This window comes from Lacerta agilis, chromosome 5 (assembly GCF_009819535.1).
Source record: "Lacerta agilis isolate rLacAgi1 chromosome 5, rLacAgi1.pri, whole genome shotgun sequence".
NCBI lineage: Eukaryota > Metazoa > Chordata > Lepidosauria > Squamata > Lacertidae > Lacerta > Lacerta agilis.
The window spans coordinates 34,169,623-34,313,801 of NC_046316.1; the positions used below are offsets into that span (position 1 = coordinate 34,169,623).

A 144,179-nucleotide genomic window follows, 5' to 3' on the forward strand; every position below is an offset into this window, starting at 1 on the left:
TAGGAGTGAGTGCGCTGCAATAGGGAGCGCTAAGATTCGGGGAATGAAGGAAAAGCGAGAAGAATGAACTTTGTGTCTGAAAGCCCGAGTTAAGATCCTAGGCTTTTCTGGAGAAGGAGAGGAGAGCGAAAGAAAACTGGACCAGGAACATCTATAGATTATACCCTCTCCATGCTAGATTGAATGAAGGCAGTGCTGTATCATGGTAGGAGACATTCGCTCTTTCCCTGTCCTCCACACTCATGCCGGCAGGTTACTCAACGCGTGGTAGAAGAAGAACCCCTTCACACGATCCACACCCGCGTTTAGGACCACCGAATTCGGTGTGAACCGAAGCGGAGGGGTAGGTGTGAAACAGGTCTCCAAAACGAAATCCAACAGTCCTGGAGCTGCTTCTTTCCATTGTTTTTTTATCTTCTTTTTTTTTCTTTTAATCAAAACCATTTGATTAAAGGAGGCAAATCTCACCTGTAGCATTTGGAAGGGGGTCGTCTAGGGGAGCTGTGCTAATTAAAGTTAGTCATTGACATTTGGCTGTTGTTGTTTTTTTCTCAGTTTACCACAAAGATTCACCTTAAAAGGCAAGGTCAAGAGGGCAGAGGCTTCAGGTTCACTCGAGGGTCAGCCTGCCAACAGCACTTAACTCAGCATTAAGGGCAACCTTCGCGGGGGGGGGGGGGGGACGGTGGAAGAGAGAAAAAACAAAGGGGGAATTATTTTACACAGGAACCGCCCCCTGAGAGTTAATTCAGAAATCTTGCTTTCCAGTTGGTGCTTCTGTACCTCCAGGTAAGTGAGTCTACTGATGGTCTCTCTGACTTCTTATGGAGATCCAAAGGTGTCCTATAGCCACCCAATGCCAGTTATCTAACAACCCCACTGTTTTCAGACAAGAGTTTTTCACAAGAAAAGGAAGATGAAACAGAACAGAAATTTGTTTTTTAAGGGTTTTTTTTAGACAACTAAGCCCTTTCTTCCCCAAAGGAGATACTTGGAGGACAGGTAAATCACCTCTTTCTGAAAAATAGGAATTTCTGGTGGCAGCTAATAAGTCACATTAGAGTGAAAAGTCAATGGTGGATATTTTTATCCCCTCTTCTGATCCCAGTTTACGATGGAAGAATAGTAGGGCTGTAATGTTTACTTGAGTTATTGTTTATTCTAATTTATTTAATTAATAATTTTTTATACTGCTTGGTTGTAGGAAAAAGCAGTTTACAAGAAAGATAAAACCAAAAAATTATCACTAAAAATTTTGCAACCGTAATTTAAAACATACAGAAAGTTAAAACTGAATAGACTGAAACAAATTAAAACTCATACAAACTTTCTAAAGCTTCTCAACATCCTACATTTCAAATTTAGCTTAGTCTACTGAAAAGGTGACTGGTTACTCAGGCAGCAAATTTTTCAAAAAAAAATGTAAATATTTATTTGTTTGTTTATTTCATAAAATTTATATACTGCTTGATTTTAGGGCGGGACACCCTCAAATCGGTTAAATACAATTATATAAATAAAACCTACAGCTTGGAAGAACTATTCCCTGTTCTTTCTCATGTAGAAAGCAGCTCTTGTAAGGGGGTGCCTTGGTCACATGTTTGTTTGTTTGTTTGTTTGTTTGTTTGTTTGTTTTGGACTACCTAGCTGTAAGCAAACTTATAAAAATGCAGTTGATTGAACAATGACTTAATCAACTAGAACTCATAGAATTAATCAACTACAATGTTTTACTCCTGGGACAACCCCAATGAATACTAATAAAAAGTCACACTAAGAATGGCAGTATAAATTCCGCTGATAGCAGTGAGACTTGATTCCCAACAAATCTGTTTCAAGCCATGGTGTCAGGCACATGAAGACTCCCTTAATCAGACACTTTAACTAGATATGAATGAAGTTTATTTAGGCCAGGGTTAAAGTCCAGTGAACCCAACAGGCATCTTCCTTTCAGAATGTAAATGAAATCAGGGCTGGTATTTTGACTCCAGAGGCCCCTGATAGGAAGCAGGATTAACGACTGCAGGACTACCAAATATTCTGCAGATGTGGGTTTCAGAAACATTAAAGTTTATACAGGTAATGCTCCATCTGAATTTCTGTTCTGAGTGTCTTACAGTGTAAGTAAAAACAGCGGCAATCATAGCAGAAAGCAGAAGAAGATAGCCTCATGTAAGACATGATATTTTGAAGAAAAGTGTATGTTTAAATGCTTGTTTCATTTCATGATTGATTATCTGGTGATAAGAACAAAGCAGAGAATACTTTCGCCTCTGCTAACTCCATTTTAAGCCAGCCATTTACCTGCAATAACACTGGAATATTATGGTACAACTACACACTATCAATTCATCACAGGCAGTATCCAAGATAATATTTTAGGCAAATTTTACCTAGGACAGGGGTTGTAGCAATAGTGTTTCTGTTTAAACATAATAATAGTTAACAAGACCTCACCATAATGAGAACCGACTGTACTGGCAACCAATTAGTTTCCGGGTCCAATTCAAAATGCTGGTTTTGACCCATAAAGCCTTAAACTGCTCAGGACAGCAATACCGCAAGGACCGCCTCTTCCCATATGAACCTACCCAGTCCCTGAGACCATCTCCTGAGGCCCTCCTTCGTGTGCCTCCTCCTTGAGAGGTCCGGAGGGTGACAACATGAGAAGGGGCCTTCTCTGCAGTGGCTCCCCATCTGTGGAATGCTCTCCCCAGGGAAGTTTGCCTGGCACCTTCATTATACACCTTTAGGCGCCAGGCAAAAACATTCCTTTTTAACCAGGCCTTGGACCTTGGCTCTGGACAAAGGAAAGTGCCATGTCCACCTGATGACATGGTGAATTGAGGAGCGTTGGAAGCTGGGTAGGTAGCTATTTTTATAAATCTGCAGGGAGAAGGTAGGAATGAAGCTTTTTACAGACTCAAAGCTCAGCCTTTTTCAAAATTTAAGGTTTACTTTTTGGCTTTGACATTTGTCTTTGCTTATTAATTTTAAGGCAATACTTTCCAGTATCAATTTGCCAATTTTGTTTTTCTCCTTAACTCCTCCTCCTAAACCTAACAGTATTCACACCTGTCTCTGTGAGTGGATTCAAATGATCAGAAAACAAATTCCTAACATTTTGTAAAACACAACTGAGTTAGGACGATGTTTTCCCCAAATTTGTTTCAGCTGCAAGAGAGGGGAATATAACTAAAATCAGGAGTTAATTTAAGACATAGTGATCATCTCAAACATCCTTCCCCAGCCTGAGACTGGACTGGACTGGAGCTGATAGAAGTTGTAGTACAAAATATCTCAAGGGCACCAGGTTATGGAAAGATGGTCTTCAGTAAAAAAAAATGGCAGGAGTGGGAACGATGGGATGATTCATCCCTCCATCCACTGAAGCAAAGAGATGTAAAATTGATCACAAAGAAAGTTTGTTTTGACTCCTCTTGTTATTAATCTTAATGCTTAAAAAAAAACTCTCCTGCACAAACCACAGAGCAATTAGAAACAATCAACCAGTTATTATACAGTCACAGACCCCTTTAAAGTGATTAGAAATAACTGAACTCAAAGATGCATTCTGCTGTAGTTTGTTTTAAATGCCACCAGGTGGAGAAAATGGCTATATTTTAACTTTGACATCAGAGAGTGAATGTAGACAACTGCTTCTTACCTGGAAATAACTCTCTGTTGTGTGCATATAACTAGTAGGATGAACTAGTTACCAGTAATGTCTGTACTGTTTTGTTATATATGAGAAACTTGTGGTATACAGGTATAGTTGGCATTCGTCTGTCTCGAGAGAGAATGGAGCGCATGGATATGGAGCTTCTAGGCTGCCAAGATGACAGGACTCCCCTCTCAGCATCACTGATGTGGTCCAAAGGAAAGCAGAGCAATATGTTTGGCAGCATATTGGCTGCAGGAGTTGCCAGAAGGAGGCTTACAAGGTGCCGTCCAACCAAATAAAAATCTGGAACAGATGCTGTCATGCACAAAAGAACAAGAGCACCAGTAGCCATTACTTAAAACTGAAAAGACATTAAAAGGGGCATCCATACGTCCATTGGTGTCAAAGCTGTGCATTAAACAAAATTATACCCCAGTATCCTATGGCTTTTGCAGGGAGGACTGTAGCCTACTGTGCAAAGTTAAAGGTCATGTCTGCTGTTCTGTCTACTTTTGCCTCACCCAGCACTGGCATGTGGTCCCCAGAAGATTCCCCATGAAGGAATGTGGCCCTCAGGTTGGGAGATGCCCCACTCCTGGCTTATTTCCAAGTCCTACCGAGTTCAATGGGACTTATTCCCATGTAAGGGTGTCTAAGATTGCAACCTGGGGGCTTGTATCATAGGACACTAATAGGCATGCTGTTCTGTATTTTCAAGACAAAATAGAAAATTCTTTCCAGTAGCACCTTAGAGACCAACTGAGTTTGTTCTTGGTATGAGCTTTCGTGTGCATGCACACTTCTTCAGATACCCTTCAGAAGTGTGCATGCACACAAAAGCTCATACCAAGAACAAACTTAGTTGGTCTCTAAGGTGCTACTGGAAAGAATTTTCTATTTTGTTTCGACTATGGCAGACCAACACGGCTACCCACCTGTAACTGTATTTTCAAGGTTGTATTGCTGAGCTACCAGGATCTCTGATATATGCAGTAGATGGTGTCTTCATAAGGAGGAAAGCCTCCAGCTTAGTTTTGCAACTTTAACAGAGAAAGTGTAGGTGGATGGGCCAGGATGTTCAGGGGAAAAAAGTTCAATATTTTAAAAGCTGCATTTCCTCATATTTCACATAAGGGAGAATGTGCCCTTCTGCTGTTAACACAGACTGTCCTGTGAACACCTGAACTAATTTCAATAGTTGTCAGAATAATGTAAAATTTTGTTTTCTGTTGAGAATAAATCGCTCCAATGGTCTTTAGAAGACCAGCCTTTGTCATTGCTGCAATGATAGATGGGCTTTCTTGAGAATTAAGGCTGCTATCCAGCCCCAACTAACCTGTGCATAAGACCCATTTAATTCAATGGGACTTACTTCTGAGAACACATGGTTAGAATTGCAATGTGAATCAGCCAAACTTTCCTTCTCGTAGTACTTTTGACTCAAATTAAAATCCTCTTGCTTTGTCAGTATACAACAAGGACCATTTTTTTGTGAATGTCAGCCACTGTTAACAGAGATTATTTCTCAGGTCTTCCCTGAGAAGGGAATACATCTGGTTGACGACTCTGAGAACAGGAAGCTGGACCAGATGAGCCATTGGCCTGTTTCAGTGGGCTCTTCTTGTGTTCTTGTGTTTCCTAAGGCATGATTTTGGCAAGGTTAATGGCTGTTCTGGCTCAAAAACCAGATGAAGTTCTTATTGGAATGTTCCAAGGCAAGTCCAGCTCTCAACTACTCAGTGTGTTGTGACAAACATTTTTAATAAACAAAACTGGACAGGACATCTTTCTGACATGGTTCGTTCCGGAAAGATCTTGTCCCTGGTGAAAACTTGTACAGAATTTCACCTGGGGGCTTATGTTCTCTACAACAGAGTTACCTCAAATGTTTATTGCTAGTCTGCAGCAGCATGGTGGTCACCACAGTACAATGTTGAACATACAACACCACTATACAACATCTGATGCATCTAGGCTACTTGAGATGTATACATCCTAAGGGAAGACAGAATTACAAGAACACATTTGAAGTGCTGCTTATAAGGAAGGCCTTGTTCTCAAGGAGGTGGCAAACATGTGCCTGGACTGCACTACTTCGGACTGCTGGCAGGGGGAGCCCACATGATTAAAAGTTCCTCAATTCAAAAAAATGTCATGTGCATAGAAAATTGACATATCAAAAACAAGCGTTCTAGGCTAGCCTTCTATCAGACATGCCAGTTTTTTGCTTTGCTTTGTTTTTGTATGGAATAGCATTTAATCAAGTAACCCCCACCTGAAACGTGAAGTGTGTACAGGTGTACAGCAAGAACAAAGCCCCTAACAAGACAGTACCATATTTCTTGCTGTCTACAAGTACAGCAGTACCTTGGTTTAAGAACAGCCCTGTATATGAACGATTTGGTTTACAAATTCCACAAAACCGGAACTAGTGTCCCGGTTTGCTTACTTTACCTCGGTCTAAGACCGGAATCTGAACGGTGGAAGGGCACCGGAGGCAAGAGGCCTCATTGTGGAAAGCACACCTTGGTTTAAGAATGGTTTCAGTTTAACAATGGGCTTCTGGAACTGATTAAGTTCGTAAACTGAGGTACCACTGTAATAGGAATGCCCATTGCAGCCTTGCACATCGCAGATTCTTATCGCCTGCATGTTTCCTTAAAAAACAACAACAACAACAACACTTCCTTCTGAGTTTTTAATTCACGGCCAGCAGCCTGGTTTTCTTCTTCTCAAGTTATCCTAAATGCCACAATCCATGGGCCACTAGAGATGGCAATTCCTAGGAGTAGCTTTAAGCAGATATCCATTGGAAACGGAAGATGCTATTGCAATATTGTAAGCTACCAAGACATTTTGTCCAACCCATGTCACTAAAGCAGCAACCTACACACTTGGATATTTGCATGGGAGCTTGTCCGCAGGTTGAAATTTAGACAGATTAACCACATATACCTCTTCACTTCTACAATTCCACTATCCACTCCTCCTTGGTTCACACCAGCAACATAACCCACTCACATTTTTTCCCATTTCTATGAAGTGCTTTCATAATCAGCTAGAGGGGGGCACTAAAAGCACTCTTGAGCCAAAAGATTTCCAGAGGACTTCAGAGACACGACTCAGGAATAAGAGATTTTATACAATACACAGCATTGGCCTATAATGAACAGGGGTACAGAATTAAAGGTATGTACTCATAAGCCATGATCCACAAACCAGTTGGTTTGTGAGTTGGAACTAATTTAAACCCAACCACTGCTATTTCAACTGGGTTTTTTGGGGGGGATGACAGAGTGCCATCATCGTGGGAACTGTACCCTGTTGGCAGTTTGGTGTGAGCTTCTAGAGAGCATCTTGAGCAGACCAATGACCAAGTGAAGCTTGATTAAGTGCATGATCATTGTCTAATGACTTGAATTTGCCAAGGAGCCATCACAGGTCAGAAGGCCAGAAAACAGGATCTATATATCACCTCAATGTTTTCAATGGAGTTGGCTCATACATTCAGCGATGAAGTATGAAGAAATAAGAAATCGAATAACATGTATGCAAACCATACCTAAGAAATCCTCCCCATATTTCTCCTAATAGCCTAGCATCCTAAATCCATAACAAGTCTGCATTTCTAAATGATGTGAAATTAAGACCAGCCAATAGCAATGCAGTCCGGCAGATGAATCAGGCTGCAATCCCAGTAGACCTGTATATGTATCCACATACCATCTTCTCCTTCACCTGCCCTCTGATAGGCACTACCACCACCACTCATCTGACAGTTGCCATGCCTGCCTTGCGATATACTTACAGCATATCTATTTGTCAGGCAAGTGGTTGATTGACTTTCCTTCCCATCAGGAACAGACCTACCACTACATTGTGATAACAGAGGAGCGATCTTGTCCTAAGCTGCGAGCAGCTCTGAGGAATCATTTCCAGGAGCAGGTTAGGTCTACCACCAATGCAGAACACTCTCAGGTAACAAACCCTCTACTTGACCTACACAAGACCTACTTGACCTACACATCCTTTGCTTCTCCTAATAGACAACTGACAACAATGTTTCCTAGGATTCCTTCTGAGACATCTAACTTTGGACCGTGATTTCTCTAACCAGATCCCAAAGTGGCATCACACACACACACAAACAAACAAACAAAAAGTGCAACTAAGAAAGATGCATGTCTCTGAATGGATGCTAATAGGAAACTCGCAGCCCATTAAGGACCACAGGCAGGGACTTCATCCTTTCCCCTCCCACAACCAACATACAGGGAATGGGCTTGCACCAGCTGAAAAAAACCTACACTGGGAGAGGACGGATGTTTTGTCCTGGAAACATGTTCTGCCACGATCCTCAGCTGGAATGCGTGTGAAGTTTACGGTTCTCAAGTCTCTGTCTTGCTGGTTCCGCTGCTTTCTCTTCCCTGCTTCAGAGGATGGAAATAGAGCTGCAGGCCATCCACCGGGTGCACAATAGGCACGGTTTGCATCTTAGGGAAGTGTGCTGTGGCCAGCTCCCAGCGGGCTGTGCTGACCAGTTCAATAGCAAGCAACTTGAGGACCATCTGGGCCAGTTCTTTGCCTATGCAATTTCGGACTCCCCCACCAAAGGGGATATAGTGAAAGCGGGCGGGGCCAGCTCCTTTGTGGTCTTCCCGTTCCTCCTGTGGCACCCAAAACCGCTCCGGGTCAAACATGTCTGGTGGACTCTGATAGATGCTGGCGGTCTCGTGCGTGTCCCGAATACTGTACATCACGCTCCAGCCCTTGGGAATCTGGCAGCCCTGCAGGAGGGAAGACAACAAAATCAGCACCAGAGACAGCAATCTGCAGAGGGCAGCCTGCAAAGGGAAGGAGAAAGGAAGTGGCTTCTAGACTAGAGCATCCACAAGGACAGGCCCCCATCTTTGAGGAAGCCTCACAAATTCAACTCACCCGTACCATTACCCTTGAGCAGAAGCTCAAGCCTATTAAGATGTTAAGAGACCTATAATGGGCGGTGCACAAATACCATGGTTTCAGTGATGTGTGAATCACAACTGCAGGGAACGTACACTGAAGTATTCAAAATCCCGTTTAACAGTCGAATAGAAATGGGTATGCAACAAGTATTTGACAGAAAACCTGTTATTTCCCCCCCCCTCCAAATCACCTCTATCTTTGATGAAGGGTGTGGGTCTTGCAACACCTTGAGAGCATGCTAATCCGAACAGTGTAAGAGCCAGGCAAGAATGAATCTAGCTGACACAGCACCTAAGGACTGCTCTGCAGCAATGCTTACAATATTTGGCACATAATTTAATTCTTATGCAGTGTGACAGCTCCCATTATCGGTGAGGCATAACTAAAAAGTGATTTGAGGCAGCAGGGCTGGGGAAGACCTCTGCCTGAAGCCCAACTAGATAGGTCAACAGCCTATGTCAATATTCAAGGGGTGTACAACTCTCGGATGCACATTACCACACTTTCTCACCTACCTGCACATATGCAGGCAGCCAAAGGCAATTTAACAAGCATGTTGTGCTATTTGTTGCTTTGAGGTTTTGTGACAATCAAGTCGTATGTACATTTTGCTAAATAAATACATACTGGACAGCACCTTCTATTTGATGCTATAACAACATGATGAGGCTTGATCCAGAGCCCACACTTTTCTGGGAGTTTATTTAAATATATAAATGAGACTAGTACTCCATGTCCTGCACAAGAGGTCATTGATTTGGCATGAATGTTTTTGTTGTGTTTTTTTTTTTGTAAAGGGAGCAATTTCCTCTTTCATGCCTGCAATCAATTTTACTTTAAATGGTATTTGAGCTGATGAAAAGAGCAGTTTGGTAGTTCTGTGAGCCACAGCTTGAGGCAGAATCGCCTAGAAAATTATAACTATGAGGAGTTTGTTGCAGCCACGGAGAGTTAGGTCCCTGTTAACGCTGATGTTAAATCCAGTACTTTGTGGGAAACACAGTTGCAGCAATCTTTCATCTTATGAATTGTTAAACATTCTCCAAGCACAGCTTCCTTCGTCAACCACTCCTCTCCCCAATAGATACTCCAATTGCAATACTTGTAATGGCAGCAATCCTGCTCATTAGTCTAATGAACATCCAAGGTTGCCATATTCATTTTGGAGACCTGAACAATTGCACCCTACCAATCCCCAGCTGTCTATCTCTTAAAGCACTTGTCTCAGTAATCAGTTCTATGGTTTATCCACTGAAACTTGATGGGACCTTCTTCACAACTCCTTTCATTCTCAAAAGCCATCCCAGTTAGCTGGGGTCTCTTGTTCATTGTATCTTTCCCATGCTTCCCTGCTCCCCCCCCCTAATTCCAGTTTCTGCACTCTATCAAACATACTTTCTCACAACAAACCCCCGGGGCCATTAGGTTTCTAAATTGTGAACCCCAAGTGCCCCTGTTGTTTCTTGCAACATCTTCTGTCCCAAAGTAGGATAAACACATAACATCACTGGGAAAGGAGGGTGTTTCCCATGGCTCCCATGGTCCCTATAAAGGTGGCTGCCATGGCCCCTATGAAGTGGTCAGACTAACCGTGTGAAACCCAACTCAGCCCAGCCCAAATTCCATGCACATCCACAAAAGCAACCCACGCAGCAAGCCACACAACTCACATCCAGTTCAAAGGTTTGTAAGGCTGTCCTATAGCCTCCGGACACTGGGGGCAGCAAACGCAGCACTTCCTTGATGACGCAATCCAAGTACCGCAGGCAGCTCATCTTCTCCAGAGTCAAGTAAGACTGACAATAGTGCTCATGTCTTTCCAGCTCGCCGAGGACTTGGCTTGCTTCTTCTTGTTTCGGTGCTGAGCAAGGGCAGTTTGGAGGCCCATGGACAGTTCCTTGGGCTGCTCTAGCAATGGGACCCAACTTAGGGGCTCTGTCTTCCCTCTTGGTCTCTCTGTCTAGTTCTCCTTCCGGCCTGGGTCGAAGAGGCAGATTGGAATCCCCGTCTTTGTTCTCTTTTCCATGAATGACCAGAGTCTCTGGGCAAGACTGATGGTTTGTCAAAGAATCTCCTGCAGCGAGGCAATGGCACTGCCCGGTGAGATCATGGGACACCAGCTCCTGCTGGATCTTTTTTATGACCAAGGGGTGTTTCAGCAACAGGAGGATCATGGAAGTAGTAGCACTGGCGGTGGTGAAGAAAGCAGCAAAGATCAATTCAATTGCAGACTCCTGCAAGATAAGCCATTGGGAGAGAGATTAAATACTCCTTTTTTTGGCATGACACCCACAAGCCGTTTATGACAGAGTCTACTTGTGCATCCAAGCCAGGCAGGAACACACATTGTGATTAGAATTCAAATTCAAGTGTAACATTGATAGAGCTTTCAAGGTGGGGGAAACCAGAAAACTTGCATCATTTTTTTGATTCCAACCTGGCCTGGAAAACAGGAGCATCCGTAAGAAATTGTTGAGGTGACAGTTTTGGTGCTTTGGTGACAGGTGTTTTGAGACTACAATTCCCATCATCCCTGACCACTGGTCCTGCTAGCTAGGGATCATGGGTAGGCCAAAAACATCTGGAGGGCCGAGTTTGAGGGAGCCTGGTTTAAACAATGATATACCCAAGTAGCAACAAATGTTGAAAAGTTTTTCTTTATGCTGAAAAGAACATATGAAAATTATGTGTGCTCCAATCAATCTCTTTTTATATTCACAGGAGAAGTGGGGAACTTGTGGCTCTCCAGATGTTGCTGGGTGACACCTATCACATGCATCCCCAACCTTCAGCCCTCCAGATGTTTTGGACTACAATTCCCATCATCCCTGACCACTGGTCCTGTTAGCTAGGGATCATGGGAGTTGCAGGCCAAAACATCTGGAGTGCCGCAGGTTGGGGGTGCCTGTCCTATCATCTCTGACCTTTGGACACACTGGCTGGGGAAGATGGGAGTCCAACAACATCTGGAAGCTGCAGGTTCCCCATCTCTGGTTTACAGAATAGACCAATTCACACACAATCCTAGCAAAGCCAATTTGCCAAAATAGCCATGCAGATGGGTAATCGTTGACACCAGTGAAGTCACCACCTATTACAGCGGAGTCAGCATGGCATCGCACATACTTCATTGTCTGGAAAGAGGCCTTTCTAGTTTAGACAGCTGCTTATGTCATATGGAATCCCATCAACCAGCTCATGTGGTTCTGTTTATCGTTTGGATCCTGGAAACACTTACTCTGACCATTCCAATCGATTTCAATTGTCACAAGAATGACTTAAAATAAAAATAAAAACAGCACAATCCCCAACTGTATCCTGTGCTTTAAAGATTACTCCTATTGATGTGGTTCCTGATGGGTGATCAGAGGCAAGTGATCAGAGTCACAGAAAGAAGCCTCACTTCTTTGAAACTGATTTCTTACCTCTTCCCCTAAAGTGTGTTTGGGACTGTACTGAATCGGCCCTATTTTCAAACAAAAATAGCTTCTGCTCAAGGCTGCATATTATAATAATTCAATTCAATATGGATATGTGGAGAAAGAGATCTGGTGTAGAGCAATCAAATAAACTCCACTTCAAACCATTTGCTGCAAAAATCTGCACACCCAGTCTTGTAGGGCTGCCATGCCTCCTGATTTCCCAGGACATGTCCTGGATTTTGCCTCCGAAAATTGCATCCTGGATTATTTTTTGGAAATCGGTCAAATGTCCTGGAAAACTGGCAATGGGGGTTAAATTGTTCCAAAAAATGCCTTCAAAAAAGCTTAGGCTGTCCTGGTTTTTACTTTTTGAAATATGGTGACCCTAAGCCCTGGATTCTATTCAGGATAAGTGCAGGAGGCCGTATCAGATCTCCAGACACCAGATTCAGCACTCAAAATATTCCCTTCCTTAGCTGAAATTAGGAAAGTTCTCCTTCTGTCAGTCCCACCCAGTGAAACCCATCTGTCCCTGTGGCAAGTGGGAGAGGACTGCAGTCACCACAATGAGTTCTGGGTGCAGTATTGACATTCATCGGTTTGAGATAACAGGATGCTGTCACAGTGCTAGAGCTAAGCAACTCATTTCTCCCTCACAAAGCATCCTGGAGGATGTACCGGTAATTTGTCAAGGGTGCTAGGAATTGCAGTTTTGTGAAAGGTTAAAAACCACAGTTCCCAGGATTCTTTGTGTGTACTGCCAAGACACCACTTTGAATTTCCCAAAGGAAAAGCGTAATACAACCATAATAAACAAATGGGCATGATCCTGATCAATGCCTGGTTCAAAGTCAATGTGAGTTAACTGAACACCACAGAAAAGATGCAGAGCAAAGATCATGCCAGACAGAGTGGGAATAATTATTTCATTATATATGGTTATTATTTCCATAATATGGTTGGAACTCTAACTTGGAAAGAGAGTCTTATCAGCTGCTTGGAAGTCCTATGATAATGTCCTGCTTGTAGACTGTGTGGGGTGGACCTACAGAAATGACCTTTGCACACGATCAGAGGCACTTACACCTTTATTACTTCTTTACATGTCCCAGGTCATTTTGGAAAGGACCATGTTTGCTTGTATGAGCTAGGGGACAACTGTGGCCTCTCCAGGAGGCTTAAAGGGAGTTACCTTCAGCTCCTGCATGGTAAATTCTTTGCCATGCTCCTTGGCACTGTTGATAATGAAATCCAGAGCATCGCTGTGAGCCTCAGGATCCTTCTGCTTCAGTTTCTTGGAGATGGCTTTCTCCATGTACTCGTGTAGCAGATTCCTGGCCTTTATTCCCTGAAGGGTTCAGATAAAAAACAGCAATGGCTAAGGAGAAAGGCACAGATGCAGACACATACACACACAGGCCTAGCGCCTTTGGAGGCCGAAGAACTCAGAAGTGGCTTATTGCTTGGAACGTTCAGGCAATCTTTTACCGTACTTCTCCGGGTAGGAGCTCATTATAATTAGAAGCGGCGCTTAATATATCCTCTTCCTTCGCTGAAATGGGGAAAGTTCCTGTCAATCCCCGCCCAACGAAACCCATAATCAGTGCAGTGAGAAAGGAAATCCCGAGGATCGCAAAGCCTTCAGCCGCTGAGCTGCCAAATTTTGAAAAAGTGAACAATAAGAGGAAGCCGGGAACTCCAGCGGTGGGGGTGGAGGAATCCGAGATCCTGAAAGGCCATTGGTTGCTAAAGAAAAAGCCAAATAAATGGCACTACACCTGGCCCAAACTTGAGCTATCCTTGAGTGTGTTTATGTGAACAATCCCAAATTATACCAGGAAGGGAATCGTTTAAAGCCTTAAATTGTAAGGCGTTGCAGCCAGTGCAATGGGAGCACGGATGAGACAGTGTTTAAATGGATCGGGCGTGAACGACTTTCTGGAAACAAAAAAAAAGGAGAAAGGGGGAGATATTCGAGGAGATCTCAATGCCTTTTCCTCCGCCACCAAGGCAGCCACCGTGACCGTACAAAGGCACTCTGCATTGACGATGTCTTTACTCCGCAGGACGCAGCTTGTTCCTGCCTTTTGTGCAATGCGATCCTCTTAACTCCGAAGGAAAGAGTTCAAATGGGATTTACTTCCAACTCAAAGAATGCTGTTTTGGATTATTGCTTTACTTGTCGGGGGAACTCAATGGATTTCTACGAAACGCGCTGGTGGGTGTGTGGGTGTCTGATGAGAGAGCCTTAGGCTGCGATCCTGTGGACCTGGGAAATCAATAAATAAGGCCCAATGAGCAGTGAAACTTGGCGTAGGTCTACTCAGAAGTAAGTCCTGTTGAATTCAACGGGATCCTTAGTCTGCAGTCATAAATCTCTGTTTACCTGGGAGTAAGACCCAGTGAATTCAAAGAGACCAAGACGCATTGAATTCAAAGGGACCTAGTTTTAGAGGAGAGGTGGTCGGCACTGCGCGACCCGCGTCCAAGGGCACCGCCAAAATCCCTTCACAGCCAATAAAGGTCTTGAGCAGAAGTCACAGAAACTGCTCCGCTGCAAGGAACCGGGTGGCTTCGATCAGGCTTTGAATCTGGACCAGTAAAGAGCTCAGCCTGCCCAGTAGCCTGTCGCTCAGGTTAGAACTGGCACCTGTTCTTTATGGGCTCCGCTGGGTTCCGAATCGTTTGGGGGCTAAATGCAAGACACTGCTCAGGTCCAGGCAGCGCTCCCCCCTGACCTTTCCGATCTGGGGATGAGAACCAATTTGTGGTCCTGCCGCTTGTCAGGCAGAAAGAGCCTTTTTTGTGGTGGCCCCCTAAGCTGCGATCAGTGTTCCAGTACGATGCGACAGATGCCGGAGTTTGTTCCTTTTAAGATGGACATCCTGGGCAATTCAGACTTTTCAAACTGAATTTCGCACCGTTCATTCTATATTAGAGTCAATCTGCAGCTGAACATATCATGTTGCAACGCATGTGAATATTAAATCCATTTACAGTAAATGAAAACCTTCCTTTTCAAAGGCTTTAGAATAGGCAGGTAGTTATTGTTTTAATTGGGATTTTGTGCCTTTAGAGATTGATTGCTGTCTCATTTGTGCTATAAAACTTAATTGCGTCCTGCTTGGGGGGAAAGCGAGGGATTTAAAATAGCCTACACAAACAAAGGCGTTTCCCTGCGCTGCTCTCTGGCCACATGACCCGGAAGCTGTATGGTGGCTCCCTCGGCCAGTAACGCAAGATGAGCACCGCAACCCCAGAGTCGGACACGACTGGACCTAATGGTCAGGGGTCCCTTTACCTTTACACAAACAAATAAGCAAGAGGTGCAAGGTGCCTCTGAGCAGATGCAGAATACCTTTCCAGCAGAAAATTATTCCAGCTACTTGGTCTGAATCGAGGATGGGGCTCCCGAGAGCTCAAAGCCAGAGCCTCACCCCATCTCCGACCCCCCAAATAGGCCAGAAAGGGGTCTTTCACTCACTTTAATACTTGCTATTGAGGAAAGCCGCCTTGGGACACCCATAGTCTTGAAAGGCGGCCTACAAAGATGTGAAATACAGGTATAGTAATAAATAAGGTCTATCCTATGTAAAGGGTAGGGATACAGCCATAAACACACTTTAGACCAGGGGTTCTAGGATTCTGCGCTCATCAGTGGCATTAGCGGGACTTCAGAATGGATAGGAGATAAGTGATCATGGTCGGAGTTAGTCCTTTGGATGGCAATGATGAGGATGGGGACACACACACATGCACACGCAGCCCTACCTTCCGCAGCCCGCTGAAGGGGATGTTGAGCGGCAAGGAGAAGAGATTCTCCACCAGCTGCTCAAAGGCCCCAGCCAGCTCCTTGAACTGCTTCTCCTCCAGGCTTAGTCCCAGCAGGATCCGCGCGGCAATGCGGAAAGTCAAGGTCTTGGCGGAAGAATAGACGGCGACGGGACCCGGCTGCTGGCACCAGCCGCGCAACTCCCAGCGCACCACCTTCTGGATGCGGGGCAGGTAGCTCTCCAGGGCGGCGCGGCTGAAGACTCTGGCCAGGATCTGATGCAGCGAAAAGAGAAGGGAGAGAATCGCGTCGGGCGATTTAAGATTGGGGGGGGGGTCGCTACTAGGGGCATCGTGCCCCAAAGTCCCAGACCCATTTTTTCCCCTTCACCAGTTCCCCAGTTCTTTCCCCCATTCTGGTCTCTTGAATGGGCCAGTCGATACAAACACCAGAACCGCCGAGATTCTTCCCCGGACTATACCACTTTGCGCGTGTTTGAATGCTGAGCTATGGGGTGGGGAAACTTTCCTAAGCAGGGAGGCGTTGCCTGTGTTCAGTTATATGAGAAAGAGAGAGAAGGAATGCAACCCCAGCCACCAGCAGTGGACCTAAGTGGTATAGTCCTAGCAGCAACCAAGAGAATTGCGTAAGGCGCTGGTCCTAAACCTTTGCGTGGAGTGGCTACTGCAGTCTGCGACAGCCCCTAACACAAACTTTGACTGCCAGATTTTAGCTAAAGGGCTCCCCACCCTTAGATATTGTTGGATCGCATCTTTCATGGTTCCTCGTCATTGGCCATGCTGGTTGAAGCTGATGGCAGTGGGGGCCCAACAACACCTGTAAGGGGGAGATGAATGCTAGCGAGCTGCCTGCTCTTCCCCAGAGGGCGCCTATAGGTAGGACCCGCGCGGTTTCAGGCTCGGCGGCCAAGGTTTCCCTCCGCAGCGACGCGCGCCTCAGCCCCCTACCTTCCTGCGCTGGCGGTGCGCCTCGGCGCTGGCGTTGAGGAGGGTGTGCGAGCCCAGCAGGATCTGGGTGCTGAGCGGCCACTGGGCGCTCACCAGGCTGTGCTCTCCCAGCAGGATCTTGCGCACGTTGTCGGCGCCGCTCACGCGGATCACCGGCTTGCCCAGCAGGTGCGTCTTGAACACGGCACCGTATCTCTGTCGCCGGGAGCTGTGGAAGCTGGAACCCTGCACAGCCAGTCAGATAAAGAGAGGAATGCAGACCAAGGCCTGGACTCAAGCTTCGCAGACAGTTTGTCTCTAAGCATGTGAAGAGCGCTTTCCCCACTGGGCTGAGTCCTCGCAGCAGCTGCTTCTTTGTGTCAAACATATCCCGGTCCCAGAGAAAGAGCACCATCGGCCCGAGATCGCTTCCGAGTGGATTCAGAGCGCCTTTTCAAAGGGGGAATCGGTTTATTATGATTCCCAAACTTCAATCCTGGGACATGTGAAGAGTGTCTCTGAGCCTCACAAAAGTGCTTTCCTCTCTATATTGAGGAACACCTCTGGAAGTGATACAGCCTTAGGCGCAACTGCTTGAGAATAAATCCCACTGAACTGACAGCAGAGCAAACACGTCATAAAATCATACAATTGTAGAGTTGGAAGGGACCACAAAGGCCATGTAGTCAGATTCCCTGCAATGTAGGAACCCACGACCCTGAGATTATGAGTCTCATGCTTGCTCTGCCGACAGAGCTATCCCTGATTTGCCCAGTCCCCAGCCCCTCCAGCTCGAGGACTTTTGTTTTCCCATCCTGAAAAATGGGCGACTAGCGGTAGGACCTTCCTTTGAACGGGACACCCTCGCTAGAACTCTTTTTCAGCGCCCTGACCATGTGCAGAGTGCCTCTGGGCTGAGCCCCCGCCCTCGGCCCAGGCGGCTCGTCCTTCACCTCCACCTCCACCCTGCCCTGCCTGCCGTCGCCCCGATGCTCACCTGGACCAGCCAATGCAGCGTCTCGCCGAAGAAGGGCCAACCCATGGAGCCCTTGGGCAGTGGCAGGGTGCTGGCGCGGTCTCGGCTCAAGCTCCAGCGCAGCGCCCACAGGTGCCGCGCCAGCACCAGCAGGAAGGCCACCGCCAGGCAGGTGGCCAGCGCAGCCTCCAGCCAGGAGAGCGCATCCTCAGAGGTTGCAACCTGCGGCAGCATCTTCGCGCTCGGGCTGGGCAGCATCGCTCGGCGGAATTCACTGGCCGACTGTGGCTTCAGCTGGAGAGGGAGAGAGAAAGGGGATATTGGAAAGGGAAAATCGCAGTCAACTCTCTGCTAACAGATACCAGGGCATCCTACTCCGGATTAGGATTCCCATAGAGGTGGGCTCAATTCACCATACAGGAAGCAAAGAAGCCAACGCATCCCCAAAATGCCACTTTATATTCAAATATGTTTTTCCTCGCCTCCCGTCCATTAAAGTCCCTAAAGGAAGCGTGCGCAAAGCTTGCGACCCAAAGCGGGTGCGCCCGCGCGAAACCTGATATTCAAACCGGGAGGGAGGTGTCAAGGAGACCTCCAAGTAGCGCGGATCTCCTGGTGTGTGTGTATCCCCACCCCACCCCACAAAACATAAAAGGAAGCCCAACAGCGCAGCCACATTGCTCTCACCTCGGTGGGGGGTCTCTTCCCGTTTCCACTGCGCGTCTGAAAGAATCGCAACCTAATTTGAAAGGATCGGGGAAACTACAGCGCACCGTCGTTTCCTTTTGCGGTCAGGGAGCGAGAGGGGGCCATTCTGCTCAGAACCGGCGTGCCTGGGATCGGGATCCAAGCCCATCGGACCCAATTGCAAGTGCCACGAGCCCCATTCTCGACGGTCAGCCCCTCGGCATCCAAAGAGGATTTGACCGCCCAGGCTGTTCGCGCGTGGAGTAAGGACTCTGGAGAGGCTTCTTCTTCATCCCCCTCCGCGTTTCCCCTTCTCTGCCGAGCTGTCAAAAACCGCCTGCGCTCGGGCGCTCCTTCCCTCACCCTTTGGGAGCAACCTTTGCGCACACCCCTTTAAACTATTCTGTGCCTTGCACAGATTTATATAGATATTGGCCAGTCACCTTCGCTGGGGGGTGCGCCTGCTGACGTCTCCGTTGCATATTTAAAACGGGGGGCCGAAAGCGCTGCGATTGGCGCCTGAGAGGGTCCTCGATGAAAGGGGGGAGGAGGAAAGCGCTGATGGGACGGACCTCTCCTGTCTCGGGAGGGGGAGACTCGCCTCGCAGGTAACCCAACAGCAGCCCACCGGGAACCTCTCCGCCTCGCCTGGATTTGGAAAACCAGGCGTCTCATTGGAAGCAGAAGGCGCTGCTTGGACTGGCTCAGGGAGCGATGCAGGTCTTTATGGCAGGAGAGCTGAGACGTGGGAATAAGCCCCCCACCCCTACTGAGAACGGTTAAGGCAATCCTGGCCAGGTCTACTCATAAATGAGTCGGGGCCCCCGCCCTTGAATTCAGTGGGGCTTACTCCCAGGTAAGCGGGCTTAGGGTCGCCACACGTCAGCTCTGTAATACTGAAAACAAAATCGAAAATTCTTTCTAGTAGCACCTTAGAGACCAACTGAGTTTGTTCCTGGTATGAGCTTTCGTGTGCATGCATAATACTGATTGAGAGCAGGGGTGCGCAGAAAGCCCTGTGGGTAATAAGACTTCTTGGTAACAACAAAGCAGTTAATTCACCTCAGCCAGCCCTTTCTAAATCAGGGAATCTATCTTATACCAAACCAGACCACTGGTATATCTAGGTCATTATTGTCTACACTGACAGGCAGACGCTCTCCAGAATGCCAGGGAGGAGTCCCCTCCCAGGTCTACCCGGATTGAACCCGCTACCTGTAAAAGGATGCTCTATCACGAAGCTACAAAGGTTGTTACCTGGTGGGAGGAATTTATTTGCACTTTCAGAGGCAGTAGATCCCAAGGTGCTGTGGGGGGTTGCCTCTAGCTTCCTGGCTCCGGTTGGTGCATCTCCGGGTTTAAAAACCCTAAGCAGATCCCACCAGCCTGAAGTCTGTCAACATCTGGTTTACAGAAGATCAGGCAGGAACACTCAGCTCGACGCTCACTAGGTGGTCTTGGGCCAATCATTCTCTCCCTAAGCTACATTGCAGGGTTGTTCGGAGGATTAAATGAGAGGAGGTTGGGGGTGGGAGTGCCTCTATAGATCACCCTCAGCTACTTGGAGGACAAGGGCGATGTACATGGAATAAACCAGCTGGGTTTCTTCTGCCGCCCCAAAGAGGATGCTTAGGTGTTTTGTGGATTGGAAGCCGCAGGCGGCAAGCCACGCGTCTTTCCCCGTCCCTCCCTGAAATAACCCCTCTGGGCCTACTTTGGTGGGGTGTAAAAGTTCCCTCCGCGTGGGCAACGGCAAAGCAGGGCTACTTCAGTCCGACGGAGTTGGGTCCTGTCATTCCAGGAGAGGCGGGACTGCCATTTCAAGCAATATTAAAGAGAGAGGCGAAGACGGAGATGAAAGCCTTTGCTTGCTAACTCTCAAATATACCCCTCTCCACTCTCTCACTATATATAAGGGTCTGGTGACTTCTGTTTCAGTGTATCTGAAGAAGTGTGCATGCACACGAAAGCTCATACCAAGAACAAACTTAGTTGGTCTCTAAGGTGCTACTGGAAGAAAAAAAAAAAATTTTATTTTGTTTTGACTAACACGGCTACCTGTAACTATCCCAAATATCACCCACAGGTAGCAATGGGGCGAGGCGCCCATGAGCTGACCTTCAATCTGTGCTGCTTCTTTTCTCACTTCAGTATGCGGATTGTAGCCGGTCGATTCCAGCCCCATCTCCATTTACGCAGGCCGGACTTCCAGCTACCTTAGCTTGGAGGTAGTAAGTAGGGTTAGTCCCGGGGAAGGCTTAGTAACTACACAACCCGCCCCAATCCACACAGCTTTCGACCGGGGACGTTTCTTCTACCAACTCTGCACCGCTAATACAACGAATGCTAGTGACTCTTATTAGCAAATATTAGTAATATGCACCCATGAAATTCGCAAAGGTTCTCTAATCGCTGCGCGGAGAATGCCTGTGGTTTGCGCCGCATTTGCAGCCAAGTTCTGGGTGGGATGACGCCGAAGCGAGGCATCTCTTTTGGAGAGATTCGCTTCGAAGGCAGCAATTGCTCAGCAAATTTATCTCGGGTGCAGCCGGCAAAATTCCTTCAAGGAACCGGCAAAAGCAGGGGAACAGCTCTCCTGGAGAGATTAGCGAAGTAAATGCGGCCGCGTTCTGAAGTCACCTTCCAGCTAACTTGCGTCTGCTTTATTGAACATAAAATTAGGAAATAACACGACACACATGCTCTTGCGTGGGCGAAGGTCTTAGGTTGCATTTGTGGCAACAGTAGCGGTAAGGGAATTGAACGCTGATAAGCAGGCCCAAAGGGGTGGGGGGGGGGGTGGGCGGGGGTCATATGGGCCACTTGGCCCGGGCCTCCGATTCCAAAGGGGGCCTCGGTCAGCATATTCACCATCGCTCACCATTATTTAAATGTAAATACTTAAAATAATCATTTTCCCTATGTATTTTTAAAAAGCACTATTGTATATCTATATCTTCCATTTTGTCTTTATATGCAGATACGGTTCAAGCCTAGAAATAAAATTATTTGTCAGCATAACTTTTGTGAAAATTATTTATATACTTGCTTATTTATAAGACTTCGGAGATCCCCAGGTTAAAAAAGGGGGGGGGCACATTATCTACCTGGCCCGGACCTCTGCCTGGCTCTGCAAGGGCCTGCTGATAAGTTCAGTAAGCAAGCAGCTTGGTGACTCCCCCCCCCCCATTGTATCTCGCCTTTACTGCATATTGTAGAGGTTTATTGCACTTGCTTTTGTATTATTATTATTATTAGTCCTTCAACGAAAAAACCACAAAGACATGGCCTGCGGAAAGAAGACCCGAAGGCCACAAGCGACGAGCGAAAGGCCATCTTAGACGGTGACAAGAACCTCAGGCGGAAAGACCTGAACGACTAGTTTTGAACCCTAAGGCACGGTCAGTTTCTCTTTTCCTGTTCAGTCCAAGCGGGACCAGAAACATGCGGGTCCATTCCGCACACCCCATCCTCTCTCCCAATAGCCCAGTTCCGCACTCACTGAACTTGCTTAGTCCTGTCCTCTGCGTCCCCAGATTTTTGCACTTATTTATTTAGAATACTTATACCCCGGCTTTGTCCCGCTAAGGGGCTCTATCTCAAATCACCTTCCTAGCCCCAGTGGTGCCCTTTTGACTACATAAAAATGCCTAACGGGTGACATTAGCGGGAAAAGCTACAGGATTTTCTCAATACTAGTCCTTTAAAAAAAAAAAAAAGGCGTATTTTCTACTTCCCAGATAGGGCTGCCCCTTAGAGATCCAGATCACAGAAGCATCAGTCCTTTGTGCTGGAGCGTGGGGGGGGGGGGCTGAAGTGAAGTGAAGCTACACCACTTTCCCACCGAGACGCGTAAGTGCGTGGTGCCTCTTTCCCCGCTGCAGCGCCTGCCAGCCCCATGGATGCGTAAAGCCCGGGTCTCTGCCTTCATTCAAAGTTCTTGAAGGATGTCAAGATCATAAGACACCTTTCCCTGTTTCACTTAATGTCAAGGGGGACTCTCTGGCTCTCCATCCATCTATCCTACACCCCGCCCCGCCCTTCCAGGGCCAGTTTCCCTGCTGCATTTGTCAAGAACGGGGAAATGATTCCAGGTGCCCGGCTTGGCGCAAAGCAAGCGCGCGGGGCGCTCATCACGTCTCCCAAGACTGTGAAGGCCAAATACCCGTCGATTTGAGCTGCTCTATTGACTCGAGTCTTTGCAAAGCCAAGATTGTTACAGGCGCGTCCTTAGCATATAAGAGCAATTAGGGACCTGGTCGAAAGCCTGTTCTCACATTGGCCAACCAGATGCCTGTGGGAAATCAGTAAGCAGTATTCGAGCACAAGAACCCTCTCCCCTCCTAAGGTTTCCAGCAAATGGTATTCAGAAGCATTGCTGCCTCCAACTGTGGATGCAGAGCGCAGCCATCATGGCTTAGTAGCCACCGGCAACTTAGAATTTGTCTAGTCCTCTTTTAAAGCCATAGAGGTCACCGCTGCCTCCTGTGGAAGCGAGTTCCATAGCTCATCCTTGCGCAGCGTGAAGAGGCACTTTCTTTTATCTGCCCTGAATAGCTTCGTTGCCCATTTGACCCTCTCATTCCCAATTCCGCCCCCAAATTGCTGGAACTTCAGCAGCAAACTACTGGCCCACTTTTTCGCCAGATCTGCAGACCTCCCTCGCTAAGATGCAAAAGAACTTACCCGGCTGCCTCATGAGGAAAGGTGGGCTGCAGAGGCCTTGTCGCAGGGCAGATCAAACCCTCCGAGGATGAGGCCAGGCTGGCCCCGTCCATGCCCTTTGGGGGCCATCGGTCTTGGCCAGCAAACCCGAAGCGACAGCTCTCTGTCTTCGGCTCCGATTGATCCTCCCGGCAGCTGCCCCCATCCCTTCCTTAAAAAAAAAAAAGGCACAACCCAACACCCCCAGAGTTCCTCCCTAAACAATGCACGATTGAATGCAGCTTCAATCTTGTCTCCTCTAATGAGAAAAGAGTGGGAAGAAAAGAAAAGAGAGAGAGAAAATAAGCAAGATGCTCCGAGGTGCCCTGACTTTCCGGTCGCATCTCCAAGGCTGGTGGACTTGGCTGGGAGGGGAAAAAATCTTCCACGGTTGCACACTCCTTGAAATCGCGGCTGTTGCTCCCACAAACCGTAGAGGCCGCCTGGACAGGCAGGAAGATCCGAGGGCGCGGACGATCTCGACTGTGCCTGAGCCGAAGTCAGAAGGAGAGATTCGTTTGATCGAAACCCCGATGAGAGAAGGTCCAGCAGGCTGAGACGCAGCATTCCCCCATTAGAAAAAAAATGAAACAAGCCACACCAAAGGGAGGGTAAGGTTTATATTACTGTATTCGGGACTGTCCAAATAACTTAATACACGGAGCGCATGAAAAGAAGGAAAGAAAGATACATTCTTGATGCAAGTCCCTCGGTTCATTTGATTTTTTGGAATTTAGGATACATTCGCTTTGCGTTTCGAACGAGGCTGCTCCAGTGCAGAAGTTGAAAATTGAGGGGAACGGAGTGGGGTGGGGAATAGCTAGTCCTAGAAACACCCAGATGGACGACACAGAGAGAGAGAGACCTACCTACACAACTACACGCACAACATTGGCATCCCGCTGCCTTATCCCTTACACAGGCAGAGGAAACTGGGGGGGGGGGGGGTTTTAAGAATTCTATATAAAAGTCCCGTCGCTCAAATACCGGAGAAAAGTCCAGTTGTTCAAAGACCACCAAGGCCGGAGTTTTGATTCAGGTAGTTTGGAAAGTCTTCTACAAAAAAGAGAAAACCCTCTCCTTTTTTGCCCCCACTACAAAAAAGAAAAGAAAAGTAAAGAAGAAAATCTGGTATAGAAAACCTGTTGGGTCAATTAAGGCTAATAATTTACAAATAATACAGGAGAGAGTGTGTAAATATATATATATATATAATATTTATATTTATATTTAGAGAGACAGGCAATTATTGAAACAGAAAAAGTTCCTTGTTTTGGGAAACATGACCTCGGGGTTAGTGTAGGGAGCAGCAGTGGCGGATTGCGTGGCAATCTCACCCCCACCAAGTCATTTGGAAATGGGTAGGGGGGAATCTTGAGGCATTGCCCGCAGACCGCAAAGAAAGTTATTTACAATCCCACTGTTGCATGCACAATGTGGCATTTTGCCTTGGTAAATATACAGCCCCATTCCACCCCTACTAGTGTGTGTGTGTGTGTGTGTGTGTGTGTGTGTGTGTGGTTTTTTTCTTTCCTTTTACAAGTTGTTGTTGTTAAAATAGCATTAATTGACAGCAATGCAGACGCTCAGGTTCTCTCCGGCAGTTTCCATAGGCCGGTCCCTTTCACAGCATCTTTTCCAGTTGTCCATGGAGCAAGTACCCTAACCGGGGAGACGCAGGCTTAGTTTTTGGCCTGCGCCCGCCGGTCTCCTGAAACGCCCGGCGTTCAGGAGTGCTGGGACATCCCGTTCACCAAGCCTCGTAGCTGCCTCACCACCGTCTCGATGAGCTTCTGTTTGTCGCGGTCGTTCTTCCTGAACTGGGCGAAGATGTTGTTCTTCTTCACGTCTTTCATTCTGAAAGCAGAACGGGCGAAAAGGAAAGAAACAGAATTTAAGTCAGTTCGTTAGTTTTCAAAAGAAGCCCAAATTTCCTCCTCATTTCCGTTCGTTCCCAACGCAAAGGGTTTAATGCCCGCAGTCCCCCACCCAAATGCGCAAAAAACGGCGCTCTCGGAACGTTTGAGGTTCTCAAGCAGCCGAGTTTATGGCACCAGCTTAATCCGATTTTCTTCCAATCAGAATGGCGGAAAGAGCAGTCCAGGCAAAAACAACAGAGAGACCCATGAACTTCAAAAGCTAAAATATTTTAGGATGGCATAAACTTCCCGGGACCTGAGTTCATTTTCCAAATCTGAAAATTCTGAGCTGGGATAACAAAGCAGGATTTCCCAGTGCAAACAGGACTTTTTTTAATGGGGGGTGGAGGCTACCCCAAATATTATAGATGTGTGGAAGTATCCATGGAATCAAATGGGATTCTGTTACAATCAGTTGTTTTTTAAGTTACTTGCACAAGGAACAGGACGTAGTTCATTGTAATTCGTATACTGTATGGGCAACTTCTTGTAACCATTAAGACACTTTAGTTTGGCCTGAGTTGGGTTTTTTTTGTTTTGTTTTTTTGTTGTTGTTTTTTTAGTCAGCCTTCCTATTAATCTCTTCGAAGCGGAACCCTGGGTGGTTTAATACCAAAAGGAATAAATTCGGAGTGACAGTAGAAGTAAAACCAAAAAAGTACAAAAATACATACCCTCTGTGGACTCTGCAAAACGTTGGGGCGTTGCGAGGGGGGAAGAAAGAAAACGAATCAACAGTTAGAAAGGAAGGGGGTAGTTTAAGGCATAGCAGCTAAATATTTATAACGCCTTTACATTTCAGGGTTTAGCTGCAAGCGGTGTGCCTTGACTCCCAAACGCTCTTTGCTATTCCGCATTTGCGGCGAGGCTCAAGCTTCCAGAGAGCCTCGCTGCTTCAACCTAAAGAGGTTTGCTCAGACGTAAGTACCACTCAGCTCAGAGGGACGTACTTCCCCTCTCTCTTTCCCATTTTCAAGGCAGCTGCCGCGATCCTTGGAACAGCTAGACTGCGGAGGCATCCATCTTTCTCCCTCCTCTCTCCCTCGATCAAGGTTATGGTAGATCCTCAGCCAAGGCCTGCCTGCATTGGGGGGCACAGGGCCACTGGATCAAATGAATCAACTTTTTTGTAGCAACCTGATCTACTATCCGGTTAAGTCAAAGCACGTGGACTCCTTGAATGGGGGGTTGGTGATGGGAATTTTGCATAGCGCAATGCAAGTAAAGACCCCATACTGAAAATAATCATTTTTAATACTGCAGTTTAGTCACATTTGTGTTGGCGTTTTTGCTGCAAGTTTCTCTCTCTCTCTCTCTCTCTCTCTCTCTCTCAAAAAGAGTAATTACTTATTTTTGGAATAATTTTAAACCAAAAGGTCCTGAAAATTAGGACGTTTACGAATTGCTCCGAGATCCATCCCGCACGTTGCCATCTTGCGTGGGACCTGTCCGTTCAAGGAAATTTAGGATGGGCAAATTTCCTAAACGGGAAGATGCAGGTAGTGTCCAGTCCTAATCACGAGAGATCCGGATGGAGCTGTTAAAACTAAAAGAAGCATTTCCCCGTTTGCAAAGGGACAGGCGGCATCTAAGCGCACGCATTTGGGTTACAACCTAACCTGGGGGGGGGGGGGTGCCCTAGCATTCGCTCTCCTGCAAGGCATTGGTCTCCTGATAGCACCTGCAGAGATGGCTAGAGGAGGAGGAGGAGGGCTGTGTGTGACTCACTTCTCCAAGAGGGCCAAGGCGGTGGTTGGATTGACGCGCAGGTACTTGGAGCTGGGCTGCCCATAGTCGGCTAGGTAAGTCGACCAATCCCACACCATGAAGAGATCCAGAAGCTGAAGGGGGGGAGAAGAGGGACACACACAAAAATTGACGTTAAGGGCCTCTGAGGTGTGGAGTTTCCTCTCGCCCCCCATGGACGTAGCGATTTTGCCCCGTCTCCTTCGACCACCAACTTTCATCCCGCGTTAGGAAGAGCTCAAGATGCAACCCCCCCCCCCGGGGGGGCGGGGAGGAAGGAAACAAACGAAAAAATGGAAATACGCTTCTTTCGTCATTTTAAAGCAAACCATAAAAAAAATCCCCCGTTTGTTCAAGGCAGAGAGCCCCTCGCCTTCGGGGCCGCTTAAAGACGGACCAATTTTTAATGGCATGAGATTCATCAAATGTAACATCCGCTAATGCTAATGAGCTGGGCTTTGGCCCACAGGAGTTTATGCCACAAAATATATCGCATAACCCGCCCCCCTCCCTGGTGAAGGGCGGGAAATAAATAAGTAAATAGGCAAAATTGACCATAGAAGGAAGTCAATCACAGAAAACAGGCACGAAATATCGAAGCCGAGACCAAGAGGGAGCCGAGAGACTTCAGTACAGTGGTACCTCGGGTTACATACGCTTCAGGTTACAAACTCCGCTAACCCAGAAATAACGCTTCAGGTTAAGAACTTTGCTTCAGGATAAGAACAGAAATCATGCTTTGGCGGCGCAGCGGGAGGCCCCATTAGCTAAAGTGGTGCTTCAGGTTAAGAACAGTTTCAGGTTAAGAACGGACCTCCGGAACGAACTAAGTACTTAACCAGAGGTACCACTGTAATGCACTCAAGATTTTTTGATAAAATATGGAGACGTTATAACACATGTCTATACAAATAAAAACCCCACTGGCATTTTCCAGGGGGAGATGAGCTGCATTTCCAGCGAACCTTAGTTTGTAAAGCTCTGCCTCTATTTCTTCGTATTTTCCACAGCTATTCATGGAGGGCGGGAGGTTGGCTATGCTCTGTGTTATTAATGTGAACAACAATAAAATCATACCAAATAAAAAGAAATTGGTCCTTATTTTGTGGACCTCTAGCGGTTCTAAGTTTATATTCCGTTTTTCGAGTAGGATCGATTTCCACACCTTCGTGCGCCATTAGGAAATATCTTCATTTGTTGAGTATTTTTAAGCTTGCCACAAGACACTGTTGTTGTTGTTGTTGTTGTTGTTGTTTTGTTGCAACACAGAACACAGCTTAGTACCCCTTTTGGGGAAGGGTGCATTTCAGCGCTCCGCCTTCAAAAGCATGCGTTTACAAACGCTGTTCTTACACCTTAAAACGGTAAAAAGTGAACACTCAAGTTCCACAAATAATGCAACCGAAATACTCGTTAATCAGAAAAATTGTTGGGTACCTCTCCCTCGTTTTAACGGGGGTACGCTTTTCATATCAAAATTAAAACGCATATGAGTGAAATATGAAGGTTTGTTCCAGTTCCTCTGTAAGCCCTGCTGTTCCCACAACACGCTTCAAAAGTAGCCTTTATGAAAAGTACTGGAGGCGAGGAACAGAAGGAGCCGGGATAAAATAAAATAAAATAAAATCCCTCGGGAGGGACCTCCACCCCCGCTCCTTCCAGCTGCCTTTGCTCGGCTCATGATATCCAGCCGGAGCTGCTGTCAAATCTGCGCGTAATCTTTTAAAAGGCGGCATGACTCTCGCAGGAAAGCGCCGGGCCCCGCCGCCAATTTGAAGCCCTAATCCCCTCTAAGCCACTTAAACCCAACTTCCGATCCACGTTTCTCATTGTTTCAAAACTGCCAAGCCCTTCACTCGCTACTTGCGGCGCGGATCGTCTTCCTTCCAGCCCTGGCGGTTTCTGGAGAGCAGGTTGTTTTGGCGTCTTTGAAGGAGCCAAGGAAAAGGTGGGGTGGGGTGGCCAAGAGGAGTTTCTCGCACGTTTATTCATCTGCTCATTATCAGGGCTCCGTTTGCCATTTCCTTTTCGCCTTAACCTGAAGACCGTGGTGCAAAAGGAAGGCGCTCGTAGGAGAGGAACGGCGGGGTCCCCCCAGTCACCTACACTTGCGCTGCCTCATGGGTTTTTTGACACTCCCAGAGAGAGATTTGCAAGGCGCTCCGGTCTCCCGGCTTCCCAGCGTGGAGGGCCATCCGGGTTTTCCCACGGTGGCCCTCCCAAGTCGAGCGGAATCTTCTTCAGCCACCTAAACTCGAAACCAGTTCCCTCCAGAGGAGGAGGAGTGGGAAGGATGAGCGGCACTGGATGCCAAGCAGACAGCGGCTGGGGACGTGGGAAGGCTGACGATAGAACTGTCTCACTAAACCAGGGATGGGGTGCTCAAGTCCCATCAGCCCCAACCAGCGTGGTCCAATAGCTAAGGGTGATGGCAGGCTAGAAGTTACCCTATCCCGCTACACTTAGCGAAGGCTTTCCTCCATCAACACCTCCAGTCCCAAGGTTGGGACTTTCCTTCTTAACCTACATCTGGAGTTTCATGGCCAGGCAGGGATGAAGGAGGAGTGGGTCAAAGCGGTCCTTGGACCTGTTCAGGGTGCCATCTTCCCTTGCCACTGACTGCACAGCCTGAGTCCACTGCAGGTAAGCCCCGCCACGCATAACTGATCACATGATGCAGTGCACACATACCATTTGAATGGGAATGCCCATCAACTTTGTGGGGGCCCAGCCCCCTCAAATATTTTATTGTGGAGGCCAAAGCCCACAAGGCCCTTAGGAGTTGGCTCCTATAGTCTACCATAGATGGCAAGGATGAAGGACAAGAGGTTGCTTCCAGCTAGACTTGAGGCCCGGCTTCTCCTTTGCTTAGAAATTAAAGCACTGCCTATCCCTCATGAGGTCCAGAGTCAGGGGAGAGGAGATTTCACAAGCCTCCTCCAGCTCATCTTCCACTGGAGGCCAGCTATTTCCATGTTTTCCTAAAAACAGGCGTTTCCACAGATTATTGTAACAAATCACACTTCAGTCTGGCAGACACTACCTAAAAAGCCAGAGTCTCACATATCTCACTTGCTATTTGTGCCCTGTGCGGTAGGACAGATGCAGTAGACGAGGCACCCAATGGAACTTCAAGCCAGTGCAGTTTTTCCACATCTGCCCCAGAGACCAATTTATAAAAATAAGAGATGTCCCAAATTATGAGTGGGGTCAGGGGACAACATAGGAAAGCACCTCAGCTGGGCAGAGCAATCTGCAACCTTATTCGAGCCATTTGAATTCTCTTGGCCACAGTGGGCAACTCCTCATTCCTGATCGCCTCCCCCATCCTACCCTATAACCTCTTGGCTTCAGAAACCATAGGGAAAACGAGCCCTGCATTTCCATAGCATGCCAACCCTACCCTTTTCTGCAAGGTCTGAAGGGAAGACACGTATATGCAAACACGTTTTAACTACCGGTAGTATGAATGTGGGCACTTTGGAGGTGGTGGTGATAGAAGGAAGGGGAAGCCTATGCCTGAGCAGTAACACTGCAAGCTCTTAAATGTCATTCCACCACCTAAAATAAACCTTTAAGTCTGAGTGCTATGTACCTGGTCTAACTCACAGACCCTGGTTTCTTACCCATTACTACTACCACATTGCACCCCTATTCTACTCTTAGAAAACAGAAATAGGAGAGTGTAGTTAAAGTGTCGGAAGGGGTAACTAAATCATGTTTGTTGTCCTTGGATTTTGCTTTAAGAAGAGCAAAATCCAGGACTAATATGGATTCATCCATGACCCTACAGAACATCAATTTCATGTGTAGGACAATTCTTCTGCTGAGCAGCAAGACCCATCGCAGTAGGCATTTCATTCACCACATGCAAAACAGGTTTCTTGACACTATCCATCTTGGTCAGGCTACTCAGCCTATGATAGTAAGCACATTGACTTGGAAGTGAGCATTGGGATTAATGGGTCTTCACTTCCAAATAAGGTGCTTACGACTCAGGAGTTCGTTTTTGTTGGTATTGCATCTTCTTATTTAAAATTAAATAGAAACAGGCAAGGGGAAAAACACACAAAATGGCCTGAAGAAGCAAAGCGTGGTATGCTGATGAATCAAAAACCCTCAAGAAAACTGCTGGTATACATCAGTAAAAATAAAATAAAATCATATTCAGGATTTGGAAGACGAAAACAAGTTCAGAGGCATACATATTACTTAACACACACTTTTTCACCGAAGTTACCCAAAGGGGAATATTACTTAGTGATACTTGTCTGAATGAAAATGTCCAAGAATCAATTTATGATAACGTCTTCGTATCTATCACCAAAACCAATATTTTGCCCACAGAAGCTCCATAAGAAACTCTCAGCCATTAAACCCTTTTGAAATTTGCTGACACTCACTTTACTAGCATCACTTTCCAATTTTAAACTGATATAGGCTATCCTACATGAATGGTTCACATGCTGCTCATATACAATTGGCTCAGTTTACAGTACAAAGTTCAGGAATAACTTTCTGTGTAAGCTTACAGCAGGAGCATAAAGAACGAAATCGTATGGCCATCAATGTTTCTGTCTCACAAACCGTATTAAGAGTGTGCTGCATTGGAAATCAATATGACTTACTCCTAAGTAAACATTAATTCAACAGCAAACCTGAAAATCCCTGCTATGGAATCAAAATTTCTGTTTTTGCAATGCATCTCAGACTTCATAGTCTCTCCATTTAGCAATCCGGTCATGAGACTGCAAAATAAGATGTTTCCATTTTCTAATGCAGATTGATTAATGTTATTGGTTTCTGTATTTGTCATCATTCAGATAGATCAAATCAGTGCACTGGATAATGGAAAGCTTTGGCATGGCAAATGACTTCCCCCTCTTTTCAGTTCTTCCTTTGGCAATCTCTAAATTAAAACATTACTCATCTAGTCTCAGAGATGCACAATCTGGTAAGGAGCACAACAGGCCACCCATTCTTGCACCTCAACCAATTCCCCTACCCCACCCTTTAATGTGTTTCTTGGTGTGTTTTTATAGCAGACTAATTGGCGCAGTGACAGTTTTTTGTGGAGCACTTTCTGACAGTGCAGCTAGTTTAAAAGGTAAAGGTAAAGGACCCCTGACAGTTAAGTCCAGTTTCAAACGATTCTGGGGTTGCGGAACTCATCTCACTTTACTGGCCAAAAGAGCCAGCGTTTGTCCGCAGACAGTTTTTCCGGGTCATGTGGCCAGCATGACTAAGCCGCTTCTGGCAAAACCAGAGCAGCGCATGGAAACGCCGTTTACCTTCCCGCCACAGCGGTACCTATTTGTCTACTTGCAGTTTGACGTGCTTTCAAACTGCTAGGTTGGCAGGAGCAGGGACCGAGCAACAGGAGCTCACCCCGTCGCGGGGATTCAAACCGCCAACCTTCCAATCGGCAAGCCCTAGGCTCAGTGGTTTAGACCACAGTGCCACCTGCGTCCTGCTGCAGCTAGGTAGGCTCAACCAAACACCAGATTTATTTTGGTGAGGTATACTGAAGTGTCTGTGTTCTTTTCGTTTTCAAATGGAGAAAATTAATACAGAACCTGCCATTCAGGGCCATCCCTGCCACTAGACATAACTGAAATGAGGCAACTGGATCAGGTGGCAGATACTGGAAGCAATGGGGGTGCCTCTGCCCTGCACCCTCATAACTAGCCTGTTGCGCCCTCATGTTTGGTGAAGAGCACCATCTCATTGCCAGTATCAAAATAAAATTAAACTGCTAGTCCAGTTGGCTTCTGTAAGTGGGGAGGGGGGCATTTTGCCTTTTGCTTCAAGCAGCAACATGTCTTGGGGTAGCCCTGTCTGCCTAGTTATAGCCCCACCCATTCACAGTGTGTGACATTTCCTGGGATACTGATGCAGCATATTCCCATATACTTTATCATGCCTGTATGGCTGTGTTAGCTACTGCACCACCTCTCCAAGTATCCAAGCAGATATTGGTAAAATGTTTTGCAGAAGGCTGATTAATCAAATTTGGTGTGTTTGTGTGTGTGTGTCACACTTCAGACTATCCTGATGTATCATCCTTGGAAATTCTTGAAAGGAAACTACACATACCCATTCAGATATAATGCAGGCCGACTATGCAGGGTGGATATTTGAAGAGTAATGCGGGTACCACTCCTCAAATTTATCATGATCTATGCAAGAAACATTAAAGCTGCACTATTCAAAATACTTCAGATAGTTCCACTGTTTAAAATGACACTTATTTTCACATCCAGTTCAAAGACACAACTGAGAGTCCTATGCATGTTTACCCATAAGTCCCCTTCTGTTCCTTAGAGTTTATACTCTTAGGAATGTAGAATGTACAACACGTAAAAGCGGCATACAAAAACCAGCCTTTAAAAAAATCACACACATTCTGCATCAAGAGAAACAGAACACATTCTGTAAAATGGGCATATTTTTGCACAATTCTGTTTGCATCAGTAGGCCTAATGGGGGAGAGCAGGGAGCTAGGCAGGACGCTGAAGCTTTGCCCCCTGGACCACAGATAAGACCAATTGAATGGCATGCATGTGCCACTGTATTTTCTGCTTTTGGTACATATCCTATATGAACAGGAACAGCCTTCAACGCCATCACATCAGCTCCAGCCTCAAAGAGGAGCAGCAGGAGGAGGAGGAGGTGTAAGTGGCGGCAGAGGATGTAATCGCATCCTATGCTCAGCTGAAAGGTTACCCAGCAGCCTCATTAATTCTAGAAAGTTTCTTTTTTTCTGAATGTCACAGCTTTACATGCTGCGGAAGACCAACACGCACAAGCAAATTACATAAGCAGTCCAATTATAAACTTCCCTCTCCCCTCCGGAGGGCAGGTTCAGGGGTTATGTTGGGACAACTCTCGGGTGAAGATGGTGCAGATAGAACAGCGAGCTGCAGCGACAGCAGGATAGCTGCTTGGTGCTATTACACACTTATTCTTTGTCTCACTCGCAGCTTCGCACCTTGCTGTGCGTAATGGACTTTGACAGCATGTATACTGTATGCTGTGGGTGGGCAAGAGCTGCCTGGTGGCCTAGTCTTTGCAACCATGTCCTGGTCACCTGCATATGATTTGGCACTCAGGCAATGCACCGTCAATGCAAGCAATTGGATAGGAGGCGGGGCTAGCAAACAGCATCACTCCCATATGTGCCTGTAAGCCATTTCAAGGAGCATCATATGGTGGGAATTGCATCCGTTCCTCGTATAATGATACGAAGAACCTTTCCATCACTTCAGCTTACATTAATACACGGAGAAAGGCAGGGTATTAACCATCCTTCACAGCTTCTCCAAAAACAAACAAACAAAATATTTGATTCACTTTACCCACTATTAACACGACTATTTCACGCCTTCCTGTTTGTGGTATGAGGTTTCAAAGGCAGCTGGCAGTAAAGTTAGTTATTTTGTCCACACAGGAGACAAGGCTGCAGAAGATAATCAAAGTGGTTTACTGGTACGTATATATCATTTGAACTCTCGAGTCCTTGAAATGTGGGTTGACACCTGCAATTGCTATTAGCTTTCCAGACCTCCTATGTAGTTATCATCTGATTAGACATCAGAGTCAATAGTAAATATAGTGCTTTAAAAATATGTGATATGTTTTAGCCCTAGGTACAATAAAACCCAGGTATTAAAATATCTCATTAACAGGATAGTTCTGGGAGTTAAGATGAAGAGGACCGGGCATGCAGGATTTCAAAGATTTGTAATCAGGCTCTAATGCAGTGCCATAGCTATTGGGGGGGGGGGTTAGCCAGAGGGGCACCATCGAGCATCCTTGCCTGTGTGTGTGTGTGTGTGACCCAAGTGAAATAAAGCCTAGTTTCACCCGTCTAATGCATTGACTTATTTTAGAAAACGAAGCAGAACTATTTCTATTCCTTTGCCATATAAAATAGGGAAAATATACTTTACCAGTATAATCGTATACATGCTTAATCAGAAGTCAGTCCCATTGCATTCAATAGGGCTTACTCACAAGTGAATAGGCATATACTTCTAGGGTATCTAGTATTCTCATTTTAACGAGCAGCTTTCACAGTTAGATCCAGTATTGGTGGGACATTTTGCAGTTATGTCCGTGGAAAGGTCCAGGTTGCAGGATCCAGGTATTCAATAGGATCTAGCAAGTTGTTAACTCACTTCACTTTTTACCTCGCTTAAAACAAAAATAAAAACAAGAGAATTGTGTATAGTCTCTAGTTCAACATTGCACTTAAATTACAAACTATGCTAATGAATGTCCTGGATGGGTCCTATATTTTAAAAAAATCAAGTTATGCACAACATTTGCTTAAATCTAACAACACAAAGGAAAAGATAAAGTGGTAAGTATGCTATATACTGCACCTGAATGAATTAATTATCAGAAATTTAAAAACCAGCAGGACTGATATAGCTACTATACAGTAATCCATTATACAAGATGCTAGAAAGTCATACACTCAATTTGCTTATGACTGGATACGTATAGCAATCAATTTTAAAAGACTGTCAGTAAGGGCAGGGAACAGGGGAGGCCACTGAAATATATACACACACACACACACACACACACACACACACACACACATATAATGCCATCTTTGGGATTAAATCTCGATTGAGTTTCCATAATAAGATAACCAAAGTTTTTTTAAAAAGTTATAAAACCTGCAATAACAAAAACATCCATCCATCTAGGAGTGTTTGTGTAAGAGAGAATGTGTGGGAATAGGCATACGTGTGTGTGTGTGTGTGTGTGTGTGTGTGTGTTTATATATTTGTAAATTAGACACTGGTTGTGTGTGTGTGGTTGTGTTATCGAAGATGTACATGACGTAATGCCTGTAATCTTTTCTGATTTGGCTCAAGATGCTACTGTGACTCACAATTCATCAGAGGAAACAGAGTACACATGTTCATTTCCACTGAAACAGAAGAGGCATATAATCCTAGGAGATTTAAGTCCTGTAATTAATATAAAGGTGGAACAGGAAAAGAATTTGAGGGCAAGTCCAATCGTAAGGCAGATACATCTGCCAAAAATACATACACCAGCTTACAATTGTTTATAGGGATGGCAGTGTTTTGAACTTTTGTCTAATTGTTTCCCAGACTGTGGCACACAGATCTAGTCGGTGTGAATACAAGTGCTATTAACATGGTTGTGCTCTATACTAGTTCCCAATTCTGAGCCTTTTCACGTTAGCAAATGTTGGCTCTGGGACACAGTATTAACTTTAAAGTATTTACTTAGAGTTGGTTTTAAAAAGTGGTTGTCCTTAAGTGCCTGCATAGATGCTAAATACATTGGGTTGGATCCAAAGAAAGTTAGTTATGCACTACTCATAACAACTTGAGTCCCACTGAATTTGGAAGAACTAAAGCACGACTAACGTCCTCTGGATCCAACCGTTAATGGCTTGCTAGATGTACAGGCTAAGATCATCATTTTCCATAGCTGAACAGAGCCTGCAGCATCTTCATCACCCCTCTCAAATGCAATACATTTCTAAGGAAACCACTGCATTAATGGTATGTCAGACAAAGAAAAGATGGGGGGAAATTAAAACAATTAATGGGAAACAGAGTGATGTATGTTATCTGTCATCTCAGGATTCATTTTCTTATTGCACCTAACAAAACAGACAGCTAGAGAAGGACAAAAATAGAGGGGCAAGTAATGTCATAGTAAAGGAAACACACAGAATCTATACACGCTTTAAAAGACGCTAGAAAAAAGGCATTATATACAGGCATGTTTCGCATAATCAAAGAATAAGGTTTTAGGATGTCCATCTTTCCTAAACAATGCTTAGCTAAACCTGAAAGGCACATTCTCATGCATTTATTCTTTTAAGACAACTACAGGCTCATCAAAAAGGTAATGGAAGTGTGAAGTCCAATTTAATGCAGCCAAAGTGGCAGATAATGCTACATACTGTAGATAAGGAACAGGAAATAATGGGCTATATTACTAAACCACATGTACATGTTCTCTGACCACATTCTTCTTAGAGTTACTGAAGTTACTGAAGTCTGAAATAGAAATAAGGAAAAGATTTCCTGGATTTCAAGATCTCTCACATTCAGCCGCATCTGAAATGGTCTTTCAAAACTCCCAGGTCTGCATGAAACAAAATTATGGCTAAATCTGCCTTTGTTACTGTGTCTTTGATGCTCTGGGAGAAGGGTTCTCTGTCGGCCCTTGGATTATTCATAAGCAGAGCAAACAATTTTGCTGAACGAATTTATAAGCTTGCCATAATCATGAGCTTTTAAGCAATCCTGGTGGTGTTTTGTTGTTTTTTTGGATTTGCTCCATCAAAACACAGCTTGTCAACCTTGCGAACAGTTCCTGGCATGTTCTTAATCCAAACGGTCAGAGCTTTGCTATGAGCAGCTGCTTCCATTTTAAGAATCTGCCTTATATACCAAGTCAGTCCATTGGTCCATCTGGCTCAATTACGCTCACACTGACTGGCAGCAGCTCTCAGACAAGGAGACTGTCTCTTCCAGCTCTACCTCCTGGAGAAGTCAGGGATGTTTCATGTCCAGTTCCTCCCCTCTCACTAAAATGGCTGGTATAATACTTGGAAGAGAGAGGACTCATTCTCTTAGTTTCCAATAGTTTGACATTTTCACCACCCTCTCCCCTTAAATGCAGAACTCCTTAATGCTGAGAGGAGGGAGGGGGATTAGCTTCCAACATTTTACAGCTGCCACCCTAACCTCTCCCTTATTATATTCCTCCCCACCATAAGCTTGGCATAGGTAAACAGACAGAACTTTCAATAATAATAATTTATGACAAGTTATTCACCTACACAAGGAAGTGCCCAAGACTTCCAAGTGGGCATCTGAAGCCCGTTGGTGAGTGGGACACTTTAAATCATATCGTTGGCATAAATTCAAAGTAACCTAAGAGAAAACAGGTAGGAAATGAAGCCCTTCTAAATTGACTACTATACTATCAATATAAATGTCAAATGGAAAAAGAGCAATAACTCAAGCTGCCACCTCCTCCTGTGGAACAAGATACACTATCTGTAAGTAATCCCTTTTGACCGTATCAAAGAGGGAAATTTCTTGCAACAGGTCTGGGGTATAGTTGAACTATCAACAGAAGCATGGCTATGGAATGGAGGAGGATCATATGCAGTGGGAGTGGGAGCTCCTTCCACGTACCACCCATGATTGTACTGGTAGTGGATGGTGGGGGCTTCCGGTCCTGCCTGCCTTAATGGAGGTAGCTCCCATGATAGTGGAGGGCTCATCGGTGAATGGAAGGCAAGGACGACAGAGGGTAAATCATCCTTGCAAATTCCCCCCAGGGACTGGGGGGGGATGGGCTTCACTCGCAGTTTGCCTCGGTACCTGGCTCTTGCTCCGGCATGGAATGTGGGAGGCAGGGGGGCACTGAGTAAAGCACTTCGTCTGGCAAAAACCCTCCTACGCTGCCATTAAGGAACAGATGTTCTTCGTTTAATTGGCTCTTTAAATGACTTTAATGTACCAGTGCGTGATGGAAATTGGTTGCAGCAACACATTGTGGAACATATCAGCTACATACATTCTTAAAAAAATGTATTAAAATGTATCCGATTAAAAACAAAAGACAAGGAAAAAGAGACTGAGATTTGTTTGTGCTACTGATGGAAAGCAATCCAAGATGAAGTTTAATTGGCCATAAATATCTAGCTGAAGGAAAATAATTTGGGGGCTGTGGTAAGAATGCTGCAGAGATTCCGGGAGTTGGAAAGTATTAAATCTTCAGGGCGTTCAAAAACTGCCCACCTTTTCCTAGGTTGAGGGGGAAATGATGAAGATCTGAGACATGTTTTACTAGTGAGACAGAATGGTTTATAGCAGACAGTTGCCTGTTCCAAGACATTGAAGCAAGGGATGGTGAGATAAGACCTCTGAAAAACTTCAAGATTTAGTTCTGTCCCAAGTCACGATTGGAGAAAATAACAGCTGGGAAGTGAAAGAGACAACACCATATATGGACAGAAGGAATCTCCATGAACATAACAGTTTTCACACACAGGGCAGAATGAAGATAATAGTTTGAGATCCTCACTTGAAACTATAGATTTACATATTGTAACATCACAAATGGAAATCATTAAATATGTAGCTGTTGACTAAGGGATTATTGTTATAACTGAAATGTAATTGACGTTAATTAAGATCATGGAACGCAGTGATATAAGATCGGAAATGCACCCAAAATCATTGCGTGGGGAGCCACTTTAACTAAAATGTATTAATTGGAAGTTGATTGGCATTTTGATAATTGTATAATTTGGGAATGAATTGTTATTGTTATAATTTGGCTATTATATATATATATGTAACAAATGGGGAGTTGGGGAGTGGTGATGGTGCTTATTTGACCTTCTGCGGACAGGGAGATCAGCACTGTGCAAACATACCGGTACCAACAGGAAAATGATGTTGGTTCCACCAGGACGTGTTTGCACAGCGCCACCTTCCTTGTTGCCTTGTGCCTCCCACTCTCGCTTCCGCAAGCAGCAGTGACTCCACCATTTGACTGTACCAGGCTTTAGCTATGCTCTCAGTGTAAGTTTGCTGGCAGAGCTATTCCAGCAATGCCAGCAGAGCAGTATGCTAGCAACTGTTCCACAAGATAGAGATGCACCATTGGGCCAGCACAGCAGGTTTTTGCAGGTAAAGTCATTCAGCTGGTGGATCTCAATTATAAGATTGTGCCTTTAATGTAATGTATTTTTTTCTCAGTGGCTAACTGGAGCCACCCAGGTGTATCACTCGAGTAAAACATATACCTATATTCAGATGCAAATGTAATATTGATTAATTGTTTTAACTGGTCATTTTTATGTTTTTAAGTTGGTGGATTTGTTTCAATCTGCTCCTAATATGCCACATTTGTAATTGGATTTGTTGTTTTTCAAAGATTAATGCAAGTTCCCTTGAGTGCTACAATAGAATGGTCCTATATAAAATAGTGTAATAAATGTTTTTAACAAAAGTGTATGTACATTAAACCTCTATTAAAAGACTTATTTTTTCCATGATCTATACATCTCTCCTTATAACTTGTTTGCCCTAGATCTGATCAAAATCATTTTTCCTTTTTGTCAAAAACTTTTTATAAAAGTTCCTCTAAAGTTTCTAATTTTAATACCGTTAAAATTTTAACAAACATTTTGTTGTCTTCATTGCATTATGCTTAGTACTGGAAGTATTATTCTCTGCAAAGGTCCTGATGTGCCTGTTAATTTATAACAATAAATAAAAATACAATAAAATACTCTCCTTGAGAGAGCACCTGCAAAGAATTGCACATGGCTTTTATACATAGGATTTGAACACAACTGCATTTCAAAATAATATTTTTTAATAATGATTTGTTCCCTATGCATTGGTTGAAATCAGTGGCAATTGTTTCCCTGTAATATGCTTAGGACTGACATTCTGCTAGTCTGTCTATATTATAATAATAGTTATCTCAGCTACTGGATGGTCAAGAGACAATCTGGTAAACCTGATCCCATAAATTAAAAAAGCATCTTTGTGCAAGGTGTGGGGGTAAGTGCTAGATCCAAGAGAAGTCTTTGAATTAGCTATAATTTTTTTAAAAAATGTTCCTTTCTAACATATGGATGCTTGGAAATCCATTTGTTGTATAGGCTGCCCAGTAATGAGTTAACTCCCTGCTATTTGAACCCTCAAAGAGCTAAGGCTGAACCCTGCAGCCTGACTAGTATCAAAAGAACAAAAGAATATGTGGGAAGACATTTGTGTGAGGAATTCCTATAGCTGACCCCAAGTTATGTGCCCCACTATTTGAACCTAATTCACATCTTCAAATACACCACTCAGCAATTTAGTTGCAAGATAAAAAGGACATTTGTTGCTTGCTTTGAATAACCTTTGTGGTTTAGGATTTTCTTTCCTGTCACTAGATTCCTTTAGGTTCAGTTTGAAGACTGTAGGTACAAGGCTGAATTTTGATCCAGATTATTTATTAACTCTCATTGTCCTTAAGTGATTTTGACCAACATTTCAGCTATTCTTCAGACATAGGTGACCTTGTACTGAATGTCAATTTTTTAAATGTATAAATGAGAAACTCACTGTGATGCATTATATAGGAACACAGTCATGTGTAAGCTACTCCACATATCGTGAGGTCCCACAAGCCTGCTCTTTCAGGTAGATTCAAGTCCCACACATAAAAGCAATACAGTATTCTTTGTAGATAGTCCTTTGAGGAGTACAGCTCCTTCAAGACAGTTGGCTGGGAAAGAAAAGCAACAATGGAAATGCCATGTGTGCTGGGTTCATTCATGATCAAACTCCAAAATAATTAAAGAAGATAAGGTTCTATATACAGCTAGAAGTACACTTGCAGATTAAATTTAATTAACAGAAATGGACTGAAATGTCCACAAAGAAGTTGTCCAATAGAAGTTGTAAGCTGAATATCTGTTGTTGTTTTAAAAAAGGTTATAAGTTAAAGTCTACATCCCAAAATGTTTATACCCGTGAGTACAAGCTATTCAGATTTACACAACTTTCCTCCAACAAAAAAATTGTACCTGATGCTAAACAGTTTTTATTATTAACCTGTAATCAATCAGATACTCCTAGACCTGATTGCATGTGTAATTACCTTTTGTCAGATACAATTTGCCTGATAAACATGTCAGAACACTTGCTGCTTAGTCTGTTTCAACAGGTAAATGCTGCCTTTCCACAGCCTCCGGGCGTAATTAACAGAGGGGGGGAAAGGCTGTTATAAAAACACACAGAAGCTGATTCACTGAGCCAGGAGTTCACAGCATGCAACCTGCCAAGGCCTATTTCATGGCCCTCCATGCTTGCCTGAGCACTTATTGAGTTCCAGCCTGCTGTGACAGGGCAGTGGTGGCAAGCTCTGAAGGACGACAATGTTTGATTTGGGGGGGGGGGGGGGTGTTCCACATGAACTTCAGGAAGGGACAGGACTAGGCCTCTAATGAATTCTTTGAAATAATGGATGATGATAATATCTGCTAGTCCCCTCTAGAAGCAAAGGAAGCACATGTTAAAGCAGAACCATTTTCAAGCGGCAGAAAACATGTATGTTTGGCACTCCAATCCTAAACTCAGGTACTTGTACAAATATGCACACCCATTCCCCTCTGGGTTCGTTAATGGGACATGATTTTCAGCCGCTTAACATAATAAAGGAGGATAAAAATTGCCCATTAGTTGTGGGGTGAATCCATCCTTTTACCTCACTGTGCATGCAAAAGGGAGGTGCACGTTCAGGGGTAACTAAATGCACACCAAAGTTGAGATCCAAGGGACACTTTTATTTGGAAACCAGCTCCATTAAAATAAACTGGGCTTACTTGCGAAGTTTAGGGATAAGCATGCTGTTTTCCTTGGCAGATAACAGGGACTCATCAGGGTAGGGAAGATTTGGGCCTCAGCCCAACAAAGCTTGTAAAAGTGTATAGCCCTGCACTATGGGGAGCGAGGAAAGAAATCCCTACCTGACCTCTGGATAACCCAAACAGGAGATTAGCCCATTTCCAAGCAAAGTAAGTTGTCACACTGTTAGGCCAATTGCTTCTATTGACATTTTGCATAAACATCTTACACAGGATGACCAGAAAGGACTGTTATGCCATTAACGTCTCTCCCCCTCCCCCCCCTTTTTCGCTCTTCTTTCTTTCTTTCTTTCTTTCTTTCTTTTTTAATACCTAAGCTTTTACAGAATAAAGGCCTTTCTGAATTAGGGATAACAAAAGGGTCAAAAGGTCACAAACATTCTTTTAAGTAGGTACAAATCTAGAAAGTTTAAATTCATTGGAAAGTGCAAATTAGAACTTTTTTTTTAAAAAAAAAGTACAAAACTCGGCACATACCCTAGATTGTTGAAAGAACCCATCAATTCAGCTTACTTTAACTTCGATGACATGAATACTTATGTCAAAAACTTTAGGTTACCGTAGACTGCATTTTTATTATTTACTTTAAAATATTCAAAGCTATTCACATACTCTTTAAAAAAAAGGAAAAAGGAAAAGGCCAAATTGCTCCACTTGCTTAACGGAACACATAAGTTCATTCATGAAGTTACTGGCCCCTACACATAAAATGTTAAAAAAAATAAAATCAGACCAAAAGATAGCATTAAAAAAGAAAAGAAAACCCTGATCACTAACACAGCGGTATAGTGTGCTGCATAAGACACACAAAATATTTTATAATCTTGTTAGTTTTATTTTGGCTTTGATCAGAGATGGAAACAATCTCTTTTTAATAGTATGAAAGCCTCCCGCTGGGAACTGCAGATTACAGCTAATTGCTAAATTCTTTGAAATTCAGATATAATTGATTGTGACCTTCTTAATTAAAAACCTAAAAGGCTGGCCAACGTTTCCTCCTAAAGTAAACCCTGCTAAACATATGCAATTGTGAACTATGTTCACTATGGGACTTTACCTCTTTATATGCAGGACAATTTTTATTTTATTTTTTGTTAACAACGAATATGGCTAGCATCCTTGTTTTAATCAGAAAACATTTCAGAATTCGACAGAACTGAATATGGGGTTACCGCTGTCTCAAACACGGCACTACACAAACCCATTCAAAACTGTAGTCAATGAACAAAGAAACCAGCAGCACTCAAGTAAATGAGTCTTTTCAACTACCTGTTGAGCCCTGAAGGTTTAGATTGCTAAATGTTTCAGAATATTTATACACCATTTACTAACCAAGGTTCTTGAGGCATCTGGCAACAAAAACAGACAAGGTTACTAGAGAGGGGCAAAGGCATTCATAAGATTTCAGATGTTCCAGCTGCTGTTCTGCATTGGAAGCTCTGGCTCACGGCAGATCTCAGAGGAAATGGCTGCTGTTGCAGACAGATGTTAGTCTAGGGGTAGGGAACATCAGGTCCAGGGGATTTGGCTCTCCAAACCTCTCTATCTGGCCCTTGGGATACTTCCCAGGGCCTATTCCCCACTGGTACATTTTCACATTCTCCTTGAGGAAAATCTGTGGTAGCCTGCTTACGCAAAAACACATCTGTTAACCTGAATGCCTTATGACAGATGTGGGGAGCTTCTGGTCCTCCAGATGTTGCTGAACTCAAACTCCCATCATCCCTGGCCAATGGCCGTACTTACTGCGGCTGGTGGATGTTCAGCAACATCTGGAGGGCTAAAGGTTCCGCATTCATGCCTTAGAAGGAAGGGTAGGCACAGGGACGTCTTAAAGGGATCGGCCGCCATGGCGCGACGATCCCTCGGCGCCCCCGGCATGCCGCCTCTCCACCCACCTCCCTCCGGCGCTGGCCGCCCCTCGGGAGGGGGGGTGGGCGAGCGGGGGATGAGGGGTGTGGCGCTGGAGAGGCACGGGGCTTTGTGCGCCCTTCCCAGTGCTCCAGCTGGGGCTCCGGAGAGCGGCCGGCTTGCAGCTCGCCTGCCCGCGGGGGCGGGTTGGGGAGGGGGCGCCTGGTATGCCGGCGGGCTCGCGGGCCCGGCGCCCTGGCGCGCCACGCCACCCAACATCTATGACGAGACGGCCCTGGGTAGGCAAGAAATGTAAATGGGTAAAAGAAAAAAATTCCTCCTCCAAAGGAACAGGTCTATGGAATGATGAAGATAATGTTTTAGAAACAGCGAGAAAGGGTGTATGTGTGTTCTGTCCAGTTTCTTCATTGTTTCTTTATGTAAGTTCAGATACATCAGTTTTACTAAAATCCAGATATTCTCCCTGACAATATATAATTTATAACAAGGACAAATTGTTCCTATGCATGAAGCACAACAAAAATATATACAACAATGTTAATTGGGGTGGGATACATCAAATGTATCAGGAGGGATATATTTTCAAAGATATATTTCATCAGACTTTGTAGTTTCATCTTAAGTGTCAATAGAGTCTTAAACTGATCTATTAAACACTGTGAGGTACATTAGCTATAAATATGAGAACAGGACAATAACATTAACAGGAATGCATTTAAAAAAAATAATCAATAGTAAAATCTATTTAGATACTGCAGTCAAAGATAAAGTCTGAACATTAACAATAGATTGCCCTTACTTTCCTTTCAAGATATGTACATCTGTTTCAAATTGACATCCTTAAGTGAAGATATTAGCTGTCACTATAATGGGGATATAATCTCTCACACATTTGTAAGTGTATATAAATACATAAACTCAGGGGTTATGACAGCTGAACCACAGGGAATTGTTCTGCTCTGAAAAAGTCAAAAGTTATTTGGGTTCATACTAATCCTTAACAACCTAAATTCCCCCCAAGGGCAGAGTGCTTTCTTTAAATCTAGACCTTGAGGTAAATTCTGAGAGATGCCTGGTCTTGTTATATTATATACTGCTAATTCCTTAGGACTTCAAATGAACTGAGGACCGTATGCGGGGGGGGGGGGGGGGAGATCCAGCATGTTAGGCAGGAATTGTGCAAACAAGGCGGTTGCTCTGCTAGAATACCCAGAAAATATTTTGATGCTACAACTTTTGCTAATCCTGTTTTAGAAGTCAAGCATTATTATTTTTTTCTAAAGAAAGGTCATAGAAAGTTGCAAGGTTGATAAAATCGAGTAAGGCAGGCACCACTTATGCTATAGCAACCCTGAATACAAACACAAAGAAACATTGTTTAATTGTAGTGCCTCCTTTCTCATCATTAAAGAATAAGCTGGACCGGTGGCAAAAGAACTGTCTTTTTGAGTTTACAGCTTGAAAAGGAGCCGTCTGGCAGACAGTTTTCAAAGGGCAAGGGGCCTGGACAAGTTGTTTCTGTGTAGCCCGTTAGCCTGTACACAGAGTCCTTTTACACAAAGCAACAAAACAATTTTAGAGGTAAAAGTTGGTTGGATTAGTAGTGTTTTAGGTCACCATGTTCCAGAACTTACAACACAATGTTTAAAACAGTGCATGAACAAATTCCAAACATATTTCACTCTCCACTCATCAGAAGAGTTGCAATAATCCACAACTGTCGGGGAGGAGAAATGTTACTACAAAGTCACATCTTTATTTAATTTTGTGTTAATTAACACAGACGGTGCAATCCTATACATTTTGACTTAGAAGGATGTCCCATTGAGTTCCAAAATGTTTACTCCCAGGTAAAAGTAGATATAGGATTCCAGCCCCAAAAACTTCAGGTTTAAGCTTCAAATGCTCATTTGGATTATTGTGGCTGCAATAGTATGGACACTTAACAAGGACTAAATCCCACTGAATTCAACAGGGCTTACTTCCAGGGAGACTTTATAGGCTTTACACTGTATAAGGTTTTCTCTTTTACATCTCCATATATATGGAGGCACACACACACACACACACAGCCAATAACTCAACATAAACTTTGCCTATAAAAAACTTAAAGAAAGAAATGGGTTATTTCACAGCATGGATGCCTGATGTTTGGTCGTCACACTAGAGTTGCCATGGCCTATTGGTGGCCATGTGAATTGCAACATGACAACAGCATTACAATTTTGTTACATAGTTGTAAACCACTTAGAATACATTTGGGCATATACACAGTATATAAATAAAAAGAAATAAAGATATAATAAGATAGTAACTTTTGGGACTACAATGTTTTATTGAATCAGTTCCTACAATGTATCAAATTAACAACACTCTGACCAAACCTATTTGATTGCAGGCTTGCAAGCAGCATTAAAAACTTCAGTGACTAATGGTAATACCTCCAAAACTACTGAATATTAAGCATATGCACCATTTACAAAATGATTTCTCATGACAGAATTTTCATTCAAGATCATCCATCAACCATAAAGCTTCTCCTCACAAGAATAGTGCTCTTCAGGTGATACTGAAACACATTATTTTGGGGCAACCAAAAACTTCTTTTCAGCATGTGTGTGGAAAAACCAATGACAAACAACCACACCGACATGCAAATTCTTAGGAGAACACCATCAAAATTGTCAAAAGAATTAGTACAACAGATCTGTGTACTTTTCCTCAGCGCTTACTCTGTATTCTGCTCAGTGACATTTTTATTTTTGGTTATGCATTGTTCTTATTACTTTTCCACATTTATTCAGTCTGTCTTCAGTATAGTAACAAAAAAAGGTAGCAAACAGTAGCTAGTTTTATTTATTTATTAAATTTCTATCCTGATCTTTCCTCCAAAAGCCCAAGGCAGCAAACACTTATACATTCACTCATGCTATATGCCGATGACGTGGTAATACTCTCTAGAACCCCAATAGGGCTCAGAAGAGCCTTAAGAAAACTTGCAGCTTATTGTGAAACGGAATGCCTCAAAATAAATTATCAGAAGACCAAGATTCTCGCTTTTGGGGAAAAAACCAAAGCTTAGAAGCTGGGAACTTCATGGTCACAAATTAGAACAAGTTTCAAACTATAAGTATCTAGGAGTGGCTGTCCAGGCCTCAGGAACCAATAAAATCCATATTAATTCCATCGGGAGTGCTGGGGAAAGATCTGCTAACTGTATCCTCAAATTTTATAGAACTCAAGGGGTTGTTGTTTTTTGTCCCCGCGGCCCTGAAATTATATAAGGCCAAAACATTGGCACAGCTCCTTTAAGGATCCTTTTTGGGCCCGCCATCTTCTTCTTTCACTCCCCTTAAGAGAGTTCAATCTAAATTTCTCAGAGCCCTCTTACAAGTCCCCAATGCGTTTCAAATGCATGGGTTAGATTAGAAACGGGGATGATGAGAGTTGTGTCTCATATTAGCTTAACATCAATCTATAAGTGTTTGACACAATTGCTCCCCCAAGGTATAGACCCACTGATTCTTTGTGACTGGTTCCAGTCTGGTTGGCAGATAGTGGTCCTGAACTCTCTGCAGAAATTGGGCCTTGCTCCTCAAGTCATCTTAAATTTGGGATTGTATCAAGCAAGATCCGTGGTGAGGCAAAGAATTATGGACATAGAGAGACAACAGGAGGTTGAGGTCCCCTGATTACATAATTGTATCCAGAAATGCAAGAAGGGCCTTTACTCTCGCCAGAAGTTCGGCTCTGCCCTCGCTGGTCCTGGAAGGATCTTTTGGAAAAGTCCCGTATGCCCAGAGACTTTGCGCCTGCTCATTAGGGGAAATAGGAAGCCCTGAACACTCATTCAGCCTTTATTGGCATAATGAGGCAAACATCAATGTGGTGTTTTCTGTTTTTAAAGGCGTCACTGGCAGTGGGTCTCCAGGGTTTCAGCCAATGAACTCTCCCAGCCCCACCTGAAGATGCCAGGGATTGAACATCTGCACAGCGAAGTAGATGGCTCTATTACTTAGCTAAGGCTCTTTGCTAACAATTAAAAATGAAACGAAAACATGTAATAAAACAAACAAACAAGCCACATACCCTAACAGTCAACAACTTCAAGATTACCTTTTAGCCATCAAATGCCTGGGTTAACAAGAATGTTTATAAGTTGCTCCTAAACATTAATAATGAGAAGGACAGATATAGGCCAATGCCAACTGGGCAGCACTCAGGGATGGCACCACCAACAGTGCCTCTCTTGCTCATTGTAAGGGCCAAGATGGTTGATACTGCTTTTTAAAGTACTTGGGCCCAGAGCCCTTTAGCTTACAGTAGGCCTACAGTACAGTAAGTCTGCAACTTGCAGGCATTTAAGTTGCAATCCCACTTGCCATTGCACCCAAAGTGTTTTGACTACACACCATTTTGGCTTTAAGCACTATCCCCAGAACGTTGCTATACTAATGTTTTGGACTCAGTAGCCACTTGCTGTGCTTTCATGACTGGTGACACAAAGTCCTATCAGGCTGCTCCACTTAACAACCCACCAGCTACGTTCTGCAACTAGCTGCTGCCTCTGGGCTGCCTTCAAGAGCTGCCCCACACAGAGCACATTGCAGCGCTCCAGACAGGAGGTCACCAAAGTGTGGACAACTGGGGCCAGGCTATCCTGGTCCACGAACAGCCATAACTGGTGAACCAGCCTAAACTGGTCGTACACACTCCCAACCACAGAAGTCACTTGAGACTCCAGTAACTTTAGTAAGTGGAGCAGCATAAGCAGACAGTAGAGACTGTTATTTTCCAGCACCACTAATAGCAAACCTTCGAATTAGGAACACTAAAACTTGATAGCACGAGTAGCCAGCTGGCACTAGATTGAATTCAGTGGCCATTAAGCCCAGTACGAGTGGTCTGAGAAAGAATAGGGATTCAGCACATCTGGTATTTAGTAAGTCCTGGCAATTCCTCTGAGGCATCTTGTGCTGACTGATATACCAAAGCACTGAAACCAGATGTTTTGACACACTGTAGTATTCCCTACAATCTATGGCAGATACAGAAAGCCTCGTCAGAAGGCGGGTGAAGTGCTAAGATCCAACAGCTTCCAAGGCAATGAACCTGAGTGACAGGGAAAGGTGAGTCAGTATGAGGGGAACTGCAATCTCCCCTAGGTAACAGGCCTTGCCAGCCAACATGACTTCCATCTTATCATGATTGTGTTGGGTTGGATTTCTCCTGTGCAGCTCACAATTGCAGTTCAGTTACTTGGTAACCACTGTCACTACAGGAACTTTGTTTGGAGAAGAGTCATCAGCAAATATTGATAGGGTGCATCCCTGCAGATACCACGCAAGAGATCCATGGAATCTCTTTGCTTCCACCTTTAGAAAAGAACGGAACACTCAGGTGCGCAGCCGTGACCGTCTATGTTCCATTAATACATTCTGGTGAACAAATGCTTGAAATTTAGCATGCAATCTTAATGGCTATAACTTTTAAATGGTTAAATTGTAAGATTTAATTGCTACTTTTCACTCTAGAACTCTGTATCTGCTGTCTTCCCTATGCAGTACATTCTCAAAATATATAAATAACACTTTCATATACAGGTAGTTGGTTATTTTAATTTCCCCATATCTTTCCAATATAACTTCATGAATGAGTTGCCTTTGGCATCCTGTCAGTTAAAGCTATAGCGATTGATAAATTCAGTTATTTTTGCTTTTATTTAACTGTGCCAAAAAGAGAAATATTTTCTCCTCACAATGGAGAGATAATTTCTTTCCCTCATTCAAGCCTGCTAACGATTTAAGGGGAAAAACACACATCACTTATGACCTGCCTCTACTTTGAAATAGCATCCATTCCTGGCAAGTAATCCTTTGGTAGATTCTTGTGTTCCCTAAAACCATATTATTCTAACCCACTATTGATGGACTCCATCCATTATCACTTGGAAGTAGTGTTAATCCCTCAGTAATTAACACCTTCATTAAAGTAATTTGAGCTCAAAAGAAGTTTAAGGTGCATTATTGGCTTAGTTAAATTAAGCTTACTGGGAATAATTTCTACGTCATTTGAACTTTCAGCTCCTTTCAGTTGAGTATTTCTAGTTTGTACATTATTCTGGATTTATTTGAAAGTGGCTCTAGCTACACAGAACAAGTTCCATTAATTGTAAGCTTAGAATGCTTCCAATTACAGGAAGTATCTATGATTTAGGCTGCTTCCCAAGCTTATTAGAAGAGCAATGAGATGCAAGTCAGCAAGAATGCAAAAAATAGAGACCAAACTTTATACTGGACAAAGGAAACAGAGTTGATCTTATTTTCTGTGCCTTTAGCAAAGTATATAGCACAGTATCAGACAGTATCAAATTGAAAAACAAGCATATCAGTATAAGATGGGCAAATGGGGGGGACACACACACACACACGAAGCTTAGAAGCCAAGGCAGAAACCCCCTCGGAGCAACCAGTAACCAAAGCCATTAACCAATACATAGAATCATAGAACTGTAGAGTTGGAAGGGAGCCTGAAGATCATCTAGTTCAACCCCCTGCAATGCAGTTATATCCATATGGGGATTGAACCTGCAACCTTGGTGTTATCAGCACCACGCTCTAACCAACTGAGCTATCCACTGACTATCAGTGCAAAGTCCACAGTATCTGGCAAGCATGTGAACACTCAGGCAGTGAGCTATTTAGCAGGTTTCAGCATGTGTTAATATTTCTATTCAACATCAGAATTACATGATGAAATGCACCTACAAAGATGTACACTTGTTCATAACCTTTCTGCCTTCTGATAAACAGCTGGGACTGGATTTCACAAAGTCACTGTACCTTTTTCTCACATCAGCTACCCTGAAGAGGAGTGTACATACATCATACTGAGTAAATGGATAACAGGTCTTAACCGCAGCTGTTTTCAACAGCTTCTAGTACCCAGTACGATCAAGTGGATAATAATTGGTCCTTGATGCCAAATACCTGGCTACTTAAGGAAATCCTGTTGACTCTAGAAGGACAGCAGATGGAAAATAAGAAGAGATCTCCTGGGCCTGCATAATCTGGTTTACCACAGTGGCCAAGCTCAAGAACACTGCATGAGGGCAATAGCTTTCTCTCCCACTGCTGAGAGGCATTCTGCCTGTGATGGTTTCTATTATTGTGAGGGAGGCAAATTTGTTTCTGTCCAGTTTTTCCACACCACAGATAACTCCATCAACCTCTATCATTCCCCTCACCTTTTACTCTCTTTTTTTCTACATTAAAAAATCCTGACCATTGTAATGTCTGAAGAGTTGCCTCAGTCTCCTAATCATTTTGATTGCCAGTAATTTCCTGCACTCTTTTTTTAAACATGTTGTTACCTTGGGCACTTCCCAGTCTTCAGGTAGGAAGGCCAATCTAAGGGGCAATATGTGCTTTTTTAATGTTAGGTGAACTATTTTACATTTGAGTTGAGCGGGAGTTTGACAGTCACAGGTAGGTCCATTTGTGGCCTTCCAGCTCTGAACTTCTAGGTTTTAGTGTCTGTGTGGCATGAACAGCAATTATACCAGCCTTCTCTTTCTAACACCTGTTTGCACAATCACAATTTCCAATCCTGGCAAGCAATTCCTGCGAATTTCAGTCTGTTTAAATCGAAAGCCTGCCTACCAAATCAATTGATTGTGCTATATAGCCTTTGATCACTTTTGGAATATTTAAGGAACCAGGCTTTGGAAAACAAATAATTGTGCATCTCTGAACATCAACTTATGAACCACAAGTCAGTCGGCACTGGGTTCAGTTGTGCAGCACTAGATCATTTTAGACCCTGTACTTAATGGTTTTATAGAGATTCCCTCTTTAGATAACCAGAACGTTACCAGTTGTAAAGCATACAATTTTCTTTCTCTGCCCACCGCACAATCAACATTTCATGCTTTCCAACTGCTTTGACATTCCTAATCTGTTACAGCAAAAAAAATAAAAAAAAATGACAGCAGCACACTTTTAAAAAACAGAGTTGGCAAAATAACGACACTGAGTATGTGCAGTTTCACATTATAACAATTCTCTTAAAACTCGCTACCATAGCTACAGGAACAAAATGGTGTTTGCTTCTGATACTAAAATACATTTACTTAGGAATAAGGACCATTTGGTTGTAGAAAAGAATAATTGATTTTTCCATCATCCAATAGCACCCATACAAACAACTCTGGGCAAAGTATTTATTTAGGATGCGCATATATATATATATATATATATATATATATATATATATATATTGCAATCAATAGCTCAAGAAGGCTTTATCTGTGGATTTCTGCAAGAATATGTCTGGAACTGGTAACAACTTTGCTATAGTCATTCCATAAGGAATTACCAATTAATTTCTACTTCTCACTTTAGTCATTCTAGATCAGCTATGGAGGAATGTATTAGGTGCAACCACTAAATTATTATTACAGCAGGCTGTAATAATATGTGGTCATTTTCACTTTTAGATGCTTGCCCCAGTTTTCAGCCACTATGAGGCCCATGTCCGCTCCGACAAAATTTCTAAATGAAAATAGCATCCAAAATGGCATGCAGAACAGCAGTGTCAGTCAGCTGTGCTAGCTGGTGCTGATGAGAGTTGTAGTCCAAAACACTTGCCGAGGGCACCTAGTTAGCAAAAGCTGATGTAGGTAGTCATGTATGTTACGGCACGTACATGCTGGTCTACACAGCTGTTTCATGCTATTTCCTAGCAGAAGTGCTATCTACATCAAGCCTGAAACAGCCCTGAATGTGTCTTCAAAGCACCAAAACTTCACAGCTAACTGCAGTGCGTGCTACGTTTATTAATTTGTGTCAGAAATAACCAGCAAAGGCTACCCCACGCTCCTACTAATCTTGCCCGTTGCCATGAAATCACACAGAAAAGAGTAAGCTGTTGTTGAGATAACTGGCTTCCATTAGTAAGCATGTGATTGGCAGGACGATAAAGTCTTTCCCCTCACAGGTCAGCTACTTTTTAAAAAGAGGGCAACCCTGCTGATCCATCTTTTAGCTACAGTCTCTCACTGAGTCCCAATTCTCTTGCCTTTTAGCTTTGATATGGTTCAAGCTTTCCCCCTTGTATCAGCCCCTACCTGTCATCAGCTCCTCTGTACCAAACAGCAAATATCAGGAGTTTGACCTCAGGGCACAGTCAGGGTGGGCAGGTAAAACCTGACCACTGGACCCACTTCCTTATCTTTCATATCCTGCAATTCATGAAACAGTATCGAATTCAAACTAAAAAACAGAAGCATGACCTCTTTCTGAAAAAGGCTCTGTTGCCTTTCTAAGTATTCTTGAAAAGAACTGTCATTTGGCCTATTAAGAAAGAAATGGATCATAAATAGAAGGGAGAGGAAGAGTGTTAAATCCTTACTAAAAGCTAAATGTTGCTCTTTGTAAGGATTGACATCACTGCAATGAGCCGCTAGTAGATGAGGAAGAGAACAAAAAAGGGACTGGTCTTCATTTACGTTCTGTATTCAGAAGCAAAGCAAAAATGATTGCAACAAATTGTGTTAAAATAGTTGTTGCTTAAATACCTGGAAGGCATTCCACTATTAATACATAATGGTGCACCTGGAACGCTGAATGGCAGATATAAGGAACCTGATGAAAATATTATGTCATACTTAGGAGAGACACAACTGAGTCCAGCTTTTTCTTGCTAGGATTTATCATAATGGTCTACCTTCACTTGGTAGCTGTGAAAATGAATTGGTTAATGATTTTAAAGCAAACGATAGGACTAGTTATGTAAAAGAGATTACTAATAACAATAAATATTAGAAATCCTATGATGTGAGGAAATGCACCCTACATAAGGTAAATTAAGGAATATATATATATATATATTCATTTCCCTCTCTCCTCCTAAGGCCCTACTATAATCAAGCAGTCTCAAATATGATTTCAGCCTAAAGTAAAAGATTGACGAGAGATTATATTCTACAGAATAAAATGTTGCTTTTAATGATGATGCATGGTAACTCTAGCCTTAAACATGTTTAAAAAACAAACCAACCAGGGCCGTCTTAACCATTGAGCCTACTGGCGCAACGCGCCAGAGCGCAATGGCCTGGAGGGTGCCTTCGCCCTCCAGCCCCACCAGCAGCGCCCGCCAGCAGCACCCTCCAGCTGCCCGGCGGAGCGCAGGAGCACAAGTTAGCTGGCCGCGCCGCAATCTCCGGCTGCCTGGCGGAGTGCAAGCTGGCCAGCCGTGGCGCACCCTCCGGCTGCCCGGTAGAGCGCGAGAGCGCGAGTTGGCCAACTGCGCCACGCTCTCCAGCTGCCTGGCAGAGCGCAGGAGTGCGAGTTCGCTGGCCGCGCTAGGGCGCCTCATATACAAAAGATGGCCCTGAAACCAACCCACACGAAAGCCATCATTTGAACTTACTTACCACTTAACTATTCCACATAGCACCCCACAGAAATATGGGTCAAGTTTGTACTCATTATTAGATCTGCATATATTAAAACAGCCTTTTCATTCAAATTTACAACTCTGTAAATACATTAGAATTCAACCTCACATCCTGAGAACTGAACAGCTATACCCTTTCGCTTGCTACACGTGAAGTAGTGGGATAGTCATTTCCCCAATTTCCCCAAAATGTCAGAGGGGTAGTCGTGTATGCCTGCTGCAACAAAATCAAGAGTCTTGTGGGACCAACAAACACATTTATGGCATAAGCATCTGATGATGTGGCTCAGAAGCACCAGGGTTTCCCCAGCCCAGCTTCCTGCAGCGGCATCTTGCTTCTCCCAAGTCACCCTCTAGCGAACCTCCACAGCAGCATGCAATGTAGCCAGGAGAGGGAGTCAACAAGCCATTGTGTGAATGGACTCAGCGGCGGAGCTAGCTGCTTGGGCACCCAGAGCGGCACACATGCCATGCATCCGGGAGGCAGGGCGAGCCGCCCAGGGAGGGTTTTGTCACCCCCCTCTGGGATGACACCCGGGGTGGACCGCCCTCACCCCCACCCCTTTCCTACGCCCCTGAGTGGACCTCAAGTCATCTGCTAACACATAGGGTTGCTTGGACTATGAATCAAAGGCTTGGCGTTCAGTAAAATGTGACCATTAACAGGCATACAAATAACGTCTTACTTGTCTGAGGTCGATGAATGCTAACTGTAAGGTTTCTCCATGGAATCCAGGTACAGGCTCAGAGTTGGCGAACACTGTAATAATAATAACAATAGATCCTTTCAATCGAGAACCCAGAATTTATTTTCACTATAACATGGATCACCAAGCACTGGGATATTGACGTTTTTAAGATCAATGATCTGGAAATATTCTAACGACACACCTTCATTGGCACATTCCCCCAACATTTCACCTCTGCCCTACAATGCAGAGCTTCTGTGTCCCAAATAGCACGAAAAGGAGGCAGCTTTACTTTGTTTTGCATGGTGAATTTTTTAGAAAAGCCTTTCAAAATTATTATCAGTTCCAAAGCTGTCAGCATCTAATTTTGTCATTATAGCATTTGCTCTATAAAATCTTCTTAGCCTAACCAGAGGCAGCACCCTGCCCCCCCCCCCGATCGCTTCCACCACCAGCAGAATATCCCCTTCTCGCCAAATTTTGGAGGGAGGAGAGGCATTCTGGTGTGCCACACTGCCGCTCGTTTTCTCACACCGGGCCAGAGAAGATGAGCAGGAACACATTGCAGAATGCCCCTTCGCTCAACAGCTGTGGCAAGGGGAGAGGCATTGTGGCAGCAGTGGAAGGGGGGGTAGCATGGCGGAAGGCAGGCAGTGGCACATTCCCATTTCACTTCCAATGGCAAAATGGGATGCTTAGTCCCTAAGCCTAACCATGGTAGAAGACTGACAGTAAGCAGGAGGGAGCATAAAGATCCAAACAGGCAGAATAATCTAAGCAGAGTTACAGAAAATATAGAATGTTGTGTTTATGCCTTTAAACAAGTTGTTCGTAATGGAATTCAACTCTTAAAATTCAAAAGAGTGTAAAAGCTAGGTAAGAAGACCATACATTAAAATGCAAACCATACAGAAGCTGAGCAATTAGTATGCAGGTTATGTTATAGACAAGGTAAAGGGAGTAAGCAGACAAGCTGCAATATGACCATTTTTACATCACAGTCCTAACTATGCCACTTGAAAATCAGTCCCATTGATTTCCAGGTATTTGAATTTAAATATGCTGCATCCAGATGTAATAAACTTTTATTATTTGACGCTTCGCAGTAAGCATTGCTTTTATGTCATAGTTACAAACAGGTCTCCCACACCCAATATGCATTTTGATCCATATATTTGGAGTTGATCAAGTTCAATCTGAGACAGAGTCCCCAAACTCAGAGGTATCTCCATAAGACAAGTTTATCTCTCTCTCTCTCTATCTCTCTCTCTCTCTCTCTCTATCTATCTCTTTGTGTGTGTGTGTGAGAGAGAGAGAGAGAGAGAGAGAGAGAGAGAGAGAACAAGTGCATTTGTCCATAGCATCCCAAGCAATTTCTATTGGTTAATCAGACCCTGACCAAGTATTGATAGACGCAGGGCCATCTTAAGCATACCCAGTGCTGTGGTGCAAAGCTCCCTCTGCCCCGCCCCCATTTCCCAGAGTTGTCAACCTTTTTTCAGGGAGGATGGCACAGCTGGTAGGGCTGGAGGAGGTGGGCAGCAGCTGGAGGGCGGCTGCTCTGGCAGGGAAGAGGCAGAGGCAAGCCGCGGTACCTCCCGGCTCAGCTGGCCGCTTTGTGCCATGGTGGCCATGGCAGATGGAGGCTCCGGGCGCGGCGCTGCTTCAGCGCAGACAGCATGGTGGAGGCGGATGAGGGCAGCGAGCTGATGCTGGGAGGTGCCATGTCCAGCCTCCACCTCTTCTCTGGCGCCCTCCAGAACTTGGCGCCCCGGCGCCCTATGCCACTAGCCTCTATGGGTAAGACGCCCCTGGATAGATGTTCTTTGTGGTCTAAAGCAAGCCCTTGGTGCATGTGTACAATGGAGACACTGTCTAAATACATTGGGCACCTGCTTTAGCCAAGATCTAGGCAAGGGCAGCAATATCAAAGGAGGGCTACTTTAGGTGAGCCTATGGAGAATGGTGTTGATTTTTCCTCACAGACCACCGCTGAGTTTCAAATATAGTCTGCCACATGGAGACGATAAGATGTTGGGATTAAAGAAAATCAGTTCTACATCCTTATGGTTCATGGTTTGGTTCCAAGGAAAAATACCACATCAAAGACTCTCTAATTATTCCAATGGATTTTCACCTACACATAGACATCACTTCTATTATGCTACCAGAACTTGCCTCTTTAGCAAAGGGACCAACGTTTGAGGAATTGCTTGCTACACTGTGGTTTGTTCAGCACCAAGTTAAAAAGCTGGCTTTTTCAGTAGGCTTTTGGTTAGTGTTGTGTTGTTTTTTGACTTGTCTGGCTTCTGACTGCAACCTGAATATTGTATACTATTTGGAATTTTATTCTGCTGCTACATTTTCTGATATATCACTTGGTCAAGGAATAATGATCAGCTGTCATATTTATGATACAGTCACATGGTCCACTTCAGCTTGTGAGACAAAAGAAAAAACTGAATTCGCTGTAGCAAGCTGCAGTATCACATCTAGGATATTACCTCCATGCAAAGCTGCCATTCAGCAGTTCAGAATGACAAAATGACTATTAACCTAAAACATGAACATCTGCTGTTAAACTGAGCACATAATCTATGAATCACTTTGAATGGTTTTAAAGGCAGAAAGGAGTTTACACATTTCTTAAAGAAAATAGCCACCACCCTGCATGTGTGGATTTGTTAAGTCATAATGCTATATCTTAAACCAACAGAAAGCCTTCCCCATATTGTTTTGTCTGCTAAGACATCCCTATAATATGAAAACCAGGAACGTTGCAGAGGACACTAGGTGATGCTTCACATTCAGTTTACATGGTTCTGGTAACTGGCCAGGTCTATCGTCCTATGTAAACTGCGACTGCATTGTGTAATACTTCCAAAACTCTCCTGCGGTTGCACTTTGCAGGGAAAGGTTGGGAACAGTGCATAAGCTGCCTTTCAGGCAACTTCTACCAGTTGTCTTGCTGGACATTTCACTGATGCATAATGGTGAAATCAGGTAGCAGCTAGAACGCCGAAAGTCAATTAACAATTCCAAAAGGTTTCTCTATATTGCATGACATGAGAGAGTGCTTGTGGAATCACATCTTGGTATACTGGCTACTGGTACTTCCTTTTTCTACATCGTCTAATCGCATACAGTAGCAAGACACTTCCAATGGCACTGTCACAAGTACCAAGCTCAAAATGTTGACCCAGGAGGGGCGAAGCTGAAGGGAGTGGGTGGTAAAATCATAAATCACAGCTGGCACAGTGATTCGTGGAATGTGCCTATGGCACAGCTCGCGAAAGAAATGTCAGAAAGAAAGCAGATTCAGCACATTCTTTTGTGTGTGTGTGTGTGTGTGTGTGTGTGTGTGTGTGCAGCACACCCATTAAGCAAGGCTGCCTGTGTTTTAGTTGAATTTTTCAAGGAACAGCTCAAGATTACAAAAGTAGAATCTCCTATTTTGAACTTCTTAAAGTGAACTTAGACCTTCTTTTTAATACCTTAAGTAATGAGTCAGTAACACATGTATGAGTGACCTGAAACAATGACATTTCCTACCAAGCAAAGATTCTAGCTAAATTTGAAGCAAGAACATACAGGGTCTTACCACCCTCACTCCTCATTACTATTTTTTTCCTTTAAAATAGTATTAAAGCACTTGCTTCAATATAGCCAGTAACAGCTGACTGACTGATCTTACTAAACATGTTCCAGTATTAAAGTCATGGTTTTACTTTCTCCTTCCAGTAGAGTATAATCTGTAGAACCAAGGTTACATTTTTCTACAATCATATAAATATTATAAGGTAGGAAGGAACTCAAAGCCATTATGTAATGGTTCTGTGACAAAGATATTTTGTAACAGAAGCATCACAACAGATGCCGAACCAATATGTTATGAAAAACAAAAAACCCACAATGATCTCTGAGTTGTTTAATATGTCAAACAGGAAATGTGGGGGGGGGGGGTTACAAACTGAGGAAACTGAATATAGCTTTATAAAAAGCTTAAGGACATTTTAGTATATGGGAAGCAAATAGTTGGTTTTACTGCAGCTCATGCCAGCCAAAAATGGAAATGTCCAGTTCTTTGCTTAATTTTTTGTTTTTATTAAAGATTTTATTTTGTGTTACAAAACAAATAACAAGTGAAAAATACAAATGGGGGGGGAGAGAGAGGAGAGAGATGGGGGCAGGACATTGTGTGCTTACAATTGTGAAGAACTGAGATTCCCTATTCCATTTGTTCCACTGCTGAATTAGTGTAATATATTTATAAACTTTTTAAATGTTAAGACCTCTCAATTGGTTCTTTTAGAGTTCTGTTGAAAAGAAATTCACCAGAAAAGTTTCTGAAAGACAAATACTAACAAATTTAAAATGAATGGCAAATAAAACTCTCTCTTTTCAGTTGCTTAAGTTTCAAGTGATTTACAGACTGATCCAAAGACTTTCTCTTTTAGGAATTAAATACTATCAGAAGACATTGCCTACAACTGCAAATGTTAGAACCTATAATGTTTTGACTGCAGTTCAGAGGAAAAACGAACACATATTAGTGTAAATGTTGATAAGGATTTTAAATGGTTTTAAATGGTTACAAATCTATTCTAAGTTATTCTCTCTTATTCCAATAAATTAAACTACCAGTCTTCTAGAAGGTATCCAACCAATGTTGTGAACTTCAGACGAAGGGTGGCATACAAATTTAATAAACAAACAAACAAACAACTCTTGAACCATTGCTTGAACAAACAGAAAGTTCTCATTGATCCCCAGTTTCCACATTTATTTATTACAGTAATGCAAATATAATGGATATTTGCATCCTCCCGCTAAACAAGAATGACTGTCGCTTAACTTATAGCTCAGAATCTCATACTTACATTCACACTGTATGACATCTAAATTAAACTGCTGAATGGCTCCCATGCTAATTTGTTTTAAATCATTATCCAACAGCATCTGCATCAGGGAAGTTGACAGATGCTGGCAAGCAGACATACAAGCAGTCTGGGCCACTTTTCCCTATTAAAAAAAAAGGCAAGAAGTTGTAAGAATAGGTAAGTAGGTATGTTTTGTCAGAATGGTCATTTTCTCCCACATTTATAAAGCCCAAGAACGAACAGACAGTAAATGCTACATCTTCCTGTTGTACAGTAATTATTTAAAATTCTGTTTACGAATAGTAGCTTTATTTAGAATAGTATTTTCAAACGACAATGTTAATATGTAAACACACAACTGAAACCAACAAGTTATATACATTCAAAAACACACATCATAAAACAGGTTTACAGAAAACACTTGCCTTAACACTATTAAAATGGATTTCCTGGAATGCTACACATTTCGAGCTTGACAATTCAAATATTCCCCCTCTCTATATATGCACCTATACGTCTGGGAGAACGAGAATTCTATAAATAATTCATCTATGAAGTCATATGCAGCCCTCTGCTGTTCAAGTATACATACATGTTTCACGGCAAACATTTCTGCTCCAGTAATTATAGCATAAACATCAGTGCCGGTGACGGAAAAGGCAGGTTAAACATGCCAACACAACAGCTTATACACATTTCCAGAGAAGCAAGTCTCATTGATTCTAATGGAAATTATTTTCAAATACCGGTAAGTGGCTGGATCAAAGCACAGGTATGAATTCTAATCTAATCAGAAAAAATACTGTAGTTAAAGAATGTTAACAAAAGTTACTGCTAACATTTTAGGGCTCTTCCTTATTTGTGAGTTTAAACACTAGTATGCTCGACAGTGTAATCCCGTGCATGTTTACTCAGAAGTAACTCCCCTGGGTTCAATCAGGTTTACTCTTAGGTAAGAGTCAGTGGGTTGCATCTTAAGACTGCAATCCTACACATCTGGAAGTACGCCCTATTGAATACAATAGGATTTACTTCTCTGGAAACATGCACAGAATTGTGCTATATAATAAGAATGATGCCATTCCTAAATAAAGCATTAAATTGCATTATATGTCCAGGTTCATGTGTAACGCTAGGTCATACTAAAGGTAAGGTCAGTAAGCCAAGAACAAACCATTGCATTTTTATCACTAACAAACCATAGTAATAGGGGCATAGTTAACATGTAATGCTAATCATGGTTTATTAACAAAGGCTTACTTAAACCATGGTTACACGTTACATGCAAACCAGGCCTATATCTTGTTGCATACCAAACATACTGTTTCAAAAGGAAATAAATGACAACCCCTCGCAGAAGATAAAGTAAGTTTCTTTGGTTTATATAGACAGGTTCATTACAGATTAGAACTATGACTTAAAGTTTAAGGTTACTTGGGGTGGATAACCTACTTAGCATCTGTATGTGTTCAGCTACCTTTAGAACCAAACAGACAGAAAAAGACTCAATTTTGAAAATTCTCCTATTTTTTGTATTTATTTATTATTACTGGATACTAAAGTCTATGTTCTGTTCATGGTCCGTGACACATCCTTTTTGGTGGACATTTACAAACCAAAAGCTTTTATGAAACTAACATTTGACAGGTACAAACCAAGTGTCAACAGAAAAAGAAATAAATGAACACACACCAGAACATGCTTGAAATGTCTGAAACCCAGCAGTGACCAGACTGGGGGACATGCAGTTCTAATTCCCCAAATGGAACAATATCAATATGAATGGGGGGGGGAGGAGAGAATTGGGGAGGGGAGGAGGAGAGAAGAATCAATGGGCTTAATTCAATTATGATGTGGCTGATTTAAGATACTTGATGGAAATATCATTTTGATTTAATGGAGCAACTGCATTTTGATTTAATGCGGTACTCCATCAAATCAGCTCCATGTCCTATTTTACATAATTTTTTGATGCCACTGTAATGTAGTAACAGTAAGCATATTAGTGAAGTTATCAAAAACCATAACATCCAATTAAATCCAAAATGCAATTATATTATGGACCATATTGTTATACAAATATTCCATTTCACATTTCTCACCGAACCTATGCATTCAGTTGTTTAAAATTGGTTACAATAGTACTGGAGCACAAGGTAATGGTTACAATACACAGCATGATAATTTCTGTGGCTTTTTAAGAGTTAGGTTTCATACAGATACATTAAATGTTTGTTATAATGGTAGACAAATGCTAACCCCCTAAAATGAATTTTTAAAATTGCTTTCAACTATGCACTCGGACTACAGGCTTATTGCTCTCATGGCACAGTTTTAAAAAAAAGCAGAAGAGGGGAAAAGGAGCATGTTATAACCATTTGAGATCATGTAGGTTTCCATTTTGGACCAAGATAAAGAAGCCAAGTCTAAACATTTGAACTTTTAACTGTAAATCATAGGCACCTGAATCTGTTTTTTACTGCTCAGTTTACCAGTAACTTTTAAATTGTTGTAAGTATACAGGTCTTCCAAATTGAAAATGAACAAAACTGGCAAATGAGGGTGGGTTAAAATGAGGCATTTGTTCAAAGTCATATTGAGCAAGTGAGCTCATGTCTCTAGACTTAACAGGGCAGTTTGAAGCATCTTTTGTTACCCAACGCTTTCAATTTCTTACATGTAAGAAACTATAACATCATTGCATTGATTCTGAATGAATGTTCATCATGACCCTTCAAAATCATCCTTAATAATCAGCATTGGATTTGATGCTGTTACATCCATTATGTACCGGTATATTTAACTTAAGGGTGGGAAACGGTTTTGTTTCGGTTCCCTACAATTACTACTACCCAACAACTACTAACACCCTTGTCTTTATTCATCAATTACAGCTATCCATATTTTGTATACCACCACGGCAAAGTTCAAGAAATAAGTATTCTCTTATGTTAAAAAAGAAACCCCCCAATAACACCTGCTAGAAGATAGGACACCTTCAGATTACCCACCCGTCACATTTGCTGAAATACAAGTTTGGCAGAAAAATAAAACCCTTAGACAAACGTCTTATATTTCAAAGGAACTTGTAAAAGAGAATCTGCTGACATGTTAAATCCTTTCTGTAGTATCCGAAAGCTTTTCTCTTAAGAACAATTGCTGTAAAGAGACATTTGGCTCCTAGGAAATTCCCAAAGGGTCAGCCATATGCATCCTTCTTGCATGGCACCTTCACGGTGCTGCTTTCTAGACTCATAGCTAGCTGTCTCAAAAGCAGCTTTCATCATTCAGTAGTGTGTCAGTCAATATGATTTATGGACTGCATTCAACAAAGTCAAAGCATATAGGATGAGAAATATGACTACAATCTGCTAATTTGTTTTGTATTGAGCCACTTAAGAGTCAAAGACCTGATGTCAGACTGAGACCGGCAACACAATTAACCAGCCGGTGACAGATTCATCCATCCTCCCAGCCAGGCTTATGCCAATCAAGGACAGCATGAGGCGACATTTGGAAGAATCAGTAAGAAACTCCATTCTCTAAGTAGCCTATGTGGGCTTTTGATTGACAGTTTTTGAATATAGCTTGTGGAGCGCCACCACCCTTTATCCAATAGCTTCTCGCTGCAAGCTGTGAAATAAGGCTTTTACTGCCAATCAAGGGAACAATAAAACACAATCCACAATCCCCCAAGCAAAAAGGGAACAACAAGACTTGTCTGTTACATCTGAAAGTCTAGCTTCATAATTAGTTTAACAATATTAAATCACACATTAAGCAGAAGCTCCCCCCCCCCAATGTATCGAATCTAAAGGGTAACTCACATATTTAAGAATGCTAAATCAAGAATTCTCCTGATAGCAATAATTGAATCTTCCTGTTGATCTAATAGCAGCACTAAATTACCCCTTCTCATAAAAATATCAAAAACAACAACAACAATCATAATAATAGGTGTGTTTACAACTGTGTCTCTTAAAAACTGATCAAAAAGGCATGCTGGGAATATTTGCAATTTCTATAACACAGAAGCAATTGATCAAGATGGTCAAACTAACGTCTGTTGTAAGAAACCTAATTTTTATTACACGTCCAATGGCAATAGCTGCTAAGAAAGTAATTAGGATGCTTTATACGAGCACATCATAGGCAAATATGCTAGCAGCTTTTTAGGATCATGGCACATGATTGTGATCTTAAAACAAAGGTTTGAATTCTGTGATAATGGTTTCTGAATATATGTTATGAACATAAAGACTCTTGGAAAGGCTTAGTTATCAGACAAACTTTAACCATTTTCATTCCATCAACATCTAATTTTGCCAGTGATATTTTTTCATATAATCGTTGAGAGGAAAACAGCATATCCCACATTTTTTTCAGATTATTCAAAGTCTGTTTTAGACCACACAAGAAATGGATTATGATAACTCAGTTGTTCACCTCATTTGTGTTGCCTCCACCATTGCTAACAGTTAAATTAAAGCATCTGCAAATGTTTATTTCTGAGGAACTCCAAAGTGAAAGCAAACACGTAACAGCAAAATCCTTAGCAGAGCCAGGGCAAGCCAAATGGCTCACAACAGCTGGTAACAACTCTGGAAAGATAAGGCCAATTAGCTCTTAGCAAATCAAGGTGACTGTAAGTTTTACTTGAGAAAATGGATACGGCTGCTAGGAAATCAGTTGAAGATCAGTTTCTAACTCTGGCATATCGACTTCCTCTGCTGCGATGTTGGACAAACCACCCAATTTCTTTTTTCTTATTAGGAGAAATTATAAATGAACAATCTAATAATACTTTCCCATTCTTCATTGTTAGGAGTATTTGCAGACTCTCCCCATCTGAAACCCTGTAGAGCCACTGCAAGTCAATGTAGCCAAGTAGACCAGCGGCTTGATGCAGTACAGAGCAATTCCCTATGTTCATAACTATCACCAGTACAGCTGGAAGGTGGTTGTAAGTAAGCCTGGACTTCTTCCATACATTAATCCTGTTGCATGTGATTATGGGGACTGTAGTTCATGACAGCTTATGCTATAATGCCTTTCTGTAGTCTATAAGGTGAAAGAAGACTCATTTTCATTGCAACAGACTAACATGACTACATCACTGGAAAACATCCATCCCCTCAGTGCCTCTCCCTGCTGTTTTAGAGATGGGTCTCAATATCCAGGAAATACATTAGTGTGAGAGGGCATTTTTCCCTCTCTAAGCCCTGTTTAGGGAAGCTTTTAATGTTTAATAGATTATTGTATTTTAACATTCTTTTGGAAGCCGCCCAGAGTGGCTGGGGAACCCAGGCAGATGGGCGGGGTATAAATAATAAATTATTATTATTATTATTATTGTTATTGTTATTATTAGCAAGTTAGGACACACACTGTATTCTTTCTACATGTTTAAAATGTACAGGAATTAGAACGGGGCAGGGAGTGGGAAGGAACAGATTTGCATAAACAACTGAATAAAATTTGAATCAGACAACAGAAGCAACAACTTAGAAGCACACGTTTTCAACTAGATTGAAGATCATGAATGCTAAGAATTATGAATACGTGACCGAAGGATAAATATTCCGCTGAGCTAGATATAAAGTTTCAAACTATACTCCACATACCAATATGCTGTTTTAAAGAGAGACAACCAAATGCAGCTTTGCAACATGCTTCAATGGTGAATATGCATTGAAATAAAATACATGTGTATGCTTCAAACAAGTGAAGCTTTATGATGTACAACTGGGATCTGCTCATGTTATAGTTTTCATGCGTGAAGCAGCCACCCTGACCAGCAAATGAAATATTGTGTTATCTAGAGATAACTGGAGAAGGCATGGCTGCCATATGGTTGCCATTTGGGGAACTGCTTTGTACTTAGAACATCAGATTTCCTTATGGCTGCCATCGTGACTGTCAGTCAGAATTACCTTTTATGTTATCAATATTTTCATGAGCTTTTTACCCCTGGCATTATCTGCGATAATATCTTTAAGCATTTTTATCTTCCTCTAAATTTGTCTTCAGAAAGTCGGATGTCGCAGTGAAAGGGGACGTGGAATGAGTTGATGCCTTGCAACTATTTGTGCTTATAGCACAACACGCATGGAACTAACATGGTCATCATTATCTTGTTTGTTGCATACTTTTTCTACTGAAGTGTTGATGCAAAATCATTATAAAGTGAGGAAAGTGTCCTGTGGGTAAATGAGTAGAACACAATTCTGCATCGGCTTTTAAAAAAAATAATAAAGGAGGAAGCTTTCCAATCGCTAGCAAATCTGAAAGTAGAGGTTATTCATTATAATGCAAATATTTATGTTGGACCAAAGTAAACTACTCAAAATGAGTCGGTGACCTGAAAATAATTGGGGCATGAATCTTTAAAAGCAATCCATCATCTTTTAAGAAATACATTTGGGTGCAGACATTCTCCTCACTTCAAAAAGTATGTTTTTGAAAGAGACTGTCTAAAACTTTCACCAGCTCTTTATTCTCAGCCACTATCTAGCCATTTTAACCTTATTTCGTATGCACATCCCCATAGCTGCATTCTGACACCTGACCTCACATCCAAGAGGTCTTATGGTCTCCTTTGAATGATCTCATTTCAGATGCAACACATGCCCTATCATGTTTCTATGAGGCTTTAAAAGGTTCCCTCTGCCTTGATGTCCAAAAACCAAGGCTAGTCTTCAACTTGGATTCTGCATGCAACTACACAATTTAGTATAGAGTCAGATCGGTATAAATAGAGGGGTTTTAAATAAAGTCACTCAGAATTGAAGCAATAAGCCTGCAGGCAGTTCATAGTTTTAAGTTTTCCATGTGCATGCTTTTTCTTCAGCTTGCATCTACTTACCGACATAGCTGCATGGTCATTGTTGTTATTCTGAGAAGGAAACCAGTAAGGCAATCAAAACAAAACAAAAAATAAAAATGCACTGTCAACAATAAATTGCATTTGGTAGCAGTCAGAGGGGGTAGGGGAGGGATCTTGAGAAACTAAGTAATGTCTGTCAATAGGCTTTCTTTCCTGAAGATGGGAATGGTTCGAAATTATTATTCGAGATTGATCTGCCATGGTTCAGCCAAATTAGTCTTCTGTTTGCAGCTGTAAGAGCCAAATAGACACAATTTTTAAGTGATATTCTGAAAGTGTCATGAATTAATACACAGCACAGTGCTAGAAACCAGAGAAATAAAATATTCTGCATAAGCAGTATTTTCTGGCAGACAGGCTGGGTAGATTTCGTTTCAAGTGTTATTTGAAAAGCTTTGGGAACATATAATTTAAAAACTCCTTGCATTAATCCAAATCTCTGCAGATGGTCTCCTACTATGTACCGGGGCTTCTGGGATGCCCTTTTATAGCAGCAGCAGAACCCTGTAACACCCCCCCCCCGCCCCGGCAAAATGTTGTTCTCCGAGATCAGAGCTTCTTCAGAGCAGCATCCCTTCAGTCATGAGAAGCCACTGACGGAAGGAAATATCAACCCTTGTCTGTGTGAATGCAGAAGTGCTTTCAACTCACAAATGGGGGAAATGTTGCATCACAGCCATCATCAATCTGCTATTTTGCTACTTTCCTAAAAATATGTGTAAGTAATAGTAACAGACATTGTTTAAAAATAATTACATCCATCCATTAAATGGATCAGAAATGTAGAAAGGCTTGTTTTCAGTTCAAATACAAAAAAAACCCTGCCTTAAAAAAAAAAAAACAATGCTGTTGCTATCAAGTGGCAAAACAGACAAATATAATACAAACACACTTTTAGGGAAACGAAGCTGGAGAAACATATCTAGCAACCAGATGACACCACAGTAGCTACAAGCAATAAGGATAATTGTGCAGATATCTCATAGTAAAGACAAGATAGCTTTATTGTGGGCTGCAGATGTACTTTATAGTTAAACGCTATGAGGCTGGAGTCAGAGTTGTGCTCAGTGGTGTTCCACTCATTCTGGAGGAAGAGGATCGGGAGACAAACTTCACCTAGGCTTCCTTTGCTTTGCAGCCTCCAGAGCAGTGTGAGAGATGGAATAGGAAGCTGCAATGGGAAGGAGGATCAGCAAAGATCACCTGCCTAGCTTCCACTCCAGGCACTCATGTGCCCAGAGAAACCTCTCCGGATGTGTATGGAATCCACTCCCTTGACCAAAATTAGCCTCAAAAGAAGCATTAAGTTGATGTGCACTTCATTGCAGTGGGTCTGTGTGTAGTGCCAACCACAGTTTCTCCAGTTTCCAAAAAGGTTGGTGGCTCCTATTCTACTCTACTGGATCTCAGTGCCTTCTATATATGGAAGGAGCATTTCCATCCACAGACTAGCTACACTGGATCAAATCCTTTCATTGTATGTGAAAAGGTGCTAAGATATTAAGAAAGTGTCCAAGTTACACACTTATGACTAAAAGGCTTTCATAGGCAAGTGTAAAACGCACGCACCTTACATTGCTGCCTCTACATTAGTGTCTGTTTGAGATGTTTTCATTCCTGAAGTCAAAAGTAAATAAGTGGCACTTGCTTGAAAAATGATATTATAGAAATGCTGGAGAAAGACTCCTCTGGAATCTGTTTTCCAATGAGACCATGTCAGGTCACTTCATGATAATGCTTCTGGTCGTGTTCTATAGTAAAGATGTTGTGTTCTACAAGTCAAAGAGCATGGCTGCATAATATATTGTGTTTACTAAGGACGCTACAAACTCACAACTACTACAACCCTACAGAAGTGGCATATATATGGGGAGATTTCCCCTACAGCCATGTGGCCTAGGAACTTACAGTCTGATCCTAGAAACACACTTTAGTCCACTCCATGGGCTAAATTAGGCCTGCCAGGCCTCTCAATTTGGCCTGCAAGTCCATTTCCCCCATGCCAAGCCTACCTGTCACTCACCTGACGGCATATGACGTCGGGTGCAGGACAGTAAAGGAACAATTGGGAATCTTAGAAAATACTCCCAAATTGTTCCTTCACAAGAGCAGCTTACATTCACAGCTGTTGAAAATTGGCATTAACTGCAAACCCAGGCTGCTTTTAGCATAAATCAGACACACTGAGAAGCTACCAATTGGAGCCTATTGGACCAACAAAGTTTGGCCACTCCTGCACTAAGACAAAGCCACCTTTATCTCTCCTATAACTGTCTTGATAACAACCTACTAACCCCACTTTCCAGATTAGGAGGCAATGGGCACTTGTAGACCCTGGAGAGTCGTGGACAGTCACAGGTGGACTAGATGGACCAATTATCTGATTCAGCTAGGGCAACATCATATGGTCACTCTGTCTCTCAGCAATAAAAGATGCTTCCCCCCTACCTACAACTACCTGGGAAGTGCAGAGCATGGCGTGGATGCTGTCTACAAACTTGGCTTCTATCAGCATCTCTGCAGGAGGGTGTTTTTGTTTGCTTGCTCTTTGGAGGGGAGGAGAAGGTTTTTTCTAAAGGCAACTTCCCCCCACCCCCATCAACTCCCAAACAAAAACTTCTCAAGAGATATAGATTTGCCCCCACCCCTCTGTACACACACAGCTGCTTCAGATGTAAAACTCGCCCAGCACGTAGGTCTTTTCAGTGCCAGATGAAGGCCTTTTAGTTTTTACAGGCATTTTAAGATCTTCTTTCTTTTTGCGCTCTGGTGCACTAATGTATGTTTTCCTGCTGTAGGTTTGCATTTATTTATTTGGTTGCTTGGTTGGTTGGTTGGTTTCCTAATGCAGTTGATTTCTCACTGTATGATTTTTAGAGCTCTCCCTGTTTTCATGGATTTAAACTTCTGTTGTTAGCCGCCAGAAGACATTGTTCATTGGGCAGTATACAAATGATGTTGTAAGTAAAATTTCCTTTACTTACCAACCAAATGTCAAGACCTTCAACTAAGGCTTCTCATTGATCTAGTCAGCCAAGCCTTTCCATGAATTGAAATCCTGCTTCTCTTGGAACCAAGTCTTGCTACCCCCATCTTTTCAAGAAGGCAACCCTCCTTCATACCTTCAGCATGGTATGCCAGTCCAGAATACATCTGGAAACTCCCTGCAAATTGAAAATCAGCACAGCAGGCAAAGGCCTGGAACAGAACTGTGAATCCTCATGAGCTAGCTTTCTTAACACAGGAAAGATTCATCAGCAATGTGATGTAAAGGGACTGTCTATAATCTTGCTGCAAGTGAAGATCCAGGCAAGGCCTGCCAAATAATTCTCAGAAGGAACTGTCCAGCATCCATCTCCTCCTTCTCAACTGCCCCTGTTGCTCTTAATCCCTCCTAAAGTGCATTCAGCTACAACCTGATATTTGACATATGGACTTCTCTTCCATTGCACAACATCTGCAGGCCAGCCACGGTTGAATATGTGTCAGTAAACATCTGGAGAAAGCCAACTTGTGGAAAACACTTAGTACAAACATGGCCATGGTGAATCGCATTGGTTAAATGCATCAAGTCTAGTCTCTGTCACTTGCCAATGCAGCCAAACAGAAGCCACTGAGGAAATCTAACATGTGTGCACTGTGCCAGAGCATAGCACAGAATTATAGATTTTGAATGAATCTCAGAAGTTTTCCAGCTTAACTTATTCGATTCAGTACCGTCTAGACATAGTGCAAAACACTCCCACACAAAACAAGAAAACAAGTTGTACTGGATGGGATGGATCACAGAGACCAGACATAATTTTTATTCTTGAAGCACTCCTGCAATATAAGGAGTCGATTGCCTTCAATGAAATAAAATTTAAGTAGTACTCAAGCAGGTTAACTTATATTTATTTTCATAAATATAACCAGCCAATTAATAAGCAGCCAAAATAACAAGTAGAACATAAAATAGACAATGACCACATACTTGAAGCAAAGGAATATTTGACTTGATAACAACAGTTTACATACTACTTACTGTATATTTTAGGGGGAAGAAACTCAAAGTGGTTTTTAACATAGTGTAAAAAAATTTAAAAAAATATCTAGTCTGAGTACAATTTAAAAAACAAAACAAAATAAAAGCTTGAGATAAAAAGTTTAAAATCTTCTATGTAAAACTAGTGTTAGGGTGTTATAGTCGTTTTACACCATGTTTCCCAAAAGCTCTGTAAACACTAAACACTTTCCTGTTGTAGCAAGTTAGGCAATGGAAGAACAAAATGTAGAAAACGTTATTATGTGCAAATGTCCATTTTTAAAATAACTTAATTGTACAGTAGCTATTTCACCTGCAAAACCATTCACAATATGGGAGATTGTGCTGGTTTTATGCTATACTATGGTTTATTTTATTTGTATATACCGTTGGACACCACCTTGATACTTTATATGAGGGAGCAGCAGATTAATATTTTTATAAACAAAGCAACTCATCTCACAGCAAGTTGTTATAAACCTCAAATCGACAGATTTATAGAAAGGCAGTCAATGCTTATGAACTTCTGGGAATGAGAATTTTCATAACATGAAATGTTTTTTCCCAATACTGTAAGGAATTATTATTGGTTCTCTTATCTTCTAGCAATTATATGTGAATAAGCATCGGTTTATGGTGCATTTAAAAATGAATTTCTTAAAAAGAAGAAAGCAAGAACCAAGCTTTATTTCACCACTGCCGTGGATTCAAATGAAATATAGCAAGGTTGCAGTTTCACTGTTAGCTGTGGCACAGAATAATGTTGGCACTGGCGCCATGATTAACATTAGCCAGGGCTCTTTAAAAAAAAAGAAGGCGGCAGGAATTGAATCTCATTTGCAAATTCCGAATAAAGCAAATTCTGGTTAGCTCCAATGCAGATGAAACATTACAGCATGGTTGATTCTGGTAAGGGAAAGGAGGGAGTGGAACAACTTCTGGTGAGACGATCATAGTGGCCCTGCTAAGATGAAAACAAACCACAACAAGCCTTGGGTTTGCACTTTCCCTGTAAACAGACAGTGTGCTTAATTATGATTAACTGCAAATAGAAAGCAGAAACTTCTGATACTTTTCAGTGGCCAGACCAGAGAACGGCTTGGGTGGGGAATGCATAATCCTAAAACTAAGCAAGACCCAATCCTGCAATGCTAAACTCTTTTTTTCAGCATTCTGTCCAAATGCAGCCCATTGCTGAACTGGGTCTATCTGTGATCGAAGTAAGTTTGCTACAGGTCCCAGGGTTGTTGTTTCTTCCACCACGTGTGTCATTAGCACACACTACACATTGTATTACAAATAAAACCTGCAATTACTTGCAATTTGTATACTTACAGGCAAGTGAGTGAAAACCTGAAAGGTGCTCCTCAAGAAATTAATAAGATCCATTAAATAGCCACTGGCTCTCCCATCTGGCTCACTCATTGTCCAATCATAGTCAGCAAGCTGGATGAATTCATCAATCTTTTGGTTAAGTTTGGTATAAATTTCTCCTTCAGCAGCATGTCTCGCATCCTGGGGAGTGGGGGAAACAACACAAGTATGCTGAAGTTTTACTATCCTAGAGATAGTTTCTTCAAATGTAGCAAATGAGGGTCAAGAAGTGGGGTGTGTATGTGTGTGTGGAGTCAACCATTGTTATTGTAATCCAGATCTATCTATATATGGAGTCCATGTCTAAACCACTGTTTTGTTTTTCTGTTCACAGCATAGAGACATTCTATCTCTCTGCTGTGAACAGAAAAATAAAACAGGCAACTCAAGGAGCAACAAACGTTACAAAAATGTGCCATCGTTTCATATATAAATGTTACATTAATACATATTACTAATAAATAGAGACTGATATCGCGTTTTTTCTTCTGACACACTTCCCCTCTCAGCCTACTTGCTCTCTGCCAGGACTCTCCGCATGCACCTTGGCTCTCACACCTAGGGCCCAAACAAACTCATGGTTTGTGAGGAAAGTGCTTTTGCAGTCAGATTTTCCCTGGGCATCCGGATAGCTACGGTGGGAATAGGATGCTGCATTAGGGGGGGCCTAATCCAGCAGGGCTCTCCTCATGTTTAATTTGATTAAACTGACAAACTTTGTGAGAGGACAGTAATTGTCTCATTAGTTTTTAATGTTTTGGAGTGATAAACTGCAAATAATACACAACTGTATATTCTTATTGGTAAGGATGTATTTTAAACTAAATCTGGATTGCTATAGTTATTTATGTAGAGCATCTAGACACTTCACTAATATTTTTTTTTTTAAAAAAGACACTGGAACCAATAAATTTGAAATCTACGAACCTTCTGCTGTAAGAAATCACAGAACACTATTTTGCATAAGGTGTATCATTAAAAAAAAACAGAATGGCAAGAGAGAAATCCAAGTTATTTTTTAACATATTAAGACTGATACAATTTGCCTCCAGGAGATGCAGTTAACAAGAGCAGAGCATGCCAAACGGCAGGATAGCTAGGCTGATGAGATGTATTCAGCTTTCCATAAGAAGGTACACAAGGATTAATAAAAAAAGGATTTTCCATCACAAGTGAAGCGTATGCATTGGTGTGATTCTCTGGGGTAAAAATAATATGTTTTTAGTAATATAGAGAGCAGGTGGGGAGAGAATCTACAAAGGGGTATGCCTTTATAACCTGGCTGGGCTTTGTTTGCAATTAATTTTGGATTTTTTGTTTTGTTTTGTTCCAGGAGCTTAGATACTGCAAATGACAGTCACAGCATGGTCCCACAGATAATTAGATAATGTTCATATAGCTTGATACAGAGGCCCTTCATTAATACTTCTACTTAATCCCAGAGTGAAAATTGAAAGAAAGAAAAGGTTAAATCAAAGCACAGAAGACTAGCTAGCACATTCCTTTCTTGAGTATACATAAGATGCAGCATACACATAGGTAGCAAACTGTGAACTCTCACAGAACATAATAATGAGGGACACAGGAACAAAAAAAACAGCTATTGCTACAACTGGTTTCACATGGAATATCCATTAAAACTTTCACTAAAACTGTCTTTGGGTTCCAGAGTTCCACTCAACCAACTTCTAGGCTGGGGTAGTCAACCTTTTTATACCTAACGCCCACTAATGCATCTTTCTCGATGGTAAAATTTCCTTACCGCCCAACCAGTGCTGCAGTAACATGTGCCGTAGAACCCCCTACCGCCCATCTGGAATCCTGAAATGCCCACTAGTGGGTGGTAGGGACCAGGTTGACTACCCCTGGACTAGACCAAGGCTACAGAGCAACCAGAACAACATTTTCCAAACCAACTAAAAAGAAACTGTGTGCACCTTGAATAATTAAGCACAAGTTTAACAGGACTGCCCATAGCCCCTGTTCCTATGACTTGTCGAGCTTCCTAGTCCTAACGTCAATGTTAAACATGGCACATGGGAAACCATAATGAGTTTGTCTGAGCAGAAGAGTGAAAACTGATGACTGTCAGGAGGATGGGAAGGGAGAGCCAAAGACTCTTCTCTTTCGTCTACCTTCTCTCTGCATCAAACCCCACCCCACCCCAAAAAACCAGGATCCATGGAAGGGAAGAATAGCTCTGAGATCTTTTCAGCCGCAAAGGGGTAACCCCTCCATCCATGAGCAAAACTTTTCTCAACGATCATAGAAAAGAAGAGTCCATTAGCTTCTTGAAAGCAGCCTTGCCTGACAGCTCCTTGCATCGTCCTTGCATCAATTTTACCTATTCTGCCCTGCACCTGCCACCACTCTAATTCCAGGCCCAGGGCTAGTAATGTTGAGTCCTGTGCTGCTGGATTCCCTGATGGCCCAAAGGAAGTTTGCCATGTGTGTCCTTTTCTATTTGGGGGTGGATGAGACACCTAGCTGCAGAGACAGCCACTATTTTTATGCAAGGCAGATTCCCAGTAAGAAATAGTTATAATAAATATTTGTATTAAGCAGCTACAGCAACCAAGAGGATTCTAAGGATTTCTCTAGTGCCCTGCTAAACAAAGGCTGGATGGCTGTCTGTCATGTATGATGATCTAGTTGCAAGGGGCTGGACTAGGTGGACCTTGAAGTCCCTTCCAACTCTGCAATTCTATGATTCTATTATATGAAAATAAGATTCTGTTTGGAAGTTCATAAAATGTGGTTCCATATTTCAACAAAACCAACCCATGGGATCAAAGCCACAATGCAGCAAATCCTGTGTAGGTTATAAAATTCATAATAGTGCAACTCCTCAAATTAAGTGTTCCCAGGGCTGAAAATTCAGGAGCATGGTATTAATTCCTTTGAGCATGCCTTTATCCTTCTTATGTCCTCCGTTAACCTTGACAACAGAGATTAACATTGGAATTTGATAGGTTTATTTTAAGATTTAGTTACAAAATTAAAAGTACCGAAGACAGAACTAGCCTCAGTAGGAATAATCCTGTTTAGTTTGTTGGTCTGTGAAATCCTGTTGCATTTGGGTATATACACAATAAGCCAATTATTTGAAATGGAATATATAGCTGTCATGGAACCAACCAATGCCTGTTTTTGTGTATTCGTCACTTATTTTACAAAACGCATCAAATTTATAGGACTAAATTAATCAACTTTGAACCTATGCTACGTTTTACATTACCACTCCACATGTTTTATTTATTTAAAATCTCAACAAATATTTTTTTGCCTCTGGGAAATACCGTAGCTAGGATTGAATAATCCATAAAATGTCCCATAAGCCCAAAGGGTGTATGAACCAGGTTTCTCAAAACAACAGCTCCTCACTCTACCTACCAAACTGAATTTGTAGCTGAAGAGTTTTAAAAACAGTATGTGAAATGGGGCTGGGGGGGGAAGAATGGCTATTCCAATTGTTGGGGGGGGGATCGAACATTAGCACAAGCCATCTTGTATTTCTGCCATTTTATTTTGGCTCCGAGTCGCATTGTTTTTGCTCAGGTGTAAAATATGAATAACCTGTACATTATCCTGGCAAATGGATAATGTTCACTGTCTTGCAGACAAGGAAGGGGAAAGCTCTCTCTATCTCTCTCTATCTCTCTCTCTCACACACACACACACAGAGAGAGAGAGAGAGAGAGAGAGAGGGAGGGAGAGAGAGAGAGAGAGCGCGAGAGAGAGATTCAACCAGAAATCCGACAGGGTAGTAGGGTATAAGTTACATAGAAACTCACCAGTATGGACTTAGAGACATGAGGTGGTATTCAACTGAGTCAATAATCTTCGACCTTTCCAAATCCAGGACACACTTTTTATGCCAATATGCATTTGGATGCCAGTTGCTTAATCTGTCCCCATGTATTTGCAGTAAATAGGTACCGCTCTGGCGGGAAAGTAAACGGTGTTTCCGTGCGCTACTCTGGTTTCACCAGAAGCGGCTTAGTCATGCTGGCCACATGACCCAGAAAAACTGTCTGTGGACAAACGTCGGCTCCCTCGGCCAGTAAAGTGAGATGAGTGCCGCAACCCCAGAGTCGTTCGCAACTGGACTTAACTGTCAGGGCTAGGGCTCCTTTACCTTTACCTTTTAGTGCTCCTGCTGTTCCCCACGCTGGATTAGGCCAAGACCTACCAGTGGGTCCTGACCCCCAGCTGAAGACCAGCTGAATTAAGTTATACACGGAGTATACCCACTGAAATTAATGAACATGACTAAGTTAGACACATTCGTTTCAATACCGTATTGGCCTGAATATAAGCCTCACTTTTCCGTGAAAAGTTAAAGTGTGACTTATATTTGCGACCTTACGGTATGCAGCCAGGAGCTCAGGGCAAACACACCAGGAGCGCAGCAAAGCGGCACCCACCCCGTGCATAGTCCCCCCCCCCGTCCTCTCCCCCAAGGCCGGGAAAGGAGAGAGCGAGGAAGGGGAAAGGCCACCGGCAACACAGCGCAGCTCCCCCCCTCCCAGTACGCAACCAGGATCAGTGAGGATGGGAGCGGCTTATATTTGGGTATTTTTCCTTTCTCTCCCCCCCCTCCAATTTTAAAGGTGTGGCTTATATTCGGGTGCACCTTATATTTGGGCCAATGTGGTAGATTTGCTCTGAGTAAAACTCGATGCTAATCATTGTGCATACATACAAGGAGTGAGAAACTGCTTCTTATTCCAAGTCCTAATGGCAGAAGAAGTTTGTTTGTGGCTTTCAAACTTCCAGAGCAGAGGACAAATCTAAAGGTGATCAGGGACCACAATGATGTATGGAAGGCATGTGATGCTAGTGCAATAATTCTAGCCAGGCAACCTGATTAAAACATTCTTTCACATGTATTCCCTTTGGAAACAATGTCATGCTTTTGCTAATTAAAAACAGTCTGAGATAACTACCAACATGTATGATCAAGTTTGAGAAATATGTAGGTGTAGCTTTGACAATATTGGGCACAAACATGTTCCATTTTTGCCTCCTCCCCAGTATGATCCCATCAAAACCTATATGGCACACAGTTCATCATGGATTAACTTGAATGAGATCATGCCAATTTAAATTAAGACAACCATCAAAAAACAATGACATCTGCCCCACAATAATAATGAACTAAAGCCACAGTAGTGTTGCATAATATTTTTGGTGGAGTTACACATTCCTGGCTGTTACATTCATAACCTGCCTCCCAAAACAGAGCATGAAACCAAGCTACACCTAGAAAAGAATAATTGGCTTCCTTGGTTGGGACCTGTGTATTTAAAAATGTTAACCAAAAGATGGTAACTTCACATACCTTAAACGTCGACAGACCATAGAGTCTTGCAGTATGAAGAGTTTCTTGTGAAATATTTGTAATGTTGGTTATAAAGTCCTCAAGGTATTTACATGCTTGTTCCAAATGCGTTGTGTTTATGATAATTTGCACCAGCTTTAACAACAACAAAAAACACAGAAAAGGAACAAATTCTGATAAACCACACTTGCAATATGCAACTGAACTTGATTCGACTATAACAGAAGAGACACAACTAATTTAAAGGAGATTATTCAGAATGCTTATTCGCAATACTGACTGACACACACATCATATGCAAAAGCTACAAGGTTGTAAATGGATTGCTACAAGAAGCAAATTTTCCACCTTCCAAGAACCTACTACTATCTGCTAAGGATTATCTAATACATTATCTACTAAGAAGCAACATTGTGCCAACTACAGAATTCCCATTTCTTGGAGAGGACAATGCATCCTATATCATTCATCACAGTTCATGCAGGGTGGTGATAATTTCCTGGGCTTGTTAAGTGTCGCCATTATGCTGAGTGAACCCAAGAGAGGGCTCTAGACTGAATGTGCCCCAAACTCCCCTTTGTAACCGCAGAGTGCAAGCAAAGAATAGTTATACTGGTGGGCATGTTCCCTTTCAGGAGCTTCTAGTTGAGAAGCTTTGGAGGACATGCACGGCTCTTAGGGAAAGTCTGAAGAATCAGAGAACTATGCACAAGAGAACCCAGAATACTGAAGCATGCATTTCAAAACTTACCTCCGTCAAACCTATGTGAGGCTTTTTTATGAGGTTCTGTAAACAACTGCTTAAAGTTCGAGTCAGCAGCAAATTTGTAGATTTTCTAAGCATATCATCTATCTCTGTTGAACTGAAATGCAAAAATTTAAGATGCTTTGAAAATGAATGATTTAAACCACTGGTGAAACTTTAAAATAATTGTGCAGCCTTTTTTCTCCTTTCCCGGATAACTAAGTAGAAATCTGTTCAGCTCCAATAGAGGACAGGCCATCAGTCAAGCAACTGCTTTGTTAACAGTTTAACAAATTTTAAAGATATGCATTTGTGTAAAACCTGAACTATGTTCATAGCATAATTGGGAAAGAGTAATCATCTGCATATTTTAATAGTTCCTGGTTAGAGATGAGGACCCAGAAGTCTTATTTATTTATTAGTTCAGTATGTGTGAAGGGAGAGCAATTTACAGTTGTCAACAGTGCACAAAGCTTGATGACAAACTGGAAATAGCTTCCAGATTTCTGAAAGCAAAAGAGAACTGCACATTTTATCCAGTTAGAACCAAGCAATATTTTTCAGACTGGCTTAAATGGAAGCCTTTTTTGAAATGAATTTTTGTAATGAATTTCTCCCATCTATTAGAACCTGAATGTCTTAATATTTTGAATGATTCTTAAAGTAAAATGTAATGCTGAAGGATGGGGGAGGGGGAGAGAGAATGAAGGTGGTCCCTAACAAGGAGACATACAGAAGCTACTCAGGTTTGCCCCAACTTTCCCAAATTGTATCTGTCTCCATGAATCGAACATAGCCTTGGACGATCTTCTGCCCTTCACACCCCTGCTTTTCCAGGTGGAGGCTGACTCATGTGCCCCAAGTAGGTCAGCTTTTAACCAACATGGTACAGTATATTACTCAGGGTTACCATAAGAGAAGAGAGTACGTTGTGGCATTTCTTAGTCACTTTGGAACTGACATGGTTGAATACGATGCTATGGGTTTCACAAACCTCACTTTGCTACTGATGTGGAAAGGATTTTGCTTCCCAGTTCACATTGACCTGCCGCTCTACATTAAAGTTTCAATCTGTCTATCACTTCACTAACAGTGGAGGGCTCTATTCCCAGGCCCATAAAAACTTTCCCTATAGTCCACGTTGGGATGGCAATGAGATGAACCCCACAGAGCAAATTCCAGAAAATCCCATGAAGATTTAGAAAAACATGCCTGGTGTTAGCCATATTTCCATATCATAGCCCATCCTGGCTTTTTCTTGGTGCAGATCCAAGGCCATCAAGTCTGGCTTCTGCAACCGCCTCCCTGCCGTGAACCACTACTAGCGGGATTGGCAGCAACAGGAGCAGATATGTTCTATACTTATTTTCATTGCATTTTTATACCACTTTAAATATTTATGGAACAAAATATCAAAGCGGCTTACAACCTACATTAAAACACCAAACAATCCAGAAGAAAACATTACAGAAGGAAGTAAAATATACACTCAAAACTTCATAATTATGACAATACTTTGTTCTCTTGATAATTCTGCTGCTCTTTATATCCATTTTATATCTGACTTCCTTTAGTTATGTTTTCTTTCGAAATGTTTAAGATTTTTTTGTTAACTTGGCAGCATTAAATGTGCATTCTGTTGTTGTTCAGTCGTTGTTCAGTCGTGTCCGACTCTTCGTGACCCCATGGACCAGAGCACGCCTATCTTTCACTGCCTCCCGCAGTTTGGCCAAACTCATGCTAGTCGCTTCAAGAATTCTGTAGTTGCATTAAATGCTTTAAACGGGCATTCTGTAGTTGACCTCCTTCATAATGTTTTATTTTGAACTCTTAAGATAATATTTTTGTTTCCTGTTAATTACATAGCTTTGAATGTATATTTTGTATTTGCCTTTTTACTGTAGTGCCTTTTTCTGGATTGCTTTGTTTGATGTGTTGTAAACCGCTTTGAGATTTCCCCCCTCAAAAATATAAAGCAGTATAGAAATGAAATACATAATAATAACAACGATCAATAACTTCAAGACCAAAATCTTTCTTCCATCAATATAACTAATACATGAGTTTGGATATATATATCCCTAGTTGCAAGGAGACTGCCAGCTGTTTGATTTTGCAGATTCCTTATCTGGTAACGCAGTCATCTTCATACATGCATTGATATACTGCATCTTACCATATTCGCAATTGCTCCATCTAGCTCAGCATTACCTATGCTGACTGACAGCAGCTCACAGGGGTTTCGGAGAGGAGTCTTACCTTTACCTACCTGGGATACAATTGAACCTGGGACCTTTAGATAGCACACCTTGTGTTCTGAGTTCCAACCCTTTCTTCTTGTATGTATATTCTATTCTATTCTATTCTATTCTATTCTATTCTATTCTATTCTATATATATATATATATATATATATATATATATATATATGTCCTACATGTCTTACACACACACACACACACACACACACAGCTTTTGTAAATGCTTACCTGCGATGAAGTGACTCTGAAAATTTAAGGCTTGCATAAATGAATTCTTTGACCTGGATATAAATCTGAGGCACTGACTGAGACATTGGAAGTTTCTTTGGAAAACCCTGCTGTGGAAACAAAACACATATGTGCCATGTTACGCTGCATTTCAAAGTGACTAAAGCTAAGCAGGTTGGAGAAAAGGACCTTAATATCATATGCTAAGCCAGGCATCCCCAACCTGCGGCCCTCCAGATGTTTTGGCCTAAAACTCCCATGATCCCTAACTAACAGGACCAGTGGTCAGGGATGATGGGAATTGTAGTCAAAAACATCTGGAGGGCCGAAGGTTGGGGATGCCTATGCTAAGATATATTTGGCTGTGATATCTCTATAGTCATAAGAGTTTCCTCCCTTTCTGCATAGGGAGAGGGATGCCATTCCTAACATCTGATGGGCAAGAGACTGACTACCCAATTCATCATATAAAAACATGCTACAGTATTCAGATGCCTCCAAGCTGGGAGCACAAATACAGCCATACATTCCAAGCTGTATAAATTTAATTTTAAAAGGCGAGGGAGGCTATAAGTACTCTAAGTTTTGCTTTTTAAAAACAAAAAGCAAAACACACTAATTCATCAGGTTATTTCTCCTTTTACAGGATTCTACAAGTGCGTACTGCTGTCTCAGTGGATTAATGCCCAGAACACCTAAGCACTGAAAAAGAGGATTGGGTAAAAAAGATGAGATGAGAAAGGCCCAGGCACACAATCCCATTGTCCTCGCCTTAACCCCTAACTAATTGTTACATCTGCACTGAGACAATAATATTTACTTATTAATTGTTTTAAGTATCTATACTTCACCCCAAAGTCCCAGGATGGAAATACATACACTTCAAAAACAAATTTGTGCAGACCAGACACATATTGAAAATTGACCCTAGTTTGCAGGCAAACTAGGATTTGAGCAAACCAGTTTGCCACATTCAAACAAAATTACAATGGTTTGCCACTAACTGGAAGAAGCCTCCTCTTCTATGTGCACATGGAAGAGAGGAAAGAGGGAGTGAGTACACTTGGTTTGCAGGATCATCAGAATGCCTCCTCAGTTGCTTTTTGCACAGTGTGTGTTTTCTTACCTTATCAAGTTCCGGATCTTGAAAGGGAAATTTGCTAATGACAATTTTGTACTCTTCTTCATTTGAGACGGGAATCGGGCTGCAATTATCTGCTTCAAAAATATCCCTGTGCAATCAAATGAGCATATTAGAAACATAAATACTAAAGCGCACGGTAAACGTATTCGGGGCACAATCTAACCAAAGTTAAGCACTTCTACAGCTTTCAACGCTGAGAGCTAAGCATGTGCTGATCTCTGGTGTCACAGGCTGCTCCCGAACCATCTAATTGCTAGCACTCAAAGTCTGGGGACAGGAACAGCTGTGAACCGCTGGTGGGAAGGAATACATAGAAGCAGAGGCAGCACTATTTAAAAGTGATTGCCTGTTAGGCAGAGTGTCCAAGGGTAGGAAACAGAAACCCGTGGGACTTCAGGTATTTGTTTATTTTGTGTAATTTAGACAGCTTCTGTTAGCCATGGAGATAAACAAAGACTATGTAGGACACTGTGGTCTTGCTCCATCTTTCACACATTTCACACACACTTTCAATTGTAACTTTGACAATAATTATAAAGAGCTAGAATTTTTTCCCCTTTAAGTGAAATCCCCTGGCTGGATATATGCAACTATATAGCCACCGAAAGAACAACCAAAACTGATTAACATCACTTTGAAACAGGGTCTTCATATTCTGTGACACTAACCTGAACAATACAGCCCATTTTTTAAGCAGTGTTTCATTGTACTGGTCCCTTATCTCAAATAAAAGATCAAAGAGCCTGTTCACAGGAAACCCGTAGCCCTAGGAAAACAGTGTTTAAAAACAATATTTTAAAAGTTGCTGTTGCTGCAAGTGAGTATAAGTGAGAATGTGATACTGCAAAATTTTAAAGAGTTGATGCTTGCAATCAATACATAAAGGTATCCTTGGTATATATCCTTAAATAATACATTTCCCTGGTTTACTGTTTACACATTGAATTGAACTGAGTTGGGCAACAGAAGGGCTGCAAATGGACACCCAAGGAAATGCTTGCAACAAAGTATTTTACCACCAACCTGCAAGGTGTCAGCAAACACAACAATCAGATTCTTCAGCTCCAAAACAAGATCAGGATCAGTGCAATAGGACTGAAAGGTAAAAAGCACATATTGTGTTTCAAAAAATTTTTTAACCAATTGTTGTTGTTGTTGTTGTTGGAATGCCCTTATATTGATGGACTTGTTTTTGAAATAACAATGTTGTGTTTTAAATATTTGTTTTGTGCCCTGGGATCTTTGGATGAAGAGTGGGTAATAAATGAATACTATTACTGCTATTTTTGTGAGGTAGTGTGAATATTATTTTTTAATCACAACTGACACCACACAGGTTGCCACCGTCCCATTCTGTCAGCAATAGTTAGAGAATCTGCTTTGCATGCAAAATGTCCCAAATTCAATCTCTGGCATCTCCAGGTAGGGCTGACAGAGACCCAAATCTGAAACCCTGGACAACTGCTGCCAGTCAGTGTAGACGATACTGAGCTAGATGGACCAATGGCTTGACTTATATTATAGGGCAGTTTCCCAAATTTGAATGCTCCTAAGCAATTGAAGCTATTCCACTCTTTCTCGTGCAGGTATTCAGCTGGGCAAATTGAGCAAAAATAACTTTGCATTAAATGACACACATTATATAGTGATTAATTATCCCTCAACCCAATAATACAGATATTAAATTAACAACACTGTTCCAGTTTCAAGTAGCTGGAAAGAGATCCAAGGCATTGTGCCCATGTTGCAACAGAAGTACCAAAAAAAAAGAGGGCAGCCCTAAGTGTTCTGCTGGTGAAGTTTATTTTGGAAACAGGGGTTTCGGAATGATAATTAGGAACTATTTCCTGGTGCTGCTTTCAGCACTAAACTAATTCAATCTGATCTAATGAAGAGGTCAGTTGAAACTAATTAGGACGGATTGCAATAATAACAGCAGATTAACTCTGCATATTCTAAACTGCCGGACTAAGGCCACAGTTTGGAAGACCCGGGGAGTTGTAAATTAGCCAGGGATTATGCAGATTGCCCAGGGCTGTGCCTCACAGCCTGAGTCTGCGGGTGGGACAAACAAAAGCTTGTCAGGCTCTCCCCCAAATCTGAGCAATTTTTAATTACAAAATAACCCACAACACCCTCACAATCATGGGCCTGGATTCCCCACCCCCTTACTTTTCTCACTTACCGAATGAGTTCTAAGGACTGCAATAATCTTTGAAAGCGCCATGTTCCAAAGCTCATCAGTGTAAGCTCTCGTTATCAATCCTTGGGTTACGTGTAAAATGTGATCTTCTACTACAAAAAAACTGAACACATGGAAAATAGTTAAGTGGGATAATCGCCGTTAAAATCATAAATAACCAAACAACAACCCGCTTCTTCTTTCTCTCTTTCTTTCTTTCTTGCTCTCTCTCTCTCTCTCTCTCTCTCACACACACACACACACAGGTGTAAACCAGCGTTACCAATTTTTATGGGGTTTGCTGCTAGAGGGTGTTTAACAGGATTACACAAACCACCTTGAGGCTGAAAGCCACCCTTTGTCATTTGCCTTGAAACTAGCAACTGAGTTGCAATAGCAGCCATAAAGCTAATTTGTGACCCCCACCAGTGGGGAGGCGAGGTTGTGGGACAGAACCAATTTCTCCTATCCGAACAGACAGTCAGTGAGTTTATGGTACACATACACCGATGAGAGTGGCAATTCTCTGTGGGGCCAGGGAAAAGAGAAGGGAGAGGAGGGTTGCACTGGAAACCCCCACTCTGAGAGTAAGCGCAAGATGAGTTATTTGCTTCCCCCCCCCCCGCACTGCCTTCCAGGCATCTGGCAACATCTGAAGCAGGCAGCAGTCAAAAGGTTAGGCAAAAATGCAGTTCGCATTGCTTCAATTCAACACTGAACAAGCTGAAGAGTCAAAAGCTACCACAAAGAAAGGCCTATGAAGCAGGAGAGCAACAGACACCCATGTTTTGGAACTCACCCTACAATCTGACTGAAGTATCTTCTGTAACCTTCCACCGTTTCATGCTTTAAGAAAAGAACACAATATATATATATGTATAAACAGTTTCAGTTATCTGATATGTTAAGTATTTTAAAACAGACCAATCTCCATTAAAAGGAAAATTAAGTACCATGTTTGACTGCGGCTGCAACACTAGTCTTGCTTGTTTCCTTCTTTGTTTTCTATAGTAATTTTCAAATGTCTCTGCATCGCCCTAAAGGAGAAATAAATATATACATACACCTTTTTTAAAAAATCTTGTGAAAGTACACACACAAAAATGAATGTTACGTTTGTGGAATGGCAATACTCTAAACACACCCAAAAGCACTTCATTTGAGACATTCATTTGTGACATCAGGTGACTGACAGGAGTGTGGACCCGCCCAAATGTCAAAGTGGTCCACTAGGAATGATGGAGTTCAGGATCCAGCCTACCAGAAGGAACCTGTTCCCCACCCCTAATTTCACATTTAGTTCAACAAACTCATTTTGACAATGCTCTTGAACAGCAAGTTGACATTCAACGACTCCTTACTTAGAACAAAAAGAACATTTTCTTTTCCATTTCGCATCATTTATAAGAAAACTTACAGCGCTGATTTGTGTCATTTCAATAGCCATGGGGGAAATATCTTGCCTCTCAAGGATTTGTTCAATGTTAAGTTTCCACCACCAATTGATGAAATTTAAAACAACATGAAAAGCTGACAATCATTCCTGACGTCTTGGCCTTGGAAGGGTATCAACTTTATTGAAGGATGCTTTGCCAAGAATCTTAAATTTAGTTGAAAATGTAAAATGGGGGTGGTGGTGTTACAATGTTGAAAGGTCAGCCAAAAGTACTGACTGCTTTTCTACTGGTAATAAGAAATCAGGGCTAGTTCTTCCAACATTAAAGAAACCCATTTATGTTGTTTGAAGTTTAAAGTTTCCAAATATCATTTACTACTATTCTGCAACATGGTTAAAGTTGATTATATTTTGCTATGAAAAAGGAAATGGGTACCATTTGGTATATAAATTGAGCATAGTTGTGTTCTCATCCATCTGCATCTAGCAACAAAGTCATATTCTTGCAAAGTACTTTAGAAATTCAGCACTCAAGAAATCTATCCAGATCATGCATAAGTGCAGTTTTGAAAGTGTGGGATGGGGGGGGGAGAGGGGGGGAGGGAGAAAACCCCCAGCTATTTCTCCCTTACATCATGCAAAATTTTAATTAGATGGTTATATTCAGGTTTGGAAACATCATAGTGTGCCCAGATCTAAAGATGTCACACTGACTGGGGCTACCGTAAATAGAGTAGGCATTGCTTTTAAGGGCATTATCTTCCTTAATAGTTTCAATATGTTCAGTAGTATAGTTATGTGGTGTGGAATATCAATTTGAGTAAAATGAGAACAAACCTTTTTCTGGTGTGCTTTTCCCTTTCCTTGATACTTCATGATTAACATTGCTAAGACTTCATTTAATATTTAAAATAAACATCTATTTGTGGCACTTATTTAACGGCCACACTCTATACTTTGGTGGTTTCTATTTTCTATGGGGGGGGGGGGAATGGTCCCATGACTCTCAGAGTTCTTCATAATGTAGAAAATAAAAAAAATCTATTTAGATCTTTTTATCGTGATGATTCATTCAGAAAGAACCATCTGTCTACTTAAAAACCACAACAAAAATCGACTCATCTGTATATACTGAAATTAATGTAATTTGCATGTAAGCTGAATTATTATTTTTTTAACCCTCTTAAACTGCTCAAGTTCAGCTTTACTGCTCTTGTGGTTAGCTTAGCTTACTTATTTAGGTTTCCATTAATTAGTAAATTCAAAGCAGAAAGATATATTGGGTACCGTAATAAGAAATTGCAGACATGGAAATACCCAGTACACCCAGATGGCTTCCTCAAAATGCAAAGCTGAAAGATTATTTAAAAATACAAGATCTGTAAACTAAGCTGGTGGTTTACATTATCAGATCAAGAAAACTATACAGTACTTTCTATTACTCCAAAAATAGATTCAGTGAACGGACACCTACGTATGTAAGTACTTACCATGCCATGTGAGTTTTCATCTTCAGCCAAGAGCAACATGTAATTCTGAAACAACTACTGTTGCATAATTGCAAATACAGCACAGTATTTACCTAGCGGGAGCATTTACAGCATTTACGGTTTTCAAGTAGCATTCTTCCTAAATGCACAAAGTAAATAGCAACTGTGGGGGTGGGTGGTCCATATCAGTTCCACAGCAGGGGGGAAAGGGTTAAATCCCTTCCCCTGTCATGGTCCCAGTCCTGACCACTGCTCCCCATCACCATGACTATTCAAGAAACAAAGCACACAAAAGCTAGTTTCCAACCAGTGAAAAGGCTTATGATGCCTAATCAGCAACAGTAGTACAGTATTTTTACTGTATCAAAGCTACTAGTTACAATTTTATCTTCGGAAACCTCTAAAGTTTCCATTTTGCCACTTGAGTTGTTCATGGTTTTGGTTTTTTCCATATGAGTCATATTTGTCAAATTTGTTACATGAGCAAGATCTTGCAACTCTCCAACAGAACACAAAATTTTTTCATTCCTGTACCTTTCAATGGGAGCAACTTAAGCTTATTCTTAATTCTCCCACTGAAATTACATATGAATTTAGGTATATTTAACGCTTTTGCTGGAGTGGGCTCTTTACCCTACATAGTGAGCATATTCTTATCTAAAACAACACAAGAACCATAATTAATTTGGAACGAAGGATGCTCTGTTGGGATAGCAATTATGGTTTCTCTGTTGCTACCAAGAAACAGGTTCTCTCTCTCCTGATCACCCAATAACAAAAACTGGAAATCTCTCATGAATTCCTACCCTGAATGGAAGGGACATATGTGGACACAATCTTATAAAAATCCTGTTACAGAAATTATGAATGGAACTAAAGGATTCATTAATAGAACTAAAGGATGTCAACAGAAATTGGCAGAAACAGCACACTCACAGTTATTTTTAGAACACAAGTGGATTTCTGTTAAGGTAGCTGCAATGGTCTTGCGAAAACTCATGTAGTTTTGAGACACAGAGAGAAAACAGACAAAAGGATAAGAGGAATGTAAAAAATAAAATAAAATAATCCCCAAACAAAAAAGAAATATATACGTACCAGAACTGAGTAAATATGCAAGCATCGATAAACAGGAGAAAAATCTACCAGATCGTGAGCTGTCAAAACCTGAAGGAAGGGATCCAAAACAAAACACATTCAGCTACAGCATGATATTCATAAATCAAATGAGCATTGGAAACTAATAACAGTAAGCCAAATTGGATGCCAGCATTTAGATAGGAGGCAGACTCTGCCATGATCAGTTATTCAGCCATTTTGGTAATTGTACGGGTGCCCTTGACAGATAAAGGCCTGATAAAGGTATGATTCCCTTCTACAAATATTAAAGTCAAATCAAAATTGCCTGAATAATATTCAGTGAGCACTTATTTCTCCAGTCTTTCCTCATGGGATAAAAATAAAGGTTATAATCTGTGCTTTATTTGGTAAAAAAAAAAATTGTGGTGCTGAGACTCACATACTGATAAAAGTGTCATGGCTGTCAGCACAAAATGGCAAAAAAGATGTGCCAGTACTTTGTACAAGTGAGTATGGTAATAAATAAATAAATCCAAAAACCACTTTCCTCAACCAGTAGCTTTCTTACTGTACCCCATTTGATGTGGCGAATTGCTTTGTAAAACTGAGGGCCTTTTTGTGGGGAAAATTGCTGTTCAAAAAGAAAAGAAGGCTAGATGGTTGAACGGGTTACCACAAGCCCCCTGAGAGACTCTAAGATTCACTTCCACCTATTTCAGGATTGTTTCCTAAAGGCTGAAAAATAAGAACAAGTAAAATGAAGGAAAATTATTTGAGATCAAAATACCTCATCTTCGTGTTCTTCCTCTTCCTCTTCAAGGTTTTGTTTTGAAATAATTTTATTCCTTGGCTCTGGAATGCCATCATTATTTATATATGGACTCTTCCCATAACGTAAATTGTTTTGCTTCTGGAGACCAGTATTAAAGGTTTTCTGCTGCTGTGCCTGTAATAGCAAAACACGCCATTGAACACACACACACACACACACACACACACAAAAGATCACATGCAATTCATTTATGGTCCTACAAAAGCAAAGACAAGTAATGGCCAAGGGAGCAGAAGGAGGGATGCGGCTTATCTCTTCAGGTGGATCCCACAAAGTCACGCAAGACAGAAATATTTTCCAGTTGAGTAGACCAACACAGGTTGGATTCATGCAATTCCTACATTTTGAAAATGTGAGAGAAAGTTTGCACAAGTCAGGCACCCATGGGGATGCAGAGGGAAGGAAGGTGTTTGTGCAGCACCTCTTGTCACATAAGGCCAGGTAAGCAGATGAACTGAGGCTAAATAACGATTGGTTTAGTCAAGCTTGAATATGCTTAGATTTCAGCAAACATACCTGCTTCATTGCTGTTTCACCAATTTTATCCGAATGCTTCCGAATACTCTCTAGGAAGTCCTTCAGATCAGACATGGAAATCTCTTTAATTTCCTCACGAAGTTTTGGAAGGTTTTCAATCATTATCTGACAAAACCGATACTGACTAACTCTAGGAAAGTAGATGTTTTCTAGCTGTTCCATAGTCTTTAAAGCAGAATAATATCTGGAGAAAAGAAGGGGGGGAGTTGTTGTTGTTGTTGTTGTTGTTGTTGTTGTTGTTGTTGTTTACCATCTGAACATAATCCTAATAAAACAGTCTGAGCAGTTTCGTGCAAATAGATTAGGGTCTCAAAAGGAGTAAATGGGGAGGCAGAGGGAGATGAAAAGCTGTCCTAGTACAGGTACATGTTTGGCCACCTTTGTGGAGAGTTCTACACCATATGCCCTCTAGCTGCTGTTCATCCTTAGCTATAATAATATCTGCTAAGAATCCTGGCCATAAATGGCTTATTTAGGCTAGCGCAGGCTTTGCCAACCTGGCACCCTCCAGATGTTTTCAACTACAACTCCTATGAGCTGTGCTGAATGGGGCTGATGGGAGTTGCAATCCAAAACATGTCACCATGCTAGCAACGATTTGGCTAATCCCTTTGCTTTGCTTCAGTAAATTCTCCAAAAAGATGCAAATGCAATGCAGTGAATATACGTGTATTTCATGTATTGCCATGTGATGTGTGCAGCTTGCCTCGCTACTTTGGCAATCTGGAGCTTGCTGTCTGCTTGCAGACTTCACTCCTATTTGGCACGTTTTGAGTCTGAGTTGTGTTTGCCCCACCATTTTCCAGCTGGCCACATCGCCCGACTCTGCCCCTAGCTCCACCCACTCATGCTCAGGACTGTACGTAGTTTCATCTGTGTAACGTTTGCAGTTGTGCCAAAAAATAATAATTTAAAAATGAAGTGCAATCTCCTGGCTAGAGTGCTGAATTGTGGTTGTGCATAATGCATAGATGCAGCCTAACAAGCTGAGATGCTTTCCCTGGCTCTTCACTGCTTAACTTTTAATCAGTGGTATAGAAGAAAAATGCATGATCAGCAGAAGTGACCATCATATGCAATGATGATCAGGCTCCTCCTTCTGCTGTTATCTACAGTCGCTATCCAATCAGGCTGCGGGACAGGGAGAGAGTTGGGTTTGCAGGACCTCTCCATCAACTCTTTAGAAAGACCAGCAATTTTTAGCTCCTCCTCTCATTGAAATTTTTCTAGGAGCTAGTCATTACAGGAACTCTGTAACTAAGAAATAGCACCAGTATTTTCTTTTTTTACTCTCCATGTCAAATCCATTTCCCTTTGTGCCATGTCATAGTCCTTGCCTTCAGGCTTAGAATCTGTAACCTGCCATACCCTCCCTTTTTTTTTGCTGAAGAGAGGGGTTAAAAAGTTTTAAATAAATAGTCACAATTGTAAGAGTGTCAGAGTCAAAAAGAGACGAGAGAGAGAGAGAGAGAGAGAGAGAGAGAGAGAGAGAGAGAAACTTGCAAGGACTAAATATTATGAAGCTGCCAAATTAGCATTTTGATAAGTTGCCTTCATACCCATAACTGCCTCTCACCAGAATTCATTCAGGTTCTTCATGCAAATACAGAAACATATATGTATATATACCCCAAATTGACAGATGTAATAATGTGCTTTATTGCACAACTCCACAGGAGTTATAATTATAGCAATTACATTCATACTAAACAGGGTAACAACAGACACTTATAATGTATAAGTAGTAGAAAGGATTAATAACTTTTTTCTTTCTTTTTTACAGTTGTAATACTGCTTTGGAATGTGCTTTCAAAGAAAAAGTGCAACCCTAAGCATGCTTATTCAGAAACCACTCCCATTGCATTCAATAGGATTTACACCTGTGTAAAATGTTCAAAGGACTGCAGCCAAAAGCAAATTATGAGCAAGGAAAGCTTATTTGCCGTTCCTATGCTGTATCAGTTATTTGTAGACTATTCTAAAATACTAAAGCAAATAAAGTGATAAATACCGTGACAAACAGAACTTAAAATGTTTTTTTCGTATTGCAAAAGACAGGGCTTCTTTTCTCATTAAATTCTTCAAAAAGGTTAATTTTTCTCATAACATCTGTTCATTTGTAATGACAGGCATGAAACAAAGACATGAAAAGAGTACAAAGAGCAAACCACGATTCATTATATGTCTTGACCAGAGTAGTCTTTAGCATCCCATCGGTAATTGCAGAAGACAAGTGGATGAACCCATTCATTAATAATAAAAAAGCAATACTTTGGCTTAAAAGAATTGTACTCACCTTTTTACATTCATCTGCTCTTTTAGTTTGCTGTACATCTCCAGTACTGTGTAAAACGAAGATATTAAAATACATAAATCCTACTACAAAAAATTGCAAAGGTTCCAAAATACATATATGTCCTCCAGTTCTATATGCAAATGCACACTTGTCTCATTGATGTTTTACAATGAGAGGATGAAATAATACAAGGGGGGAGGGATGTAAGGCAATGGAATGAATGGTGAAGGGGGAGGGGGAGTCCATGAACAATCAGAAAAGTAAAATCAAACAGTAAGTTCAAGCCAACGTCAGCACAAGCTTAACCTTCTTCTTTTTTAAGTTAAGCCATTGGAAGTACCCTAGGATCCACCATAAGCTACTGGGAGCAGCACACTGTATGCCAACAGTACCACCTACTGTAATCCTTGCAAGTTACAGGGCACACACACACACACACAAGGCAAAAGAAGGTCATTGCCTTCTACCAGAACAGCTCTTAATAAGCAGCACACCACGTGGGATAACACTGGCATATTCAGAATGGCAACGTGCAAGGGTTCGGCAGCTAAAATATCCACAAACAGTGATTCAGGACAAGGGAGATGGTATTTATTTTAGCTTCCTCTAAAGCCCTTGCTGGTGCTTATTTCCAATATCTGATCTATTCCCACCCATTTTCAGATGCATTTGTATGATGGCATTGTATTTTAATTCATGAACTCTTTTTTTTGTTCACGGCCTCAAAGCTGTTGAGAGAGGAGGCATTAACGTCTCCTAATAAACAATTTAAAATGGCTTCAGATTTCAGCTACTTTTATTTATATACCGCTTAATGCCAAAAATAAACATCTAAGCAGCTTACAAAATATAAAAGAAACAGGCAAATGTGAAAAATCCTGAAAACATGAAAACAAACACCCATCATTAAAACATGCAATAAAGCAGTCCCATTGAAACACAGCAATTAAAAACAGGAGACTTGGGTCAAGAGGTCAAGGGAATGCCTGTGTAAATAGAGGTCAAATGACATTGCAACTGCATGACAACATTATATATGCATTAAGCCATTATCATTAGCTTCATCCATAATCTTTCACCAATAGCCTGGATATCAAACAGGAGCAGAGCTAAGTGAGCTACATCTCAGCTGAAATGTTCCGCCAAGGACCACAATGGCAATAATTCCTTTTAAAAAATAAATAAATGACAATATATGGAGGTAATTTTAAACTAACCGTACTGAAATGCACATCCTTCTAATTTTGCCAAGTACTGCTTGAGTACTGCACATTATCTGTAACTCACCCGGAAGACACAACTGCAGCTTTTCAACCACTGTTGTAATATTCCTCTGCTGAAGTCTACAGTGGATGATTTCTTCTGTCTCAGCAATCACCTTGGATATTTCCAAACATACTACAGTTAAATTGCGCACATACGGTGTTTCCTGCAAGTATCCATTAAGCACATAGGAAGCGCCATTTTCTCACCTCTCTCCCAGCATCTTGAAGCCTTCGGTTGGTATCAGTAACTTGGACCTTAAAAATAATTTCACCTTTGTTAGACAAATATGCACATATTGCCCTGATGCAGCCGCTCACCCTTGTAATCAGATCATGCTTCATGAGAAACTTAGAACAAAGAAATGTAAATCCAAATTAACTCTACAGCTTGAACTTGAACTTTTGATCACCGAGGGTTTTTGTTAACTTCAATTAGTTATGACAGTTCTTTCTAACAGATTCTGTGGCAAACTTCTCAAATTTACTTGGGATTTTTGAACTTTTTTTGTTTCTGTAGGTCTGTCAAACAATTCAAATCATTGACCCAATTGACCACTGGTCCCTTTTTGATAACCTCAATGAGCTCTATGTTCCATTCATTGTCTGCAAGAAATGGTGATTGCATTTTACGGTAATTAAACATTCATACTTTGCTGAATGCAAACACTGGGTGGTTGATTAACATCAAACGTGGAAATCTCCAAGCCACAGCAACATTTTAATGCCGCAGGTGCAGGCAGTGTTCGACCTCAGACTTTCCCACATATTAAGTGACTCATTAGGTCATCATAATAAGGGAGCACATTCTAGTTTATTAAAAAACTCATTAATTTCTGAACAAAGATGCTCAATGACCTCATTGATGTTGTATTTGGTCCCTTGTTATCTGAATATCCTTTATATAATGCTGTTCTAATCATAACCTCTGGTGAACTATGCTCATTCTGTCTGGTGTGCATATTTTTCTTGCAAATGTGTAAAGAGAGCTAAAGGGACTAGTTATACCATTTACTTTGGAGGAAATCTCACAACTTGTTTCTAAAGAATCCCAACAATTCCAACTGCCCTTTGAGAAAGCAGAGAAGCATTTGCTTGAGAAAGGAGAAAGTCTGCTGAATTTGGGGTAGTTGTTTAAAAAAATAGATTAAACTTGCTAAAATATTTACATCCACAATCTTGCTATGCAACTATATTATTCTGTCTTCACCTCTGTGATACTTACACCAATTAAAATGTTCCAGGCACAGAAATGTATAAGTATATTTGAAAAAGGAATGTGTGATTATGAAGAATATTTTTTTCACTGCAGTAATTGTAATCATAACTAACACCTTACCTTGAGTTTTTCTGCATCAGCCCTTACTTTAAGAAGTTCCGTAATAGCATCCACAAAGCCTTGGTGGTGAAAATTGCACATCTTTTCAATCTCCTTGTCGTGGTTGCGTATACATGCATCCAGCTTTTCCATAAACTTTTGATGTGCATTTGGTTGATCATCATATACAGACCTGTCAAGTATATATAAATAATTACATTCGAGTTAGCAATTAGCATGCTTTTAGAATTTTACTAATAACAGCAACTTTTCCAAATTTGTTTTTAAAAATAATAATCTAAGATTACACATGAATTAATAAATTTGTCACATAATTCAGTTATCAATACCATCAAAATTGCCTCTGGGAAGTGAAACGCATAACCCAAGGCTTGAAGAATTTCATTGAGTCAGGTATTCAGCCAATCAAATCTCAGTTCTATTATTCATACCTTAGTGCTCTTCTCTTAACATGCCCAACAACAAAGATCTCCTAAAAAGCCATTTATTAAAATAGATGAATTGTTGCTATACAAAATGTATGTCCTTCAACTATGCTAGATCATATTTCATCATTTTGCATGCCTCTAGGCAATATACAGTTCAAAAGCAGCTTGCACAATCAGCCCCCTAGTGGAGAATAAATGCCAACTGCTCTACAAGTTCAAAACTTGGCTCCATTGTACTGCCTCACTCCTTCCAGGAAAGCCTGCCTAGACAAACAGAAGTAAAAAAACACACACACCATAAATAATATAGGGCAATACCAATTTTTAGCACAGATAAGCTCAAAACCCAGATATCAGATTCAGCATCACTTTTCTGGGTATTTTTATTTTACAACACCCTCTTTTCTACAGAATTTATACGTATATTTTTAATTGCATCAAAATGAATCATTAACCACAGTGATTCCATTAGGCTGTAACCAAAGCTGTCTGAGCTAGAGTGAACGTGGCTTCTGCTTCCAGAGTGGGACTTCACCTTCCTCTCTTCAATCCCCATGGCTCTCTCTGGCATACCCTCAAAATCTGCTCTGGCAATTTGAGGGACCTTCCAGAGCAGATTTTGGGATGAGCTTTTATTCCAGTTATGTATGTATAAAGACCCAGATGGGAGTCAGCCAGTGCCCATGGAAGACTGGTAGAATGGAAGGCATGAAATCAATAGCAAACTAATTCTCGCTTTGTTCACATCCTCCACCCTGCTAATAGACTGATAGAATTTTTAGAGTTGGAAAGGACCCTGAGGATCATCTAGTCCAACCCCCTACAATGCAGGAATATGCAGCTGTCCCATTCAGGGATCAAACCTGCAACCTTGGGGTTGGTCAGCACCACGTTCGAACCAATGCTGAGCTCTAGAAAAGCAACACTGAGGCTAAGGGTGGAAGTAATGTTAGTCAGATGGGAGGTGGCCTGCTGAAGATTGAGTTTGGTGGGGTAGGAGAGCCTCTGTTGGCCCCTAATCCAGGACATCTTAATCGACCTTCCTGTCAAGATACCAGACACCAAATTACACATTTTCCCCTTTGCACCAGCAACAATGACTGGCTCAGGGAGCTTGCCCAGCATTTGCTGTTTGCATCAGTTTGCAAATGTCTCTGGGTAAATGCATATACAGTGGTACCCCGGGTTACGTACTTAATCCGTTCCGGGTTACAGTACGTAACCCGAAAAGGACATAACCCGAACAATTCATTCTGCGCATGCACAGACCAGAGAAACCCGAAAAGACCGCGAAAATGCTCTGCACATGCGCAAATTGTGTGTGCGTCAGGTTGCACTTCCGGGTTAGCAGAGTTCGTAACCTGAAAAGTACACAACCCGAAGCGTACGTAAACTGAGGTATGACTGTACACACACACACACACACACACATATACAAGCTTATAAATGGCATTGGCTCTGCTGCTGAGCAGAGGAGGGAAATCAACCAAGTGAGACTGGAAAAAACACTCTCACTCACAAGCCAATGTGTCTGTTGGCAGAGGGAAGCAAAACATATGCAGGAAAGGCATTGGTGGAAGAACAAAAGAGGAATGGAAGTGTGGCCAAGGAGCATGGGAAATGAGAACAAGCAGAGATTGGCAGACACGGGAAATTCAAGTCAGGCCACTGGAAGCCAAAACACAGTAAGAGGCAAAACAACGCCAAACAATTACAGCTGCTGTCATGGGAGGCTTAGAGGATGCACCAGTCACAGAAGTAGGAAAAAAGCATTCCTTGTCTTCTCCGAAATAGAACAGGAAAAGATACAGGAAACTCACAACTCTACCCAAATACAATCAAGCCCATTGCCACCCAGTGACCAAACAATATAACACCACTATCCACAGTTAACGTTTGATGAAATGCAAGCTAATGTATTGCCCTCCAGATGTTTAGGACCACAACTTCCATCATCCCTTACCATTGCCAGGATGGGAGTTGGTGATTCAGCGCATCTAGAGCGTGCCAGGTTGGCGATCTCTGGTTAAGAGGAGCCAACTTCAAAATGTAGTACAGGTATATGGTTCGTTTTAAACTAACAGTGGTTAGTGTTAAACAAAAGGGAACACAGGAAGTAATGGTTAGTGAAAACTGAGAGCCATGCAGGAAAATAGAGGGATTCTGGAGAGGAGACTAGATTCACTCACATCAAGCTAAACCATGGTTTGCCATAACATTATGCATCCATAAATGATTTTGGCCCCAAATATCTGAAAGATTGGCTCATTCCCTACAAACCCTCTCCAGTATTAAGATCCACAGAAGGGTCTCTCTTGGTAGTTCCACTACGCTCAGATTTTCAAGGTGTTGGGGGCCCAGGAGAAGGCATTCTTCACCTAGGCAGCTCCTAGGCTGTGGAATTCCCTTCCCACAGAGGTGTGTCTGGCTTACATTAAATAGTTTCTGCCATATACTAAAGTTACACCTCTTCACACTGGCGTTTGACACCTAAGGCCTTCTTGGTAGTCATGCCCACCCTGCAGAACACCCTCCCATCAGATGTCAAGGAGATAAACAACTATCTGACTTTTAGAAGACATCTGAAGGCAGCCCTGTTTAGGGAAGTTTTTAATGTTTGATTTCTTACTGTGTTTCTTATTTATTGGAAACTGCCCAGAGTGGCTGGGGCAACCCAGTCAGATGGGTGGTGTGTGTGTGTGTGTGAATTACAGTCACAGGAATAGAGTGGGTCCTGAATATATATATATATACACACACACACACACACACACACACAATCAGGACCCACTCTATTCCTGTGTCTGTAATTCATTAACTGCTCCTAATACTGATTTTTTTTTTTCTAGAAACCCGCCCTGGAACCTCATGGTGAAAGGTGAGTAAGAAATTGAAAATAATAATAATATTGTAGATACTTATCTATAGAGGAATAATCAATTATGGAAACTAAGGGGGAATTATAAAACAGAGAAATCACCCATGATTTACAGCAAAGGGAAGGCCAGCCAGAAAATTATTGGAAATATATACAGAACTAATGAAACTGATACAGCTTCCTGAATACAATTACGTAAACCAGTGGTTTGTGATCCTTACCTATATGTGTACTTACAACGCACCCCACCTTTCTCAAAGCATTATTGGCCCCATTTTGCAGGCAGAACACCAACACAGAAAAAGAAAAGAAAATGGGTTCCTGATAGCAAAAACAAAAGTGAAAATCCACCATGTATAAACTGCAGATCGTAGTTTTATACTGTATAATGAAGGTCCTCCACGTTTTCAGTAGAGATGTAACGTGTTGTCTCAAGGCATCCTGTCTTTCCAAAAAGATCATAATACACAATGTATAAAAGTGCCCACCCTTTCACAGGCCATTTGCTGTTCAGTATGAAGGTAGCACAAAATAAAGCAATCAACTGTCCATAGCCATTTTGTGCTACACATGGAAACAGCACCATCTTGTGGGAGTTATAATACATCATTTTTATTTTTATTTTTAAAATATGGAACGCTTCACGAATTTGTGTGTCATCCTTGCGCGGGGGCCATGCTAATCTACTCTGTATCATTCCAATTTTAGTATATGTGCTGCCGAAGTGACCACATAATACATCATTTCTTGCAGTGTCTCATGAAACAAGACAAACTTTTGCCTATCAGCACACAGAATAAAGTTTTGGCTTTTTTGTATTGTCTCACACTCTATGATCCTAGAGAAACATGAAACAATATTTAATGGGTATGAGTAAACATAAATTAGAAATTAGTATTTTCTTTAGTGAAAGAAGAAGCAAGAAGTTCGCTAAACACTACCCTCCAGTCAATTAGAAGAATAGAGGGGGATTTTAAAAGTCGGCAAGGAGGCTTTAAAAAAAAATAATCTTAAAATTAAAATGAATTATTGTGCATTACCCCATTCATAGCGCACACAAGTTGTTGAAGTTACATGTGACCAGTCTTAACTTTAAACTGCTGACCCATTTTCCTTTTCACATGTTTTAAAACTCTTGTTAGGCAGTTTACTTATACACAACCTTTGTTTATACTTTTTTCTGTTGCCCATTTAAATCTACTATGCAGTGATTTCCGAACAATGACACATATTCTTTTCTGCTCCTTTTACATTTTGAATTAACAGATCAAGCAGATAAGAACCCATGTTCTTTATGAATTTACCATTTCCTCCAAGCCTGTGCTCCTGAGAAAAGAAAGACTTGCAGCATTTCCAATTCATAGGATTTGTTGTCTTTTCATCCAAATACTTCATTACCTCTCCGTGCAAAATTCTACTGATAAGAAAGCCCCACAATAGTAGGATTTCATGCAGTACTATAATTTTGTTTTATTATTCAATGAAGTTCATTAATATCATGTGACCACTAGAGGGCAGCACTCCTTCACACAAGGCGTGGCTTACTGAATAAAATGAATCAGCCACACTTAAGGGAATATATGAGCTGCTTTATACCACTGGTCTGCCTAGGTCAGGGTTGACTGACTGGCAGCAGTTACCAATTGTTTCAGTCACGACTCTTTCCCAGCCCTTGGTTGGGATACTACAGATGCACATTCGGCCAGATTCTGAGATAAACCACCACTTACATTAATTTCTGCTGGGGTACAAGAAAATTCTCCAAAAACTATTCATCATTGGCACACGTACCCTTGTTTATTTATTAATTTATTAAATAAAACAACTCGATCAGAAGACATGAAATGTTGGCAGGTGCAGGGATTTGAGATCTCACTTTCACACAGTGATGGACCTCTCCTTAAACAGGTTCTGGGTAACTTTTTTTTTTTTTTTAAGGCAACTGAACAAATCATTCTGCTGGACCCAAAACGCAATCTCATCTCAGTCCACAACTAGACAAGGAGATGGTCACATTTAAAAAAAACCTGATTGCTTCCCTCTTGACAGAAGCCAGACGTTTACCATCACTAAACACTGGAGGTCTTTAAAAGCTGACTTAATGGGAGTAAACTGGGAGCATACCAGAACACAAATAACTGTGTCCTGGTTATCCCAGTCCACAAACAGATGGAGCTAGTAAAGCCAGCTGGTAAAGCTAAAGGTGAAGGACCCCTGGACGGTTAAGTCCAGTCAAAGGCGAATATGGGGTGCGGCGCTCATCTCGCTTTTAGGCTAAGGGAGCCAGCGTTTGTCCACAGAGAGCTTTCTGGTTCGTGTGGCCAGCATGACTAAACCACTTCTGGTGCAATGGAACACCGTGATGGAAGCCAGAGCGCACGAAAACACCATTTACCTTCCCACCACAGCGATACCTATTTATCTACTTGCACTGGTGTGCTTTCAAACTGCTACGTTGGCAGGAGCTGGGACGGAGCAACAGGAGCTCACTTGGTTGCAGGGATTCGAACCACCGACCTTCCAATCGGCAAGCCCAAGAGGGTCAGTGGTTTAGACCACAAGGACATGGGCACTCACATCACCAAGGCCACCTGCGCCTCCATACATAAAGCTAGATCCAGGGTATGCTCCTGCTCTTTCAGAGCAGTGCACACTGGCGTAGGAAGGGCGGGGCATAGGGGGCGGGGCACCCCGGGAAGCGGGATCCCAATAGGGTTCCATCTCGGCACGCCCCGCCCCCAGAATGCACACTACGCCCCTGCGGGCAGCGTGCCCCGCCCCCAGAACGCACGCCAGCCCCGCCCCCACCTGCTTCCCACCCCCGGTGCCAGAACATGAAGCTCCGCCACTGGCAGTGCAACTTAGTCAAGAGGAGGACATCTTCCCAGTTTTTGAACATGAGAACAGCCCGCCCACATCACCACCTCCTTGTCAGATTGAGCCTCAGGTTATTGGCCCTCATCCAGCCCATCGCTGCATAAGTTAAGCACCTGCACAGCCTCACCAGATTCAAACTGAGAGATACTGGGTCTCATCAGCATCCTGAAGACGCTGTGTCCCCAATCCCCAGATGATTACTCCTAGTAGGTACATATAGATATTAAACAACATGAGTGACAGGACCCCACAGCATAAAAGCCAAGGGGTCAAGCAGAAGTTTGGTAGCAGCCCTGATGAACAACCCTACCTCCATGCCTATCCTCAGGGCTAACAAACTTTTGTTTATTCTAACTACCAAATTCCCAACGTTGATCCAGCCTCCTCATATATACAACCAGTCTCTGCTGAAACACGGGAACAAAAGTAACAAAAGCTTAGCAAAATGTGGTTCTAGTTCCATGCCTGTCTAACAAAACTGCTATTAGACCGTAACCTTGAATTGTGCATGCAAGGGGAAGTTTTCAAATATTCAAACAAAGCTCACTGAACCCTGAAACACACACACAAGATACTGCATTTCAAATTGGATGCTGTCCAAACCGTAATTAGCATAACCCAAATGTGACAGTACAAAAAACAACAACAACATTACATTATTGCAGCAATTTCTCAGGAAGCCTTGCCACAGTTTCCGCTCTAACAACCTACCAACATACATTTGCCACTAATCACCAGCTCCCGATGCTAATTTTTCCTGTATTTCATGTAGCTTTTTGAACACACACCCTTAAAATCTTCCCTTAAATGGTGCCCAGGTGCTTCCTGCAATTCAACAACAGATTTAATATGGTCATATTCTCAATCCCTAAACAGACTTTCTACTTGCAGACATTATCTCTCCCATCCCTGTTAAAAAATAAGTCACTGCTCTACTTAGAAGATTACAACATGCCTAAAGAATGGAATCTGCTTAAATTTTGCAAACAGGGGAAGATAATTTATTAATCTTAGTTCTGCCTGATTTGGCATGTTTTCCTGTATGTGCAGTTTCTGTGAATTGTTCTCACTAATAGTATCCTGTTTCTATGAGCAGGAAAGGGCTGAGTACAGTTTGTTAGTTAACATTGCTTCCTATAACCAGGGTCAATATTCTGTAGTAGTGACACTACAGCAGTTATTGTTCAGTCTGGATAAGCATGTATCACACTGATGGCTGTTAATGGACATCCTTTGTAGTGAAATGTCAATGCATAATCAGTAAATCCAGATTTGCAATGGACTTCCTTCTTCCTGTTTTTACAGCGCAAAGCAAGGAGATGCCTCTTCCTGCAAAAGCTTTTGTGCTACCGTACTTACCAATTTTATACAATAAGGCTTCCCAGTAATAAGCAAGTTTGCCATTTTGTAACTAAGTGAGACATACTGAAGCCTACATTCTGTTTGCAAAGATTCGCTTCAACCGATTGCATCCAACATGAATCCTACTCATCGAGTAAATCCACTAAAATGAATGAACCTGAATTTATCATGTCCGTTCCTATCAGTGGGTTTGCTCTGAATCAGACTAATGTTCGTTACATCCCAAATGCAGCTCCACCTTTGCAGCAAGTTATCAAACTGTTCCATTAACAGGAAAGCTGTTTACAAATTTAAGTGTTAGCTTTAAAATGCTCACAAATCTTAATTCCTCCTGCCACCACCCTTTCAATTTAATGTCTTAACCCCTGTAAGAAATCAGACTGGACAGAGAACACCCAAACACACCTAGTAGCAATGTTGTGCTTAATGCTTAAACTCCTCTTGATATTTTGATAAAAAATGAATAAGAAGTTTATTAATGGGAAACTAGTATAATAGGTTCGGTCAAATACTACCAGAAAAATATATGAAAATTAACTTGATTCTCTACACTAAAAGATCTACATTGGCTCCCAGTATGTTTCTGAGTACAGATCAAAGTGTTGGTGTTGACCTTTAAAGTCCTAAATGGCCTGTATACCTGAAGGAGCATCTCCACCCCCATCGTTCAGCCTGGACACTGAGGTTCAGCACAGAGGGCCTTCTGGCAGTTCCCTCTCTGCGAGAAGTGAGGTTACAGGGAACCAGGCAGAGGGCCTTCTCGGTAGTGGCACCTGCCCTGTGGAGCACCCTCCCATCAGACGTCGAAGACATAAACAATTATACCACTACTCAAGTGACTGGTTGGGAGATTTATTTTATAAGCCAAACTCACTATTTCTGTTATATCAACCTTGCAATGAATAGTAAAATTCACAAGAAACAGATAGGGTATTAAACTGTAATTTATGCTGTGACAACTAAGCTCATGCTGTTTTCTGGGCACAATGATGCAAACGCCGCAGATCAATACTTTAATAGTGACAGCATGGAAATCTTTTCAGCAAATGCAGTCACAGGATCCAGTAAGATTCCTGAATTGGCTTGGAAGCATACCAATTTCCACATAATTTACTTTCAACACAGAAACCCCAACACAAAGCAAGTTCCCATAACTTACACATTCACTTCTTACAGCAACCTCTTTTGGTGGCTTATCTTACACTGCCACTCCTTTACTGGCTTCCTACATGAAAATAAGCTTCCATGATATCATCGTTCAGGCATTAAGAGCAATATTACTTCCTAGCACGCTTCTGCAAAATGGACACTTTCCATTAGTATCCAGCAAGTAATATAGCAAGAAGAAGAAAATGGATCTTAGGCCATTTAGCCTGCCCAGCTCTCTTTTAGCACAAGCCAGAAAACAAAAAAGACCAAGCTTTGAGAATGGATGTATAGCAGGAACAGAGCTGTGTCAGGAACAGAGCAGTTGGTGTTCCCATTTGAGTCCTGCAGAATGGCCACTGCCTAGTATCCATTAGCGGCCCAGATTTCTACTTGTTTTATGTTAAAGCAAGCAATGAGCTTTCAGTGCATCTTCTCCACCTGCTTCATGAGTGGGTTGGCCCTGAAAGGAAGAGACACAGACCCCATTCCCACCTCAAGTCCTCTGATACACACAGAGGACTTGTTATCTATTATTTGGGAGCAGCCAGAAGCAGGAAGAGACTATCGCTGACTACCCCTAAAGGACAAGAAGAAAACAGTCCTTCTCCTTCCATGAGTCCTTTGGATTCCACAGAAGAAAAGAAACGCTTTTGTACCATGCTTTGGAGCAGGGGCAGGCAACCTAAGGCTCATGGGCCACAAGCGGCCCATGGGGGTCGTTTAACCAGCCCACGAGCCGCCCCCGAACCGAGCCACCAGCTCGGCGAGTCCCCGCAAGCTGCGCTAAACCGACGCAGTGCAGTGTGCAGACTCGCTTCCACTGCGCCGGAAATTGCATCTACACAGATGCTGGAAATCGCACCTGCACAGACGCAGATGCTGGAAATCATGGGCATGTGTGCTCACGCATGTGCGCAATCTGGCCCACGGAGGGATCTTTACTGGAGTGAACCGGCCCAGGTGAGGTAAACCTTGCCAACCCCTGCTTTGGAGCACCTGAAAGTGGCCAATGAGACATTTGCTGTCTTAAATGTTTCACGAAATGAGAGGTTGACTACCCTAGCTCAACCCTAGTGCTAGAGGTGAAAGGGCCCATTGAAGGGGAAAGGTCAGTGGCTTCACCAACAATGAACATGAGGATGCTTGGAGAGCAAGGGGAAATAGTCTATCTTCACCTATGTATGCCACGTTTGCACATTAGGCTACAATACTCATCACAGGAGGAGTGTAGGGTAAAAGACTGAACTGGTTTGGTGCATTGAAGAAGCATTTACTAGGGTGCATGGAAAGTCAGAAAGATTGGAGCATTTGTTCACTATTTCACAATGCATAATAAAAAATCTATCATTTTATCAGGTCTCTTTGATCTTTTTTAAAAGGATAATCAACATTTCATATTCCTTGTTGGCAGCTCCACATTTCTCTGATGAAGTCTTTATAGCAAAAATAAAAACTTCCTAAAACATACATGGAAAACACATAAAATATTATATGATTGTATAGGCATGATTATGCGTATCACACCATGGCAAAAGCAAGTTTGCCCTAAGTATACAACCGATAAGAGAAAGATAGCCAAACATGACTCGCTTCCGGGTTAGTTTACACCCACCATTACAAATCTTCAAATTTACTCTTTATACTTTTAGACATGCACTTAAACAATGTTAGATACACAGACCTAAAAACCAAGTTATAAAGCATCCTTTACTGTAGTCACTTGTTAACTAAATAAAAATACTTTATGGCTCAACTGGCAGGGGCAAAACTGAACCTTGTGCTCTTTCTGCTGGCAAAGAAAAACTAAATTACTTAGTTAACGTTTTGGTGACCAGATCTTAAAAACAATGTTTATAACTGTGGGAATCAACTAACATCATCTCAGATCAAGATTTGGCCACAACTATTGAAACTATAGCAAAATAAAAGGGTTTTAAAGCACAGCACACAGCATGTTTAGACAGGACTTTCCCTAGCTGTTTGTGTGGAGTATATCAGCTATGCACTTGAACTTGCTATACTTGATCTCTAAAACTATTAATTTCAGTTTAAGAGCTAGAGGACAGATTAGACTCTAGATACAACAGCTTTCAAGACTTACTAACAGCAACACACTGACATCAAAGAGGCACCTGTGAAATTACTATTGCGTAGAATGTATTATCAGACTCAAACACTGAAGGCAGTAGACTTATTCTATGTGCTTCTCCCAAATACCAGTGACTTTCTAGACCTAACCAAGTGCTAAACACACCAGCCATGTCACACTATGTAGCCCTAACAAAAAACTGTGCTTGCTGACTATGACCATCAAGTAATTCAAGATTAGAGGGGGGGTGTTATTGTACCAGTTTAGCAATGAGATTTATATCCCCTCCATCCTCCATGGTCATTGTAACCCGCTGGAGTTCTAGCTTCAAATGTTGGGTTGCAATTCTGCGCACAGTTATGCCTTTGTCACTTATTAAAAGGAAATTTACATACATAAGACATTGCAAAACCTTAAGAGCTGAAAAGACAGAGCTTGGCAGAACTTGAGTATTCTGTGGAGATCAGCAAGCTAAAGAAACAAAGAGACTGACAGTACCCAAACCAGAGTACAGTGGTACCTCGGGTTACATACACTTCAGGTTACAAACTCCGCTAACCCAGAAATAACGCTTCAGGTTAAGAACTTTGCTTCAAGATAAGAACAGAAATTGTGCTTTGGCGGCGCAGCAGCAGCAGAAGGTCCCATTAGCTAAAGTGGTGCTTCAGGTTAAGAACAGTTTCAGGTTAAGAATGGACCTCTGGAATGAATTAAGTACTTAACATTTTTCCTCTTACTCTACCACTGACAGAGAAAGTGATGGTAAATACCCACTGCATGGTTTGTTGTTGTTCAGTCGTTCAGTCATGTCCGACTCTTCGTGACCCCATGGACCAGAGCATGCCAGGCAACCCTATCCTCCACTGCCTCCCGCAATTTGGCCAAACTCATACCAGTCGCTTCAAGAACACTGTACAACCATCTCATCCTCTGTCGTCCCATTCTCCTTGTGCCCTCCATCTTTCCCAACATCAGGGTCTTTTCCATGGAGTTCTCCTCTCATGAGGTGGCCAAAGTACTGGAGCCTCAACTTCAGGATCTGCCCTTCCAGTGAGCACTCAGGGCTGATTTCTTTGAGAATGGATAAATTTGATCTTTTTGCAGTCCATGGGACTCTCTAGAGTCTCCTCCAGCACCATAATTCAAAAGCATCAATTCTTCGGCGATCAGTCTTCTTTATGGTCCAGCTCTCACTTCCATACATTACTACTGGGAAAACCATAGCTTTTCTTCCCCTTCTATTTGCCAGGAGGTGATGGGACCAGTGGCCATGATCTTAGTTTTTTTGATATTGAGCCTCGGACCATATTTTGCACTCTCCTCTTTCACCCTTCATTGCACAGGGAGACATTTTCCCTCTTACTCTAGCACTGACAGAGAAAGTGATGGTAAATACCCACTGCATGGTTATTTATAGGCAATTAGGCTACTAGAACTAGACAGCTATACCTCGATTGTCTGGCAGATGCCTCCCTCACCTTGCCTAGGACAGTTTTAGCCATTCCATTACTCCAGGCAGAAAGGCAAAAAACAGAATCTTGTGGCCCCTTAAGGACTAGCAGATTCCCTGTGGATTTCACAGACCATGCAGTCCACTAAGTTTGTGCCACAATTTGGCTCATTGGTACTCAGCTGAAATTCATGTTCACTGATTTCAGTAGGTTGACTCTGCAAAAATATTAGCTGAATGCCACCTTTTGTCTTTCAAGTTGCCCCAGGACTCTTAGTAGCTTGTGCTACCCTTCTGGAAATGGTTACAACAGAAAAGGAAATCCCTTACAAAAGAGATTTTCCATTTACAACAAGCAAGAGGCCTTGGGAAAATGTTCTGTATTTGAGTTCACAAAGCAGTGAAAGTCAACCCTAGCTGGTTTTAATATAAAAGGGCAGGGAGGAAGAAAGCCGAAGGCTCTGTAACAATATTCCTCAGCGTAATCATCTTTGAAATAAAGGAATATTTACAGAGCTTCAGCAAAAATCCTCCTCCTCCGGTGTTGCGAAGACCACCACTCAAGCAATATGATAGGACTTAATAAAAACTACAATTATTATTTTTAATTTCTTGCTCTTCCATTCTTAAGTTATTGGGTTATTATCAACACTTTGAGTCCAAAAAGGATATGTTTCCATTCTAGAGATAACCTGAAAAGAAGAAAGGCTCCAATACCTTTTCTGTTTTGTATCTCTCACAAACAGCACATGTTTACTTGAAAGTATATCCAAATGTATTCAATGGGATTTCTCCCAATATGTGTGTGTGTGTGTGTGTGTGTGTGTGTGTAGTTGTTCCTTCAGTTCTAAGCAATTGCTGAGAGAAGGAAGAACAAACAGGTAAATCGTCTCCAGCTATTGACTGCTGAATCCTCTTCCAGTTCTATTACCAGCTTATTATATTATGTTATCTTAAGCCGTGGAATTAGAAATTACACCCTCTCCCACTCACATCTAAAGTTAATGTTTTTCCTATCAGCTAACTCCAAAACCTTTATTATTTCTGATGGTTGTCTGAGTTTCACTGAAGAAAAAAAAATGCAATGCTGAAATCTGAAGTGACTCCAGAGCTTAGCATGGCTTAAATCCATCCAAAGAAGAGTCAAAGGAAAACATTGGCCCTGCACATATTTCATTCTATATGGTGTTGTGCCAATTCTGAGCAAAGCAGACATAAAACGGGCACAGGGAAAGCCTCAGAGGACACAATCAGCAAAGAGGCTACTGTGAAGCATAATACTGGGTGCTGTTAAGTGATGAAACCACCGGGAAAGAGTCATAACAACATCCCTAGTGCCTGTTAGAACTGCTTGGTCTCCCTGAAAAACAAGCTTTGTGCAATCTCACTTTCTGTTCAAAGAACCCTAGCACCACTTTTGAGCAGGACCATTGTTTCTTGGGGCCCGAGGTAATGACTGTCCTTATACCATCCTTCTCAAGTTCACTGAACATCCAAACATCAACAACAGCAATGTGTACACAGGTGCCTTAAGCACACACATGACTTTCTTTGAAGTTCTGTTGTGAACCTGAGAATTACAGAGCATTAAGTGAGGCATCACCACATAATTTGAATGCAGTATTGTTGCAAGAATGTACTGGTGTTTTTGACCTAGAAAACATTGGCCCATTGTCTTATGCTTCCATCTTTCACTAATAACCTAGAGTCAATCAAGCCCAGGTGGAATGAATGCCCTGAAATAGGCTCTCCGAAGAATTTAACCATTATCCAAGCTCCTGAATGCTAATGTTAATTCCCCATCTCAGATCATCTTCTGTTAGACCCTTGCCTTATTTCACTATACTGTATAAAGTTGGTGAGTAGTAAATTGAAAACATGGATATACGCAGGTGGCAAAGTAATTTTCACTTGTTCAACTTCTTCCCAATGCTACAGTTAAAAAATGTAACAGTATCTATTTTTGCAATGTCACTACTGTACATACTACCGGTATGTCATTCCACCTGCAGACTTGCAATGCACTTTAGCGAAGAAGACTGTGTTTCAGTCTCTGCAAGCAACGTCTTATGACACAAGGTATACCGACTGTATTAGAAAACCAGATCCTTATGTATAAATGATATATCTGCTAAAGGCTGTTTGTACTATAAAAAAAAAGTGTGTGTGGTGTGTGTGTGTGAGAGAGAGAGAGAGAGAGAGTATACACACACATGCACACACAAACCTTGTTCACAGTAAATATTTAGCCTAAGTTCCAATACACTTTTTGCCCTATAATGCAGAAAGTGCCTTAAATACTTTTCATACTGCAGTAGCGCGCATATATATATATATATCTCACCTTATTAAATACTGGTGGGAAGCAACAGGTTCAGCTTTGATAAATATCTATCTATTTCAAAAGTTTTAAGAGGGTTTCTACAAGCCTAGTTAAAACAGCCATAACACTGATAGGAGCAAAATACAGTGTATGTTTTAAATGCAACATAAGTTGTTCAACATATCCAGTGCTAGTAGCATAGTTGGTTGTAGCAAGATGTAACCCATTAGTGCTTCAAATACATTGTTACAATGGCTATTTAATAAATTGTTGCACACACAAATCTGAAGTCGTAAACTTTACCAGGCAAAGAGTGGATTTCCTATCATATTGTGTAAGAATCTCTTCCACAGAAAATTTGCCTACACAGCATTTCCAGTGGTTCATAATTCTACAAGAGGGAAATATGCAGTGTGCACAACATGAAACTCCTCTGGGCATATAGAACATTTGTTTCTCTTTCGTAGGAGAGAATGGGAAACCTAGATAGATAGATAGATAGATAGATAGATAGATAGATCAGGCATAGGCAAACTCCAGCCCTCCAGATGTTTGGGAATTCATCTCTGACCACTGGTCCTGTCAGCTAGGGATGATGGGAATTGTAGTCCCAAACATCTGGAGGGCTGGAGTTTGCCTATGCCTGGTATAGATAGATGATAGATAGATAGAAAGAAAGATAAGCTAGACAGACAGACAGACAGACAGACAGACAGATATGGCCAACAACTCAACAGAAACTTTGCCTGTAGAAAACCTAATGAAAGAAATGGGTTTCTTTCAAACCTTGTGCAACTGGCGTCCCTGCGTCAATCCCTCCTACTGTAAAGGGGAACTGACCGAATTGCTTTCAGGAGACTTGTCTACTCACAATGAAAATAAAAGTTTCATGAAGGCAAGTATTGATTTGTTTTTCAGCTTTAAGGAACTTCAGTTCTGGCAACAGAATGAGTGTGCTCACTTTTGTAATGGGCTTCCAACCTCAGCGGAGCTTGACAGCTTGTTTAAGATTTTGACTGGATTCAGTATGCCAGAGCAGAAAAGAAACAACATAGGGCCTGCAATCACCTATGTAGTGCACATAGAGTATGGAAGCAGAGTTTTTAGAGAGGATCTCGTTGGCATGCAGGAAATGCAGAGTTAGAGCACACACACCCCAACAGTTGGCTGTCTCTAACCTCTACTTGAAGACCTCCAGCAAGAGAGATACCCATGCTCCCAAGTAATTGGTCCCATTGCCAAATTTTTCCATTAAAAGTTTGTCCTACTGTTCAGCCAAAATCTAATATCCTTTAACTTAATCCATTAGTTCTGGTTCTGTCCTCTGGGGAGCAGAGAGCAACTATTTGCCTTCTTTTCTGCAACGGTCCTTAGCTAAGTGAGGAGTCCTATCATGTACCCGCCCTACCCCCAATCCTCTTCTCCAGCCCAACCATACCCAGTTCCTTCAACCTTTGCTAACAGGGAAAGCAAGCCCTGTCTCTGAACATCATTCCACTTTTTCCTCATCCTTACACTCTTTCATGATCTCCTGATTTAACATTTATTTTGTGAATTCAGTCTAACAACCCATTCAACAAGCAAGCACTGAGAATGGGGCACAGCATCTTCTACATGAACACAATATTAGAATTGAACATATCTCAGCCTTTCTCAACCTTGGTCTCCCACATGTTGTTGGCTTGGACTACAACTCCCATCATCCCTTGCTAGCAGGACCAGTGATGAGGGATGATGAGAGTCAACTAGGTTGAGAATGACTGGTCAAGACAGATGACATAATGACACATCAGCACCACTATGCAATAAAACATCTACCACCAAAATATTTCCTAGCTTCATGATGTAGAAGTATCCCATGGCACAAGAGAGGTGTGTTGCAGGCAAGATGAAAGGGGGAGGATAATCACTAAGACCTAAAGTTATTCCAGTCACCAGAGCGCCACCTTTATCTTTGTGGAGATATGACCACTGGATGATGCAGCAATAAGTAATTAGTAAAGAAAACAACAGATTTGCCCCACTTCTTTGGCGCAGGTTGCAACTATAAAGTATGTAATTAGGATCAGGACATTGTAGTGAGAAACAGTAAGAGCAGCCTCGCTTCCACATAAGATTAGTGAACACAACACTTTCAAAGGAAGCCGATTTACAAGTCCAGTGACTACATAAATAGCAAGACACACCCACTGGCTTTGACAGGACCAAAAAAATTACAAACATCCAAATTGTTCCTCCAACCACAATGGGTGATATGAAATCCAACTGTTATGTTCCTTCCAATACATTTCACAACTATTTCACACAAGATGAGGCAAGAACCAGAGTCTATCAGATGTAAGCTTTGCAAGTGCCAAGGAAAACAAAAAAAAACAACCCCAAAATGGCAGAAGAGAGCTACAAAACAATTAAAAATAAACGTATTAGAGTATCTTCATGATAGCTACAGGGATACTCTAATTAAGCAAAACAAATACAGTACCAGAAAAGGTCAGGCCAATATCAGTTGCAGAGAAACTTCAGTAATAAAACTAAAAGGCGGGGCCTTTGTCAGGATAAATGGATAACTACCAAACCCATTTCACCTAACAGGGTTTTCCAAAAAGCTATCTCCCTTCTTCATCTGATAGCTCATTGGTCTCCAGACACAGGCAATTAGTACAAATTCAGAACTCAAGAAACCCAAATGAAGCTTCTCTAGAGGAGTGCATTTTCCTCTCTCATTTCAAGGAGCACAGAACTGAATTTCTCAGACTATTGATTAACCTGATATGCCTGTCTTGGGAGGCCAGGTGAGCTGTCAGATAATGAGAGGAAGGAGGAGGAAGGCAGACCTCTCCCCCTCTCCTTCTTTTCGGTTTAAAGAAGGGTCTGCAAAGGGCAGAGGTGAAGTGTCAGGCTGAAACAGGTACAACAGACAAGATACACAAGAGAGAAAGACCACGGGAGAACGGGGGAGGGGGGCACCAGCAAGATAGACCACCGCCCCAAGACGTTAGGAAGGGCAAAAAAACTCCACAGGAGGGAGGACTTAAAAGGCTCGGAGGAATTTCCCTTCCTGAGACTTTGCAGGGAAGGGGGCACTTCTCCCTAGAGCCTGCTCCCCGCAGCCAATGTGCGCGTGTGCCTGGAGAGGAGCTGTCATTGCTCTTGCTCCTGCTGTGGCAACCAGAGAGAGATGGGGGGGAAAGCGCACGGGGGGGAGACTGGCACATGCAGCCCCTGCGCCTGGCCGGGGAGAGCCTCCCCCGCCCCCTCACCTCAAGGTGGGTCCCACACAGGCCGTCTCGGTGCTCTCAATCTCCTGCAGGATCCGCTCATGCTCCGGCAGGCTCTCCGCCATCTTGGATGGGAGGGAAGAAAGCGGAGGCGCGCAGAGGGAAAGGGCGAGAGCGAGGAAAGCGAGGCAGCCCGCGGGGGCGGAAGGGAGAGAGGGAGGCTCGAAGGGGCGGGGCGAGCCGCTGCGCAGAGGAAGCGAGCCAATCAGCGAGCCGGAAAGAGCCGTCGACCTTCGGAGGTGCCCGCCTCCTGCAGAACTCCCTCGGGCGCGCGGTTGCCCGGACTGGGGCGCTGGGCGCTCCTGCTGTGGCAACCGGGGAGCTGTGGCAAGGAGCCTTCCCTCGCTGTGGGTCGGGGAGGCGGTGGAAGGCGCGGGGTTGCTGAGCACTAAGGAGCTCCTAATTTGGAGTCAGTGGCACAAAGTTCAAGGGGACGTCCTTCCCCGCCCAGAAAGCGTGTTTCCAACCAATGGGGTGGGTGCCTAACTCTGCGCATAGCGCTAGGCACTGCCCAGCTCCGCGCTCATTAATTCCCTCTTTCCAACCTGTCCCTGCAGCCCGATCCGGTGCGTGCGTACTTGGAAGCAGGGGTGCTAACTTGAATAAAATATAAGGGGCAGGTAAGCCCCTTCCTGCACAATCGATCACGTAACGTGGTGCAGGTACACCATCTGAATGGCAATGCCCATTAACTTGGGGGTTGGGGGGCGGCGATCCCGGCAAATATTTTATTAGATCCCGTCAAATATTTTTTAAGTCTTGCTCGCGCTTACTTGGACGTATTCGGCCAGAAGCCTGCTTACAAATGCTGAGTCCAGCGGGACTCACCCAGCCTGACAGCCCAGTCCTAGGCAGAGGTCGGCGCGGCGCAGCAAACCCCAAACGGGGAGGTAGGAGGGGCATCACATACTTTAAGGTAAAGGACCATCGGGTCCAGTCGTGTCCGACTCTGGGGTTGCGGCGCTCATCTCGCTCTATAGGTCAAGGGCAGGGGCGTAGCAAGGTAAATTGGTACGGGGGAACAAATTGTGTGTGTCCCCCCCCCCCCAGGCATGGGAAGGTCAGGCGGTACCCGGTGCGGAAAATTTCTTGTCATTGATTCCCCCCCCCAAAAAAAAATTGTTTTACGTTATTTCATATTTTCTTTCAAAGTAATAATAATATAAAAAACCCTTTTATTTATATCCCACCCTCCCGGCCAAAGTCGGGCTCAGGGTGGCTAACATTGGTATAAAATCAAACAATAATTAAATTACCTCCTAAAAACATCTCAAAATCAAAGTCTAATTAGATGGCTTTCCACAGGGTTAGGGTTGGGAACAGTAAGTGCTCTCTGAACTGAAATTTCAGCCTTCATGACATAGGAAAACAGCCAAGTGAACAGCTATTTTGGTGGAGGAGGGTCAAGATATAACCAATATGCATGAAATTTCATATACAGCTATATAATCCCTAGTATAGTAAGATAAGACCTTTGGAGCAGGTATTTTTTAAAAAATTGGAAAAAATGTCAAAAAAAAATTTCCAAAGAAAATTGTTCCTTGATAATTTGTCACCCCCTCCATTATGGAACCCGGGGCGGACCACCCCCACCCCCCTTGCTATGCCCCTGGCCAAGGGAGCCAGCATTTGCTCCTAACTCTGTACAGGACTGGTCTGTGTGTGTCTAAAACGACCTGGAGGCGCTTGCAGACCTGCTCGTTGAGCATTCGTCCTGATTTGTCTGCAAAGAGATTAGACGGACGGTGTTGGCTATTGAATGAACGTTCCCTCTTGTTTGTTTACGGGGAGGCACTTTGCCTCGCTTTCCTTATCGCAAACATCCGATCTTTGGAAGCAGGATAGTGGCAGAAAAGCTCCCACTCCCACACAACCTGGATTTGTCGGTATGTGGGCTGAATCCTACCCGAAAATATCGGCAGTCTGGCAGGGGCGGAGCAAGGTGGGGGCATTGGGGGCAGTACGCCCCGTGTTCCATCCTGAAGGGGGGTGACACTCCCCCCCCGTGACTCCCCCGCTGAGCCCCGCCGCCCAGTAAAAAAGCCTCGCTCAGCGACTCGTAAAGTTGCCACAGGAGCAGCAACATAGACAGACTGTGCATATGCGGCATCCCACACATGCGCCGCTCATCCTGACACGTGCGTCATGATGTCACGATGCACGCGCACTGCAGAGTGACCCCCCGCCCTGGGGGGTGCCTCCGCGTTTGCCTCTCCGGCAGCCAAGCAGCTCTGTTCGCCACTGCAGTCTGGAAACGCCCTCAGATGGTCGCTGACATTCTGTCTTTAGAAGAGGTGGGTGGGATGGGTGTCTAGTTATCCTACACTAAAACCAGGCCCGTCTCAGCCATAGAGCCGACTGGCGCAAGGCGCCAGGGCGCCACGGCCTGGAGGGTGCCTCAGCCACACCCGCCACACCGTGGAGAGCGCCTCCACCCTCCAGCCCCGCCGGCAGCGCCCTCCGGCTGCCTGGCAGAGCGCGGGAGCGCGAGCTGCCCGGCCGCGCCAGGGCGCCTGATGCGCTTAAGACGGCCCTGACTAAAACGGTACTTTGCACACTCTCAGTGGGTCTCTCCTTTTTATAACAATACCTTCACATATCCCAGAGTAAAACACTGACAGTGCAAACACTTCCTTGATAAATATTTATTTGCATCTATCACTTTGAGCCACTGTATCTGGAAATGGGTCTGTAAATACCTCATAGGTGTAAAAAGGAGGGAGGGTAAGGTAGTACAAGCTCTTTGAACTGAAAAAGGCAGGGCCCAAAATAAAATGAAAAATGTTGAATTGCTTTGGTTTCTCATAAATCTAGGCCCAGTTGATGTCCTCCTATCCTTACTTGAAGTTCAACCTGAAACACTATTCAGATGAGGAAAGGGCAACAGGAAAAAACAGGACAACTGGATAGAGGGATGTTAGGGTTGCCATAGTTTGAAGAACAAAAAAAGAAAGAAAAAAGACACATTTGCCAGTGCCTGGGGCAGGAGGGGAGGGGGAGCAGGTGCAATCTACAATGTCCCTTCAAAATATACCAAAACAAGGACCTGGTCCTTTCCTGCAGTGTGTGTGTGTGTGTTTGTGTTTTACACTTGGTTGCCTAGTACTAAATATGCAACATAAAACGTAGCCTGCTCCCGCACCCCTGGACAGTTTGGCAAATTCAAGAAATCCACCCAGACAGAAAATTTACCCCTTAAAAGGAGGACATGTCCTAGAAAAAGAGGACATATGGCAATCCTAGAAACATCCTCCTATCCTCACAGAACCAGGAGGGAGGGAGGCAGTGTTGCTACTATGGCTCTTCCATAATTTTTCCACAACGTTCTACTTGGACTGAAATACAAATAGATATTTTAAAAACTGCTTTTCCCCTTTATTTACATTGGGTAAAGAACATATGAAACAGGGGGAAAGTTAAATTTGCTTAAAAAAAATGTGACTTGAAAATAGAAATATCCTGGGTGGTGTGCAATATTTGTCCACTACTTTCAATGGGTCTACTCTGAGTATGACTTAGTTGGCTCTCTCTCATAGTTTTTCTAGCAGAATCATCTTTGTAAACTGATCCTTGTGGCAGCAGAGCCATGCTATTTTTAAAAAAACTCTGTCAGGTACTAAAAATAAACTTGAATATGATACCTTGTAATCAAATATATAATATGATCATGGAAACGCAAATATATTTTCTTTCTTTTTTTATTTGCTAATTGCTGTATTTTAGCCTATAGTAAGTTAATGTGCTACTATGAATGTCAACCCTTTCTGCAATTCACTCTGCAACCTTTAACTAGCAGCACAAATACCTTTTAATCATCAAAGCTATATCTGCATGGGTATGAAATGTAATCCACTCCATGGGGGTTGCGGGGGGGGGCTATTTTTCAAATCTAACATTTTCTTAGACTCCAAAAGCAAGGGAAATAAAGAGTATACATTCACAGAAAACAAACCAATACCATCAGCAATTCCTGTGCCCCAATGCAAAGCTGCTTCCAGCACAGAAATCCAAATAACTCCACTAAACAGAAGAACTGAGTCTTAGGAAGAATCTCACCTTAACTTATGGAACCTAAATATTTTTCATGGGAATAACACTTTTCATTAAAATCAAGGGACCTCTACTGAGGTCGGAAGGAATGATAGGATAGCTCTCTGTATAACCAAACATAAATAAATAAAACCACCCCCACAGGACAGAATAAAGTGCATTCTTTGCGATTATGATGCTACTTACCCTAAAGTGATTCCGAGAGGCAGCTCCAAGTACTTGATCTCGCCAAGAACAGTTTCATATACGTTATCTTTGTTTTCTTCTGCATAAAACCCTGCTGCATTTGGGCTGGTATTTATAGCCATGGTCAAATATTGAACTGTTTCAGTGTTAAGAGAGGTCCTTCTCCTCCTCTCTTATTATTACCACTGAAATGAAAAATGTCAGCAATGAGAAAGTTAGGGATGAGAAAACAAACCCTGGATTGACTCTGGCAGTCCTGAAGACGTTCTGCCTGCAAGTACTGTCACAGCTGTTGTTCCCCTGCCAGCTCTGCTAACCTTTTGCTTATGACTCCAGTCTCGGCCTTCTCCTTGAAGCCAGGTCTACTTAATACATACCCATTTTGATGTAACAGGCAATATATTAGTTAAAACACTGCATATGCAAAATATTTTTATACATCCATAAAGTACAATAACAACCTGGTAAAGTATACAGTTTTGGGGGTCCCCCCCTTTATTTTCCCTTCTACGCGGGTTCTGTTTCTCTTTCTCTCTTTTATTTACGTCTCACCATGTTTAGTGCACATATGATTATGTACTTTTTGAACTTTCAATAAAGATGGTTTTTAAATAAAAAAACACATATCCATAAAATAGAAATATACCCCTAGGATAAGGCAAAGCAATGACGTTTTTAACTTCTACATCAAGCTCAGTCTGGCCACTACTGCCACCCATCCAAAGGCATACAGTCATATTTTCCATGCTTGGCTTTTTCCTGTTGCCTTAAGAAAAGTCCACACAAGCTAAGGAAGCAGATTACATTGGGGAAAATACTGCAACATGTACCAAGATCAATGTGCGTTGTTCTGGGAATGTTTCATAGTGATCTCAGAGATGCATCTTAGCAACTATTAGGCTAAAATCCAGAGCGGCTGCAACAAAATGTTGCAGCATGGAGGAGAGTCTAGGAAGTACAGTTCTGGGGTCCTTAACCCCTTCATGCACTAACTAGCAATCATGCATACCGGTAGATATGTTTGACTGCAAATTTCCCCCAAAGGGGACCCCCCCCCAAACCAGCCCAGTGAGATCTGGCCATGTTTTTAATGGCCATGTAATCTGACTGGCATGGGGGGGGGGGGAGACACAGAAAACTGGATGGGAGGGGGATGATGATGATTAATACCCTGCCCATCTGGCTAGGTTTCCCCAGCCACTCTGGGAAGCTAACAGAATATATAAATCACCAAACATTAAAAATTTCCTGATACAGGGCCGACTTCACGTGTCTTCTAAAAGTTGTATAGTTCTTTATCTCCTTAACATCTGAAGGGTGTTCCACAGGAAGGGCGCCACTGACTTCCGGCGGCGACGCCATTGCGGGTGGTCGTGGGCTGCTTCGGCTGCGAAGCGCCCAGTCCATCCCGGGGGTTAGGAGCCCCGCCACCGCAAAGCGGGGCTCCGGTTGGGGTGCGGGAAGAGCGTCCTGCACCCTGGGCTCCCCGGCTGTGCCCGTTGTGGCTCCGAACCCTTCCCCCGCTCCCCCTGTAAAGGGGGAGTGGGGGTGAAGGGACGACGGAGCCGGGCTATAGGGGACATGCCCCAACCGGGATGTAAATGCGGCGACAAAGCCTGTGATGAGCGTCTAAGTTCTACCTGTCTTTAACGAGCTGATAAGAACCCAGTGGTTGTGAGTACTTGACTGATTTCTTTTAATCTTGGAACGATCTGGGGGAAAGAGGAAAGGCAGTCCGCCTCCCTTCCCTTCCGGAGATGAAAGAAACTAACCAGTTTAAGTGACTGCTGCTACAATAATCGATAGAAAGTATCTGGAATTTGAAAACTGAGACTGCTGAGATATCCCTTTGGGGATTAATTGGGGAAAAAATATCTCCATTTGAAGTTTTGGTCTTTACACTCCGGCTTCGGAAAAATGGCGACGATTTGGACTGTCGTGGGAAAAAATTGAAACAAAGGAAGGAAGAGACAGGAGCTGAAATTTGATACCCACCCTCCCTTTCAAAATGCTGGACTTTGTGCTCGCACTTGTATTGAACTCTGGTTTAAAAGATGAAGAAATGCTCACTGTCTTGAAGCTGGAACTACTTGATCGGAAATTACAAGTCTTGTGTGGGATTTTAAAGAAAATGGACTTAACTTCCACAGAGGAGGCTTTTCAAAAGTTTTATACAATGGAATCGAACCTTGGCAAAGAGCTGGGAGGGGTGCTTGAAGGATGGTTTGAAATGGCTGGGCAACTCCGGGAAAAGGAACCGATTCCTGGGGGTGGCAGCCCCGGAACGGGAAAATTTATAATATCCAGACCCCGAGGTGGGAGCTCGGGGGCAAGGGACATGGAATTAAGATTTCTACAAGAAGAAGAAGTATGGTACAAAGAAACGGAGGAGCCCAAAAAAGAAGCGATGGACACCCTGAAGCCTGATGCAAGGTTTGTTGTGAATGCTGCCTGGATCTGTGGACATTTAGAAGAAGAGAATTGGAGATCCGGTTCTGGTGAAAGACAGAGAAAGACAATGGACAGAGGGGGAGTGGGTTGAAGTATTAAATGTATATTCCAAATGGTCTGTCATGGTATCTGAAATCGGAGAGTGAAGTCTGTTAATTATAAGTTTATTTTAAACAAGTAGGGAGATATTGAATTTTAAGTTAAAAGCAGCATGATAAAGGATAGAAGAAATAAGTTTAGTCTTTATAAGAATATTTGGTTAAGATTTTTGTTATAATAGAAAGATCAAGATAATGGTGTTATCTTTAATTAAAGTTAAAGTTTCTTTTTTATATATATATAGAGAAAAGATGTTAGGAAAGTAGTATATCGATTTAAAACCGAAGGTGAAAAGGCGGGGGAAGTCAAAAGTCAAGATTCAGAACTAGAATTTTTTTTTATGTAAGGTATACAAACAAGAAGAAGAATCCTGGCATTATGTGTATTTGTATTTGTTTTTGTATTTGTAGGTGTGGGTTAGGGTTTGTGTTATATTATGAAAACGCTAATAAACTCTGTTATAAAAAAAAAAAGGAAGGGCGCCACTACCGAGAATAGAATGGAGTGGTTGGAATTCTGAAAATATGCACTCCTGAAGGAGGAAGTGAAACCTTATCTTCCTGTTCTGTTCTTCTCTCTCTCTCTGTCTCTCTTTGCTTCATGTAACCAATGAGGACAGACATGCTTCAGCTAGCTCTGAACTTAGAGCATGTGTCTGGAGATATATTTGCTGTATTTTCTTACCAATAGTATTTTGCCTGTATTATTCTTGCTGCTGCATGGAACGATGCATGGCTGAGACCTTGAATCTGTAAGTACTGTAATGCATTTTAAAGTTACTTAACAGTGTGGGGTCTGCTCATTGCAAGAGGGATGGAAAGAGAGGTCAGCTGCTGTGTACAGATGTACAGGATAAAAACGGTTTAGCAACCTATATTCCTAATACTATGTACTGCTGCTTAACTTTTGTGAGTTTAATCTCTGCTACTGGGGCTCTCTCCTTGCAGGAGAGTGTGCAAAGCCCCATGTTTCTGAATTTATTAGTTCTCCACATATGTGGGTCACAGGGATTCATTTTTATTCCCCAAAACCCTTTGAGGTTTTTTTAAATAAAAAATGAGTACCGTACTTCTTCAAACCTTGGGATCCCATCCACCCTACTGATGCCTCTCTCTTGTGTGTGGGTAGTTCTATTTGGGCTGCATGAGCAATGGCATTCAGGCTGAATATTTTTAAAAAACAAACAAACCAAAAAAACAGATGAAACTATGTGGAATTTAGAGGTTTTTATTGCTTAAATGGACCTCAGAAAAATAAAAACCCCAAATCCCATTATCATCCATGGATGTTTTGCTATAAGCAAAACATTATTATTTTGGCTTATTATTTGCCGTTCACCCCAAAGTCTCAGGGGAAGTTACTACAATTTTTTTAAAAAAAAACAACATGCTTGTTTGAGGCATAGCTTCCCATCCTGCAGACTCCAAGAAGCACCCTCCCTGACTTCTAATTATTATTTCAAACTACAGGCAACAGTGAGAAACTGAACAAGTTTAACAAAATAAGCATGCCCCATCTGCACTGTACAATACTGTACATCTATGCCACTTTAAACGGTCATGTCTTCCCCCTAGGAAACCTGGGAATTGTAGTTTGTTAAGGCTGCTGAGAGTTGTTGAGAGACCTTTATTCCTCTCCCAGAGCCACAATAACCAGAATGGTTTAACAAGCCCTTTTCCTGGGGAACTGTAGGAGCTATACATTGTGACAATGAAAAAGCCTCTGTCTCTCCCTGGGGGTTTAAGATTGCTCCCTTCAGAATGATGCATACTTTACTTCAGTAGGACACAATTAAGTTATCTTAGCCACATATGCTTGAATTCAGCTGTATGTGCACATCACAGACAACAAGGTGTTTTAACAAATGTAAGGGGGAAATAACCAGAGGAAATACTGGTTTTGTGCAGAGAGAATGACCTCTTAAATCATTAACCGAAGACAGCATGCTTGTGGCTGATCCCGCCAGCCACTGGATGTCACACAAACACAGATGAAAGGATCGCTTGACAGCAACTGCTGCCATATGGAGACTGAACATGCACATGCAAAAGATTAGGTATTAACTTCTAGCTTATTGGAGACGCCTCATGAAGTTCGATGATTATAAAATTATTAACCATAACAAAATAACGGCTTACTAAGGGCATGATTCAGTCGTTGCAAACAAGAGTGAGAAACACAGGTAAGTAGCTCTAACGTGGCCCAATGCCAGTCACTGCCTCCATAGAAAAAGGTATAATGGGGTGGGAGAGCTCATGGGGGGGGTTTTACAAAGGTTTAGTCAGGTTCAAGTTTGCCTCCATGGAGCATGCAGTTGTGGAACCCTTGAGGACTCTGTCTGACTCCATCTCAGTCTCCTGCAAGCCTCTGGTACAGGGATGGAGAACCTGTGGACTACAAGTGCATTTCTGGAATACAAGTCCCATCATCCCTGACTATTGGCCGTGCTTTCTGGGGCTGGTGGGAGTTGGAGTCCAACAATGTCTGGAGGGCCACAGGCTTCCCATCCCTGGGCTAGAAAGTTGGAATTGGACTAAGGGCATCTGACTTCAAATTCCTGCTCATGCATAATGCACATTGGACAATCTTTGGCTAGAATCACACACATTTTCTTGGCCGAACCTATCGCACAGGGTGGCTTTAAATATAAATGGGAGTAGTAGCTTTCATGTACACTAACCTGACCTTCTAACAGGAAGGTTGAACTAGAAATGTCAGAAAGCAATTGTGAGCCCTGTGTGTTAACCTGTAGTGTGCAAAGCACTGTTTTTCTTGGCTGCTTTGATCTGGCAGGCACGATGGTGTCCATACTCAGATTATCATATTTTCCCACTTGGTTCCTGGCTCCCTGCCTTATTTAATGCACGAATGCAAACCCACATCTTCAAACCAGTGGTGATCATTTTGTTCCTGGATCAGTATTGTGTGAATGAACGGTTATGCAGCTGTGAAGACATGTTGTTTTTCATTCGCCTAGCACAACGGTGACAGACAAGCAAGCCCCACAATGGTGCAGTTACCAGACATGAGGCAAAATATGCGCATAGGATGGAGCAGGTGACAAAAGTTGAAACTGCATGCCAAAATGGCACAAAACCTACCCACACAGCCAAAGGAAAACTGTTGCTTGTATAGCCTGGCAAAGGGCTGATGAGGAACGTGTGTTTCTAATGTGAACATTGTTCACTGTAGATATTATCCACAGTAAATTTTAGTGTGGATTTTCCATGGGGTATGTGGCCAGGGTAAAAATGACGAGGGGGCTTATCTTGACGAGGATTAACATATTTATTATTATTTATCTACAGCATTTATATCACACCCTTCAGCCAAAAAGTGGCTTACAAAAATCAATTTCAAGACAAAGCATGGATAGCTCAGTTGGTAAGAGCATCGTGCTGACAACGCCAAGGCTGCATGTTCGATCCCCGTAAAGGGATAGCCGCATATTCCTGCATTGCAGGGGGCTGGACTAGAGGATCCTCAGGGGGTCCCTTCCAACTCTGTGATTCTATGTCTAGGTTTAATTCCTGCCATCAGTTTCACAATCTAAAAAGACATATCACAAGAGGAAAAAGGAATGGGAAGGAGGAGGGGAAAGCAAGCTCAAACACACGTTCTTAAGTTTACAATTCTTAATGTTACAGCCTATGTCAGTCATGGTTATGAACCTCCTCCAACCCTGCAGATCCTTTTGGGGGTTATGTTCAGAAGAGGGGGCCCTCCAGGTAGTTTCACCACCCTCAGAAGTTTGGAGGGGGGAGTGGCAGCCTCTAAGCCGCGGAATGCCCTCTCCCAGAGGTGTATCTGGCACCTTCGTTATGTTTTGGCATCAGATGCCCAAAGCACATCCATTTACCCTGCCCCTTGACACCTGAGAGATGCATCTTTTAGCACCTATCCTATGGTCTTGTCTTGTAATTTGTTTTCAACTGATTTTCATATTGAATTTTTAAAGTGCTGTACCCAGAGTTTATGGTGAAGGCCAGGTAAGAAAGTATAATAATAATAATAATAATAATAATAATAATAATAATAATTCCCTTGATAATGAGCACTGCACTGAAGCACTGCTTCCTCCATATGAGATACAGGAGTGGAGCTGCTGACCACATCCAGCCAGGAGGACCAGGCAGCTCCTGCCACTCACTTCTTCCCTCAGACAGCTCAATTAGTATCCTCACAGGAAGGGGCCTGATGGAACTGACTTCCTCCCTCAACGATAGTAAGTGGCAGTTCCATAATCCCAGTCCACAATCCTATACCCACTTACTTGGCAATAAATCCGAAGGAACTCTATGAGATGGATGTCCAGGTGGACACATATAGGATTGCGCAGATATTGTTGTAGATGTTTTTGTGGACTAAGTGCCTCTTTACCAGATGTTGGTGGATAAGAGGGGAATTGTAAACAGTGCAGGGAAGGCCATTGAAACAGCAACCCCGCAATTAACACTCCTTTATACCTGTGGTGGGTGTGCTTGTGTTTGTTTGTTTGTTTGTTTGTGTGCATGTGTCTGCCACCATCTAGCTCTTCCTGCATTAAATGAAGTGACTTTTTCATACAAAAAGGATTAGGCCATAAGAAATCTCACAATCCTTAAGTTGCCAGAAGACACCTGTTGTTGTTTTGCTGTAATAGTTCTGTTTGGTACCAGTAATAGTTCTGAAAGCATCTGTGAGAGATGTGTATTAGATCCTATCAGATATGGGTCAGTGCAAATGTACTGTTAGCATGTGATTCCTCACCTAGTTAATAGTATGTTTATTGCTACCACAACTTCTGAGTGATATAATGAGGGCTGGTGTATTATAGTAAAGTGGCAACTTTACTCGTTTTAAACCCCTTTTTATTGCTTCTTCTGACAGAAGCCTTTCACACACACACACACACACACACACACACACACACACCCCTCCTCAGCCAGGATGCTCACTAGGTGAGCATCAGTCAGTCAGTGTCTCGAAGGCCAACCTACCTCACGTGGTTGTTGTGAAGATAACCGGGGAGAACCATGTTCATCGCCATAAACTCCTTGATGGAAAGACTGGATATAAATACAATGAATAGATATAATTATATAGTCATTATTGGCTATAATCTGCAAGGTAGTAATCAGTGACTTGTGTTTGTTTGTTTTTAAGTGGCTGTGTGTACCTCTAATTGTGGAGTGCTGTTGCTTTTTTAAATGTAAAAGGCAGCAAAGTTTTACATTCACATTGCACTGCACATCTGCTTCGGGAGGTACGCTGCACAAAGTCTCATGCCAAGAACAAACACAGTTGGTCTCTAAGGTGCTACTGAAAAGAATTTTCTATTTTGTTTCGACTATGGCAGACCAACACGGCTACCCACCTGTATCTGTGCTCCCTGTTAGGAAAGAAAGGCAACAACAGTAGCCTGGCTTTCGCACTCAGAGAGACCCTGCCTGCCTACCCTCCACATTATAGAGTTAGCCCAAGACATTCAGCAAATAGCTGCCTGCTCCCCATTGCATTCAAGGTCCCCACCCCACCCCCAAAATTGATTGTTTCCCTATTTGTCTTCTGGAAGAGCTCCATTTAGCAGCTCTGGTGGGCGTCTACATCTGGAACTGCCATTGTATAATGAGTAAATAAGTTTTCTGCTGCCTTTTTTTGGAAGTAGCATCCTGTATGGTGCCAGCCATAAGGAACAATTTAAAAGGTCCTCTACATATAATCTACCATAATCTGCCACTCAAACAGGCAATGATGATCTCAAAGGGGGCAGATAAGGAGGTGGGAGAGACTGGTGTCGAGGTGATTGTGTTGCTCATTATGTATTAACATACTGCATTAGCAGCTCTTGATTATTCACTTGGCGAGGCACTAAAGGAGATTTTCAGAAGAAGAAGAGTCAACACTGAATAAAATATCTTTTAGCCTCTGCATTGTTCGGTTCTCACACCTCACCTCAGAGAGGCTTTCTGGAGGAAAAAGAAATCCAGATGCTCACCAGATGCCAGGGTAGCTGTTGTTGTTGTTCAGACGTTCAGTCGTGTCCGACTCTTCGTGACCCCATGGACCAGAGCACGCCAGGCACGCCTATCCTTCACTGCCTCCCACAGTTTGGCCAAACTCATGTTAGTAGCTTCGAGAACACTGTCCAACCATCTCATCCTCTGTCGTCTCCTTCTCCTTGTGCCCTCCATCTTTCCCAACATCAGGGTCTTTTCTAGGGAGTCTTCTCTTCTCATGAGGTGGCCAAAGTACTGGAGCCTCAACTTCAGGATCTGTCCTTCTAGTGAGCACTCAGGGCCGATTTCCTTGAGAATGGATAGGTTTGATCTTGCAGTCCATGGGACTCTCAAGAGTCTCCTCCAGCACCATAATTTAAAAGCAACAATTCTTCGGCGATCAGCCTTCTTGATGGTCCAGCTCTCACTTCCGTACATTACTACTGGGAAAACCATAGCTTTAACTATACGGACCTTTGTCGGCAAGGTGATGTTGTCGGCAAGATGATGTTGGCCAGGGTAGCTAGGGACCATTTAATGTATCACACAGAGCAACACTCTAGACAGGGAGTTGCAATCAGTGCTGCCTCCCTGATTGAGTCCCTGTTGTGATATCCGTGTTTGTCACATTCACGTGTTACATTTTAGGTAAAGTTACAGGTGGGTAGCCGTGTTGGTCTGCCATAGTCAAAACAAATTTTAGGTAAAGTGGGGCTAAGCCATGGGGATCTTGAGACTCCAGATATTGCTGGACTTCAGCAATATGAGCCCCAGCCAGCACATTAGGGATGATGGAAGGAGTAGGCTAGCAATATTTAGAGGGTCACAGATTCCCCACTCCTGCCCCATGATAAGGCTAACCTGGGAGAAGGTTTGTATTTAGGTAGCCACTATTTTGGCAGTCATACAGAAGCACCACTAAGAAGTGAAGGCTTCTGCTAATCATTCTAAGAATTCCTCCTGAGTGAACACATTGGGGAACTTATTGTCCTGCCAAACAAAACGCATGACAACTTGAAGCTCAAATGATTTTTCAAAAGCACTCCATCTACAGGTCAGGTTTTAGTTCCTCTTTATTACACACCACATAGCTTGCTTCCGGCTTGCTTCATGCATGATAATGAAGTAACCATGGAACTATAGTCATGCAAAATAAATATTGTTGTGGGAAATAAATGGGCTGTGTTGCTACACACAAGAATGCCAGAACATTGAGCAACGCCAATCACTTAAATGTCAGTTTAATGAGGGCATGACCAGATTGTGTGTTCCTCCTTCAAATTAATTTATAGCTTGGTGTAAGACGCTCAACTGACTCAGACTCAAGGTTTTACTGTTCTCTGAAAAAAGTGAAAAGGAATCTTATTAATGAATGCAAGCATAAATATTTTCTCCAAAGTTTCAAAGCGCCTATTCCCCCCCCACACATTATTATATTCATTATTTGCAGACAGAAACAGTTTCTGAAAACAAAAGTAGTCGCAAGTAATTTCTCACGTTGTTGTTTTTTAAACTATTGTGCACTTTTCCAGACTCAAAGGAAACAAAAATGGTACTGAAGGAAAAATAGAGACGTATTGAAACTTCCACATATTCCACAGAAATAGCAGGGCTTCTCCTGTAAATATCTTCCCCTAAAGAGGGGGGGGGGAGAGAATGTTTATAGAAAGTGAACATCACATTTGAAAATATGTCTACAACAGTTCATTGAATTGTTTAAATTGGTGTATCAGCTTGTTTTTTTAAAAAAACCTAACTAAATTTTGGGTTCCATGATCACTGCAGATGGTGACAGCAGTCACGAATTTAAAAGACGCCTGCTTCTTGGGAGAAAAGCAATGACAAACCTAGACAGGATCTTAAAAAGCAGAGACATCACCTTGCCGACAAAGGTCTGTATAGTTAAAGCTATGGTTTTCCCAGTAGTGATGTATGGAAGTGAGAGCTGGACCATAAAGAAGGCTGATCACCAAAGAAGTAATGCTTTTGAATTATGGTGCTGGGGGAGACCCTTGAGAGTCCCATGGACTGCAAGAAGATCAAACCTATCCATTCTTAAGGAAATCAGCCCTGACTGCTCACTGGACGGACAGATCCTGAAGCTGAGGCTCCAATACTTTGGCTACCTCATGAGAAGAGAAGACTCCCTGAAAAAGACCCTGATGTTGGGAAAGATTGAGGGCACAAGGATAAGGGGATGACAGAGGACAAGATGGTTGGACAGTGTTCTCGAAGCTACTATCATGAGTCTGTCTGACCAAACAGCGGGAGGCAGTGGAAGACAGGAGTGCCTGGCGTGCTCTGGTCCATGGGCAGGGGCGTACAAGGGGGGCGGAGGGGGCGGGGGGCCCCGGGAAGCGCCCCTGCTGGGGGTGACACATCGGGGGCGGCCCCGCCTCCTGGGCTTTTTAAAAACTTTATTCACTTTTTTTTTTTAAAAAAAATCTTTTTAGGTTCTTTTCGGCACTGCCAGGGTGCAGCCGCAGGGGAGGCCAGCGAGGAGGGGTGTCACCCCCCCTCGCTGGCCGCCCCTGCGGTTCCGCCCCGGCAGTGCTGAAAATAGCCCCCCATTCCAGCGGCGGAACTCGGCATGGAGGCAAGGGGCGGGCCAGCGAGGTGGGGTGCCACCCCCTCCTCGCTGGCCCGCCCCTTGCCTCTTTGCCGAGCTCCACTGCTGGCTTGCGGAGCCGGGGCATGGAGAGGGGCGGGCCAGTGAGGAGGGACACCCCTCCTCGCTGGCCCGTCCCTCTCCCTACCCCCACTTGTGCTCCACCAAGGGAGCCCGGGCGGCGGATTCGGGAGTCTTTGCAGCCCGCAAAGACTCCCAAATCCGCCGCCCAGCACCCCTTCGTGCAGCAGCTGCTCACGCAGGCACGAGCAGCCGCGGCATGAAGGGGTGCCGCCGCCAGGCGGCGGCTTCGGGAGTCTCCCAAATCCGCCGCCCGGCACCCCTGGGGGCGGGGCATCGCGTGCGTCATGACGTCATGACGCACGCATGCACCGCGATGCCCCGCCCCCAGGGGTGCCTCTTGGCTTCCTGCCCCCAGCAGCCAAGGGGCTAAGAACGCCCCTGTCCATGGGGTCATGAAGAGTTGGACACAACTAAACGACTAAACAACAGCAACAACAACAACAACTAAATCTTGAATTCAAAATGTTGGAATGGCAAACAGATAACTGAAGTATGTGCCCATATTTTAACCCACCTTTTAACTTTCTGCAAATGCATTTATTTAGTTCAGGTTTAGGGCTCGTGTCTGAGTGTCTGAGTCAAAAGCACAATACAAGCATCTATGTCTAGTGCAGGATGTTGGTGCCCAAGTCCAGGGTCAGCTCTCAGCAGAATGAGCAACAGCGCCCCATACACAACAGGGCTATGTTACCATATTTTGAGAACTGCTTCAAATAATCCACATTGCCATCTAAAGAGTTTGGGGTGGAGAATGAGACCATTAACTACAACATCTAAGACCGCAGTCCCAAGCCCCCGTACCTGAGAATAAGCCCCATTGAATTCAATAGGACTTACTTAGAATCACCGGATTGTAGAGTTGGAAGGGACCCTGAGGACCATCTAGTCCAACACCCTGCAGTACAGGGATATGCAGCTGTCCCATACGATAATCGAACCTGCAACCTTGGCATTATCCGCACCATACTCTAACCAACTGAGCTATGTCCTGCAGGAGAAGGGCAGGATATAGAATTGTTGGACAGTGTCAATTCAGCTGTCCATACCACAAGAATCTGGAAGCATTTGAGTGAAATGTCCATATTCTGACCAACTAAGAGCTTTGTGTAACTCAAAAGCCTACTCATTCACCAACAGAAGCCAGTTCTGTATGAAGTACCTCCCTGAGCTTATTCAAGGTAATATCCATCTGATGCCCATCCCCTAACAGAAGAAACTGGGCAGATTCCTCCTCAGCAATATGTCTCCAAAATCAGTTCTGGAAGCTCCCCCAACCCTCCAGAGCACATCAGGAAGGGGGAGTCAGCAAAATAAAAATAACCCACCCACATTTCTTCTGTTAGTGGATGCCTCCACTGGAGCAACAGAGCAAGCAGCACCAAGTGCATTCCACCTTCTGTGTTTCTGGGTCTCCAGATATCGAGTGATTCCTTTTCAAAGCAGGTACTGAGGTTATATAGCACTTTAAACACTCAGCTGTGTCCTCAGTGTTTGGAGGAGATTAAGTTCAGAGTTCATTGTGCTGTCTGTCATTTTCAAGATTAGATAATTTAGCTAGGCTCCTACCGGCAGTGTAAAAGTCTCCATATTTATTGACTGTCTGGATTTATTATCAAAGCTTCTAAACCCCATCAACACCTTGTAAACAAAAATCCCATTATTTTAGTGGGCCCGATAAGATTTTACACGGAGCTTACATTTGTTGTACGTTGGATGTTGCTGTTGAAGATGTTAAAATAATCTGAGGTCAGTATGATGAATGGCTGCAGATTTCATTAGCAGCTATGGGTGCTTTCACACATGAGGCTTAAACTATTTATTTATTTATTGCTTTAATTGGTTTATACAGTGTGACACACACTCTACATTGCTTAGAACAGCAATACCCACATGGCAGTTGAATTAACTGATTCACTGCAGCCTGAGTACAGGACATTTTTTCATCCCAAGGGCCAGCTCTACTATTGGGCAGAGTGAGGCGGCTGCCCCCCAGACAGCAGATACTAGAGGGAATTGTGAGTTGCTGAAGCTGTGTATGCAATGGGACCTGCCCTGCACCACCTAGGCTAGCCTGCTACCCTCAAGTGCACTGTAGGATGCTGTCCCATTACACGTGTTGAAGTAAGATTCAACTTCCCATCTGGTTGGCTTTTGTACAAAATGGGAGGATGCACCATCTTTCATTTGCTTCAGGCAGCAAAGTGCCTTGGATCAGCCCTGGGACAAGTACATGCTCTGCATACAGATGTTCCCTCATTCAGTCCCTGCCACCTCCAGCTACAAGGACCATACAGCAGTGCAATGCCATGTGCTTGTACTAGGTGTGCTTGGATCATTTAATTTATTCCAATATGCAGCAGAATTTACTTCCTGACCATGATGATGGTGGTGGTGTCTATACTCAAATTATGGCTGTGGGATGGCCTTCTAATCAAGAGGCAACAGAGGCAGAGACTATATTCCATGCAGAGTGAGTAACAGCTATGTCTAAACACTCTGACAGGACATGGCATGGTGGTCTCCAGATGTTATTGCGTCACTTCTCCCATCATCCCTAATCATTGGCTATGCTGACTGGGGCTGATGGGAGTTAGAGTCCAACGAGATTGGAGTCCAGTGTGGTGTTGTGTTTACAGTGTTGGACCAAGACCTGGAAGACCAGGGTTCAAATCCCCAATTATTCAGAAAGTTCACTGAGTGACCTTAGGCTAGTCAGAGCCTAACCTGTCTCACAGGGTTGTAGTGAGGGTAAAATGTGTAGCAGGTACCATGTACGCCACCTTGAGCTCCTTGGAGGAGGAATAGGTATGTAATAATAAATAATTAAATAAACATACATACATACATACATCTGGAGAGCACCAGCTGGTCACCCCTGCTTGAAAATAAAACCTTTTAGGGTGTAAGATTTAAATGGGCCTCCAATTTTTATTTCAGGGGGGGATGTGGCTTAGATCCAAAGGTGTCTTTCTTTTGCTCTGACTTTGAATTTATGATTTGCAAGTAAAATTTATTTAAATAAATCGAGTTATTTCAAACTGAAAGGACTTGAGAACTAAGGTGTCAGTGGATTATGTTAATTTGTAACCATGAACGAAAACCCACAAACACTCGCAGAAATCTATTGATAAAGGAAACTCTTTTTAAAAAAAATAAAGATCACTTCCAGGAAACACAGTCACTATAGGAGATGAAATGTTCTTTTTTATATATATTTCTTGATTGGTTATCAGGCATAGGCAAACTCCGGCCCTCCAGATGTTTGGGACTACAATTCCCATCATCCCTGAACATTGGTCCTGTTAGCTAGGGATGATGGGAATTGTAGTCCCAAACATCTGGAGGGCCGGAGTTTGCCTATGCCTGGGTTACATATTGAGTTCATTGTCTTGAGTAGATAAAAGGAAAACCACACTGTGAAGCCATAATGCTTGTTGAAAAAGAAGAATCACATGACGCTTTTTAAAGATAGGCGATTATGGTGTTGGGTTCTTTAATACCACGTCAATTGAAAATGAGTTTTTAGAGAAGAGGTCACACTAAGTGTGCTGTACAAAGTAATTAAGCAAGACAACATAGAAGCCCGTTACAGATTATTCACATCAGAGACCACAGGAGTTTCTGTGGTATGGAGGTTAAGCAGCTTGCAAGTACAACACACATAACATCTACCGCACCTCCTGTTTAAAGTTTTCCACACCTGGGTGAGGCTTGGGTCCAGTTTTTCATCAGGGTGCAATGCACTAAATATCATTTATGAAATTCTGCATGGCTTGGGTCCCAGTTGCTGTGCAACACGTTCTTCTTCATAAAAAACCCGGGGTCAATGGGACTTCTTTAGATTTTGTTTGGAGAACATTATAATTTTTACTTTGCTCTCAATAGATTCGTTTCTTAGGAGGATATGTTAAGGGAATCTATAAAAAGACCCATATCTTTGGAACTTGTTGCCTGTCTTGTCCATCATAGTCCTTCCTCCTCTTCCCTGGCTTTCATAAATCACACAAGTTTATAAGCACGTTAATTCTCTAGTTGAAACAGCTCTTCCAACTCTAAGATTCTATGATTGTGTGACTTGTTTCTAGACCCAATTTAAAGTGCTGATGGTTGCATTTAAAGCTTTTTTTCCAGTTCGGCACACATTAGCTGAAGGAACACCCCCCCCCACACACACACACACTTGCTACGGTCATCAGCAGAGGTCAGGGCCCCCAGTTGAGGAAGTCTGACACAGGGACAGAATGCTCTATTAATTAGCTTCAAAATATAATCAGTGTTTCTATTTAATTCCATTTTCTGTTTTCATTCTTATTTTCTTCATTGTTTATGTTTTGTTTAGTTTATGTGTTTAAATGCTGCTAATGTTAATAGATCACTTTTAGTTAGTGTATGTTTCCCCCTCACCCTGTGACCACAGTTCAGTATGTTGTATTACAGTTTCATTACAGAGATTGATGGGTCAATGGTCTGACTCAGCATAAGACAGCCTTGTATGTTCAAGCATATTTTGACAGGGATAATTTCATCCTGGTAATGAATGTAGATTAAATGCATGCCAGATCCATCATTGTTTGCCAGAACCCCAAACCTGTCCATTCCTGTCTATATTCGTTAGCACTGACAAAATGGGAAGAAGATAAATCTACTCCGCCTTATGAATGTTGGGTTTATTTTTATTATAACTAGACAAATCTTAGCATATAATATTTTTTTTGCTTCTCAGCTTTAAATGTGATCGTTTTTGTCAAAGCATTTGACTGTCTTAGACTTCAATCACTTTGCTTAGGTAGTAGTATCATTCCATGCTATTGCTATAATAACCTCTTAAACAATTTGTAGCATTCAATGCAAAGTCCTGTTTAATAGGATTGTAACCCTACAGCATCATTAAGAGCACTTCAGCTACATTTACTTTTTTTACTGCCTGGATTTATTGCAACCTAGTAAAAGTGCCGGTTTGGATGGCCACACACACACACAAAAAAAACTTTACTTCAATTTATAGAGTAGCCTTTTCTTGAGAGAGATCAGAACTAGCATGATATGAGAGAGAACGAAAGAATTCCGTCTTCTTTAATTAGTCTGTAAAAGGTAGGAGCCCCTAATACAAATATTTAACTGTGCAGTTGTACACCAGCGCTCAAGTCATCAAGGAGAAATTTACAGGCAGCTCTAAAGCCACTTGACAATGATTTTCTTGGGTTATGACTTCTCAAATTGCTGTTTATTGCCAATAGCGCTACATCTGGACATAAATGAGGTTCGTGGGATTAAGGCACTGTCTATGTTAAAATGTTTAATCTTCACTTTACATGAGTTATGTTAATGGAAGGCTTCTCTTTGTGTTCAGGTTTTCAAGTCAAGTTAGCTATTTTTACACACACTAATGAATCACTAGTTAAACAGCCTTTTGGATTAGAAGCCAGATTTGTCTTGTTACCTGGTAGTTTCTTTCGGAGAAGAGAGCGGGGAGCATCAATTCTTTCTTGAAAGATGTTGCGAGGGAGAACCAGACTGGCTATTTAATTATACAGTGGCAAAGACACGCCTGATCACTACTGATGAAAACTTTTTAAACACTGGATGAAGTGATAGACAAAAACAAACATTTTTCTTTTCTGTTTCCTGTCTGGTTCTTTCTATGGCAGGGTTGCTTGTTGTGGCTGAATGTTGCTTTGTTTCCTTGTTAAAAAAAAAAAGCCTCACCCATTTAATAGGATCAACCAAATAGCAGCCGCAATAAGAACATGCAAGTGATATTTGACATCGCCGTCCAAATAAAACACCCACTTGTCAGGAGCATACTTGGAGAAAGAGATATTACCAATCCCTAATGGAATTAACAAAGTTAATTTGGAATGTGGGGGGACTTGTTAATGCAATGGCAAATAGCACAGTTAAGCTTCACAATACCGAGAAGTTCTTAGTACATGAAAGCATTGGTTTAGCTGGGACTTTGTCACACACACCCTGCTCTGCGCCCACTTCATCCCAGAAGGTGACAGCCACCCTCATATTGAGGAGGAGGCTCCATGACACCACCACCCCACAGCAGGTGCCCCTGAAGGTGAATTAATTGAAGAACATTAGAAAAAAATATATTAAACAGCCTTAGTATGTGAAGAAGAGAAAGGGTGCTGAAGGGTTAAGAAGAGGGACTGCCGACACAATAGTTACTGGGGTGATGTTCTTAAACCCACAATAGAGAAGTGATTCTATGGCTTGTCAGTCATTGCGGCACAATAAAGAACAACACCAGCATAAGTGTTAAATTGCGTAAGACAGCCATACATTAGATGCATCACCACTTTTGTAGATAGGAAGGCCACATTTACCAAATTGCGAAAGGAAGCACTTTGTGGATAGGCCTTAGAACCGTGTGGTTTGCATCACACTTGGGTGTTCAACAACAAACCATAATCTCCAGACAAAATTTTTCTCTACAGTCTTTGGTAGGCAATTCTGCAGGCTGTCATTTCAATTTTTCTGCCTATCACACCTGTACCCCAGCCTTGCTTGTCTTAGCTGGGTTCAGCACAGTAGAACAGAAGCTGGAAAGGAGGAGGAAGCCAGTCCCATCTGCTGCAGTAGTGAACTCAGTTGACCAAATGAGTTAATTTTAAAATAAGAATTTGAGTAGCACACATTTTACAAGACAACACACAAACTGAAATTCTCTGAATTTCATATACTAGGGTAAGTGTTGCATATAACTGCAGAGTGAAGACCAGTATACAAAAATGCATAAATTATGGGAAATTGTGTATACCAGGAGAAATTTGCACTAAAATACTGGTGAATTTTCATGAGGGCTTTTTCCCCCAAATGCAAACAGGTATGGAAATATGGATAAATTAAGATTAGATTAGTGACATATTTGCCTGTTTGCACTGACAGGTGCCAAGCTCAACCCCACCTTACAAATCTCTGGCCAGAGGCAACACCCTTTGACCTGTTGACATATATATACCACAATATATATATATATATATATATATATATATATATATATATATATACACACACACACACACACACACACACACACACACACACCCCACAAAAATATATATACCACAAAAAAAGATTTGAGTTATGTGACTCTGATTGGGTCTACTGGTGGTCCTGGGGGAGATTTCACTTTCCCCTAGACACGTTAGTTTCCTACATGAAAGTAGATTTTGATGCGAGGACACTTTCAAAACCACAAGCCCCTGAGTACATTCTGATGTGGCAGATTTTCATGGAAAGATTGCATCGTTCAATCAGGCCATTTGACCAACGTCGTACTGACAGGATCACATGACAAAAACATGCAGACTCAGAGCTGGAAAAGAAGTGCCAAGCCAGCATTCATCATTGTTGTTTTTTTACAGTGCCCAAGCACGGCTACACCATGAGGGCTTCAGACAACTCCGGCCAGCTGCTGGCAAGGGTCTTGAGCAACAGCACTGCGGTTTTTTTCTTTTCCAGGGAAGAGTAAAGAGTGGCTGTGCAGAGGTAACACTGCCACCACATGCACAGAAAAAGAAAAAAAAAACCCCAGAGTCAGCAGAGGAGGAGATGGGCCCCCTCACTTGAAGCAGAAGTATTGCTCCACTACACAATTGAATGGGTTTCCTGTGGCTGGCAATATAAGCTAGCATCTGGTAATGCAAGCCTGCGATAGGAAGAGAGAACTTCTCTGATAGAAGGAAAAGAAAATAGAAACAGCAACCACAAGGGGAGAACAGAAACTTTCTAAACCTTCCTATACGGGCCACGATTTTGCACTGCTGAGCACAGAAGTACGTTGATCTGAGTTCGAGAGAAGTTCTCTCAGTGAGACTCCTCCTCATTCAGAATCAAAATAAGAGTGCTTATTTTTCCAGCAGAAGCAAAGGCGGCAGCAAAAACGATTCAGAGTGAAAGCTCCTTTCTTTGCAAACGATAATAGTCAAGTATTTTGGTTTAGGTAGTAAAATCAGCTGAACCATATTTCTTTCCTTTTTTCTTTCCTTTTTTTTTTGAAAGGGGAAAAAACAAGGCTGATGAATGTATAAAAAAGAAGAAGTGAAACAGCACAGATACCTGCAGCCCTACCAACCAGTCGCCCCCACTTTCTGGGCCTGTCTTTTGCTGCACAAACCAACAGAAATAGTCCTGTCCTGTTGAGATATAATTTGTTTTGCTACATAGCCGCATATGCAGCAAAGTGATATCGAGGCCAGAGAGGGTCCGCTCCTTTGATGAGTTAAGCACACAAAGGCCCACATTTTGATGCAATCTGATCTCATATTTAAGTCCTAGGCAAACTGCAACTGAGAGGAAGTGATAAAGAGAACTTCCTGCACAAAACAGCCTGAGATAACACTTTCCATAGGCTGGGAGGGGGGAGACGGTGGGGGGACGAGAAGACAGACACAAATTGCCACATAACTAAAAGGGAACTCATTCTGCTCTTAATAAATGACCTTTTCTTTTTTTCACGTGGCTGTTGCAAAAGCCAGAAAGCACTAATTACCTACAGTCAGAAAAGTAAGAGCCATTCTCTAACATACTGAAGTGCACAGCAACACTCAGAGGGAGTTGTGTGGATATTTATTTAAAATGCATTATATATTTAATGCATTTTTACCCATCTCTGCAGCATAAAAGGGGGAGTTCCCAGAGCAGATCAATAAAAACAGTAGAGAACAAGATAGTCCCTTGCCCGTAAGCTTACAATCGAAGAAACATGACGCAAAAGGAAAAGCAGACTGGGACGGAAGAGGAGTACACACAAATTCAAGGTACCAGTTTGCCAAGGGACCATGTTATTATAAAGACTGGTTTGAATCAGTGGAACGAATTCAGAGTGAGGAGGAATCAAATGTGAACTGGTCTTTCTGCCAAGCCAATGGAGTGGGCTCTGCTGCTCCCTCTCTCCCTCTCCTAGAGCCACCTTGAATTAGGTTGGCTGCTTTGGCATCCCCAGAAAAAGAGGAAATGCATCGTCAAAAAATTTACAAGTAATTGCTACAATGTAAATAGAAATGCAATTTGTCTCACTGTGGTGGGGTAGAATGTAGCTGTTCAGGTGCTAACTGCAGGTGAGCAATTTCAAGGCCCCAAAGCTCTCTCTTCTTTGGGTTCTTTATCTTTAACCTGGACTCAGACCAGGAAGTCCTTCAAATAGAGGATTGTCCTCTGCAAAGCAGGGCACACGGTCACCTTAGAAGATGGAAGGGCTGCCTATAGCCGACTGCTGAAGGAAGAGAGGAGTCAAATGGAGCTGGTCTCCCTGCAGAGCTGATAGAGCTGGACGTCTTGTCTCATCTCTTCCTCTGCTGCAGCTGCTTTAGTTCTGGATATGAATTTATGCTGCAGTGAAGTGTTGCATGTACAGAGTTGCAGCTCTTAATTTCAGGGTGTGCAGTGAATTATTCACTTACTGTCCTTTGCTGTTCAACTAGAATTCAGTATAGCTAACAAAAAATTCTTTCCAGCAGCACCTTAGAGACCAACTGAGTTTGTTCTTGGTATGAGCTTTCGTGTGCATGCACACGAAAGCTCATACCAAGAAAAAACTCAGTTGGTCTCTAAGGTGCTACTGGAAAGAATTTTGTGTTTCGACTATGGCAGACCAACACGGCTACCCACCTGTAACTCAGTATAGCTAAGTGAGGTGGTGCTCATAGAATCATAGAAGGGACTCTGAGGATCATCTAGTTCAACTCCTTGCAATGCAGGAATATGCAGCTGTCCCATGTTTTGAAAACCTCAAAGACGGGGGTGGGAAACCTCCAGCAAATGTGCCAGTTTGTTTGGCCTACAAGGCCATTTCCTCTGAAACCACACCCAGCAGTCAATCAGTTCGATCCAGATTTATCAGTGTCTTCCTTATGGGGAAAGCACTGGCCAAGAAGCCCCCTGCAGAAAACAGGACTGAAGTCCCTGTGCATCATTTGATAAGCGGACAGTTCAATCATATTGGGTGCTACTTTACCAGGGTTGGGGAAAGATAAAGATTGCCCTGCCCCAAAGCATTGGAGATCAGAGTGTACAAAACAAGACAAAACACCAAGGTTTAGTTTTAGCCTTTGCACCTCTAAGCTGAGCCCCTCTAGATCTGTGACATGATGCAGTCTCGCGAAATCACAGCCTGCTTGCAATATATTTTTTAATCTGCTGCAACTTCAACAATGTATTTGTATTTTAAAATATAAATACAAAAACTTGCTATTTTTAAATGATGTGTGCCTTATTAAGGTGCCATACACAAAAACTCAATAAGTAAATAAATCTAATAAGTAAGGACATTTAAAACATTGTAAGATAAGTAATACGTTTTTCGAAACCTAAAAAGAAATAAGCAAGTCTATAAAATCACCATCTAATTAAAACAGATCAATACAAAGTTTAGAAGTCTGGTAAATATATATATATATATATATATATATATATATATATATATATATATATATATGGCTTCACCAGGTGCCAGAAAAAGATGAGGAGGGCATTTCAAAACCAGGGTGCCACCCCTGAAAAGACCCTCTTCCCATTTGCTTTCTTTATATTATTGTGGATTTTTCATCTCATTTATTCTAAGTCACCTAGAGTGTATTTTATGCAGAATGACAGGATATAAACAAAACCAACAGCTTTAAAGCAATGTGTCCATTTACTGCTTCGGCTGTGAAGTAGTTTTGCTTGCAGAGAAATCATTGCCATCAGATTTATTAATAATAGATTCCAAGCTTGTTTTTGCAGTCATAGGAAATGTTGATTAGTTAATTCCCAGGTCTTCCCAGGCAATACAATGGTGCTTACTCACTTGGATTAAAACTAAATGCGTTGCAAAATAGTGGAGAGAGACAGAGTGGAGAGAGTGCAAAGGAAATGTGATTTTTAAAATAAACATGCTTCTCTCATCTGTTGAATGGATTTCAATGTGTTAAATGTGTTAAATATACGTACCAAACAGCACAATTTCATTGCATGTAAATACCCAGAGCAGATAACCAATCATGAGAGATTTACTGGAGCAGCCTGTTGTGAAATGCAAACAGTAGAGTACAGGATAGGAAACAAATGCATTCGTGAATACAATTGAAAGATTTGGCAGTGGCAGTAATCTTGTAATGGGTTTTTGAGCATTTTATCTTAACCATGAATGGCTTTTTGCTTTCCTCAGCTGCAAAAACAACACCGGTTAGCAGACTACCTAAGAACTCCAAGGAGAGTCCTTATCCCATGCTAGACTGTGGACAGCAAAGTGCTGTCTGCGTCAGAACTTGATGCTTAAGGGAGCAAATCTAATGTTGAGGCCTTGCTAAGAAAATACTGTAAGAGTTGCAGAAGGAGCCTTTTCTTTTTACAGTAGAAGATAAGGGTGCTGTGGTTTTAGATGAAGGAAGTGCACAAAAGACCTCCCGTCCTCCCATCGTTTTTCTGATCATTTAGGTTGCCAGCTATGTCACCTATAGGTCAGTGGTAAACCACATACTTTGCATGCAGAATGCCCCAGGTTCTATCTGTAACATCTCCGGTTGAAGGATGTCAGGTTAAAAAAAAAAAAAAAGTTGTGTAGCACCTTGTATGGTTACAAAAGGGTTACAAAAGCTTTTCTTGTGGACCAAAGCTGCCTACACAGAACATTCGGACACTGCATATTTGTTTGTGTCCCTGAGAAACTGATTTCCTTCTGAAAATAAAAGCTCACTGCAGTTTGTTTCTGCATCACCCCACAGTGTATCCATTTGAAAACAGATGTAGGTGGCAATAGGGGGTGTATCTACACCTGCCCAGTGACATCCTGGGTGGGAGCATACCAAGATTGCAATCGCCACTTCCTTCACCTGGGGCTTCTGCAGGGAGGAAAAGGCAGAGATAACCAAGTCAAGGGGAGGGTTCTCAAACAGTTTCTGCTGAGGAATAAGGTGGGAGAGGTTAAAGAGGCTGCTTAACCCTTCCGCTTGCCGCCATTTCCTGCTCAAAATCACACCGCCACAAGATTCTTGTCATCCTAACAGAGGCAATACATTTCATTCTCCCATTGAAGCTCACAGCCTCTGGAAGATGTTTTCCGATAAGATAAGAAAAGCCCAGAGTTGGGGGCAGATACACAACATGCGGTCTGGTCCTTGATGCCTGGCAGCTGAAAATAGCCAGCATTATATTATAATTCATATTATTATATTATAATTTACATTATATTTTGTATATCATATCATAATTAGTGGAGAAATGGGGAAACTGTGTATGGGGGGGGCCTCCATCAACCCCGGCCGATGATCAGAGATGACGGATGTCAGCATCAGGAGGTTAACAGGTCCCCTATTCCTGGTATGGTGAGATGATGTGACAATTCTGCGTAAAGTATCTGATCTGTGGTGGTTCATTCACATAACGAAAGTCATCACTTGGGCTGGACGTGCATGTGTGACTGTGAACAAATCTCAGGCTCTAGTTCTGTAACTGCTTTGGTGATGGTCAGTAAGCGACTGGAAGCTATTTGCAAGCAGGTGCTTATGTCCAGAGCAGGCAGACAATTCATTTATGGGTTTTACCACCTCAGTGGGAAATGGAACTTCATCCTGTCAAACCATGTGCCACAGGGAAATGTCATGCAGGGGGGGCAGCTGAAGATATTTGGCTATCTGCAGCTAAGGACAAGATGTTGCATGCAAAACGCCATTCCACCTACCGTAGTGGACCAAACTGACAGCTGAACCTTACTTCAGCACTGGAGATGAGAGAGGGCAACTAGGTTAGGGAGCACAGGCCAGGCATCAAGGCAGGTAGGCAAGAAGGAAGCTTCACTGCCACTGGGGTGCTGGCTCAGAAGGATTGGAATGGCAGCAGGGGAAATGACTGCTACCCTCCAACATCTGCCACCTTACTCTGCCTAATGTTAGGGCCAGCTCAATAATAATAACAATGCACACATATATAATGCTCCCCAATATTTCTGAGAATGATCCCACAACAAACTCCACTGTATTGATTCCTGCATACAAATTGTGCATGGAAGAGCAAAGGCCTTCTTATTACACATTCCCATTTTTTCTGTTTCCCCTGAAGGCTCCATAGCCTCGCATTTCACAATTCTAACCTGCGAAATGGAACGAAACTAATAATGGAGCCCACAATTGACTCGTATATCCTTTAAAAAACAGAACCATCATCCAGCACTCAGGCACACACACACACAAAAAAACTCGTGAAATTTGTTCATGGTGTCTCAAATGTAACTTCTGTTGATCTTCTCTGTTGAACCATATTGGGACGTTCTGCACATTAAGCATACAAAGTAGCACTTAGAGATCATTGAGGCAGACATCAGGTACTTTATAAAGGAATGTATCATTTGTCTTGTATTATCCTTGGCTTCCCCGACTCTCTAATATTCAGCAGAGAACTTAAATAAATCCGTCACTCTTCTTGAACACTGCATTAGCTTGGTCAACAGCACACTAGCCCCTCCACAGTGCTATTGACCATCATTAATGGTTGCTCACAGACATACTAATGGGCTTACTTTACAGTTTAAAAAAATGTTATCTCTGCCGAGGAGTTGTTTTGCAAATCCAGTGTCTGGAGTCAATTTTAACTAGCTCTTGGAGATATACAGAATGGCATTACAAACAAAAGCTTAAGGGGAAGATGTTTGTAACATCGGATGGGATCCTTTCAAGTACAATTATTTCCTATGTTGGTCTCCAACCGTAATAAATTATCTATCTATCTATCTACAATTATTTCCAGAATATTGGTGCATAGGGACAACCTTTGGCAATTTAGGAGTCATGGATAACATCTGTCTGAGATTAGAACAATTCCCGCCCTCCCTTCCCAGGTGGGCGGTGTTTGCGGCACCGGGCGGGATCACCTGGGCAGGTTCCACTCCCCTTGGGTCAGGTCAGCCCTTGACCGGCCTCCGGCCAGGATGGGACAAAGGACAGAGGCCGGGGGGCGGGGTCAAGGGCCAGGTAAAAGCGGCAGAGCCGCCAGATTTCCCCCCTTTCGTTTCTCTCCCGCAGAGAGAATCCATCACCCTTATCCATTGTTAGCAGTTCTTAATCCCAATTCAATTTTAACCCTACAGACACATAGGCTTGGTCTTGACTGAATAATTAGCCCCCTAAATCATTCAGCAAGGCAATACTGAAAATTTTAAGGTGCGTGCATCATCCACTTCATTTTGCTTACTAGAAAAGTTAGTAATCTCCTGCAGGTTGGGAAAACTTTGAAACTTGGTTCAGTGCTATATCAATGTTTAATAAGATGCATGCTTTTAACATCCAAAACCTTTAATTCTGTCAGCCAAGCTCTTGGCTTTACTTTAAGGTGCAGAGTACCGTCTTGTGTATGTTGTACCAAAAGTAAAACTAGCATTCCTTTTTGGGATTTTAACCAATGATATCCCAAAAGAAAGAACAAGATTATTTCTATTTGCAGTGACGGCAGCTAGGGTACTGGTAACCAAGTACTGGAAAAGTGAACAGATCCCCACTAGAGAAGAATGGGAATTAAAGTTAAGCAAGTACTTGGAACTCGCAAAAATGACCAAATCATTAAGGAATAAACCAATTGATGCAGTCCAAAAGGAGTGGGAATGCTTTAACACTTATCTAAAGCAACAAGGTTCAACAGGCAAAATTTGGTTGTTCCTAGAATAAATCCGTAAATAGAAAAAATGTTTCCTTAAACCAAGATGAGGACATGAATTGAAATACAGGAAAATATAGTATCAGATAGATAGAATGAATCGTGGTGAGATACACAGGAGTCGAAAATAAATAGAATAACAAAAGAGATCTATTCCAAAAGGGAAAGTATCTGAATTGATGTTTTGGGATAGTATTGTATAGTAAATTTCGCTTCATTTTTGTTCATGATTTTGTTTTTCCTTTTTTCCGCTTGTTATTTTTTATTTTTTGCTTTGTTTCTTTGTTTTCTGCAGATTTGTTTGTTATGTCAAGTCTTGTTTGTATTTGCACAAAACTCAATAAAAAAAATTAAACAAAAAACCAAAAGTAAAACTAGCAAGTAACTGCTCAAACTTCTCATATTTACAGACTTGCTCTGCTTGTCAATTCTAAAAAGCCAACTTACTGCAAAACATCCTGTGTCTGTTCTGCCATAAATGTGGGATTTTCCATGTAGAAGGATCCTGGTTAGATTCCTGGCATCTCCAAATAGAACTGGAAGAGACTCCTGCATAAAATAATGGAGAGCCACCACCAGTCAGCATGGACAAAACTGAACCAAACGGGCTGACTCGGTATAAGACGGCTTCCTCTGTTCTAAACACAGGGGAAGGCAGAGACCAAATGAAGGACATCCACTACCCCACTCCAGCCCAGAGCAGATCAGAAGAGTAGCAGCAGAATGGGCTTTCTCTGCTCTCTGTGCCTGCTGGCTCCATGAGAATGGGACAGCAGCATGTATTGGATGACATGAGGCCATGGGGTTGATCTACTCCACAGGTCAGGGACTCCATATCCCAATGGTAAGTGCTCACCTAGTCAATCAACCACAGGACAAGATCTACCGCAGAGCAGAAAATAAACTTGCTTGGCAAATCTCTTTTGACCTTTTAAATGATAGGTTTGCCAAAATGAAGACAAGAGAAAGAAGTCGTACAAGTAGGTTCAAGTAGCAGGCGATTTCACGAATTACCGTTTTGTTTAATTATGTGAACGTTCTATCATTTCTGCTCTTGCTTTTTGGCAATTCCAAATAATGTTTGGAATACAAAGATGATTTGTAATTTCCTGAGATTGCAATGTATTCTTTTTGTAAAGCAGGATATATTTATTAATAGCCATGAATTAATTAAGTAATAGCTGCGAACGCTAATTCACTAGGTAAGCAAACCATTTGCCTATCTAGTGCATTGATAATGCATGGTTACAAATGAATTTTTCACCATTCAGTACCTACAAGTTAAGCAGATATTCCATGTGCTACATTGCCTACTGACAGCATTTGGGGAGGGGGTGCAAGAGGAAGGCCCTCAAGATTACCGTATGTTCCACCCCAGATTACCTCTCTGTGGCCCTGTGTGGTATTCTGTGAGCTCCAAAAAGGTTATCTTGTCACTGTCATAGGAGCTTCCTATCATCTACAATCTAGTGGCAAACAAGGTAGATTTGAGAACCTGGGCAGGAGGGGCAAAAACCTCAGTCAGACAGAAATGAGAGTAGCAGGATTGGTCAGCCTGTAGCCTTCAGAGTGAACAAACACTGCAATGTTGAAAACAACTCCCATTGCCAAGTTGTTCCTAATGCTGATAGTTCTCCAGTACACATTTTCCTACTCTATGCTCTCTTAAGGGCAGCTATAGCCACG

General features: G+C 42.5%; 2 protein-coding genes, 1 long non-coding RNA gene and 1 other non-coding gene across 9 annotated transcripts; 1 reads left to right on the top strand and 3 right to left on the bottom strand.

Annotated features, from left to right (window-relative positions):
- Positions 1-7,361: 7,361 nt before the first annotated feature.
- Positions 7,362-23,219, bottom strand: LOC117046840 (cytochrome P450 26C1). The gene is made up of 7 exons (XM_033149280.1): positions 23,120-23,219; positions 17,768-18,040; positions 16,792-17,016; positions 15,823-16,098; positions 13,244-13,399; positions 10,300-10,863; positions 7,362-8,451 (listed from the first exon to the last, which is right to left on the bottom strand). The coding sequence occupies exons 2-7, from the start codon at positions 18,002-18,004 to the stop codon at positions 8,053-8,055; spliced, it is 1,857 nt and encodes a 618-aa protein (XP_033005171.1). The 5' UTR covers positions 18,005-18,040; positions 23,120-23,219; the 3' UTR covers positions 7,362-8,052.
- A 191-nt stretch (positions 23,220-23,410) lies between these two features.
- LOC117046841 lies at positions 23,411-24,849 on the top strand. Its single transcript, XR_004426625.1, has 2 exons — positions 23,411-23,748; positions 24,751-24,849. It is a non-coding gene; the product is annotated as an uncharacterized LOC117046841 (long non-coding RNA).
- EXOC6 (exocyst complex component 6) lies at positions 24,219-116,914 on the bottom strand. 6 transcript variants are annotated; one of them, XM_033149275.1, is made up of 24 exons: positions 116,640-116,914; positions 94,570-94,741; positions 93,441-93,488; positions 93,256-93,346; positions 91,969-92,014; positions 89,652-89,856; positions 89,091-89,249; positions 88,322-88,390; positions 85,291-85,374; positions 85,137-85,183; positions 84,341-84,461; positions 83,179-83,250; positions 82,824-82,921; positions 82,138-82,243; positions 81,012-81,118; positions 78,529-78,640; positions 77,778-77,912; positions 72,395-72,574; positions 67,015-67,044; positions 60,150-60,291; positions 55,267-55,340; positions 26,785-26,897; positions 25,731-25,742; positions 24,219-24,994 (listed from the first exon to the last, which is right to left on the bottom strand). In XM_033149275.1, exons 1-24 carry the CDS (start codon positions 116,759-116,761, stop codon positions 24,865-24,867), a joined length of 2,475 nt encoding a protein of 824 aa, XP_033005166.1. In that variant the 5' UTR covers positions 116,762-116,914; the 3' UTR covers positions 24,219-24,864. The 6 variants fall into 6 exon arrangements, with proteins under 6 accessions (XP_033005166.1, XP_033005164.1, XP_033005168.1 ...); XM_033149273.1 differs by having other exon boundaries at positions 81,012-81,121; XM_033149277.1 differs by lacking the exon at positions 116,640-116,914 and adding an exon at positions 112,386-112,537 and having other exon boundaries at positions 81,012-81,121.
- LOC117047635 lies at positions 98,501-98,607 on the bottom strand. Its single transcript, XR_004426705.1, has one exon. It is a non-coding gene; the product is annotated as a U6 spliceosomal RNA (small nuclear RNA).
- Positions 116,915-144,179: the final 27,265 nt, after the last annotated feature.

Excerpts from the sequence above, each read along its gene's own strand:
- LOC117046840 (XM_033149280.1), bottom strand. The coding sequence starts at position 18,004 with ATGCTGCCCAGCCCGAGCGCGAAGATGCTGCCGCAGGTTGCAACCTCT. Across the intron at positions 10,864-13,243 it reads TTACCATGCAGGAGCTGAAG|GAGTCTGCAATTGAATTGAT; the intron begins GTAACTCCCTTT and ends CTTATCTTGCAG. Across the intron at positions 8,452-10,299 it reads TACAAACCTTTGAACTGGAT|GGCTGCCAGATTCCCAAGGG; the intron begins GTGAGTTGTGTG and ends TCCCTCCTGCAG.
- EXOC6 (XM_033149273.1), bottom strand. The coding sequence starts at position 116,761 with ATGGCTATAAATACCAGCCCAAATGCAGCAGGGTTTTATGCAGAAGAA. Across the intron at positions 85,375-88,321 it reads TGCATATTTACTCAGTTCTG|GGCGATGCAGAGACATTTGA; the intron begins GTACGTATATAT and ends TTTCTCCTTTAG. Across the intron at positions 67,045-72,394 it reads AGGTTTTCACTCACTTGCCT|AATAACAACAATGACCATGC; the intron begins GTAAGTATACAA and ends TTTCCTTCTCAG.